General features: G+C 48.0%; 1 protein-coding gene and 1 pseudogene across 1 annotated transcript; both read right to left on the minus strand.

The window, feature by feature from the left end:
- Positions 1-22,082: 22,082 nt before the first annotated feature.
- LOC146834970 (U6 spliceosomal RNA) lies at positions 22,083-22,153 on the minus strand (annotated as a pseudogene).
- A 2,770-nt stretch (positions 22,154-24,923) lies between these two features.
- On the minus strand, positions 24,924-105,937 carry GPX7 (glutathione peroxidase 7). The gene is made up of 3 exons (XM_085602612.1): positions 105,696-105,937; positions 35,484-35,745; positions 24,924-25,656 (listed from the first exon to the last, which is right to left on the minus strand). Exons 1-3 carry the CDS (start codon positions 105,897-105,899, stop codon positions 25,493-25,495), a joined length of 630 nt encoding a protein of 209 aa, XP_085458738.1. The 5' UTR covers positions 105,900-105,937; the 3' UTR covers positions 24,924-25,492.
- Positions 105,938-144,179: the final 38,242 nt, after the last annotated feature.

Below are 144,179 nucleotides of genomic sequence, written 5' to 3' on the forward strand. Positions count from 1 at the left end.
GGGCCACCTTCTTGGCGCCATTGGGCGAGTTAGGGGAGGTCGCCGAGCGCAGCGACCTCGTCCGGGGCGAGTTCTGGCGGCCCGGCCTCGGTGTCGGCTTCTTCTTCGACGGAGGGAGGTGGTGGTTCGGGCCACTCCGGCTCTTCGGGGGGAGCCTCTACGCTCGGTCGGATGGCCCGGGCGGTCGTGGACCGGGTGGTTGCGCAGACCCATTCGGGCAGTCCCAGCATCCCCAGATGCTCTCGGCGCTCGACGTGGGCCCAGGGGGAACTTTCCAGGTTGTTCCCGAGGAGGCAGTCCACGGGAGCGTCGTCGCGGACGGTTACCTTCAGCATACCCGACACTCCCCCCCACTCGAAGGGGATCCGGGCCATCTGGCACAAGCTCTCGGTGTTGTCTGCCGACCGGACGGGGCACAGTACATTAGGCAAGATCTGCTCGGGGGTCACCAAGTGGCAGCGGACGGCTGTTACGCTGGCTTAGGTGTCTCGGAGGGCCTCGGCCCGGCGTCCATTAATGGTGACCCACTGTTGGTACTTCTGGGTGTTGCTCGGGATGGGAGCCCGGGGTACCATTTCCCGGCTGCCCAGGCATACCAATGTCATGGCGGCGGGTTCCCACTCGGTTAGCCCGGCATCGTAGTTCTCTTCCTCTTCTCCCCCTTCCCCCAGGGCAGCGGCCACCAATTGGCGGGGGGGTGGCCCGGTGGTCCCCGCCCGTCGGTTCACGGGGCAGGTAGCAGGTAAGGTCACCGGCATAGTGCCCTGGCTGTTGGCAGTTGTAGCACGTCACCGTCGGTCGAGGCCCTGGTCGGGCTGGGGGGGCCCCTCTTCGGGCGAGGGACGGGGACGTGCGGTTCGAGGGCGGTCCCCGGGGAGGACTCCGGGGTGGCCCCGCTGGAAAGTCTCTGTTCCTGTTCGATCCCCCTCCTCCGCCCCGCTGGCGGGGGGGCCCCGTGGTGTTCCGTTGGTACTCCCCCATCGAGTTCCGAGGGACCCGGGTGTTCACCCATCGATCGGCCTCGGCGGCGAGCTTCCGCGGCTCGGTCAGCTTGCTGTCGAGGAGGTGCTGTCTCAGCTCGATGAAGCAATTGTTGGAGAGGTGCTCCCATACAATGAAGTCGAACAGCTGTTCGTAGGAGGTGACCTTGCTGCCCTTGATCCAACCTTCCAGGGCTCTGCTAAAAAAGTCTACGTACTCCACCCAGGTGGTACCGGGGAGCTTCTTGCAGTCCCGGAAGCGTTGGCGGTACATCTCTGGGGTGAGCAGGGCCTCCTTCATATGGTCATAAGAGGTCATCACTGCGTCTGGGAGCTGTAGCAGGGTGTCTCTGCCTTCGCTGAGGAACCGTCCCCATAGGCCGGCACCCCAATCTTTCCGGGGTACCCGATGGGCGGTCATGGCTACCTCGTAGGCCTTGAACCATTGTTGGATGTCGTCGTTCTTGTAGTACTCTTTGACGACATCCTTGGGGATATGTACTTTCGCCTCGGCCGGCGGAGGGGTGTCTCGGTTTCCAGGGGTGCCGGTCTCTCCATTTCTGGACTTGATTTCAAGTTCTTTAAGGCCCCGCTCATGCTCGAGGGTTAGCCTCCTTTCTTCTAGTTCTCGGTGCCGCTTTTTCTCCTCCATTTCTTCTTGCAGCCGCAGTTGCTCTAGGGCCAATTTCTTTTCGGCTAGTAGGAGTTCGCCGTCCAGGCGGAGTCGGGCGAGCTCCAACTCGTGGGTCCTGACCCTCTCCCGTTCTCGTATCTCTTCCGGGGAGAGGCCGGTCTCTATGCTGGTTGTTCTCCCCTCTGCCAGGGCTGCGGTTGGTTGCCGGTGTACGTTTGGCACCGGGTTTTCTTCGGTTTGGGGGGAGGCCGCTTCGGCCAAGCTAAAACTAAATGTTATTTTGCATTGTACAACTCTGCGCTTTGGCACAATAACATAGATTACCAACACCTACTTTTGTTTTTTTGTCAACAGCAGGGTGCATTGTGGGGCCTGCAGATTTGCTTTTAACTGCTTCATTTTGGGATCAAAATACCAGCATGCAAAGTGATGCTGTATAAAATACCTAAATTGGCTGCAGGTTTAATGCATGACTGGGAAGCACTTGTCATCTATGTTTAAGATTTTACAAAGGCACCCACTCTATTAAAAAAACACTTGTATTATGCATAAAACCAAAAGTAAACTCTGCTCACTTATTTTGTGGGGTTTCACTCTTTCACTTGCGTCATGAATTAAAACAAGCATTGGCAATGTGGATCTTTTTTCTGATGTGTAGTGAGTGAGTGTTGGCCGGGCTGGCACTCCCGTGGACAGCCTAGCAAAGAGGCTGCAGTGCCGCTGGAGCACAGTGACGAGACGATGGCTGTGTACAGATGACGGGCTCCTGGTGCTGCCTCTGAGCTGGGCAGAGAACGGTAGGCGCTGAGGAGCTCAGGGACCGACTAGTCCTGAAATCAAGGACGTGAGGCCAGTTTTCAGCACAGAGGCGCGGTGGGGAGCTGTGCGCCAACTGAGCCCGTGCAGCGGTGGCGCTCTATGGAACGCATGGAGAGGTAAGTGCGGCAGCGGTGATTATGGTGCTCCCGCTGGGGTTGCGGTGCGCCAGCGGGACCGCCGCCCTCTGTGGCCCCGAGGGGAAGGAGGCAGTGCTGAATCTGTATAGGCAGCCCGATGAGGCGCCGGAGGTGGCCTAACTACTAACTTGGGTGTGTGGCCCCCAACAGAATGTCTACATTACACAAGACAGCCCCCTACCTCGAGACACTTCCTGCGCCTTACGGGAGAGACCACCCGGGATAGCGCATAGTTGACACTGGGGCACAAGGAGGGGGAAGACCCCTGCTCTATGACCGGTGTGTGGGCCTTGTGGCTGCTGGAGCCTGAAGCATTGGAGGAGAGAGCAATACTAGCCCCCAACTGGGGAGTCTCCCCGAAACTGTTGGGACTGGAAAAGAGAGTGCCTCTGGCTCCTGAGGCCTAAATTGGTGCTCAGTGGAGGGGTGGAGAGGCTGCGCATTGGAACTGGGCTCTTAGGCGCGGATAGGGCAGTAGTATGATGTCCGTGGTGTAGTTGCTGGCCCTGAGGCAAGTTGGAGACCTGCACTGAAGTGAAGGCGAAGGTGAAGAGGCGATCTAATCAGCCGACATAAGCATGTGCTATGGGACTAGTCTCATTGTGCAGGTAGCGGAACTAACCGACAGGGTCCGGACCCTAGAACGTCGAGCAGAGGACGGTGAAGGACACAGTCGGTGAAATAACATACGGATCCTTCGTCTACTGGAAGGGATCGAGAATGGTAGTATGGTGGCGTATCCGGAGCCGTGGCTCAGGGAGGTGGTGGCCCCAGGAGTTCTGACATCCTTCCTCACCCTGGAAAGGGTGCATCAGGTGCCGGCCCACCCTCCGGCACTGGGACGTCCTCCACGACCGGTGGTGGCCAGACTATTACATTATAGGGATACAGACATCCTCCTGCAGAAAGCCCGCACAGATGGCCCCTTTGTGGTAAATAATACTAAAGCCTCAATGTTCCCTGATTACACCCTGGAGGTCCAACGGAGGTATGCCTCTTATATGGAGGTCAGGAAAGCACTCAGAGATGAGGGCATCCAGTACTCTTTTATGTTTTCTGCCAGGCCCCGCATTGTCGTAGATGGTAAGACTCACTTCTGCGAGGATCCCAAAATGGCCTGGGATTGGATAGAGGCTTACCGCACTGAGACACCTGGGACGGCGCCAAAGCCTCAGTGGGCGGCAAGAGGCCGCGGACCCAGGAAGCCATCCTAGCGAAGATCTGATCACCTAGGGACAAAGAAACCAACTTCCACACAGACGGAGCAGGAGAGGGCCGCAGCGCTACAGGCGATTGCTGAGATCACCGAGAAAAGTGGTCCCCCATCAGAGGCGGGATCGAGATCCATGAAGGGAACCGAGGACTCGGAATCGGACACTTCTGACAGGAACAGTTTGGAGCTCCCGGTGGTGACCCCGAACCCCGCAGATGAAAACAATTAATTTTCCCTCAGCATCGTCCTTCGAAATCCCCCCCCCCCCCAACGCGGCCCCACCACCCCACCGCTGTTACCTGCACGGACCACGGCTGCACAATGTTCTTTATAATCTCGCTATACCCATTACAGTACACTGTCTTGTGAGTCCAAAACACCCTGAAGGCTCTTACTGTGACTGGTTCAGGCCTTCGATGTTTTGCACTACAAAGCATTTGGAGTTTGGGCAGATGGCCGTTGCCGGGATGCTCTGGGGCCGGGGAGTTGTTGTAAATTGGGACTTTTTGTGTTTGATTTGTTATGTTCCTCAGGCATGCGGGGATGCCACACCTCTGATTTATAAGGGCCTAGAAGGGGCGGGGAACCCCAGAGGGGAAGGAGCTTGGAACCATATAAGATGGCGGTCACATATGAGGACCTGAAGTTACTCACATGGTACATTAGGGGGATGGGGTCGATTTCCAAGTGCCACAACATACACAGCTACGTGAAACAAGGGGGTATACAAATAGCGCTCCTGCAGGAGACACACCTCACCCAAGGTAAGGTCAGTAACCTAAGAAGGAGATGGAGAGGGCAGATCTTTGCCACTACGTTTTCAGCGTACGCCGGTGGGTGCTGATATGGATCCGTCCAGGGGTCACCTTTGAAGCAACACGCACACTAATTGATACAGAGGGAAGATATGTGTTGCGAGTGAGGCGACTACTAGGTCAGGAGATTACATTGGGCTGCTGTTATGCCCCCAACCAAGATCAAATGGCATATCTGTCCTCCCTCTCAGCCCACCTAGCTGACATAAAAGTGGAACAGATGGTGTTGGGGGGAGATTTTAATTGTGTGGCGGATGTGCAGCTGGACCGTTCACACGCCCCCCCCCCCCCCCCTTGTGATCCCCGGCACACAAGACAGCGGCTGGACTGCGGGAGTGGATGGCACACTGGGAATTGCAAGATATATGGCGGCTTCAACATAATGGAGATAGGGAATACTCCTTTCCCTCCCACATACACCATCTCGCACACGAGATCGGATCCTTTTTGGTGCTTCCCAACAATCAGTAGCTTTATAAAAAAAACACTGAATATCTTGGTCGGACATTCTCGGACTACAGCCCGCTGATAATATCGTACAAAGCCCATGGGCAGAGGCCCCCAATACCTATGTGGAGGCTTAACCCCATGTCACTAGAGGATGCACCATTTGCGGAATTCTTGCCATCTATAATAGATACATATTTTACCAAGAACGCAGACACAGCGTCTACAGCATTGGTGGAATGGGAGGCATTTAAGGTGGTGGTGGTGGTGGTGAGGGGGCACTGCTTTGGACAGATGACTGGAATACAGAGGGAGCTACACAGGGAGCATCTGAGGTTGAAGGGAGAGATGTGTACACTGGATAATATGCAGGTCCCGGGGGTACAGGCGCACATGCAATTACTGACCACACGGAATCAATATGATGAGGTTCTGGAATGGCTTAGATCTCATGATTATAGGGCGTATATGGATAGAGTGCGGAGTGAGGAAGGGAAGGCTGGATGCCTACTGGTGTGGCTCATTAGGCTTGAGTCCCGAGGTTCCCCAATAACTCGTATTAAGACAGATGCGGGCACGACTGAATATTACCCGGACAAGATCAATAGTGTTTTTCAGAGATACAATGAACAATTATATACCACCCCACAGGGTGCTCCCTGGGCGGAGCTTAGCGCCTTCCTGGCCCCACTAGTTCTTCGCATTGTTGCTGACGAAATTGCAGAGACAGAGAAGTTGGGTGGCCCGTTACTTTACAAGAAGTCAAGGGTGCCACTGCTCTGATGGCAAGTGGTAAGATGCCGGGCCCTGATGGCCTCCTGGCCAAGTTTCTATGCGAGGTGTGCCGCTGGACTGGCCCCCCACCTAGTGAATATAATTAACGAGGCTCTCCGACTGGGACACTTGCCGGACTCTACGCAGTCGGCATTGGTGATCCTACTCCCTAAGACTACGGGCCATGATGCTGGGGTGAGAGACTTCAGGCCTTTGTCCATGCTTAATAATAACTTTAAGTTCCTAAGCAAGATCCTAACAATTAGACTACTCCCACATATGAACCACCTGGTTCATCCCAACCAGATGGGTTCATTCCCTCCCAAAACACTTCATACAACCTGCACAGATTATACTCAGTGCTCCATCACTCAGATGTCTGGACTTTTTCACGGGCTGCCTTCCTCCCAGTTGACCTGGAGAAGGCATTTGATACAGGGAGTTGGGATTACTTGCTTGAGGTCATTCGGAAAATGGCGTTGGGGTTGGGCTGGTTGAAATGGGTTCAACTGTTATATATTCTCCCCACAGCGAGAGTTAAGACGGGCAGCACCATATCCCCACAGTACACAATATCACGTGGCACTCGCCAGGGATGTCCCCTATCCCCACTTCTGTTTGCGTTGGCAGTGGAACCACTGGCCAAGCTCTTTTGCCAGGGTGGGGAGGGCCTAGGAGTGTCGCTGAGTGGCAGAACATACGCGATTTCTTTATATGCAGATGATTTGCTGATTTACTTGGGAGACGCCGTGAAGGGGGGGTGGGAACCGCCTTTGGGCTGTTGGAAGATGTTGGGTCACTCTCAGGCCTCTGGGTTAACCAACGAAAGACACACTTGTATCCAGCGTCGGGACCCTCCCCCAGACCACTGGAGCTCCCTGCAGAACACAACTGGCCCCCCAATACTTTTTAAATATTTAGGCATCTAGATATTTCACTTATTGGAGGACATGAGGGAGGGCAACCTGGGTGGGGCCTCCATTAGCTTCGCTCTAGTGTTGCCTTTTGGAGCTCATTGCGGCTTCCGTTGATGGCCAGAATCTCTCTGACCAAAATGGTCATGCTGCCCCGCTTATTGTACTTCTTTGCTAATTTGACGGTGCTGATGCCTGCGGGGTGGTTTCGACCACTGGACGACTGGTGCAAGACCTTATCTGGGCAGACGGAAGATGCAGAGTATCAATCAATCAATCAGGAACATTTGTAGAGCGCGCTACTCACCCGCAAGGGTCTCAAGGCGCTGGGATGGGGGGGGGGGGTGCCGCTACTGCTCGAAAAGCCAGGTCTTGAGGTGCTTCCTGAAGGAGAGATGGTCCTGGGTCAGTCGTAGGGGGGTGGGGAGGGAGTTCCACGTCTTGGCCGCCAGGTAGGAGAAGGATTTTCCTCCAGCAGTGGTTCTGCGAATCCGTGGGATGGTGGCGAGGGCGAGGCTGGCGGAGCAGAGCTGGCGGGTAGGTGTGTAGAACGTGAGGCGGGTATTGAGGTATTCGGGGCCCGTGTCCTGGAGAGCCTTGTGGGCGTGGGTGAGGAGTCTGAAGGTGATCCTCTTGCTGACGGGGAGCCAGTGCAGGTCTCTCAGGTGTGCAGAGATGTGGCTGTGTCAGGGAATGTCCAGGATGAGTCGTGCAGCTGCGTTTTGAATGCGCTGGAGTCTTTTCTGTAGTTTGGCGGTGGTCCCAGCGTAGAGGGCGTTCCCGTAGTCCAGTCGGCTGGTGACGAGGGCCTGGGTGACTGTCTTCCTGGTTCCAGTGGGGATCCACCGGAAGATCTTTCGGAGCATGCGGAGGGTGTTGAAGCAGGAAGATGTAACGGCGCTGACTTGCTTGGTCATCGTGAGGGAGGAGTCAAGGATGAATCCCAGGTTGCCTGCGTGGTCCGTGGGCTTGGGGGCGGTGCCCAGGGCAGGGGGCCACCAGGAGTCGTCCCAGGTGGAGGGGGATGGTCCGAGGATGAGGACTTCCGTCTTGTCTGAATTCAGCTTCAGACGGCTGAGCTTCATCCATTCCGCGACGTCTTTCATTCCTTCCGGGAAGCTGGCTCTGGCAGTGGCGGGGCCGTTGGTGAGGGAGAGGATCAGTTGGGTGTCGGCGTAGGAGATGATGTTGAGGTTCTGTTTGCGTGCGATGGCTGCGAGGGGGCTCATGTAGACGTTGAAGATGGTAGGGCTGAGCGAGGATCCTTGGGGTACGCCGCAGATGATCTTGGTGGCCGCTGCGCGGAAGGGCAGGAGACGGACACTCTGAGTTCTGTCCGAGAGGAAGGAGGTGATCCATTCCAGGGCTTTTCCTTGGATCCCGGCGTGGTGGAGGCGGGTTGTCAGGGTGTGGTGGCAGACAGTGTCGAATGCGGCCGACAGGTCGAGGAGGATGAGGGCGGCAGTTTCACCGTTGTCAAGCAGGGACCTGATGTCGTCGGTGGCTGCGATGAGGGTGGTCTCGTTGCTGTGGTTCGCTCGGAATCCGGACTGCGATGGGTCGAGGGAGCTGTTCGTCTCGAGGAAGGTGGTCAGCTGTTTGTTGACGGTTTTCTCGATGACGTTTGCGGGGATGGGGAGGAGCGAGATGGGACTGAAGTTCTTGAGGTCTGTGGGGTCCGCGGTGGGTTTCTTCAGGAGGGCGCTGATCTCTGCATGCTTCCAGCTCTCCGGGAATGTGGCGGACGTGAAGGAGTTGGTAATGATAGCCCGGAGTTGGGGTGCGATGATGGTGTCGGCTCTGTTGAAGATGTGGTGTGGGCAGGGGTCAGCTGGGGAGCCCGAGTAGATGGTGTTCATCATGTGGGTGGTGTCTTCCGTGCTGACGGGGTTCCAGGTGCATAGGGTGGTGGTGGGGGGCGTTGGTTCGGTGGCTGGGTACGTAGGCTGAGCACCGAAGCTGTTGTGTATATCGGCGATCTTGCGGTGGAAGAACGTGGCGAGTGAGTCGCAGAGGTCTTGTGATGGCGTGATGTCGTTGTTGCTGGCGCTGGGGTTGGAGAGCTCTTTGATGATGCTGAAGAGTTCCTTGCTGCTGTGGGTGTTGTTGTCCAGTCGGTCTCTGAATGATGTCCTTTTGGTGGTGCGGATCAGCTGGTGGTGTTTGCGGATGGCGTTCTTGAGGGCTGTCATGTTTTCTGTAGACTGGTCGTGGCACCAGGCTTTTTCGAGGGTGCGGCAGGATTTCTTGGAGTCTTTGAGATCGTTGGTGAACCATGAGGCTTTCTTGCTGTGGGGATTGCTAGGGGGGTTCTTCAGTGGTGCAAGGGCGTCGGCGCAGTTGGTGATCCACTGTGTGAGGTTGCGGGCTGCTTCGTTGGGGTCCGTAGTGTTGGTGGGTTGGTTTTGGCCCAGGGAGGTGGTGAGCTGGTCGGTGGTGATCTTGCTCCAGTATCTACGGGGGGCTTGTTGCGGGCGGAGGTGAGTCGTGGGTTTCCTGAAGTGGAAGTGGACACAGCTGTGATTGGTCCAGTGGAGTCCGGTGGAGTGGCTAAAGGAGATGTGGTTGCTGGAGGAGAAGATGGGGTCAAGCGTGTGGCCGGCGTAGTGGGTGGGGGTGCTGACCAGTTGCTTGAGTCCGAGGTTGGCGAGGTTGTCTAGCAGGGTGGTGGTGTTGTTGTACTTGCTGTTCTCCAGGTGGAAGTTGAGGTCCCTTAGGAGGATGTAGTCGGGGGAGGCGAGGGCGTGCGGGCTGATGAAGTCTGCGATGGCTTCGCTGAATTGTGTGCGTGGTCCCGGGGGTCTGTAGATGAGAGTACCTCTGAGGGTGGTCTTGGGGTCGGTGTGTATCTTGGTCGTGATGCGGATGGTGTTTCTGTAGACAATGGCGATGCCACCTCCGGTTTGGTTGACGCGGTCCCTCCGGGCGATCTTGTAGCCATCCGGGATGGCTATGGCGACGTCGAGGGATGAGGAGGTGTTCATCCAGGTTTCCGTGAGGAAGGCGACATCCGGTGCTGTTGTGTTGAGGAGGTCCCAGAGTTCGACGGCGTGCTTGTGGACGGAGCGGGTGTTGAGCAGGATGCACTTGAGGTGGTTGTTGTTGGCGCCTGTTCTGGCGGGCTCGGTGCCGGTCCGGAGGCAGGTGTACTTGCAGGCATGGCAGGTGAAGGCTCCATGGGTGCGTTTTGGGCTGGCTTGGTAGCAGGCTGGCAGTCGGTCGGAGTTGAGTGCGTGGAGGTCGGCGGCGTCGTATCGTCTTCGGGTGGGTTGGTTCCGGTGTGGGCCAGGGGTCCTGGCACTGGGCGAGGTCCAGGCGCGGACGGGCGCAGACGGGCTTGCCTTACGCGCGCCTCCATTTAAAGGGGTAGTGGGAGGGAGGAGCAGCTGGGAGGCGGGAGCGGGGAGGCGAATGGGACAGTGGGGGGTGGGGCCGCGGGGCACAGCGGCGGGAAGGTGGACCGGGGAAAAAACGGGGGAGGGGGTCACTGGGGCACCGGCAAGCGAGGGGCACCAAGGAAGGGTGACAGAAGAGAAAACGGGGGCACAGGCAGCGAGGGGCACCAAGGAAGGGGTAAAAAAGATAAAACGGGTGCACAGGCAGCGAGGGGCACCAAGGAAGGGGTACAGAAGAGAAAACGGGGGCACATGCAGCGAGGGGCACCAAGGAAGGGGTACAGAAGAGAAAACGGGGGCACAGGCAATAACGGGGGACAACAGGCACAGAAGGGCTTACTCGGCGGCAGCGATGTCACTAGCAGGCAGCAGCACAGGAGGACCATGTGGCGGCTGGGGGGGCGACCTACCTGCTGGCAGGGTCAAAGGTCACTCCCTTCAGTGCTGCGCGGCCTCCATTTAAAGGGGTAGTGGGAGGGAGGAGCAGCTGGGAGGCGGGGAGGCGAATGGGCCAGTGGGGGGCGGGGCCGCGGGGCGCAGCGGTGGGAAGGTGGACCGGGGAAAAAACGGGGGAGGGGGTCACTGGGGCACCGGCAAGCGAGGGGCACCAAGGAAGGGTTACAAACGGGGCACAGGCAGCGAGGGGCACTAAGGAAGGGGTACAGAAGATAAAACGGAGGCACGGGCAGCGAGGGGCACCAAGGAAGGGGTACAGAAGAGAAAACGGGGGCACAGGCAGCGAGGGGCACCAAGGAAGGGGTACAGAAGAGAAAACGGGGGCACAGGCAATAACGGGGGACAACAGGCACAGAAGGGCTTACTCGGCGGCGGCGATGTCACTGGCAGGCAGCAGCACAGGAGGTCCGTGTGGCGGCTGGGGGGGCGACCTACCTGCTGGCAGGGTCAAAGGTCACTACAGACTTTGCAGCGCCCCATGAGGGAGGGGGGACTGGGAGTGCCGGACTTTTAGTTTTATCATCTAGGAGCACAGCTGCAATGGGTGGGTCAATGACTGGAGGGGGTGAATCAGGACAGGACTTATCTCATAGAGCCAGGGTAGCATTCACTCATATTGCTGGCAAAGTTGCTAAACCAGGCCATGAGGGTCCCGTACACCTTGACATTACACTCCACGGCCTTACAATGTTGGAAACAGTGTATGGCAAGGCTCCCAGACGTTCCGAGATACTGCCTGATGCTACCGCTGGTGGGGTTGTCTTACGGCGAGCTGCAAGCGATTTGGGGGGTGGAGCAACCAGCACCTTGGACAGAGGCTGGGATTGAGACAACGGATAGAGTGCTTTCAAGAAAAATGCTTACTTCCCTTTGCTGAACTAGTAGATGGGTGCGGACTCCCACCAGGCCAGTTTTTTTATATACGAGGTGCTGGTTCAGACATTTGGGCGACTGTTGGGAGCTGGAAGCGAGGAGCCGGCTACACATATGGTTCTCCATTCACTACTTACACTGGGTACAGCAGGGCATCAACTAAAATGGTTTTATGCATCACTCCTTGAGGCATCTCTGACTCCATGGCTGAAATCTCGGCAACACCAATCTAAAATATTTACAATTTAACTACGTGCAGATGACGTACATGACTACCCACCTCGTTCAGGCTGCCTTTGGAGGAGAACAAAGAGGCTGCCTGAGGTATGGTCGACTGGATACAGACTTCCTCCACATGACTTGGAGCTGTGTGTTACTACGAAGTTTCTGGCTAGCAGTACTAGCTAAGATTAATGATACGCTAGGCCATACACTTGACCACTCGGTGGAGCTTTGTCTACTTGGCCTATATCCTAGACCACCTAAGCGTAAGGTGGGGAATAGATTCATAGATCTATCCCTGGCACTGGCTAAGAGGCGAATTGCGATAACATGGAAGTCAGCCATGGGACCACAAGTTAGCACATGGACACAAGAGGTATCTAGGTGGGCTGCTGCAGAGGGTAGAGCAGTGGGTAGGGAGGGACTGAGAGGCCTGCGTTAGCGCCTGTTAGACCTGGCATCATTGGCATGAGTCTCTCCTCCATTTTTTTCTGTTTGCCTCCTCTGTTTACGATGTTTTTGCTGGAATATTGCTTTGGGCACTGTGCCACTGCTGATCAGTGCCACAGTGCAAGTGCTCCCTATGTTAAATTGTTACATTGATTGGTGTTACCATGATTGGCTTGGTTGACTTACTGTTCAGACCCTAGTCTAGTGCACTGCGTGTGCCAAGGGCATGTAAGTTGACTGCTGCTGGTGGGCTTGCAGCACGGGTTGTGCCACCCACAGAAGGAGCTTGTAAAATGTGTCTCAGGCCTGCCAACGCAGCGCCTGCGTGCAGTCCCTGACTGCCATGTCGACTTGGCAAGGAAACCTGCTTTCCAGTCTCTAAACCTTCACTTTGCCACATTTCAGACACCTCTATGGTAGGCCCTAGGGCAGGGTGCATTGTTGGTAAAAGGTAGGTCATGCCCTGATGTGTGTGGCATGACCTAATAGTGAATTAGAGCCATTTTCGTTTTTCACTATTGAAGGGCTACCTGCCTCCAATAGGCCAGAATGGGCAGACTGATTATTAACTCCATTATAATCTATCTGACTCAGGGAGCATGGTAGCAGGTCGAGTTTAGTATCCCTGAACTCAGAATTTAATAACACACCCTTTAGGATGGATGGTTTTTAAATTCTATGTTTGAAAATAGCCCTTTTAGAAAGTGGCTATTTTCTTGTCCAACTATCCACCGGTCTCTGCTGGTTTGGTGTGTGTGTCAGGGGCTGGGTGGCTCCAGAGGTCTGAATGAGTCAGTGTGGGGTGAATGAGGCATTTACACATAGAGTGAGGGAAGAGTAGCCTGCCCTGCCTGACACAATGCTGGCTCCACCTCCTGCTGGGCGACTGATAGCCCTGCTCCTGCCAGTGACAATACTGGCTCCGCCTCCTGCTGGGCGGCTGAGGACTCTGCCCTGCTCAGTGAATAGGCCAGGTGCCTCTGCCTGGCAACACCCACAACGAACCTGAGATGGGGGGAATTTCCCTGCTTGGACAAAGGGAACAAAGGAGAAAAGGGGTATAAGAGAAGGACCCCTGAACCAAGAACTCAGATCACTTCTGACAAGGAAACCTGTACCAAGGACAAGAAGCCTGCTGATCTAAGGACTTGCCTCCCCTTTCTGCCAGAGTGCTGTTTTGCTGTGGAGGAACCTGAAAGCTGCTTCTTTATTTTTGCCAAGGAACAAGGAGAGAGGAACTTGGTGTGTACTCTCTGAACACTTGCTAGGAAATCTCCAAGGGCTGGAAGAGTGCCAGTCTCCTGTTGAAGTCACAGGGCCAAAGGACTTCGCCATCTGCTGAATTGCTGAATTGCTGGAAAGTGTTGTTTCCAGTACACCAGGGAAAATCTGCAGTCTCGACGCCGCCGACGCCGCCGAATCCAGCTCGACATCGTGAGTAACGGCTCCAGTGTCCCGAGCCTTCGACGCCGGCCGCCGGGCCCGATCGACGCCAGCAGCAATGCCAGTGAGCAGTGGGTATCGGCCCCGGCTCCAAGTGACCCCGTCTCGACGCCGGTATCGACGCCAGTGAGGAGTGAGTATCGGCTCCACCTCCAAGCGACCCCGTCCCGACGCCGCTGCTGATCGCATCGACTCGACGCCCTTCTCGACGCCGTGAGCGCTGCTCCGGCCCGACATCCCTCGACGCCGCTGCAGATCAACCCGACTCCGAGGCACAATCGACGCCGACATCTCGACGCCGTGGATCACCGTTTTCTTCATTTCTCAAGGTACTGTACTCGTGGGGTCTGTTGCAACTCCAGGCTCGACGTAGCGCTCCTCGCGGTCGACGCCGAACCTTGGGAATATAATAGACTCGACGTCGTGTGACTCCTGTGGGGGTTACATTGTTGCCAAAGAACTGTGTTTCAGAAGAATACTTAATTTTGTTGCTAAAGAACTATTTGCCAAGAAGAAACCTTACTTGAACTATTATTTTTCCTTCCAAAGAGTATTTATTAAGACTGTGGTATATTTTTGTCGTTATTTGGTCTTGTGCTAAGCCTTATATAAAAATCCTATTTTTATAATAACTTCTGTGTCGTGTCCATCTGTAGTGTATTCACTTTATTACTGTATGTGGTCATAAATGCTTAACACACTGCCTCTGAGATAAGCCTGTCTGCTCTGCCAAGCTACCAAGGGGGTAGCAGGGGTTATCTGAGTGTGTAATCCCCTTGCCCTGACTAGAGTTGGTAGGTCCCTATTTGTCAGAAGTGTATACCTCTGCCAACTAGAGACCGCCGGTTCTAACAGCGCCCAATCGCTGAAGCCTGGAGGGACATACTGTTTGATTGGGTCCATCCGAGCTGCCCCAATAGTGAGGACAATGAAAGTGGGCCATACACGGAGTGAGCGAGGAAGAAGCGACATAAGGTAGCTGATTTGACAAAAACGCTTCATTTGGCGATTCCTGAACATATTTCTCCCTTCCCTCCCGCAACAACACACGTACTAGAGTACGGAATATATGGTTCCATTCCCCATACACAAAGGCTGGACCCGACCTGTGTCGAAGCTAGTATATTAGCTTAACCCAAACCTAATACAAAGAGTGTCAGAAATACGGGCACCCGCATGCGCTGTTTGAGGCCGTTTTCCTTTCTTTAATATTTCTTTAATTAGTGGTATCGGCATGGCGATACATAGATACATAGAATTACCGGAGAGTACCACAGCATTCACAATCAGTTAGCAGGCCCCAGGGGATAACACACGGCATATACGGCGCACATGATACGAGGAACAGGTGGACTATAACAACTTAGAATCCCATTGAGATGGATGGGTGGGCACTGTTGGTTACTCTCCGCACTGCTTGCCACCCACCAAACATACAAATGTGATGCAACAATACCTTGTATTATACATTAAGTGCCCAAACAGAAAGAAATCTGAAATGTTATGTTTAACTTTTGCTGTTTTACTTAACGCCTACTACAAGACATCATGTATGATTACAAAATGCCAATAAAGATATCTTCAAAACTAAAAATACCATGAAACAATCCCTGCTTCACAGGGAATGTTCACCAGCCTCGCAAGGGGGAAGAGGCAATGAGGCAGGCCTCGCAAGAGGCTATTGGCGAGGTTGTCAGTATGCAGCATTTTTCCCATGGGAGAGTCATTGCAATTACAGCCTGCACTATGAAACATACTATGCCCATGCTGCTAACACACACTCACAAGTGACTGGGTTTGGGCAGCAGGAGTGCAAAGGCCTTGAGACCAGGACCTTACGCCCAACACCAAGGCAACACAGAGCATCCGCCTCCCACCTTTCCGGTCAGAAGCCACCAACATCATCTGCGGCGTCCCCCAGGGCTCATCCCTCAGCCCGACGCTGTTCAACATCTACATGGCCCCCCTCGCACAAGTGGCCCGCCACCACAACCTCAACATCATCTCCTACGCTGACGACACCCAGCTCATCCTCTCCCTCACCAAGGACCCTCCCACCGCCAAAACCAACATTCACGAGGGCATGAAGGCCATCGCCGACTGGATGAGGAGCAGCCGTCTGAAACTGAACTCGGACAAGACGGAGGTCCTCATCCTCGGACTCACCCCCTCAGCCTGGGACGACTCCTGGTGGCCGACCACCCTGGGGACAGCACCGATACCAACCGACCACGCACGCAACCTAGGATTCATCCTCGACTCCTCCCTCTCCATGTCCAAGCAAGTGAACGCCGTCTCCTCCTCCTGCTACAACACTCTACGCATGCTCCGCCGGATCTACAAATGGATCCCGACCGAAACAAGAAGAACAGTGACACAGGCCCTCGTCAGCAGCAGACTGGACTACGGCAACGCACTCTACGCAGGAATCCCAGCCAAACACCAACGGCGGCTACAACGCATCCAAAACGCCTCCGCCAGACTGACCGTCAACGCCCCCCGCCGCAGCCACATCACCCCGTCCTGAGAGACCTGCACTGGCTCCCCTTCGACAGGAGGATCACCTTCAAGCTCCTCACCCACGCACACAAAGCACTCCACAACACCGGACCAGCCTACCTGAACAGCAGACTCAGCTTCTACACCCCCACCCGCCAGCTCCGCTCCGCCAACCTCGCCCTCGCAGATGTCCCCCGCATCCAACGTACGACCGCCGGCGGCAGATCCTTCTCTTACCTCGCCGCCAAAACCTGGAACACCCTCCCAACCCACCTACGACAGACCCAAGACCTACTCGCCTTCAGAAGACTCCTCAAGACCTAGCTCTTCGAGCAGTAGCGGCACCCACCACCCCTCCCCCCCCCACCCCTCAGCGCCTTGGGACCCTCACGGGTAAGTAACGCGCTTTACAAGTACCCTGATTGATTGATTGATTGCTTCGCTGCAATAGGGCAGTGGCAGTGACACAGTGACCATCAAGTCCAATATTTCTCCACTGGACCATCTGTGTGGAGTACTGTCTGGAAAAGCAGTGCTGTGGAGGCTTAAGGGAACAGCGCATAGCTCAGCTTGACCCCCCTCCCCCCACTCTTTCAAAAATGTCGGCGACTGACACTTTATTTATAGTTGAGGTATGAACTTTTACATGAAAAAAGCACCTTTTAGATTCATTCACTTTAGCAACTTAGATTATATCTCTAGTCGGAGCAGCCTTTCTGCTGTGAGAATTGTATTAATGACTCAGGAGGCACGTCAGTTGTCTTATTTCCTCTAATGTAAACCTTTTATTTTTATAGATGGGGCAACATTATTGTCTATTAAACCATACTCCAGAGGTTATTGTAAAGTGTGCATCCTTAACTATTTCAAGGTGCTCACAAATTTGGTGATCATGGAAAAAGAGGCACAGTGGAGGCGAGTAATTGCCGGCTACTCAAGCTTGGAAGCTGGTAATGAAATCAGTGATTTTTATTAGACATTGTGCAATTCAGATCCTGGATGGATATCACATTATTTCCCCCTTTGCCCTGATTCACATTTTATGGGTGACCCAAGAACCAAGTCGTTTGCCTTATGCCTCCTATAAAAGCCAAGACTCGAAAAATCATTAAAAAGTTACTAAACCTGCAGGTGTAGTGACTTACATAACCTACTCGATGTATTTATAATGCTCTTGACCCATAAACTGGTTTCAAATTATGTGATCATGGGCAAGTATTCTAATTCACTGAGCCCCCTTTTTCTTTTTTATCACATGTGAGAGCGCCTTCAAATACGCGAGTTCAGCATATCTGCTGCACAAAAAACACTTTTGTTTGATTTAATAGACTTAGCTTTTGCTCCATATATAATACAAATCTAGCCACACATAGGAGACACATGACCGCTGACTTGCAGCTTAGTTCATTAACTGCATTGCCATCAGGGCGGGGTAAGAATGTTTCTCAAATCATGTTTATAAACTATCACTTTTTATAAATACACACCTGAAGCATGAAGTGGTAGCACACTTATTTGAAATCAGCAGATTTTCCATGGAAACGGCCACAACGTTTCCCAAAGACATGTGATTTTACAGATAAAACTGTATAGTGTATAATGTCCCTCATCATAGAAAAGCTTCACATTGGGAAGAAACAGTGCAAATATCCCTCCTTCAGAGGACAGGTGCAGCTAGTGTAGCATCAGTACAAGAAGGTACAAATCTGACAACAGCAGTGCAAGCTTTAGTTCCTCACAGAATTGAGCAGCATGGCAATAGCAAAGCAAGCTTCCCTCTCCCACAGAAGGCAATGAGTACAATCTTTCATTTCCTCAGAACAGATCCAGTATTGCAGGGGAAACAGTAGGAACACCGCGGCCTCAGCCACGCATGTTCCAACATCCCAAGCGTAACCACACTTGCCTTCTGTGGTTAAGGCAGTGCCCGGACAAGCTGCTGGCTGCTGCTGGGCGGAAGCAGGAAGACCTCCCCAGGAAGAGAGCCAGAGAACTCGATGAGGTAAGTGGGGCTGGGCTGGGGGGTAGTTTTCAGGGCTGGGAGGTCAGGGTCTTTTTTTAATTAGGTGTTAGGCCTAAGGAAGTAGAAGGGGTTGCGGTAGTCTTAGGGACAGCGCAGAGGGTGGGGGGGCTGAGGTAGTGTATGTTAAGGAGCATGGTTTTAGGCCTCATGGCAGGGGGAGGGGAATAGGTAGCTGAGGTCGTTTTTAGAGCTTTGGCTGTGGGTGGGGTAGTTTTTTGGTCTGGGGGGGTCGGGCGTATTTTTTAGGTTTCACCTTCACAGCACTTGCTTGAGAAATCTATTATGTTTAATATAAACTTAAAAGGGAGTTACATCCCACCTCCTCTCTTTCCTGGGTACTCATTGGTTACTGTGCTTGCTACTTACGTTTCCTCCATTTCTATTGGCTGGAGCATATTTTCCTCTATTTACCAATGCCTGTTCTGCATGCTTCTCTCATCAGTTTCCTGCTGCCGAAATACAGTTAAAATCCGCGTTGGTGGAATAATTTTTTAATAAATAAAGATACGCCTCCTTCTGCTTTTTCATCTTGGAGCAGTTTTATATAGCTGCAACTCATCACCAGGAGAGATTAAGTAAATTTCCCAGAATCACAGGATGTTGCACGGCGAGACTCGAACCGGGTTCCCCATCTCTCACGTCAGCTGCTCTGCCCGCTGCACCCACATGCTCTCCACTCAATTAGGGTTGTCAGGGAGCTCTTTCCTTCGTCCTGGACTGTGATTGATGAAAATGCTCTATTACTTACCGGTAATCTTCATTACTCCGGGTCCCGTTGTCCTCGTCCCCTTCATAAACAGATTGGAGATTACTATCTCCCGACAGAAAAAAAGAGCAGAAGGCATGCTGGGACCCTAATACTGCCCCTCCCACCGGGAGTACATAAGCAGTACTTACCCAGCATCCCGTCTGTACAACCAAGCCCAGACAGGAAGGCCGGTCGCCCGGGAGGGAGGGAGGGGCGTATGAAGGGGACGAGGACAACGGGACCCGGAGTAATGAAGATTACCGGTAAGTAATAGAGCATTACCCCCAGGTCCCTTACGTCCTCGTCCCCTTCATAAACAGATTGGAGAATACCAAAGCAGAAAAACCGGCCTTCCAAAACCAAAAGCACCCCCAGGAAACCACACCAACGCAGCAACCCAAGGGAGCACCGAGAAGGAGGCAAGGGGAGACCGCAGGAAGCAACCGGCCAGCACCAAACCAGGACCGGAGACAACCCCTAAAACAACACAAGGCCAGTACCACAAAAAGAGGCCACCAACCAGAGAAACAGGAGACAGGGCCAAAGAAAGAAGGCCAGCCCAGGCAAGAGGTGCAGCCCCAAGCACCCAGACCAACAAAAAAAGGAGGAAGGCCCAGGCCAGAAACCGGCCCACCACACCAAACCGAAGGCCCCTGCCAGACGAAAGCATAGAGAAGAAAGCCAACGAACCCCGCAGAGGAGGCCAGGGCCGGGGATGAACCACAGCAAGAGCCGGCGAGCAGAACAGGAACCAGACCCCAACCAGACCAAAAAGGACCACGAAGGAGACAGAAACCCAAAAACCCCAGGAGGACAAAGCCCCCACAGGGAAGAAAAACCGCCAACCGAACAGGGCGGCCAAAACCCAGAACAGGCGGAGCAGAAGAAGCAATCCGGAACCGAACCGGAACCTCAAGACGGAGGGCAGAAAAAAACAGAAGCCAAGAAGGAGGTCGACCGCACAGGCACCCAACACCCAGGCCAAGCACACAGCAAGGGCCAGAGCCACGGAACAAAAAGCCCCAGGGCGCATAGCACCCAGACCGGAAAACCACCAGGTCCGACCCCACATAACACTGAAGAGGAGCCAAGAGACAGCAAAAAATGAGGGCAACAAGGGACAAAGAACCAGGAAGCCAGGACCGAAATCCAGCAACCCGCAAGGGCAGGAGGACCCACAGGCCCAACCAACCCAGGAAGAAGCCCACGTAGAGCCCAGGGCAAAGAAAAGGCAGGGAGGCCGAACGAGACCCCCAGCAACCCTACGCCGGACCAAACAGAAGGCCGGAAGAAAGAACAAGCACAGGAAACCACCAAAACGGAAACCCGAGGAGCAGAGAAGCAGAGGGCCAAGCAGTAGAAGAACCCGGACACCCATGAGTCAGGAGGGAGAGCACGACAAGAAGGCCCAGCCAGAGAACACTCAGAACCAGAAGGAAGCCCTCAGACCAGGAGCAACAGGAGGCAACCCCGGAGGAGCCAACCCAGAAGCCCCGAAAACCCGGACCCACACAGGGCCGGACAAGGGACCCTCAGTCCATGAAAAAAGAAGAGGGCGGTCATCCAGACAGGAGCAACGGGGACCGAAGCTCAACAGCACCCAACCGAACCCCAGGAACCAGGCAGAGACACGGACACCCAACTAGAGGTGAACCAAACCCAGGAAATAAGCGCCGGCATGAGCAGGCCCAGAAGGACCCACCAGAACACGACACGAAACCAAGAGAGCACCCCGCCAGGATCCACCGGGAGAGCCCAGACAAGGATACCCATCTGAAAAAGGGCGACCACCAGACGCCCAAAACCAGCAGAAACCAGAAACCCCTGCAGAACAAAAGGGGAGAAACTAGAGCCAAGTCAAGGACACAGCACCAGCGAAAGAGAGCCAGGCCCCAAACAAACCAGACATGAACGCCAGAGAACCAAAACGCGAACCGCCACTGGAAACACACTCCAGGGGGGACGCAAAAGGAAAGGGAGAGCAGGACCCAACCCAAACCGTCGGAGAAGCCGAACGCCACAGGCACCCCCAGGGAGCCACAAGCAGGAAAAAACCTGTACCGACCCAGCTGAACCACAGAGACCAGGCAAGAGTAGGAGCGCCACAGTCAATAGGAGGGGCGACTAGGACCCACCGAAAGAAGCCAAATACAAGCCCAGAAACGAGCAGGAGCACCGCAGCATCAGAGGAACACAAGGCTACACCAAGGAACCCCAGAAACCAGGAAACGGCAGTGCCAGAGCCATGAGCACCCAATAAACAAAAGCAACCAGCACGGAAGAAGCCAGAAACAGATGCAAAAAGGAGGCAGCAACAGCAAAGAAGCCCCCCAGCATACGGCAACACCGAACTCCAGGGAGGTCAAACCCCCGAAAGGAAAGGGACATCGTACCCCAGCGGACAGAGCGAGCAACCCCGAAGAGTGGCAGAAATAACCCACGGCACAGCCAAACACGGCCCACAACCAGCTGAACCGGACGGCAGCAGAGGAACAGAGCCAGCCGCACAGGCAAGGACCCCCGAGGAGGGAATCCAACCTAGGAACCCCGCCCACTCCAGGCCAGACCACAGCACGGGTCCCAACAACACCCAGCCTCAGGACAACGCAGAAAAGTCAAAAAACAGGCAGACCCCGGCGTGACCAAGAGAGCAAGAGAGGGCAAGCCCAAGCGGACAAGAGAGGACCACGACCCCAGACACACAACCCAGGGAGGCCACGTCCCACAGAGGCAAAGCGGCAGCTAGCAAGAAAGCCCACAAACACCAAGTGGAGCAACACAGAAGCCCCGGAGGGAAAGCGGCAAGGGGACAAGGTGGCACATACCCGCTGCAAACGACAGCGGACGCGCAGCGCCAGCCCAGCAGCCAGGGAGCAGGATGCCGCAGAGGCAGAGAGCCAAACCGGCGACCAGGCCCCCGCAAGAGGGACAAGGACATAAAAGACAGCCTACACGGTGAACCAAAACACCGGCATCACCGCACACCCCAGCACACCATCCCAGCCACCCGGAACATCCAGGAAGCCAAGGACGAGGAACAGCCCAACCAGGCAAGAACCCCAGCCCCGTAGACCACACACGAGGGCCGAAGCGGGGACGCAGAGCAGCAGCAGAGAGCAAGCAGCACAAGCAGGAGGCCCTAGGTACAAACCCCAGCAACACCAGGAGCCACCGCCACCCAAACAGGCCAAGGGCAACCCGCCAAAAATGGAACAGGAGCGGGAGGACCGGCACCACTATCAAAACATGGAACGCTTCATGAATCCGCGTGTCACCCTCGCGCAGGGGCCATGCTAATCCACTCTGTGGAAAGAAGCAACCAGCAGCGCGGGAAGAGCAGGAAGCGCCCAAAGACAGAGGCGACCATCGGCCAACAGCCCCCGAAAGAAAGGGCCACACAGCAGCCCCAGTGCACAACCCACGAGAGCACCACGGGAACGGAACCCTAACACACACCGGGGACAGGACAGAGAGGGGCGGACACAGGGAAAAGAGAAGGAGCACACCAACTCTATGTCGCACCATGCAAACACCCGAAGTGCAGCAGAAAACCCCAAGTCACACAGCCACAGAACGGGAACCCGACGCAAAGACACCGGAGCGCCCCACAAGAACACCAGGGACGGCACCCAAGGATACATACAAGAGCGCAAGGCGCAGGGAGACCAGGTGAACAGCGCAGAAACACAGCATGCCGAGCCCCTGTCAGGCTCCAACCCGGGACCCTAGCCACAAAAGCGGCAGCCCACGCGGTAAGGCAGCATCCACAACTGGGAGGAAACCAGCACACGCAGAGGCAGCAGCCAGAAGAAGCGTCACACTGCCGCAGACACAAACTCCGGCAGTAGAAGAATCACTCGGACTCAGGGCAAACGGGCAGGAAGGAGGAGCAAGGAGCCACGCACCCCAACACCCCCAAGCAGTCAAGCGACAGCGACATCAAAGAACCAGGACAGCGCCAGCTGAAAGGGAATCCAAGGGCGCGCCGGTCGGGATGTAGCTCAGTGGCAGAGCGCATGCTTCGCAAGCATGAGGTCCCGGGTTCAAACCCCGGCATCCCCAAAAGCCCCCGCCATCCATCACGGACCTGAAACAAAGAAAGAGCACCACAGCAGAGCGTGAACAAAAAACACCGCAATGCGGGACTCACCCAGGGCAGGGGCCGGACACCACCAGCAGCAAGGCCCCCACCCCAACAGCGGGAAGGTACGGCACATAGGAAACGCGGCACGCCTCCCAAACGCCCAGCTTCAGGAAGACGTGCACGCGACCCGGAAGTATCCGGGAGCGCACCAGCTGCAAAGGACCCGCAGGATCCAGGCAGCACACTGGCCACCACCGTCACGACCCCCAGCAAGCCCAGCAGGCCAGGGGACAGACCAGGAATGCCCCCCCCCCGCAAAGCCAGGCAGCCGGGCGGGGGGAGGAAGAAAGGAACGCCACACCAGCCCAGCAGGAGTAGCAGAACAGCACACCACGTCCATTCTGTCGACAGACAGAAAAAAAGAACAGACGGGATGCTGGGTAAGTACTGCTTATGTACTCCCGGTGGGAGGGGCAGTATTAGGGTCCCAGCATGCCTTCTGCTCTTTTTTTCTGTCGGGAGATAGTAATCTCCAATCTGTTTATGAAGGGGACGAGGACATAAGGGACCTGGGGTAATAGCTTTTTATTATTCATCATATAGGCGAACCCGATGCATTACCAATGCTTGTATTTTTAGGGAAGCACTCCAGGAGCATGCATGTCGTTTCCAGATGTCTCCATGCAGAGGCGCAACTAGAGCCAAATTTCGGGGGGTTAAGAAAAAACTTCAGGGGGGCTGAATCTTTAAGCAATAGGCAGAGTGGAGCTGCAGTGGATCTTAGAAGGGGTGAAATAACAGCAAGGCCTCGTTAACACGTAAATGGTCTTTTAAAGACCGGTGAAGTGCTCGGGTGCGGCTGTGTGTGTGCCCGGGAAGCTGTCTCAGCCCGGGCTGCCACACACGACGGGGGGAGGGGGGTGTGGTGGGGGCTGAAGCCCTGTGAGTCCAATGGGTGTTGCCCGCCTGTCTCCATGTGTGCCTATCTCCCCACACTCACGCTTGTTGTCGCTCTCTCGCCCATGTGACTCTCTGCCACCGCCTTTCTTATTCCTCCGAGCTAATAAAACAAAACACGTGTCTCACGCATTTTTTATTTGCCAATGGGCAAATAAAAAGAAAAGAAACGGCTGCTTCACGGGCTTTATTTTGTTTACCTTTAGTGACTTCATTAACGTTTATTCAAACCACAGTTTCCGATTTTACTGAATCATTTGCAGAACATTTTCCACTCTTTCTCCCGATACTGCCACTCAGTATTGAGATACATCATTAATGTCTGTGAAACTGTCTCTCTTGCTCTGAGGAAACTCGAACCGGAATCCCCAACGCTCATGTCAGCAGCTCAGGCTGCTGCGCCACGTCCTCTCCACTCCTGTGATACTTGTATGGGAGCTCTTTCTATCCTCCTGGACGGTGATTGATAAAAACACCTTATTATTCATAACATAAGCGAAACCGATGCATTACCAAAGCTTGTTTGAATTAGGGGTTAGGGTTTTAGGCCTAAAAGCAGTGAAAGGGATTGCGGTAGTTTTAGGGACAGGGCAGAGGTGGGAGGGGCTTGGGGTAGGGTATATTAAGGGTTAGGGACAGCACGGGGGTGGGAGGAGGGGGTCAGGGTAGTGTATGTTAAGGGGCAGGGTTTTAGGCCTCAGGGCAGGGGGAGGAAATGGGGTGTTTACAAGCATTACCAGTGGGAAAGCATCCATGTTATAACTTGGAGTGTCATTTTATCACAAAACCCCCATTTTTGTCATCTGATCATGAGTAAAACATTACCTCACATATGTTTTCCTTGCGGCTGCATACGGTTCAGTCAGTCACAAGGCCAATGTACGGAAAGTACGCACTCGCTTATGAAAAGGCTCCCAAGACCCCCACCTCAGGCTCGCTTCTGTAAACCGCGCAATTTATACGTAGATAGCGTAGCGCAAGCGTCTGCTAAAGGACAGGCATTAATAGCATTACTACTGAAAGGAATAGACAAGTAGACATTTCACGGAAAACACGTAACAGTCCTGTTTTAGAAGTTTTCATTCTTTAAAATACAAAACCCTTGGTTAGCATTACATAGCGGCATAATACAACAAAACATGGTTGTAATTAAATTAATGCTTCTGGGAGGAGAATCGAGGCAGGTATTAAAGGCCTTATTGATTAATTTCCAACAGTTCTTGAGGCTGTCATTGGCAAGTACCTACTGTTTTCTTCTTTGGTGACAGTAAATAATATGAATCCCATCTGTGGAAAGAGGTATTTCGATAAGCAATACTGCAAACATTCAAGAACTTTGAAAGTAAACATTTTGCCAGCTGCATTCAGTTTATCCAAAAGAGTTGCAAAGGGGCGTTGGAGATGATACAATGATTGCATTCTCCACCAGTCAGATCCCGCCCTTAAGCACCATATGCAGACGAGTGGGATGAGCATTGGATCTCCTAAAGTAGTGGTCTGAGGCAAGATGACGAGGAGAGTGGAGTCTTATTCGAGCCATGCCATGGACACTTGGGTTCCCCCAGGAAGAGGCTTGGCCAGCCTTCCATCTCTCCGTGGTCGACAGTGGTTACAATTCATCCTTCTTCTTCAGAATGAGATTTCTCACTAATTCCTTGATCTGAGGTTTGATTTCCTCCACAGAGACGGTAGGACCCCACGCGTTCACCACCTTTCCGTCAGTGTTCACCAAATACTTCCAGAAGTTCCAGTCAGGCTCCTTTTCAGAAGATTCTTTCAAAAAGAAAATACAACAGGTGAGTTAAGGCCTCTGGTGAGCAGATCTAAAACATACAGTGATATCTGTGATTTCTCATTCTCCACATGCATGCAGTGCTGTCAGCTTTTATTACCACTAGGGCCGGCCTGAAGGGTTGGGACACGGGTGGGTTAGAAGCGGAGATCATAGCTGCGTTCCATGCCAGAGATGGACTTTGGACACATCCTCCTCCCCTCTCACAGCGCTCTATCCTGGAGAAGCCAATCTTGTTGTAAGCTAGCTTGGGCGCTGTCGTGTTATCCCAAGAGGGAAGCGGGCCGCTTCCTCAGTCCATTTATCTCACTTTCTTGTGTAGGGGAGAAGGGCTGGAGAGCTGCAACAGTACACCCAGTGCATTGGCTCACTAGTACCCCACAGTCAATGAAAATGCAGTCAGTGTTTGTGCTATTCTGTTCTTAATGTTAGTACTTCTTAATTAATATCAAAAGATCCTGTCTTCCCGAGGGCCTCGCTTGTACATTTTCATCACCTCAAGATCATCTTAGACCAGCCTCGCAGGACACTTTCGCGAACTAGCTTTTTGACAGCCAGGGCCCCCATTCCCCATCATTTCGGCTTCAGAAAAACAGGTGGAGTCAGTTCAATGTTCACTATGTGGTATGCTTTGCTTCTTCGCGCATACTGTTGTCCAGAGCTCCGCTGTTACTTTCTTACAGCAAAGCATGTGAACACAGCAAGTCATCATTCCTAAATCCCATCCACTAGTGAGGTCAAGTGAAGAATTCAAATTTCTGCTTAAATATTTGTTGCAATCACCATCTGACAAACAAGTGAGATACAATGCAGTCTTTTTTTTTAATTCAGGTAGGAGGCATCGCGATGTGACGTATTTTACAACTAGTTAAGTTTTCATAGCCATGCTGCTGAGATAGCGCTCTAGGAGCAGATATCCCTTCTCTTGCCATTGAACCACAATGGCACAATACGGCAAGTTTAACTTGAAAAATAGTCTTTAAGACGGATTCAAATGATTCGAAACTGAGAAATTAAGTCTCAAGGATGCACGTTTCATCGACTAACTTCCCGGCTGAGAAAACTCTGCATTCCTGGGCTATGTCTGGTCCGCTCTCTGGTTTGCACTTTGAGCCTTGTAGCTCCTAGGGCCAGATGTACAACCATTGTGATTTGCGTATGCAAAAAAGGTCGTACATCCGGCCCTAAGTTCCCTTCATCATGTAATAGCACTTGTCTAACCTAGGCTATCTGTATGATTTGTCACACATTTTCATATGTGTTAATACCCATCCACCTTTATCTTGTTTTATTTCATGTGCCTCAATCTTCTAACTAGAATGCATAGTTGCATACTTGAATTGGGTAATGTTGTAAGATAGGCATTCTTTTTATATGTTTATTTGACATTATATTTTATGTATCTTTTCCCTGCTAATGGTATGTAAGTATGGATTAAGATTTACAAAAACAACTTTTGCCCTGGGAATATTTTTAGGACTCTCTCCCGAGTTTTGGGAGAGCACAATACATTTTTTTAATCCTCATTCATAGTCACACATTACAGATATTTACACTTCGGTATCTGAGAATTTTGGTGAAGTGTTTGAGCCAGGATTAGAACCAAGGTCTCTGGGGCGCAAGGCCGGCAACAACGTCACTAATCTAATCTCTTGCTTAGATAGTACCCTGGAGCTTTTGTTGGAAAACAGTTCCGTGGACACCAGGAACGAATGGATCGTTGTTAAAAAAAGGTTGAACTCGAAGCTCTCCACCACTGAGAACCCATAAAGTGCTCAGCGCCTGGCTGGGCTTGGTCCAGTGGATTGTGTGTATACACTGACTGGACAGCTTTAATCTAAACTTTCATCTGGCGGATACTGATCCGCCTTCTTAGGGGCGAAGAGCCCTTGACCAAATGGACCCCTGAACTGCAGTGCTTCATGCATGCGCTGCCCAAATCATATAAAGAGGAGCGGCTTTTGCACATGGAGTGATTTTTTGGAAACAATTCACTATTGACAAAGTCATTCTCCACAGTACTAACAGAGTGACATTAGTCGACAAAAAACTTTAGTTTTTATTCTGGTGTTATTTTTATGTGAAGATGTCCTTTTTATTATTTATGGAAAAGGACATAGTACTATAAGAGCCCATGCATTTTTTTTAAAAAAAGGTTTAAAAAAGACACTTACTGGGTAATGTTTCACTCTTTTGTGGCTTATAGTCACAGTAGACAACTTTAGAATCCTTTTTAGTGTTCTCCTGATGATTGGGGCGTGGTTAAAAATAACTAGTCCACTTCGTTTTAGCATCAATAATCCAATGTATTTGAAATGTATAGACAGTTCAATGCTTCTTCACGGTCATCCAAGACTATTCATGTTGCAACAATGTTTAACTTCTTTTAAAAATAACGTTTTACCGAAAACCCTTGATGGTCAAGTGAATGCAACGATTCAATCTCTAAAATCAGCAATGACTTTTACCCTTTAAAAAGAAAATGCGTAAAAAGATAAGAGACCCACCAAATGGTTCCCTTCTGACCTTCACATTAAGATATGAATTATTTGGAAAGCAGAAAGGAAATAGAGAAAAACCCCATCTGACACATCCACCTTCTGCTTCCACATAAAAAACATACAAAACTAATTTTTTGGCGCAAAAACCCAATTCCATAACTCTCAAACTCAGCAAAACACCTGATAACAAGCTATTCGAAGTAATCAAACGGCAACCATCAAACCCCCCCCCCCCACTTTTCTTTCAGAAAGAGACAAAACCAGAGTCGAATTTAACCTCTAACCTCCAAACCCCATAGTAGCCAGAAGCCTCCAAATATATAATTCCTTGGTCTATTTCAGCCCCACCCCCGATGAGATCATGACTGCCACTGTTTCTGATAACCAACCAGGACATGTAGATTCTCTTACCTGCCCCAACTGTCCAAAGAACCCTGCCATACTCTACTCCAACACTGTTTAAAGTTAACAAACTACTCATTGCTAAAGACTTGGTGCCCAGCATCGGACATGTAAGTCTACTCTTAGAATAGCCCTATTTCCGGTCCGCCCTTCTTGGCCAAGGTTACTAAAAGATGCTTAGCAAACCACTGAAAGACAACAATAAAACAAAAGAGCTTGGCATCCTCTGAATCCTTTTTTAGACTAGGACACTTACTAAATCTACCCGGTAATTAATGACATCCTCCGACTACTGAACAACAGTCACCACGCAGTAGTGTGAAAATACCCCCCGCAGACCCTGCAGTGCGGGGGGGCCGAGCTCCATGAGGCCCCCTCTGGGACTATGCACGGGCAGCAGGCCCATGACCTGCGAGCTCCAGACTTGCTCCAAAGCGTGGGCGCCTCCATGTGCTTTTGCAGGGACGCCCCTTCAAGTTAGGTTACGCCACTGCTACCAAGCTTTCTTAAACTGGTGAACCCCACAGCAGACTTTGACACTGTCAACCAAAACACCCTCAAACTCCCTTTATTATAGAATGGGCATAAAGGGCACAGTCCTGAATTGGTTAATATCATACCTATCAGACCCCGCTTAGCTAGTAAGAATTGAGAAGTCCATCTCTGACCTTATGCCAATACACTACCATGAGCCCTAAAGAACCATATCAAAAACTAATTGAAGCTAGTACGAGTACTCAAAGGTCCTTTTAGGCGAGAATGAGATCAAACTCGATCCTCTTTTAATGCCAGACAACTTCTTCCCCAGAAACCTCCTTTTAAGATGTATGGTGAATGATACTACCTTTAATCAAGAAAGCTGGATCTAAAATTAGATGACCATGTGGCGACTAGTTGACCTGATGTGCTTTATTACCATGGTAAACACACATTGGCATGCACCTATAAAGAATTTAAAAAAGTCAATATTGTTTTCGTCCTTAGGAGGCATTAATGGATTGAGGGCCAAAACGCATCGACTACATTTTTGGAGGAACCAAATAATGATTTGTGTGATTAGAAGAATCTCATGAGTTACCAAGCATAAAGGCCTATCGAAGCAATACAGAGCCATTGTTATTCACTACCTCCAGGTGTTAAGGTGGCACTAGAATTATGTGCAACACCATAAAATCATGTTTACAAGGACTATAAGATGGTGAATTGTACTTACCTAAACAAAACTCCAACAGTAGTTTTTTTTGCGAAATGTAATATAATGAATTATGTGAACTGTAGAATATAGCTAAAGGAGAAGAATAAAATCCATTAATATATTTCGTGGTTTTTACCACATAGGGGGTCATCCAAATGTTCTAAATAACTGACTGTGAAAGAAATAATCCAATAATCACAGATGCATTATTGAGGGCCAAAAGATTTATATGTGTATTTATCCCTTAGGGATCCCCCTTTTGTTAAGTAGTTGTAATATGTCCAGGTACGATAGGGGTTAACTGGGCTACCAGATAATCTCTTCCAGGATTATTCTGGCACCAAACCTTTGTCATTTATATATCAAAGCATTCAGGGACCTAGGGATCTCAAAACATCTTTTCACCAATATGAGGACGACGCCCAAGTGTCTCTGAAGGTTGACTCCTCTAGATCCATTAATACCTTAACAGTCAATTTGCAAAGTGTAAGAAATTGGGTTACTTATGGGAGGAGGGGTGAAGTCACAAGCAACCTCAAATTAACCTGTGCTTAACCCTTTGGTAGCTTGGCACAGAAGCAGTCATGCTTAAATTAGAGGCAATCTGTAAAGTATTTATGCAGCACTTCAAAAAGCAATAAAGTAGAAACACAACACAAGAAAAATCCCACACCAATTTAGAAAAATAAAGTGAAATGTAATAAATTATTTGGGACCAAAACTACAAAAATGCAATCAGTAGAACCGGAGATATGCAATTTTAAAGGTTTTGATTAAATCAAGCGCTAAAAAGCAAAAAGCTCCAGCAGCGGTTATCTGGTCGCTGTAGACCGGGTCCAAGTCACAAGTTCAGAACAACGACAATGAGTTCAGTCCACTGAAAGTTCCTTGTATCCTGGGCATCGAGATGCATAGCCCTCGCGATGGACTGTGCCGGACGGAGTCGAGGAGTAGTTGACGAGGAACTGTGATGTGAGGTCCGGATGTGTCACACAGAGGCGAAGTGAGAGGCCATTGACGAGGGCCTGCAATGCGAGGTCCTGCATTGTCATCAGAAAACTGCAAGGGCTTGCAGAGACTTGCACTGCAGTGCGTCAGATAGGAGGACACAATGCATCATGCTGGGCTGATGTCGTGGAGCTGCATCAAAAAAACGATGGGGCTTGCGAGGACTTGCAAAGAGATGAGTCAGCGTTAACCTGGGCAGTGCCGATGGGGAGCTGCATTGCGCTGCATCAAGGTGCGAAGAGATGCGAAGAGTTGTGTCCTTGTCGAATGGGCCTGTTATGTCCTTTTAGCTTTGAACAGAGGGCCAGCCAACTGATCCTTGGAGATTTCTTGGAGTTCTGGGTCCATATGGGTAGGCTGGATTCAGCAGTGCAGCTCACAGCAGCAGAAGAGTCCTAGTGCAGCAACAGCAGGCCTTGGGCAGTAAAGCAGTTCCTGATAAGCAGGGAAGACTTCACAATTGGGAAGTACTTTTTTCTGGCAGAGTCCAAAGGTCTAGAAGTTATCTGAAGAGTTGGGTCTAAGGTCCACTATTTATCCTTGGTGCCAGCTTTGAAATAGGAGAGGTTTTTAGAGGATTCCATCCCGAGATGTCTGAGGCTTCCTCCCTCCCCTGGTCCCAGCTTGTGTGAAACCCTTTGTGTGTGTGTGTTTGTGTGCTCAGGCAGAGTCTTTGTGATGTGCAAGTGTGGTAGGTGACAGCTCTTCCCCCACATCCTGACAGAGATGGCCCATCTTTCCAACACCTTTGTCTCTCTGTCTGGGAGCAATGTACAAAGACTAACTGCCAGTTACACCTAGTAATGTGGCCCAAGCTACAGGCTCTAGGCACTAAATAGCTAGGTCAAGAAAATGGCAACTTTCTAAAAGTGTTATTTTCGAAATAGTCATTTAAAATTCAACTTCACCATTAAAGAGGGTTTTAAATATTCTTTAGACACCAAACTTAACATCCCTACCTACTCTCAAATGAAAGTTATCACTAATAAATGTAATAGGATACCCCAATGTTATCCTATGGGAGAGGAAAGCCTTGCAATAGTGAAAAATGTGTTTAAGAGTTTTTCACTTCCAGGACATTTACAGTTAAAAATACATGTCAAATGTTTTAAATACACTGTACTCTGCCTTATGGGCTGTTTAGGGCCTATCCTAAGGATGACGTATATGTATTAAAAAGGAAGGTTCAGGCCTGGCAAAAGGTTTATTTTGCCAAGTCGAAATGGCAGTTTAAAACAGCACATACAGGCTGCAGTGGCAGGCCTGAAACATGTTGGAAGGGCTACTCAAGAGGGAGATACTATAAGTGTTGAAGGTCCATTAGTAGCATTTAATATACAAGTAGTACTACTTTAGTAGGGACTTACAAGTAAATTAAATGTGCCAATTGGGATTAAGCCAATTTTACCATGTTTTCGGCAATGAGAAAACACACTTTAGCACTAGTCGGCAGTAGTAAGGTGCACAGAGTCCAAAGGCCAGCACAAATGAGATCAGCAAAAAGTGGAGGAGTAAGGCAAAAGATTGGGAGAAGACTACCTTGAAACTGACAGCTCTAACACGTGTCACCCACCCCGCAGTTGAAAGTGGAAAGAACTACCCAACCTCCTAGGAGTTCCCGTCTTTAAGGCAGAAGAACCTAGATAGACCATGGTGTGACACAGGACGGTGTTTCACCATAAAGTCCCTTCCCAGTAGGGAGATGGACCAACTCAACCATTTGGGATTTTCATCCTTCCTTTGCATGAGCCATCTGAGGGCCCTGTGGTCTGTCTGAACCCAGAAGTGAGTCCCAAACAGGTATGGACTCAACTTCATCAGTTCTCAGATACAGCAAAGGCCTCCCTTTCAATAGGGCTCTACCTCGGTTCCCAGGGAATTAATCTCCTACTGATGAAGGATACCGGTTGTCCAACAGCCCCTATGCCATGCTCTGAAGTGTCTGTCTGCACAATCAGTACATTGGAGAAATCAGGAGCCTTGAGTACATGTGTTGTACACATAGCCTCCCGGAGTATGTCACAGGCTTTCTGACAGTCCTCCATCCAGATCACCTTTTTGGGCTGCTTCTTAGAAGTCAGCTCAGTTAAGGGAGTCACAATGGAGCCATACCCCTTAACAAACCTCCTGTAGTATCCTATAACCACACCAATGATGAATAGTCCTTTGATTATTGGTAGTGATCAGTATCCCATCACATATAGTATCTTAATCCTCAATTTTCCATAATGTTTAATTCCAATACATATAGGCACAACAATTAAGATTCCATGTGAGCAAGGGGGCAATAGTATGCCCCTACCAATACCAAAATCATTTTATCGCAGCACTCCCGTAGCATACCGTCATTCAATGGATACAGGTCACTACCAATAATCGAAGGACTTTTCATCATCCCAGAATAAAGATTGCACAAGCCCTGATTAAGTTCAATGTATACAGAATGAAATGCGTTGGCTGCATAATCTAGTTGCTGGACCAAATACTATTTTTTAAGAAAGTGAATGGAAATAAAAAGGGACTTTTTTCTAAAGAATATATTTGAAGACTTGTTGATTATCTTTATGGGTGCACCGCTCAATTTCCTTTTTGGCATCTTTCTCCTGTAGTATCCTGTGAGGCCCAGGAAGGCCCTCGTCTCAGTCTGGGGTTTGAGGGGGATTTTCAAGCCATGATAGTCTCAATCTTGGCCTGAAGGGGCTGCACCTTGCCCCTACCACTATGTGGCTTAGATACACCACCGTTCCCTACCCTTTTTGGCACTTGCTGGCCTTGATGGTCAGGTCTGCCTGCTGCAGGGCCTGAAGTCCCTCCTGGAGGTGGTGCAGGTACATTCTTTAACCCAAAGGGCATCATCCTAAACTGGAAGTGGCCCTTGGGGCGTCGAGAATGCTGACCTCTATTTTGATACCTCGGTCAAAGCAATCTTCCAGTACCCTGATGTGAGATCAAAAGTACTGAGAAATTTGGCAGCGCCCAGTCTGTCAATGAGCTCATCAGCTCAGGGGATGGTGTGAGTATCCGTCTTGGTGATCAAATGAGTCCCTTTTAATCCACACAGAACGTAAGTTCTGGAATGGTGCCCTGTGGGACAGGCTTGGGTACCATTCTAGAATACTTTGTGTTAGACCTTGGCGGTCTGTCTTACAGGTCTAACACATAGTATCAGGAATGCATGACACAAGCAATTCTCAAAGTTAATGCTTTCAAATCAGAGTTCCAAATCCTCATCCTAAATCGAACTATCTGTAAAAGGAAAATGTGTAATCTCCGTAAAAAGTACAGATATAATTCATAGAATAGTTACTTCAGCCCTACAACTCAACAAATGTCTGGCCAAAAGCTATACCGCATTCAGCTGCTCAGCTCCTGATCAACGTAAAACAAGTCTGGCCACATCATGCCAGCAGTCACAGTTACTTTATTCATGCATTTCATTAAAAAAAACATGCTTCACGCGCAAAGACCTGAGCTTTGTACCTCCAATTACCTTAATCAGAAGCTCACAATATGTATTGCAAACACAAGGAGATGATGGACGGAGCGCTGAAACTTTTCAGACACTCATCCCCAGTCACAGATCTGTCATCATTCTTTAGCTCACTTCGCCACCCCAGTTCAGACCCAGCCATGTGCAAATCAGTCTTGACCCTCTGCCTTATGGGAACAGTCCAGGCGGAACTGCCAAGCTCTTCTCTGGACTGGAAACAAGCATCCGAAACTGGTCCTAGGAGGCTTGTTTCCAGTCCAGGGAAGACCTGTCCTGGCAGTTCGGGCTGGAGTGTCCCATAGGGAGCAGGGTCAAGACTGATTTGCACAGGGCTTGGTCTACACTGGAATGGCATGGGGAGAAAAGAAAACGATGGATTTAGGCCCAGATCTCTGTACTGGGGTGAATGTTTGACATTGTTCAACATTCTGCCAATCAAATGTTCTTTTTGCATTTGTCACCCCGAGTGCAACAGGTATGCCAGACGTGGGTCCCGTTCTCTCCTTGCCACTGGAGTCAAGCTAGCCTGGCAGAGGAGGGGCGAAACCCCAAAACCGGTCCTAGGATGCTTGTTTCCAGTCCAGGGAGGACCTGGCCTGGCAGTTCGGGCTGGACTGTTTCCATAGGGAGAAAGGTCAAGACTGATTTGCATATGGGTGGGTCTAAACTGGAATGGCACGAGGAGCAAAAAAAGATGGATTTAGGCCCAGATCTCTGTACTAGGCGAATGTCTGACATTGTTCAACATTCTGTCGATCAATTGTTCTCTGGAATTCTCTGCCCATTTTCATTTATCTTCAATAAAGCTCTTAAAACCTTTCTTTCTCACAATTGACCAATTGCTTGAAGCTCCTAATTGCAGCCTCACTCCTTTAAGCACGCCCATGTGGACACAAACTCTTCCGTTTCCCATCCATACTTCTTCTTATCAAATTCCATTTCTCTCTTATGCCCTAGCTCCTATCAGAACATAAAATTGCACCTCCCACCCTTAAAATAACACTAATGTTGATCTTATTGGTTTATTGTCTATGCTCCTATTTTAGCTGGTGATAACTCCATTTCTAATGCTGTTATGTCCTGTCCAAGTTATGTACCTCATCTGTGATGTACTGCAGCCTTGACACCCTCAACGTTTATGCATCACTTAAAACAGGACAGTAAATATATGAATGGCTCTTTCTTGCAGCCAGTGTCATATACATCACTTACCAATTAGGTATTTGAAGGCCACGTTTGCACCAGTGCCAGTAACAGCAATTTTGCTAAACATGGGGAAGGTCACGCTGTAATGCTTTCTGGCAAAGCTCTCAATCTCCTGGTTGCTTCCAGGCTCTTGTTGGCCAAACTGGTTACATGGGAATGCCAGCACGTTGAAATGAAAGGAACCCAGCTCTCTTTGTAACTGCTGTAAGGCCTTGTAGTGTTCCTCTGTAAATCCACACTCACTGGCCACGTTAACCACCAATGATATCTAGAGATCAAAGAAAAGTAGAATTATTTTGAATTATAACACTTTTGCATAAATTAAACAAGCATTGACAAATCCAATAGGTATGACTACTTTATACGTGAAAGTGCATCTTTAGTGATTGGTGAGTGTTTTTGTGTAGATGGGTGAGGAGATTAATGTGAGAATGAGTCAACAGTTAGATGGATGAGTTAATGAGTGCATGGCTAGATGGTTGAATGAATAAATGAGTGCATGAACAGGTGGAAGAGCAGCAACATTCTCATAATGTTTTCGTCCAGTACTAGGGGGCAAAACGCATTATCAGAGTGCCAGGTTCAAGAGCAGCATCATGCCAATTGTAGTTGCCTGTGGTGTGGGCCTTTGAGCCCTCAAAACCCTGGCTGTCATCCATGTCAGGAAGAGACAACATGTCAGCTGGAGTAGCCTACTGCCTTCAACAGACTAATTTTGAGGGAAACAGTCCCAAAGCTCCTGCTGCCATTCACTGTAAGACCCACAGCACACCGACCAGCCACAAGAAAAACAATGACACTAGCTATTTTTGTGTTACAAGTGTGTGACTGGCAGAGGCACTAACTCTGGTTTCAATTATGCTGAAAGTGAACCAAACTGGTCTCTCTGGCGTTTGTATGTGATTTCATAGGAACACGGTTTAATGGAATACCATTACTGAGAAACCATTCCATCGAAACTGTTTCATGGAAATTTTCAGAATGAATGACATTAACCTTTTCATAGAAACCAATTGATAGAATGTCTTATTGGTTAAAATTGGCTTTTTAATGCTTATTTTTTAAGAATAAATGCAATGGTTGTAGGTCTTGCTTTCAGAAAAAGTTTTGTCGAAAATGTTTATTTCAGTGCTTTACTTCAGGGGACATTATTTCATATTTATATCTTTCAAATTGTCCACGCCACCCATTACTGAAACACAAAAACCCTTTTCACGCCACAGCCCCACCCATCCAATACCCCTTAAAACATCTCTGTACACCCAAACTTCACCCATCCCTGAACTTTAAAAAACCCTAACTGACCTTAAACACAAGCCATCCATGACCTGCAAGAACTCCTCATCACCCTAGACTACTCACTCATGAACCCTAAAAAACCCTTTCTACTTCTAAACTCATCCCATCCCTGGATCCTAAAAAACCTTCACCAGCCTAAACTCCACCCCATCCTGAACCCTAAAAACACTTTACCACCCCAGCTGCTACCCATAATTGAACCTTAAAATCCTTCACTGTCCCTAAACTCCACCCGTTCATAAACCTCAAAACTCCTATACACCCTTACACTCCACCGATCCATGAAACCTGAAAACACCTCACACATGTAAACATCACTCATCCATGAATCCTAAAAACCCATCACCACCCCTACTACACTCCACCCATCACTGAACCCTAAATATCCCTAACCCTCCGCCGCTGACAGTATCAACCGATCAGCCAAATTTGACACCGTCTTTAATCACATCCTGATCAACAGACTCCACCAAATCGGGATACAGGGATATATACCCTCAAATGGATCACCGGAAAAACCCGGGTGATCCGTCTCCCACCGTTAACCTTGGAGCCCAAGAAGATCATTTGCGGCATGCCCCAAGGATCGTCCCTCAGTCTGTCCCTCCAACACCTGCAAGGCTCTCCTGGCTGACACTATCAGATTGCACGGATTCAACATTATCTCCTACACTGATGACACTCAGTTCATCCTCTCACTGTCTGAAGACCCATCCACCACCAGAGCCAACTTCCACACATAGATGATGAACGTCGCTGACTAGATGAAGGACAATTGCCTCAAACTCAACCCGGACAAGATGGAAGTCCTCATCTTCAGGAACAACACCTTGCCATGGAACGATGCATGGTGGCCCGCAGAATTCGGCACGTCCCAACAGACCATGCACGCAACCTCAGCATCATCCTGGACAGCAAGCTCTTTATGAAACAAGTCAACACCGTCTCATCTGCCTGCTTCCGCACCCTTCGCATGGTCTGTATAGATCTTCAGGTAGCTCTCAGTTGACACCAGAAGGACCGTCATGGAAACCCTCATCACTAGCAAATTGGATTATGGGAACACACACTACTTTGGAATCACTGCACGACTCCTGAAGAGACTCCAGACAATACAAAACTCAGTGGCCAGATTCATCCTCGACATCCCTAGAAGGACATACATCACACCACACCTCAAGAAACTACACTTGCTCCCGATCCAGAAGAGATGCCAGTTCAAGATGGTAATGCACGCTTACAAGGCCCTGCACAATGATGGACAAGTCTACACCTACAAATGCCTCACCAACCGACCAGACACCTTCGACCTGCTTTCCTCTCCCTCGCAGACACCCCACGGATCTGCCTAACCAACAGCGGAGGAAGCTCTGTCTCGCACCTTGCAGCCAAGGCATGGAACAACCTTCCCCAGCAACTCAGTACTGCACTGTCACTCCAACAATTCAGGAGAGAACTCAAGACCTGGATGTTCGAATGAACAACCTACCTCGCAGAAGTCAATATCTCCTGCGCCTCAAGACTGTTACGGCTGATTTGGAGCACTTTACAAATGTTTGGTTGAATGAGAGAGGTGTGACGCAGAGTGGCGTAAAGTGGGGAGGTAAAGTGGAGGATCTCAGAGTGGAGTGTTGTGGCAAAGAGAGGAGTAGAGTATTGCAGAGTGGAACAGACTGTTGTAAACTATAGGGCCTTGTAGTGGAGGGTGAGCAGAGTGGAGAAGATGTTGTTAAAATGGAGGTGCATAGAGTGAAGTGGAGTTGTACAGAGTGGAACACTGTAGAATGGAATGTTATAGAATGGATTGGCTTGGAGTGGCATAGAGTGTAGTAGAGAGGCATAGAGTCGAGTGGCATAGATGGCATGGTGTGGAGTGTCGTAGAGTGGAGTGCCGCAGAGTGGAGGGTCAAAGAGTGTTGTGGCGTAGAGTGCGGTAGAGTGGCATGGAGTGGAATTTTGCAGAGCGGAGGGACATACAGTAGTGTTGTAGAGTGGAGAGGCACAGAGTGGAGGGGCACAGAGAGGCGGGGCACAGAGTGGCGGGGACAGAGTGGCGGGGAGTGTTGTAGAGTCTGGAACATTTGAGTGTCATTGGGTGGAGTGGAGTGCGGTGGAGTAGAGTAGAGTGGCATGAGGGCGAAGAGTGGGGGGCGAAGAGTGGGGGGCGAAGAGTGGAGTGCTGTAGAGTGGAGTACCATAGAGTGTCACAGAGTGGAGTAAACTGTCATTGTGGAGTAACATGGAGTGGCATAAAGTGGAGTAAAGTGGCATAGTGTTGTAGAGCAGAGTGGGGAAGAGTGGGACAGAGTGGTGTAGAGTGGTGTAGAGTGGCATAGAGTGGAGTATCATAGAAAGGAGTAGAGTAGAGTGGAGTGGCGCAACGTGGAGTGGAGTGGCATAGAGTGGGGTATAGTGGCATACAGTGTCGTGGAGTGGGGTAGAGTGGTGTTGAGCGAAGTGATGTAGAGTGGAATGGAATAGAGTGGAGTGGCATATAGTGAAGAGTTGCAGAGTGCAGTGTCGTAGAAAGGAGTGGAAAATAATGGAGTGGCATAGAGTAGCATAGAATGGAGTTCATAGAGTAGAGTGGAGTGCAGTAAGGTGGAGTGCCGTAGGGTGGAGTGACATAAGGTGGATTAAAGTGGTGTACAGTTGAGTGGGGTAGAGTGAGATATAGTGGAGTACAGTGGAGTAGCATAGAGTGGAGTGGCGCAGAGTATTGCAGACTGAAGGGGCGTAGTGTAGAGTGTCAGAGTGGAGTAGCGTAGAGTGGAGTGGTGTAGAGTGGAGTGGCATAGAGTGTTACAGAGTGAAGGGGCATAGAGTAGAGTGTCAGAGTGGAGGGGCAAAGAGTAGAGGAGGGTAGAGTAGAGTTGATTGGTATGCCATGGAATGTTATAAAGTAGAGTGTTAGAGTGGAGTGGTGTAGATTAGAGGGGCACAGAGTGGAGAGGCATAGAGTGGAGGGGCATAGAGTGGAGTAAAGTGTCAGAGTGGACTAAAGTTTTGTAGAGTGGAGTGCTGTAGAATGGAATGGAGTAAATAGAAACCAAGTGGATGTGAGTTAAAAACTACAAAGACTGTGGTAAGCAATGGCAGAATGCATTCCCAGGCAAGCTTTCAGAATGTCCCCAAAATGTCTGTGCAAAACAGACAGCTGAGCTGTCTGGTAGGCATCAAACTAAAATGTGGCTCTTGCTACTTAATTCCCCCTTTCCACTTCCATGTGCTGCAGGGGAATTTGCTGCCAGTGTGGAATTCCCGTATCTAAGACTGCAGCAATGTCATGACTTGAAGTGGTAGCTATCTTACCTGATGGGATTCCCTCACGTTAATCAGCGTTCAAGTGTTTTTTCCTATACCTCGTTCAAGGCTTGTCTACCAAGTTAGCAGCCCGATCCTCTACCGTGCAAGAGCAGCAGTCTGACATACTGTGACTAAACTGGCATTCTAGAACTACAGCCCACTCCCCATCAAGCAATGCAGGGTATGGACTCTTTGCCAATGACCAAAATGTGATCCCGCACAATAACCCTGTGTGCTCATCTAAACGTGAGAGACACTTCACCGAAATCATTGCTGATGGGGGCCGACCCACAGCAACTAACGGCTGAAGGGGGCTGACACTGAGCCCCCCCTTTACGTACATTATGTGTTACGTGTTGTTTACATGAGCTCTGGGAGCAGTTAAAGCGGCTTGGAGTTAGAGCTTAAACAGGCAATGCTTGAATTTTTAGACTATCAGAGCCGGAGAATTCTCATTGCGGAGATTCCGCCTGAGCGCGGAGGCCCTTTGTGACTCCGGCCTTCAAATTCTAGAGAGGCAGGGAGAAAAGTGTTAATACTGTAGAATCAAATATATGCACTGGTTTGCTTGGTTATTTTTTCTTAAGTTTGATTAGATCAACAGATGTAACATCACATAAAGTGCAGCCTAAGAAGAAAGAACACAAATGCACAAAGGTGTGTTTGAAGCTTAGCACAGACATTCTGGGAGTTCAGTCACATCTTCTTGTTAGTGTTTAGATGTTTAATGCACACGAAATCAATAATAACAGAAGGTAAGATAGTCAGTGTTTACATGCAATTCATAATGCTTAAATCAACGTACTGAAGCGGAAATTCTAAGAAACCTTATAAGTAACGATTAGGAAGTGTGCGGCCTTTGATCCAGAGCTTCAGTGAGCACAATGCGATATTGAGATGAATAGTGAAGCATTGCTTGTGAAAGTAGGAAATGATATCTTTTCCAGCAGCAGATGGAACAGAGGCGAGGGACAACAGTTACAAAAACCTCAGTGACCCAGATTTTCCCTCACAGGCGTTCCTTCCTGGAGAAGACTCCAGCGGAACCCTACACCCTGGTCCGAGCTCAGCCTGAAGAAGGATGTCGTGCTCGCTAGATTTTAAGAATCACAGGTAACCCCGACTAAAAACATCAATAACAACACTGCACGACTGATCAAGTGTCTCAGGCAGCTTGACATAATCTTATCCACCATCTGAGAACTCCACTGGTTCCTCCTACCGGCCGTCCTCACCCCAAGAAGTAAACCGAAGCACCCCGCCATATCTACTACATGGGTTCAAGCGCTCCTTGAGCTACAGGCCACTCAGGCTGGAGAGAGAAGACATGATTCCCAGTCTTCTTTTGATACGTTTCTAGGGTCTGACCTGCCTCCCCACCTCAGTCCTGCAAGGAGTAAAGACCCTATTCTTCTTCTAATAACTCATACATGCATAATTCTCTAGAGGGTAGACCCAGCAGGTTATTCCCCTTTGCTCTGCCTGCTTCCACACTCACATTCGCCCACTTAGGTACTCCTCCGCTCTAACTCCATCCTTCAACAAAGCTGATTTGCTTCGTGCCTAGACTTTGAGTCTACATCCATCCATACAAACAGAATTAGGCTTAATGTTCTACAGGAACTAAAGCAATAGTTCATATATCCAGACGTACTCTTCTTTTTGTCTAAAATATTCAATCTTTACTTATTGAGTCTTCATCAAGAATAAAACTAGTTTCCTAGATTTTCAACAGATACAGCCAGTCAAGAAGTGTTTCGGGCATCATCTCTTCATCAAGGAAGGAACCCTGTGTTTCTCCATCACCATCCAGGGTGGGCGCTTGCAATAAATAAAGATTGAATATTTTAGACGAAAAGAGTTGAGCGTCTGGATATATGAACTATTGATGACTTATTGCTTTACCTCCTGTGGAACATTTAGATGCAAGACGGTGCCAATGGGCAGTCCGTGTTGGAGGTTGTGGCGCCGGGCTATTCATTCTTTCCCCTCGCCCCCAAAGTAGAGACACATTTAGGCAATGGAATACCAATTGAAAATATCTGAATTGCCAATACGGGGTTTCTATTCTGAGACTTAAGGCAACTGTAAAAGGAATATGAAATTTAAAATGTCTGTTGAGTTTCTAGCCCTTAACAGGCTCAGACAAACGCAACAGGCTTGTCTTTTTACAGAACATGCACAAAGAGACACAGTATCCTACTAGACCTTGACAAAGATCAGACATACATCCACAGACTCAGACCGAACTCACCTCCAGACATCCGTACACAAGCAGAACAACATATAGACACGGACGCCAGCACAGGCGCGTACACGCACACAGACCACCATATACACAGGCACAAAGACCAACACATAGCTGTCACTCATTCACAAACACCCAGTGCCACACAACAAGCATACAGCAATATTTCACAAAAGCAGGTTTGCATAAAAGGAGTTGGATACATATATGTGATTCAGGCTTCATGTATTCACAAATTTTGACTGGGTTTCCTGTATTAGTCTATGAGTGCCCACAAACCTGTGAGCATTAACCAATTCCTCTCCGACCCTTCCCACCCTTAGATGGTGAGCAAAACAAAAAGGTATTTCTCCACAGGGAAAAAATATTTTCCTGTGCATTAAAAAATATTTGTTTGCATATCAGGGCTGCCGTTCCCTTTGTGGAATTGTACTGGGAACACAATTCTACACTGGGAAAAGAGCAACACCCAAAAAAAATAAACACACATCGCATTCGCGGTAGTGCACTGGAATGCTGCTGATTACAGAGATTTCCAGGTGCGCAACTGAGAATGTTTGTGAATAGGAAAATAAGGACAATCTGCACCCGTGCATAAGATTACTTTTAGAGGCTAGAGGTGCAGATTAAGATGTCCCTTATTAATCGAGCTTTAAAATATTGCCTCTCTGCTGAGAGAATAAAACTTGAGATGGCGAATAGTAAAGCGTTAACACCCACTGACTCCTTGATTTCTCAAAAACCACTGAACAGATTTACACCAAATCTAAAAAAATCATACTTTCTGATTAAAGCTCTAGCTTTTTGCCAAATTTGTCTGCAATAAGCATTGCACATGCCAACAAATTGGTAGCCACCCTGGATCTTGTGGATGGCCAACACGTAGGAGATTTTGATATAGAGCATGAAACAAAGAGAAAGTGCCCTCTTTTGCGCTGCCTTGCCTCTTTGCGTCCCAGCAAAACCAATGAACTGATCGTCCACACAATGTTCCCTGGTACTGTCAATATAAAAGCTAAGAGCGCTTTAAGGATCCAACCCATGCAGTCTCTCCTCTTATTAGAGAGGTGAGGCGAAGTGAAAACCGTCAGGATGGCAACACTCTGGCCGACACAAAAAGGTATCACTATTTTAAGAAGAAAAGAGGCCTAGTTTCCCACAACCAGTTGATCTGGGGAAAAATGTGGTTTTTGGCGGGGTAACGGAGAGGGCCTAAAGCTCACCCACCCACTGGATTGATGTTATTGCAATGAGAAAAAGTGTCCTGAAGCTAAGAAGCTGCATTGGACAGCTGTGCAGTGGTTCAAATGGAGTGCGCCTTAGGAATATGAGGATCAAGCAGAGATCCAACTGAGGCATAATGAAAGGAGAGGGTGGAAACACATGTTGAAAACCCTTAAAAAATGTATCATAATGGGTAATGTAAACAAAGAAGGATGATCCGGCATCCGCAGGAAGGCCAAAAGAGTCGATAAGTATCCTTTATCAGTGCCCCCCACAAAAAGCCAATATCAGGTAACAGTGCAAACAAGGGAATATTTTGAATGTAGAAAGTCTTAGGTAATCTTCAAAAATTATTTGTTTTGAGCCCTTTTTATTGTCTTGTAAATACATTTCAAAATTAATAGTTTGACTTTAAAGCGAATCTATCGCAAACCAGGTGCACAACAAAAATAAATAATGCAGACCGGGTATATACTTTTCAAAATACAGATTTATGTAAAAAAAACGTGTTGTTAAAAGGGTACACAATGCAATTCACATATAGACAAAAGCGACTGAGATAGAAATTCTTCACTATAACTTTTTTGTCTCATGAGCACTTTTGCCATAACCCATTTCAAACATTAAAAAAACCGGCAAATCATCATTGATTATACAATGAACAATTCCTTAGATGATGGTTACAACGAACATGGGTTAAATTGTCGACGTTTCAGTATTTGCTGTGATAACATCTATAAGACCATCTTGAGGACTAATTGTTCTTATGTGTACTGGAGACCCTGGAAGACTTAGAACATACTTATATGTTCGAGGACATGGAGCGATTTCAATGCAGAAACGAAGAATTAATTGTACAACGAAAATCAGGTTTAGCGTAGTGGCGCCCTTCTTTCGACAAGCGCACACTACAAGGCTATAAACATCTGTCTGATTCACGTCCAGAAACGAGTGATGTTGCACAAGGGCAACCCTTGCATTCGTCAAGTGTCGCCGGGGTCCGCCTGGCTGCCATTACTTTAGCAGGTCAGAATGGAAAAAGCTACACTTCGGAAAGTTTGGCTTGAAGTGGGTCAGTCTGCTGAGTAGCACACCAAGCTACAAACTTGTCTTACCAGCAGGCATATACCAATTTGATGGAGGGACGCCTGGCTGCTCAGGTGACGATGACAACCTCAGGAGGAAGGTCAAATACAGTCAACTGCTGCCATTCAATCTCCAAGCATGGAGGAGGAGGTTTGCGCAGGCTCAGGTCCCAAACCTTGTCCTGTTGTTGTGTCAGAAGATGCTCCTGAAGCAGTGGCATGATCAGAGGACAGATGTTCAGGCCCAGGAGTTCTGGATACCACATTCTTCTTTCCCAATCTGGTGCCAAAAGGATGACATGGACCCAGTCATTCTTGATCTTCTTCAGAACTCGAGGCAAAAGATGTAGAGGTGGGTAGGCATTTTGGAGTCCTAAGCTCAACTCTAGATAGAGAGAGTCTCAGAGAGAACTCCAAAGTGCAAAATTGCTGAGATTGCACATTCCTGGCGATAGCAAAGAAATCGAGCCAAAGTTCTCCCCATTCGTGCAAGAGACCTAGAGCCATCTCCAGGTATAGCTGCCATTCGTGATCTGATAGACATCAGCAGCTGAGTCAGTCCGCCTTGCACCATGTCCAGAATGGCTCATGTGAATGGGAGCATCTAATAACGATTCAGGTGTGACTTCAACACATTGCTAGTGAAACGCTACGATGTTCCAAGGTTCGATGTAGTCTAGAGGTCGGTGACAAATGCCTGAGTTAAGCCTACCTTCAGCTAGTTACCGAGGTAGGGAAAAACCAGAACCCCGACCTTCAAAGATATGCTGCAACCACTGCCATCACTTTTGTGAACGCCCGAGAGGCACTGGTGAGGCCAAAACAGAACAGCGCATTGAAAGTGCTCCTGCTCCACCTATGTGCCTGCAGGACAGGGATGTAAAAATAAGCATATTGAAGGTCTAACGCTACTGTCCAATCTCCAGAATTGAGGGCAGACAGGACCTGGGCCAGTGTGAGCATCTTGTATTAGTCCCTCTGCAGGAAAGCATTCAGAGGGTGAAGGGTTAAGATAGGACACAGGAACTCCTCCTTCTATGGCACCAGAATGTAGGGGAGTAGCAGCCAATGCCTACTTCTGATGGCAGTACCCTCTGTGTGGTTCTTTTGGCAAAAAAAGCCTGCAATTCCTGCTGCAAGAGGGACAAATGATCCTCCGTCTGCTTTTCTGAGGCTAGGGGGGATGTGGCAGGTTAACAATGAATGGTAGGGTGTAACCCTGCTGAGCAATTTGCAGGACCCACTTATCTGAAGTAATTACCTGCCACCATGACAGAAAATATCAGATCATGCCTCGGACAGGGTGGTTGTGTGCCTTGAAGGGCGCACAAAGGAAGTTCTGCAGCTGTGGGAACTGGAGTGGAGATGGATTGGGTCGCTTGTAGCCCATGCTGGCCACATTGCCTGTGGGTACCGCAGCCTCTTAGGCGAAAGGACTGCGGAGTTTGCTGGGCTGGCTGCATAGGTTGCTGAAAAAATGGAACGCTCTACAATAGCCTTGGAGGGGATGAAACTCCTGGCATGGTGAGACAGACAGGCCCAAAGAGCCCTACTAACCTTAAAGCATTTGAGGGCTGAACCTGCCTTCTTGCCAAAAAGGAAAAAAGCCATCAAAGGGCATGTCCATACAGGTGGATTGAACATTCCCAGAGAAACCAGAGAATCTCATCCAGGCGTGTCTCCAAAGAGCCAACATGGTGCTTATTGCCTGGCCAAGGCAATCTGTGGTATCCAGCCAACTGCAGATTGTAAACTTTGCAGCATAACAGTCATCTTGCGCAGCATACGTAAAGGTGGAACGTAAATCATCCAGCACTGCAGCTGGAACCTCAGAAACTGAGTACCAAAAGGTATGGTCATGATGTCCTAGCAGGCAGCTGACACTGAGTAAACGTAATGCCAAGTTGATGGAAGAGAAAATGAGCTTTCCAAACGTTTCGATGCAATTAGATTCTCTATCCAGTCGAATGATGGGGAAGGCATTGGGGTTTATTCAGCTTGGTTTTGCCTGTACAACCAGGCTTTCTGGCATTGGGAACTGCGTTGCTGGGTTGCCCGGGCCATGCAATGGTGTGCAGTGGTATCTGCCTGTTGGCCAGTGGCCTGGCACAAGGCTTTGCACAAGCTCCAAAAACAGTGTCTGTGAGGGCTCATTAAATGGCAGAAGGGGTTCAGTACAAGATTGCCTTGGGCAAAGCTCCTCTGTGATGATGTTTGTTTTCATCTCCATGTTTGGCAATTGGAGGTCAAGAAACTCAGCTATCGTTCACATCAGCATTGCGAATGAGGTTTTTTCTTCTGTGGCATGGCAAGATGGAGAAATCTGCTCAGTTCAGCCACTGGCATCCTGAAGATCCTCATACTAGTTGTCATTGGTACAGAGGTGTGCAAACTCAACCCCTGCATCATAAACATCACTATCCAAGTCCAACCCGAATAAAGAATATAGAAGTTGAGCCTTTCTGTGAGGTAGGGGCAATGTATAGTAGTCTGATGGATTGCTGAAAGGCTGTTGCAGAGGTGATTAGGGTGTGACCACGGTCGAGGTTGAAGCATGGCCGACTCCGAGTCAGAAAGCACTATAGCATGCGCATTGTCATCCGGTGTCAACATCAGCATCAATGCACCACGGTCTGGCATGGGTTGTGATATCACAATCGGCTTCGGTATAGACACTGGTGCGGGGCCCGCAGTGGGTCGGTTGTTGCTGAGGGTGGACCTGCCAGCGGAGATCCTTGCAGTTCCCTGGGACCCAGAGGTGCGCCAGAAGGAGCCGGTATTGTGGTATGGCATCAGGGAATTATTTGAGTTGCTGCGGTGTCTGCGACAGCCCTGGAAATTCAGACGGCCTCAGGATTCAGAACCAGCTCCACATGGGAACAGCTTCAGGAGCAAGATGGAGAGTCACACCGATGCCCTCGCACCTTCTCTGGTGTTTGAGAGGGACGGAAAGGGCCTGAGTCCCGCTTAGACTTCTCATGGTTCTCCTTTGACTTACCCAAAGACTTTGACTACTAGAGTGAATGACTTCGAGAATGAGACCTTCCCTTCGGCTGGTCAGGGCATGAAGTATTGCAGTGATTAGCAAAGTAGAGCTCCGCTTCACGGTCCCGAATGCCCTTCGGATGCTTCAAGGCGCAGTCACCTAAGTCTAGAAGCTGTGGTCCGACCACAAACACCAAAGCCAGAAGTAGATTTGCGAGGTCTATCCATTTGTCAATCCAGTTCACAAATCTAGTGACACGTTGCAATTTTTCTCTAGACTTGTACTTGGTGTTTAAAATTTGCTTTAAAAGGTAAAGATATAAATGAGTACATTAAACTTTTTTGTTCCATCACTCCGCTGGACCTGAAAATGTTTTTCAGTGTGTTCAGTTAATTACCCACATGTAGTAACCTTTTGCACTGGGACACAAAGGAATGGAAGAGAGACTTGTTTCCATGCCAGGCAAGTGCACTGATATGCAGTTAGGGAAGTCTCTATTTTTTACCAGTTTCAAGACAATGAAAACAAGATATTCTATCCAAAGGAGGTCAATTCAGAAGCAAAACTCCATCTCGAAACCAGCAATTTCACTCAATCCTGTATCCTTAAGTGTCCCAAAGCATTTGCCATCCTCCGACAATAGCAGCAGGACAGTCAAAGCTTCCCTGCAGAGCTAAAAAAAAAAACAAAAAAGAAAAAGAAAGCCAACGAATCTCGGCGACACCGTGTGCTTAAGCCAGCTCAAGACAGAAACGAAGACACATTGAAAATACGGGTTTGTTTGCCTTTCTCTTGAGGGACAGGACAACATGTACAAGCGCATGGGACTCTGACTCAGTAGGAAATTATACAAATAGAGAACATAGCACGTCCGGTAATTGAAATACAATTGGGAATGAGTCGACTGAATGTAGAACATTTTATTTAATTTATTTTGCTAGTCGGATTATGAAACAATTTAGAAACATGAGATCGCACAGACATGCTATAATTATCGCGAACACTGTGTGTTGAAAGCACGTTTGTGAAGTCAAGTGATCGTGATAAACACAAGTGTTGCACCGCTGTGCGACTGACAGAATTGTAAAAAGAGATCAGAATGTGTGCCACAAATGAATGAGAGATCCGTGGGATACAGCGGCCATTCATGCGAGAGCAGGCACACACTGGCATACATCTAATGACCCTCAAGGGGATGACACCTCTGAAGGCAGAAGAAGGGAGCTGGCGGTCTGGCGGCAGGCTCCCGGCACGTCAGAGGGTCTGGGAACAATCCGCTCGGTTAATGAAGGTCTTAGTCAAAAACTAAAAGGAGTACCCCCCCTCCCCCCCCCCACCCCGCGTATGTGTTTACTCCTTGACAGAACAGGTATCATACTTCTGCCACATCGCAGGAGTAGTGGCATTTTTTATTTTTTTTTATTTTTGGCCTTAGTGACACTGCTATATAGAGGATAACAAGTAAGGGAAAAAAACATAAATGAAAGCAAACACTTAAAAGGAACACTGAAACGGTGCATGGACTGGCCTGCCTTCTGGAAGCCAAGCACGTAAAAGCCATGAAAATCGGTACCAGGGAGCTGTGGTGCGCCAAGCAACACTAGAACAGGTCACCCTGGCGACCCCAGGAACTAACATAATGCTCCAGCCTTCAGCATCTCCTGCTCTTCACAAAACCGTGTCAGCATTTCAAGTCTTCTTCACTGCGCACCCGTCAATCCAATCGGTGACCATAGAATGTGTTTCAGACATCACTGCTGCCATATAGGCTTAGGTATAACTGAGACCCAAGACAGAGTCTATGAGCTAAGGGAACTTACCCGCACTGCGACTAGACCACTTGAACCACAGCCTGGACCTGAACCACTTTCCAATAAGATGCCCTATGAAGCTGCTGTCACCATTTCTGGGCATTTTCCCATTGTACGCTGTAATAGGCCTCTGTAGAATGGAAATATAGCTCACGTCCCCAAAGACATAGTGAACATACATTTTATCTAAATGGCTCCTTTTGCCTGGCCTATAAGTATGAAGGTAGGGGTGTGTTTGTGTGTGGGTATGTATAATCCACGCTGTGGGGACAGACTCGGTCCTCACAGTGTGGGTTAACCTGTGCAGAACCTGATAAAAACTATCCTTGTGAGGACAGGTGCGTTGTGAGGACTGGTCGCAGTAGTGTGCTTAGGTACTTCCGAGTGAGTGTATCCAAAAACTAAAAGCACAGCTAAATTGGCCACGGTCCGCTTTATAACCTTTCCTACTATCAAAGCGTGTGTGAGTGTACAAATTGTTGTTCTGTCCCGATAACTTTATAGTTATCTTTTTTGTCAAATGAATGTGTCCAGTATGACCATATACTCTGGGGGGAGGGAGGGTGACACGATTCTGCTTGGTTGGAAGTCCAGAGAACCCTGTGTCACTCAATTACAGATTCCTAATGCGGTAATCTGGCTTATGTCAAACGTGTTTGGGAGACGGCTCCTAGGGAATGGGTCATCTGGACATATTCATTTGACAAAAAAAAAAAATAGCTATAAAGTTATCGGGACAGAACAACAATTTCTCATGTCCCAGGTCTATGGGATGAGTTCCACTTACTCAGAAGGAAAGACCAGAATTCTGGACTTATGCGATACCTCTCTAGGTTCCACCAGCATTTAGTTGTTACCATAGCTGGTCCTGAAACTGGCTTGTGCAAGATCTTAACCTACAACACAACAACGGCTAACATAAAAGTCACTTTCCCATTGTTTATTGCAAGTGATTGTAATCAGGGGTTGGGATGGGTATGAATTTTAAAATTGATTGAATGTTTGTGTGAAAGGAGAGAGTTGAAGTGTGTGCGTGGGTGGGTGTATGAAACCAGCATACTAATGAAGTATGCTCTTTTGAAAAGTTGTTTATTGTAAATAAATGTGTCATCTTTTAATCTAAAGACCTCTGTTTGTACATTCTGTGTTGTTTAACAAGTGATGAAAATTGGTCATTGTATTAGTATTGCATACTGGATAAAATTATGCACTGTGTTGTATATTACAATTGAATGTGTTTATAGCATGTATAGTGTATAAACCAATTAAAACATGTAAAATGTATAAGCAAAAATAAAGGTAAAAAAATTAGTATTACAATAAAGAAATAAGCAAATGATCCTGGTACAATGAATGCATGTTAGAATTTAGTAGTAATTCTCATGTGGCCAGCCTTGTGAGCTCTATGTAGCCCTTTAGGAAGTAATACATGTCAAGTGGGACCTCGCATCACATTTCATTGGTTTGATTCCCCTTTGTCCCAGACCTTAAATAGTATGTTTATGGGGTACCTTTCTTCTTCAATGACATCATTCAAACCATACTGCATAGCACCATGGCTCCTGCCACCCCAGAAGAAGGCCATTACTGGTGCACCAACTCTCAAACACAAGGTACAAGGACATCACACAAAATCTACTGCAGACTTGCATCTCACAGAGACATTGTTCAAAATACACTGCAGATGGGAAAACAGCATCCACAGTAAACAAACCGAATGCAATGCAAACATTCCCGTGCAGGTCCTTGGCATATCTCAGGCGTACTCCTCCTCCACAACTTTAAATAGCGCAGGAAGCCATGAAGATTTTCAAGATGGAGCACCACGTAATCTACTAAAACTGTTACAGGGGGAAATGTATACTCACTCCACAAACCATGTATGCTCTTTTCTTAAATCGATTAGGAAAACATATGAGAACTTACTTAAAACATACATTCTCCAAGCTTTTTTAAGCCACTCTAAACAAATGAGCAAGAATATTTATTTCAAACAATGAGGTACACCAGCAAGAGAGGTGCCGTAGCACTCCACAGAACAAGATAAGCTATTTCTTTTTGCTGCTTGTTTTTTAAGGTCTCGGCCACTGACAGGTTTAACTGTTTGTTGACCAGACCTGTTGTTGCCAATACATAACATATACGCAGAGTGGGCTTAGGGTCAGCCTCTTGCTCATCGCCGAGTGGCCTTGTTGTCTTCTGACTCAATGACTATCTTCCATGGGTCCGTTTGTCCCACCCAGGATCAATGGCAAGCCAATAGCTCAGCTTTTAAAGTCAAAAGCCATTTGCTTTGCCAATGCTTGTTTTTACAAATGTTCAGTCACCTGTAAGACAGACACCAGCATCGATGGATTTTAATTGAAGTGTGGCACAAACATTTCATCATCAGTAAAACCAAGAGAAAACACAGAGTATGGGGTACCCCAAAACAATGCAGCATCAATGCCCTCCCTGTAACATTGTACCTAAAATAATACAGTGAAAAACAGAACTTCTAACAGAAACGTTAAATGCTCTGATTTACCTATCAATATATCCTTAGGGAGTCATTGGCCAGTAAGGAGCAGATCGATTTTACATTTCTAAAAAAAAAAAAAAAAATCGAAAGACTTGCAGAAAAAGCTCTATAGAAAAAAACATTAGGGATTTCTTGGGGTATGTGGGAGCAGAGGTATCTTCTATTTCCGAAATCCAAGGCAGGAGACAAGAACTGCGAAAGCTTCTGTCTGCAATGCAGTGGAATAGAGGAAAAGCTGCCGTGCAGATTTCAGGCATGGACCTGCACTCCTGGAAATTCATTCACAAGAGAGTAACGTTCTCTTTTGAGCATGTTTAAGAGTACTCGCAATGTAATATTGATAGTGTTGGTCTATCTAAACACAAATATTGGGGTAGATGTGTGAATACGGCTATGTGTATTTCACACAAAACATTAACAACATCACACATTATAAGTGAGAAATAAAACGTGTCGGGACCGATGCTAAACTTGAAAGCGAATTATTTTTCTACCAATGTGCCATTTTTTCTAAATGTAGACCTGAAGTGCCATCTAGTGGACAAACTCAAGCAATAGCATTACTATAGCAGAAACAAAATTGGAGTGCTGCAACAGAAAAATAACAGTGGCTGTGTAGATGCACAGGTGCTCAGTGTAGCTTAAAGGGGTTATTTAACTTTACTGAGCTGAAAACAAAGTGTTTTCTCTACCATTTCTGACATGTTGTACAACAATTAAAGTATTTCTTTATATTTACAAATACTTAGCATGTTTGTCCAATATTTTACAAAAGTATATTTCTAAATTAACTATATTACAGAAAAGGGGTCTGTGGTGCACATGCTGTATTGTAGTATTTGTACAGCGTTTAGTACCCCTATGGGTGGTGCTGCACATATTGACAGCTGAGCTGCTGTTATCAGATGATGGGAACCAGCACTTGGCGGTGGGATGGGTGAGTGTATGCAAGAGGCGCATACTCAGGTTATAATTGTAATATTGACTAAACATATAGGCAGCTACACAGCACCAATCTGGCCATGACAGGAATAAAATGCTCAGTGGGTATACACTTAAACAAGTATTGGTAATGCAACGGTTTCGCCTATGTAATGAATAAAGAGCTGTTTTTATCAATCATCCTACAGGAGAAGGAAAGAGCTCCCTGACAGATAACATGGGAGTGGAGAGGATGTGGCGCAGCAGGCAGAGCTGCTGACTTGAGAGCTTGGGATCCCAGTTTGAGTCTCGGCGGCGCCGCGCAACATCATGTGATTCTATGCACTTAATCTCTCTGGTTAATACATTGCTATAAAAATATGCTGCAAGAGTAAAAGTTAAAATTCTATGGAAATATAGTTCCACCAAAGCGGACGTTAACAGTATTTTGGCGGCAGGAAACTGATAAGAGAAGCAGATGAGGAACAAGCATTGGTAAATGCAGGAAAATATGCTACAGCCAATAGAAATGGAGGAAAGGTAAGTGGCATGCGCAGGAACCAAAGAGAAGCCAGGAAAGAGAGGAGGCGGGAAGTAAGTCCCTTTTAGGTTTATATTAAAAACAATAGATTTCTCAAGCACAGCCCAAGCGCTGTGAGGCGTAACCTAAAAAGAGGGGGTAATCAGAAGGCCCAGTGATCTATATGGCAAAAAGCATCAGGCAGAGACAGTGTTGAATGAGAAAAAAAGATGCCAAAAGGCAAGAACTGGAATTGATGACATGAGCAGTAGCTATGCATTTTTTAAGGCAAAGGATACTGCAACCTGCTGAACAAATACACCCAATGAACAAGGAAGGAAGCGAAAGATTATTCAAGGGTAGCAACTTGAGGAGAAACTACACCATCTTTTAAAGGCCCAGAGTCCACCTACTCCTCCTAGGCATAAGGAAGCCACACTTTTGAATAAGTGTTTGTGCCCCAAGTCCCTCTCAAGTTGCTGAACGCTCCCACAGGCAGATGAGCACCAGTAGTTGGGTTGTGCCTCAGATCATAGCCAAACTGGCTCCATGCACATGCCAGGGTGAGAGACAAAGCGCGTGTTGAATGTCTGTCCAGACTGCACGAGAGTGGCTTTGCCTGCCTTATGTTACCCCTTCTGTCCTCATGCCTCTAAGCAAGCTTAATACTTTTCTTAGATCCCAGAGACTCTTGCTCTTTATAGTTTACAAAAGGAGACATCCTCCTGACCTATTAGAATTTCCTTCCAGGCAACTTCAAGCTTGGTTATTTAATGAATGACATTTAAGGGTTAGAAAAAGACAATGTGGCGAAAGAAGACTTACCCTGTTGCTATTGTTTTGGCTAAGCCAGCAGCATGGCACAGATTTGGTAGTTCTCATTTGTTTGACCTTTGGCCAGCTCTTCCTTGACTGGGAGACTTGCAAAAACTCCTTTTAGATAGGACTCCACCAGTTAACTTTGCTTTACATTTCCCTCTCTTGTTCCTTCTCATTCTTCACAGTCCCATCACTATATCTAGAGAAACGACTTGTGGTATGATGGTCCATCCGAGTTTCAAGGAGATGCTGTGTGGCTGCACCCCAATGTGGAAAGAAAGCCACGAGGGGAAAAAGCTTGTAGCTCACTTCTAAACGTGACCGAGTTGAACACGAAGAAGTGGGGAAGGCCATGGTGTTGAGGACGTCACATCAGCATCGTTAGAAATTAAAAGACTAAGAGACTCCAATCACCTACCCCACTCCAGACTGCCCGTTTTATGGTCATGCTCGACAGCGCACCTGTTGCCAGACAATTATGTGAGAATCAACATGAGAGGGGCTTTGGGTCTGCCCAGATGCTGGGAGCTATGTTTAAAAGATTGTATTCGACTGAAATGTTCCAGTTCTTCTTAAAGAGTGCTCGTATTGCACTCCCACTGGGTCTTCACCTAACAAGGCCGCCATGTGCAAAGGTAAAGACGTGGTGGCTTCTATTGCAGTACTGTCGTCTTATCAGCTGCTGCAGAAGAGTTTCAATCATCTAACATGACCTTTGCGTTCAAAAGTAATCATGCAGTGATGTTTAGATTCACCATCACTTTTTGAAATTATTTTTTGCAGTTTTATATTGTGAAAACTCGGCCCAAGAGCATTGCAGCGTACATGAGTACTAGTTACATTACACAGGGCCATGTTCATTTTTTGGGCACGTAGAGATGTTATTTGGCCAGAATCACAGGATGTGGAGCAGGCGCCGGGACTCAAACCTGGTTCAAAAGTCTGCAGCACTAGCAGGGACTACACTTTCTGTCGTGTTCAAATGTAATGATGCAGCAGTGACAATGCTTGTGTTTTTTTATGGGTTTAAAATGAAAATGCCTGGGTTCCATGCTATTGCTCCCGCAGTGTGTAGCTCAGTCGGCGCAGTAGGGGGCGCACATCCAGCAGTGGAGTACTCACTGGACACCAAAGGACTCCATACTCTGAGCAGAGGCAGGGAGCAGGAGAACCAAGCCGCAATGGCGTCCAAAATGGTGCTGCAGCAGATGGAACACCCCCCGTCTTTCCTCATGCCCATTCCAGGTGGTAACACACGTCTTATTTTCACTGACTTGGGCTCGTTGGTGGCGGGTGCCAGTGACCACGTCCACATTTGACAAATTCTTTTTTTTTTCAAGTTTGAATAACACATTTGACATATCTTGCTGCTGCCTCTTCCCCTGCACAATACATATGATCAATACACTGTAATTGTACAATGTTGTTTCTCGCTCACTTCAGCTATTCTGTAAATGCAGTGGCAGTTCTTTCAGTAATGTGAAAAGATATGTAGCATGTTACCCAGCAATACAGATTAGCTTACAATTTCTGTATTGGTCCTAACTAATAGCGCACCACTTGTGTTTTCCAGCCTTCTTATGCTTTACAGCAAATGAATGATAGGTGATAATGAGGTTATTATTTTTGTGTTGTTTGTCTCATTTTTAGGTCTCGCCTGAGAGAGCATGCACTGTCCCTTGCATGTATGTACCAATGGATGGCTTCAACATCACTTTCATTTTCTTGCTTTTCATTGGTCAACGAGTCTTGTCTTCAATTTCTCTTCGTCAGTTTGTCCATGCCCTGGAGCATTGGGTATGTAGTTGTGTCTGCTGGTGGGTGTTTGTCTATTTGCGTCTGTGCAGTAGAGTGTGTGTGCCTGCCTCACTGTGTGTGCGTATGCCCGTTTGTCGGTGCCTGTGGTCATATGTACACGGCTGTATGTGTGTGCGTGCCCGGTTATGTGCAAGTGAGAGCCAGTGTTTATATTCATGTACCTGTTTGGATACATGTGTGTGTGTATGTATAATATATATATATATATATATATAAATATATATATGTATATGTATGTATTGAACGTGTGCGCCTGTGTGTGTGCGTGTATATATATATATATATATATTACCTACTGGCGGTCGCCAGTAGGTAGTTATAGTTAGGACCCTGTTTCCATAGGAAAACCGCAACATTCTATTTGGAATAACTTTGGCGCCGGTCGACGAATCCTCGCGAAATTTTCAAAATAGGTGGGGCGCTACGCTCCGCTCCTACCCTGAAAGTCTCGGGGGGATTCGTCAAGCGGGGGCTGAGAAAAAAGGGGGGTCCCAAAACGCGTTTTCCCATGCATTTTTCCATAGGACCTTTAGACACAGCTACAGCCCGAACGACTGAACAGAGTTACTTGAAATTTGGCAGAGAGGTAGTCCTCAGGTCAAGGAAGTGCCTTTTGTAGGTCTGGTGTAAATCTGTTCAGTAGTTCCTGAGAAAATAGCATTTAAATCAATATATATATCTGTGGCAGCTTACGGTGCGCTTACGGTAAGCTTACCGTACGCGTACGGTGCCGTGCGCGAGCGCGAATCTGATTGGCTGTTAGATCTTAGTAAACATTCGAATCGGTCGAAACCAGGAAGTGGCGGCCGCCATTTTCTCTCTCGCACTCTGAGGGGGGGTTGAAAAACAAAGGCCAAAAACATGTAAAGGGGCTATTTAGACAGCTCCTAAGCACCTAGCCATGTTGAGGGAGTCCCCAAAGATCCCCCAAGGACAAAAAGGCAATTTTAATTTTTTCGATAATTTCGCCGATTACGCTTACCGTACGCGTACGGTAAAAATTTTTTCAAAAAACAAAATTATACATAGTCTCCCCACCCCGTGTGCAAATGGTGCCCGAAGGGCACCATTTGTGCACAGCATGATACAGATCAGAAAAATTAAAAGATTACCTTTCACAACGAAGCGCATAATATGTCCTCCATGTGCGCACGGTGCGCGAAGCGCATCGTGCGTACATGGCCCATTTAGCGTAACGTGGGCACGCGGTGCGCGCACGGTGCGCGAAGCGCACCGTGCGCGCACGGAATGAACTGCGTTAAGTGGGCGCGCACGCCACGAATGGCGTAAAGTAACTTAGCATTTAAAAACCGTACAAATTCACTGAAAAAACCATAGGTTTCACACACGTTATAGTTAGGAATTAGCATTTAAAAAACCTTGCAAATTCAGTGAAAAAAACATAGGTTTCACACATGTTATAGTTAGCTGGACATTTTACTGATAAAAAACCATTGAAATTCCCCCGTTATAGTTAGTGCAGGCAACTATAACTCACGCGACCGCAATCCTCTGCTGATGACATATGTGTCTTTATGAAAAAAAAATATTTGTAATATATGTATAGCTAAAATTAAATGGAAGAAGACATGGGCAAATAAGTGTCTAAATACAGGATTAGCATCAGCAGAGGATTGCGGTCGCGTGAGTTATAGTTGCCTGCACTAACTATAACGGGGGAATTTCATTGGTTTTTTACGAGTGAAATGTACAGCTAACTATAACATGTGTGAAACCTATGTTTTTTTCACTGAATTTGCAAGGTTTTTTAAATGCTAATTCCTAACTATAACGTGTGTGAAACCTATGGTTTTTTCAGTGAATATATATATATACACACACACACAACTGTGTGTGTCTACTTACCTGTGAGTTTGTAAGCCAGCAAGTGTTTGCATGTATGCATGTGCTTGTCTGGGATCGCAGTAACGGTGTGGCTGTGTTTGTGTGCCTGCATATATGTGTGCATGCATGCATGCGCGTGTGTGTTGGTGCACATGTCTGCACGTGTGTTGGATTGGATACAGTTTGGGTGCACCTCTGCTCGTTTGACTGTGGGAACGTGTTTAGAAGTGTGCATGCACTTGTTCATATTAACGTTTGTGTGTGTCCCTAGATATGTGTGTATTCTGCTCACGTGTAAAAAGAAAGTGTCTGCGGGGGAGCTGTGACACCAATATGTAAAGTGTAATATTTCCTGGCTCGTCCAATATGCTGTAATATATCTCATTGCGGAGTATGGTGCCCACGTGCACAGCTTTGCTCCTCTCACACGCACCTGTCACATTGCTTGAAACAGCACGTACCTCATTTGAAGAATTAAACTACTTAAGCATACATAGAATTACAAATACACATAATACATCGATGTGGCTAAAATGTTGTGTTGCATTTAAACGCGATCCTGTGTTTGCCGGGCTTCTGTTTGCAGAGCTTTCTTGCGTTTGTTCCTCCCACTGTTCGAAAGTAGCATTTGCGAGTAAGGTGTCTCCGTAAACCGTGTATTCTTAGGAGATGTTGCCCCCTCCTGGTAGACGGTCGCACCTTCAGGGAGCACGTGTAGAATGCAGGCTCACGTGACCAGATGTCTAAGCATATTTCTAAAAAAAAAAATTCATTTTCCACACCGTTGCATCAAGGGATTTGTAGTCTTAGTTCTCTACAACGGAACAAATTTTTCTGATAATAGTTTGTAAAAGGAACACGCAGGGCTGCGGATGGGTTGTCGCTGTGACGTGGATCCACCTGGATACCCTACTTGCAAGGCTAGGCAGTACTTTAAAGTGGAAAAATAAGTGCAGGTATTCATTAAATAGAGCCAGAAGTGTGGCTAGCGGGCGGGACTAGGGGCGAGATATGATGATACAAAGACAGTTCTATTGACTGTTCATTTTGCCATTGATATGAGTCTCAAAATTCCCGTATGTCAGATTTCCCCTGCATACGTAGCACAAGACATAGTGACTAACGTCTAGTATGGTGCCACGCCCTTCTGAAATGCGTATGCAGTCCGAGCAATTAAAGGGAAGAGTTAAGTTGGGCTCATTTCAATGCATCAAGATTTTCAGGCCAGATTTACCAGGTTTAGAACTTTCCATACCGTTCAGCAGAGTGTGATATTTGGCTTGCCCTGACCTTGGCCAAATGCTGTTTGATCTTGGACCCGCAGTGTTTGATCCTGGACCATTAGCTTTGATGCTGTGTCAGTGCTGTGTGGTCTTGCACCAGTGCGGAGTAATGGTGGATCAGCAACAGCCAATACTGTACCTTTACTGCGTTGTTTTGGTTTAGCACTGTGCCACCTTGACTATGAGTTCTAACCACCAGTATGTGTTCTTGGATAAACTGTAAGTTATTGTAGGAAAGTGTCCTTTTTGGATGCTCACCCCCCACATTTTGCTCTAGATGCTGTGGTTTTAGAACTGAAAGTGCACTGGGACCTGCTAACCAGGCCCCAGTGCCAGTGCAGTAGAAGTAATATTTGTTTATTAGTCAATAAAAGCCATAAGCGTCATTAAAAGTTACAATTCAAAACGCAATAAATAAGCTAAGAATTGCAGGAAGGATAATCAATCATATGCAATCAATACATACAGATGAAATATGGATACATTCTAGTGTTGCTAGTATGTGCAAGACACTGCGTAAAGTGCAATCGTGCGGGTTAGCTTCCTCATTTGGACAGAGGGCAAGTTGAGTGACTCTAGTTTCATTTGGCCCTCATTGATTGCCAGCACTAATACAGAAATGACAGGAGCCTATGCAATGCGCAAAGTTATGCTGAGAGCTCTTTGGGTGGTTCTCATGTTGGCAGCATATGCGCAATAATACATAAAGTGCAACCATGCGGATCTTCTTTCTTTGGTCAGTGGCCACTAATACAGGAATGGCAGGGACCTATTGGAATGAGCAAGATTTTGCAGAAGCTAATGTTTAATGTGTAAAACTGGCGAAAGTTCCTGCAGTGTGCAAAATTACGCAAAACGTGAAAAAACGTGAATATTTAATCATAAAAGGATTAGAGGCAAGGTGAGTGACTCTAGTTCTATCTGGTATCCCATAACAGCCTGCACTAATACAGTAATGATGGGAGCCCGAAAAAAAATGGGCTAAATTATGCAGAAAAGACGTTGGTTGGTACTAATGTTACTAGCATGTGCAGGATAGTGCAACCGTGCAGATCTTCTTTCTTATTTGATCAGTGGCTACTGAGACATAGATGGCAGGGGCTTCAAATGAGTAAAAATACCAATAAAGTGCAAAAAGAGTCAATATTTGATTTGTAGAACTGGCGAAGGCCTATGCAGTGTGCAAATTCTCGCAATATGTGAAAATGCTAATATTTGATTATAAAAACCGAGAGGATAGGAAACAATATAGTCCCTAGCAGCCCGCCATGGTGTAAGTGCATTTCCAGGTTCTTATCAGATGCCTGAATCGCCGCCAGACTTGACCCCCATCTGAGTCCTTGGGTCTGCTTTGATAAATGATTTAAAAATAGCTAAGAACTGTACCAATCGAATATTAAGCATTGTATTCCTTGGATCTATTGGTTTAATTAGAGCTGATCTACAGGTTCTAATCCCTAGTGCATTGTTTTTTTTCCAAAGTGCTTTCTTCCCTGTGGGGACAGAGCACGGCAGATACATATAACATGCTGTAGTGTTTTGCCTGCCTGATGACATAGGCAGCATTGCTGGTCTTTGGAAGAAAGCCAAAGGTTGGAATATCGACAAATCTTAATCTCAATAATCTCTGTTCAATCTTCAAGGGGTAAGTGGCCTCCAGAAGAAGAGACCCTCTTTGGGTATTATATAATTTCAGTATCAACCACCCATGCGACTGCTTGGACACATGCTGTTCATGGTCCATCCAACTTTGCAATTTAATGGATTTATTTACTGCTCATCTGAATGCTTGGCCGGATATATTAAGGTCCCATACGCCGCACAACGCAAGCACTTCAATGTTTTTTTCAAGAGATTTTTTATATTCACCGTTCCCCCTTTGGAGGTGGATTTCAGACCAGACTAAATTAGCCAGTGTACCCTCGGTGGCTAACCATAATTTGTGACAGCATTTAACAAACCCCGTAGGTCTGGCAAGTGACTGCTTTATAAACTAGAACTCCAGCCTGACTTGGGCAGGCAATGCCGATCTGGGTATCCAGAAGACTTGCACTTCAGTGGGCGATGCTGATCTGAGCAGCCGGAAGATTTGACAGTGCCAGTACTCTTTCCCTCAAAAGGTAATGTGAATTGGCACACCCGATTGGCAAGATACTTTAAACCCCCCTCCATATAGGTCCCTAGTATATGGTACCAGTGGCACCCAGGGCAAAGGTGTTAAAGGGGTCATCAGGGCTGCAGCACTAATTGTGCAATCTTGAGTGACGCTAGTAAAACTAAAGTGAACAGGGCTGTTACCACAGCCTGCATGAGCAGTTTCCCTGCTAGAGTCCGACTTTGCCCACACCATGTGTGGCAGAGTAACTTCACTGCTTTGAGATATACCCTAAGGTAGGCCTCCTAAAGCCCAGGAGACAGGGTGCATTATGTCAATGGTGAAGGCATATATGAACAGACATTTATACATCTACAGTAACCTTGCCATTCAAGTTTACTGTGAGCGAACGGCGTTCCATACCTTAACGTGGACTGACTACCGGACAAAACCTATAGAGCCAGATCCATGATGATACCACTGAATTTAGTTGTGATTGTGTCGAGGGTGAGCTGGCATGCATCCAGGTGGCACCTCAGAGGGTGCCCACCAAGATAGAGTCCCCTGGCGGGCTTTCTGAGTCATTTGCCACCAAGAAAGAAGTCTGACCTCCTACTGGGAAGTGCTATCACTCTTAGAACACGTAGACAAAAGGCCTGGGCAGGAAGGAGGTCACACCTCCGCCCTTCCAGGATGGCTAGGGAATGGCACATCATGGCGGTGAGCTTCAAAGGCTCACACTGCCTCTCATATGCACGAGACTTGTCCCCAAGCCAAGGACACAGGCCTCCCTGCCCCTCAGGCACTCGTGGGTGTGGGCAAGCAGATAGAAAAATTATCCAGTCAGCAGGCGTACACTCGCAATAGGCTATCCACACCTCTAGGATGGGCTACCTGGACTGTACAGCCGAAGATGGGTAGTGCCATCTTGAAAAGTCTTGAAAATAGTGGGTTCTGGGTAAAAAGAAGTCCCTCATACCCACCGGATGTAGTCACTTCAGAGGCAGATTAGCCGCAGGACGAGTAGCCCATTGGTTACTAGCCCTCACACACCTAAATAACCCCTAAATCCAGGCTTTAAGGAGCACACCTGACACCAGAACTCAAGATCTGCTCTGAAGAAGAAAAGGACAAAGAAAACACCAGTGTCAGCACAAAGCAGAACTCCACAAAGAAGAGGTGCAAAGTACTGCACCCGTGGCAGCCCCCCTGCACCTGCTGGACTATGACTCATCCTGGACCAGAGACAGGTTGCTAAAGGAAGGCAAACCCCTCTGCAAACCAAAGACTTCACTAGGGCTCCCTAGGACCAGAGATACCAGTCCTCTGCAGCTGGCAGGCACAAACTGCATTTCCATGATCTAAAGGATGTCTGCCAGGCTCCGTCGAGGATCAGCCTGAAAGTAACCAGCTTTCTGGGAAGCGTAGTCCTTGACCACAGCAAGTGTAAACCCTCTACAGCAATCCCAAGACTTGTGGAAAAAGATTTGCTTCATGGCTGCATTTGCCGTGGTCAAGGTTTGTTGGTGGTCTTGCTGACTACTTTAATCGACACTCCAAGAAGAGGGAATCACTTGCTCCCTCAACCCTCTCATTCTGTGGTACAGTTGTTGAATACTTGCATCCCAAACCTGTCTGGGTTGGCATGCCTGGTAAAGTCAGCTCCTGCCTTACCGTTCAGCACCACGGATAGCCTGGTACAACTCTGCACCCGAGATGCCTGGGCAAGGCAGAGCTTTTCCGCCTGGTGATTCCTGGTCTGGAAGCCCCTCCACGCTTTACCTCCAAGGGGCTCCAGCGAATTCGACCTGCAAGTATTGTTTTGCCAAAAACTGCTTTTTCAGCGACCATGGCTCCCGTTCAGCACCAAGGACAGCCAAGTAACCTCTGCACCCGGACTTCCTGGGCAAGGTAAAATGTTCTGAATGTCGAAGATTTGTCTGTGGACCTGCAAGACCTTAACTCCAAGTGGGTTCCGTGGAACTGTTCCCACAAGTGAGATAGTGTCGCCTTGTGTTTCTCCCATTGACCGCAGTGACAAAGTTTGACAGCTCTGTAAAGTATTGATTATATTATCACTGTAAATTCTATAACCCCAATTATACGAACTGTACATATTTCATTCTGGTGTCCAAAAGTAAATAAATATAAGCTCCATTTTTTTAAATTGGTGTCGGATTTCTTTCGAGTCATGTCAATTACTTATCGTCAACGTTGGTACTGTAAAATGCTTTATACGTTTCCCTAAGTAAGCCTATCTGCTCTTTGACACACTACCTGGACTGACAGAAGGATTACTAGAGTGAATATGAGGTCCAATTTTGGGTATTGTGTTAATATTAAATGGTATGGCCCCCCCACCATACCACATAATATTGCCATCTTGCTACAGTTGTGTTGACAAAGTATTGTATGATCTTTAGCCAGCGACTATCTGATTTTGGCATAACAGTGTGTAGAATTCTTTCAGCACTGTTACCTTGATCCAGTTGTATTGTCTTAGGCTAATGATGTATGGGCTTGGCTCAACACTGCTTGTTTTTTGCCATCCTGATATGATCTTGAGCCATTACATTGGTATGATTTAGACCAGCACAGACTGATACTGGACCAGCAATGTACTATCTTGCACCAGTCATGCAGGGTCTTAGGCTCAGCCCTGCCTGATATTGGCTCAGTCATTTGCCCAGTGCTTTGTTCCCCACAGAGGACAGACAATGAATAGAACAGGATGAGCTCACGAAGAGCAGCACTTAGCGCCTCGTGGCATGCACGCAAAAACTCATGATGGAGGTGGGAAAGTTGGAAGTATAGTTCTTATATACTTCTTCCTTCACCCTAATGAAAGCGAACAAGAAAGAAAAAAAACATTATTGCAATGTATGCCTCTAAAACAAACTCTGCCACAACATGGAGTGATCTTGGCCAACCACTTTCTATTGAGATGAACTAGGCCAGCTCTGTATCCTGTGACAAGGGCTTTTAATGCACCATCATTACATACATCTCATTAAAAGTTTACCAGCCTTGCTGAGAAGTAAATGTGTTTGTGCCTGTTGTAGAGACGTGTTCCCTCAAGACATGACAGAAAAGCTTTTCATAGTTAGCCAGATGTACTAGTTGTATAAGTGATTGTTATGACGTTACAGTGCAATTAGCATAATACTGAATTAGTTTATTAAATTAACTGAAAGCAGGCCTCTTTTCTGATTGCTGTATTTGAAAGCACCCAGCAGTGGTGGACTTAAAGGTCTAAAAAGGTCCAGAATGCATGTAGCTGCACACTGTGAATAAGGTGCCTTTCAGGGACCGGCCTTCTTTACAAGGTGACATGGGTAATACATGTGCTAACAAAGGGTGGTGTGAACAGGCCCTAAATCACAATGGAAGGAGCCTCTAAGCCATGAATGCAGCCCGCCCACAACAGCAGGACTATTAGCACCATCTAGTTAACGATCGAGTGCCCTTTGAATCTGATCTGGAGAAAGAGACTGTGGAATGGCAGCATTAATACCAAAAAATATGAGCAATGTAATAATTTAAACAGAAAGGATTCACTTGTTACAGAAAATGAAGGCCAAACTTGATTGTATGTTATTGTTTCCTTATTTTGTGATATTTACAGCTTCTTAGTGCCATACTGTTCTTATTTGCTTGCATTTGGCGCTATACTTATATATTCTTGAGTACACGCACACTCAGAGAAACAAGCAGGCATTAACACACAAAGCATTCCACGCATTTCTTTTAAAATACCCTGTGTGTAAAATGTCCCAATTCTCCCCCTCTCTCTCGCACACAAACACACACACAAGCATGCAAACACACAAGAAGACACTCACACAAAAGCAGTGGCGGCTGGTGGATTTTCAAAGTGGTGGACAGAAATGTTATACCAGAGTATAGTGAGTGAGTGAGCGAAGCGAGCGTGCCCAAAGTGCAGAAGGAGGGTGCAGGGACGTTCTCACTCGTAAGAAGGTAGTGAAGCGCTTTACATTAGCACCAGTTACTTTTTTTGCAGTTTTATATAGTGCTAATGCCACCTGAAGGTATTGGCGCACTTTACATTAACACCAGTTCCTTTACACAAGAACACATTCATTTTTGTAGGCACGGGGAGATTAAGTGATCTGCCCAATTCAAGGATGTTAAAGTGACGCTAAAAGTCGAACTCGGTTTCCCAGCTCCAGAGTTAACAGCCCCGTTCTTTACGACACATCCTCTCCCAAAAGGATGCCATATAATCTCCATAGCCTCTGCCTCAGTTCCACATGTTGTGATTACAAATAAAACACTTAATCGCCCCGTTTATAAATACAACAAGCATTAGCAAAGCCAGTAGGTGAAGGACCCCAAGGCCTAACCAGCATGTCAGGTTCTACAATAACACATGCTAGATGCCATATGTGCAGCTACTGTAGGGCTGAGAACAAGAGAGCTTCACGGAAGGGAAGGCAGGGTGAACTGCAAAAGGAAACTATTCAACTGGTAGTAGTGGGATAAGAACAAGGGTGAACTGGTGTAATATCAAGACCCTTCTATAGCCACACGTTCACTCAACTTTATGTGGTCCTACTGCCCCTGGGACACGTTAAAGCAAAGTCCAACCTTAGAAGAAAAGGAGCGTGTAAAAGTCCATCAATGCTTTTTCTTTCCAAAATTCAAAAAATAGTATTCATTCCATAACTTCTTCCAGTCCACATTCAACAAATAATCACTTGGGAGTCTTGTGTTTCCTAATACGGATCCAAATTTTATTCAATCAATGCTTTCCATCAGAAGCAATCTATGCAGCTCAGCCAACGCGTTTCATCGCTATGGACATCATCAGGGCTGTAAATTAAATATATCAATTGTATGCAGTTGGCTTTACAATTTTCATATCCACCATATCCACCATTGTACAACGTATCCCCGTTAATACACAAAAATTTTGTTTACAGATTAACCTCATAACACTCCTTACCTATATCTAATCTATCATGGACTTTCTGTCCAATGGCCTCTTAGTGACATATCATCGTTTTTCAATTCGCTAATTCAACATAGTATGTGACATCAAAATTCAAAACAATCTTTTTTGAAAAAAGGGGAAACAGTCTTTCACGATACTCCTATCTATACGTATTCCATTCCTCCTCTTTAGATTTAAGTTATTCTCTCTTCTTGGGCCATAATCTCTATGCCCCTGTCCCAATTATCCAAGATCGTGACCCTCCATTTGTGGATTTAAACCTTCCTACCCTCACTCCCTCTACTGAATCAAGTTTCCGATTTTCATTGTGAGCGAATATAAGTAATCATTACTTCAAGATCCCAATTCAATCAGAAGATTCAGATCATTCTTCAGCTATGTTTACCAAGATGCAGCACATTTCATATTAGTGTATGGTCTCTCGCTCTCATTGAACTATATAATCAAAGAAACGCTGGTACAGACTTGGTCGACTTCTCATCCCACTAACACACTGTCCTTTTACCCAAATCCGTACATGGACCTACCTACTTCCTCCATTCCTTATTAAAACAAAATATAGTAATTTATTCCTCCAATTATCCGGTTTTAAATCCTTGGGCTCTTCAAAACATGTTTCTAAAGCAATTCTCCTTAAATCTTAATCAATTCCTAAGATACTGGTATCCCTCGTAAATACCCTTCTCCTACGGTCCCACTATTTTATGAAAAACCATCAAATCTGCCAAAATCCTTCTAACTCGTCCCCTAACAATTCAAGCTATTACTCCGTATCCACCCCACAACAATTCCTCCTTCTGTTACCCTACAGTGCTGTACGTCCTTAGAACTCGTCCCTCGAGACCTCCTGACTGCTGCTCATCCGTTATCCATCTTGTGGATGCCCACCATTGCCTCAAATCCTCTTTTACTTATACTCACTATCCAACCAATCATGAAGCAACCTGTGTTAGCTGCATGTCGGTTCCCTATCTGGTCCTCCCTCTCCGGAGCCAATCAGAAACCAAGTGATTATTTTTCTAATGTGGACTCGAGGGGTTATGGAATGAAAATTATTCTTTGAATTTTGGAAAGAAAAAGTACTTTTACATGCTCCTTCACTGCAAAAGGCCAAAAGAAAACGTCACACAAAACTCACTCACCTACGTACTTATTCCCCCTGTGCCTGGTGACTGGACTGCAGTGGGAGGAACTATTAATCCACATTGTAGAGGAACCTGGAAGGAAGCTGCTGGACGCCGCCACCAAACCCCAGCCCACCTATCATTACAAAATCAACCAGAGTTGCTGGGCCTCGGTGGAAGAGGCAGAGGTCACTCCTACATCGCCTTCCCTGCTCCCAGCCATTGAGGTCAATGGAGGTCTTCCGGCTCCTCCCTGGGCAATGTGCATAACGCCCAAAGTTAAAGTCTATTCTCAGCAGTGACCTACACACCACACCCCTGATCTATGCCTCCAGGCCGAGGAGAACAGCACAGCCAACGAATGTGCAAGGTGAAGGGCCATCCTCCCCGAAAAAAACAAAGATTCACACCTTTGTCACTGAGCAGCAAGCATGATTTATTGCTGGCTGCTTGGTGTTTCTTCTCATCCTTTTGTTAGTCCTCCAGGGTGGCAGGGCGATGCCCATTTCGCCCCTTAACACCGGCCATCCCTGCACAAAAGACTCATTTGAGATTAAAGCCATTTCTAAACGTCTTATCTCCTGCGGTTTCTTCATTCCCACTCTCAGCGGGCCACTCGATCCCTGTACAGCGGTACACATACAGCGTGAATTTACCCTGCTCTATCAAACCCAGCGGGGAGTGACATTCCCGACACCCGGGCATCCCTGACATCATGGAAATGAGCCGCTGCTGAACTATTCAGCATGGGCTCAGCTCGGGGCTACAGAGGTGCTTTGGCTGTCCGAGTATCTAACAGACAGGCTCCATCCACTCCGACAGCCTCATGCTCAGCAGCTCTAGCAGCAATGAGCCTACATTTTATGAGCACCGGTACTCTCCTTGGCAGTGGAGAAGTGCTGGTACTCAGAGTGATAAAAATAATAAGTGCCGGCACTCAACACCTGTGAGTACCAGTCCATTGAAAGCACTGGCGCTAGGTGAAACTCATGCTTATCTGAGTGACTTCACAGCATGCACTTTATTGCATCGCATGATCCACCAGTAGGCTAAGTTTCCATGAGTCTGTGCACGAGCAGTATATCAATACTTTGCTTGCTGACCTCTGTAATGCTGACATTTTACTGAGATAAGCAGGACTGCCAGTATCAGAATGCAACGAAACCCCATGACTACGCAAGTATATCTGAAGCAAGTGTGAAATATGAACGCTCTACTCTCAAAAACCTTGGCCAACTCAATACTCACATGGGTATTGTTTTCAGTAAGTTATTCCACAAGAGCATTCTGCAATGGAATGTATTTCAATGATTGCAAAGGCAGTTTTAGGCTGGCAACACGTCACATAATACATGATTATGTTCACATTTATTTATTTAAAGGTTTTGTAAAGCGCGTAGTAACCCAATGAGCATCCCAGCGCTAACCTGCATCTCCAGGGGTTTCAGCCGTCTAAAGAATTATGTTTGAGGGAAGAGGAGAGTCTTTAATGATCTCCTGAACTGGAGGTGATTTGATTCTGTCCTCAGTCTTCGTGGGAGGTGATTCCAGTATTTGGCCGTGTGGACCGAGAAACGACGGCCACCGGTCTTGGCTTTTTTGACTCTGGGGACTGAGATGAAATTTTCTCCGCTGGACCGGAGATCCCTTTCCACCTTGTAGGGGATTAAGAGTTCCTTGAGAAGGGGGGGCCGTTATTGTTGAGGGTTTTGTGGGCCAGACAGAGGGCTTTGAAGGCGACCCTTTCTCTGACTGGAAGCCAGTGTAGAGATTTGAGAGCTGGCTTGGCAGAGGATCTAGCCGGTGTGCCCGTAAGTAGGCGGGCAGCGGCGTTTTGGACTTTCTGCAACGTGTTAAGGGTGGCTTCAGGAGCTCCCAGATAGATGGCGTTGCAGTAGTTCAGTCTCGCCAGGATGAGGCCCTGAATGAGGAGCTTCCTTGCGTTAGCGGGGAGCAGGGGGAAGATCTTCCTACAGGCTCTGAGGAGACCGAAGCATGTCCCTGCCGTCTTTTTTGCCTGGGTTTTGAAGCTCAGGTCCTTCTCGATCCACACGCCTAGGCTTTTGACCTCATCCTTGGGAGCGGGAGGGTCACCCAAGCAATTGGGCCAGAGGTGAGGTGGCAGGGAGGGCTCCTTATGACCCAGCATGAGTATCTCGGTCTTTGACCCGTTCAGCTTTAACGATGAGAGATTCATCCATCGGTGGACTTCGGAGAGGCAGCTGTGGAGATCAGAGGGGGCGTGATGGGGATGTGAGAGAGTTACCACCAACTGGGTGTCGTCGGCGTAGTTGATAATTGAAACGCCGAACGAACTAACTCTCTTCTCCAGTGGGGCCATGTACACGTTGAATAACGTAGGGCTCAAAGATGAGCCCTGCGGCACTCCACAGCGGAGGGGGATGATAGGTGAGTGGCTGTCGTTCTCCCAAACCTGGAAGGAACGGCCTGATAAGAAAGATTTTAGCCACTTCAGGGCCATACCCCTTAATCCAATTTCTCCCAGTCGTTGGATTAGGGTGGGATGGTCTACAGTGTCGAAGGCCGCACTGAGGTCCAGGAGGATCACTGCCACTGATCCTCCCGTGTACAAAATGCTTCTGGCCTTGTCCACTGCTGCCAGGAGGGCGATGTCAGTGCCCTGACCTGGACGGAACCCTGTCTGGGAGACCCCTAATAGGTTATTGCTCTCCAGGAAAAGTGACAGTTGTTTGTTCACTAACTTCTCAGCGATCTTACTGTTTCCTGGGAGACGGGAGATGGGCCTGTAATTGGAGAGGTCCTGAGGGTCTAGAGAGGGTTTTTTTAGTAGACCTTTAACTGCTGCCGCTTTCCAGCTAGGGGGTACTGTGCCCTCCGAAAGGGAGGAGTTAATCAGAGCCGTGAGGGGGGGGATGATGGTGCTAGACACTTTTTTCAGGGAGCGGAGGGGTGCGGGGTCGAGGGGGGAACCACTTTTAATTGAGGCCAAAGTTGCCCCTACCTCTTCCGTTGTCACTGGGCCAAAGACATCCAGGGAGGGTCGAGGGATGTCAGACGGATGGGGGGGGTTAGTGGTAGAGATGGTAAGATCCCGATCCGTGTGAGCCGGTTCAGGGGGGGGTATAGCCAGGAGAATTTTTTGGATCTTCTCGTCAAAGAAGGTGGCGAGATTGGAGCATTTGCTTTCTGCTTCTTTAGGATCGAGAGGTTTGAGTGGGGGATCAGGGGCGTGGAGGAGTTCTTTAAGAACGGAGTAGGTTTCGTGGGCCGAGCAGGCAGCATTTATGATTCTGCTTTCGTAGAAACCGATTTTGGTGTTACGTAGCTCCTTTTTGTAAGATTTTACGGAGGTACGAAATGTTTCTTTTTTCTCCTCTGTTTTTTCCTTCCTCCAGAGGCGTTCATTCCTTTTGCAAACCTTACGCAAAAGGTTGAGTTCAGGGGTATACCAGGGTGAAGGGTTAACTCTCTTGGTGTGTTTCAGAGAGTTGATTTTAGGCAGGGTTGCGTCAAGCGATTGGGTGACCCAGGTGTTAAATTCCTTGTCCGCTGCTATGGTGTCTTGAGAGGGGTAGGGAACGTGTTCCCTTAGTTTGGCTGCCCATACGTCTGGTTCCAATTTCTGCCATCGTCTGGTATGAGTTCTGGTTTTGGGAGGTTGAGGGTGCGGAATGTTGATGTCCCATACGAAGGGGACCAGGAAGTGGTCAGTCCAGGGGAGGGGGATGTGATCAAGGGTTTTCAGGTCTGGGATGTTTGAGAAGATGGGATCGAGCAGTTGCCCTCTTTCATGAGTGGCCTGTGGGTTTTTTAGGTCAAGGCCGATGGAGGTGATGTCCTGTAGCAGTTCACAGGCCTGCTTGTCGACCGGGTCCAAGAAGTGTACATTGAAGTCTCCCAGTAGTAGGTAGTTGGTGGAAGACGTACACTTAATGGAGGTCTGCTCGATGATTTTGTTCGGAAAGTCTGCTAGATTGCCCGGGGGGCGATATACCAGCGTTCCAGACAGCGAGGTAACTGGGGAAATTTGAATAGCGAAGTGACAGCTTTCGTGTCCCTTGATGTTGCAGTCAGATATTCTGCAGGTAAAGTCGTCCTTGAGGATTATTGCTAATCCACCTCCTCTACCCTCTGGTCTATTCAGCGAGCACATAAGGTACCCGGGGGGGAGTGCGAGGACGATATCGGGGCCACTGCTAGGGGTGAGCCAGGTTTCCGTGAGAAACAAGATGTCTAAGGCTTGGTTTGTGATTAAAAGGTTAATTTCGTGCGAATGCTTCACAAGCGACCTGCAGTTGAGTAGGCCTAGGTGCAGGCCATTGTGTGCCGGGTCTTGATCTGCGGGGTTACAGGTAGTGCATCTTGTGAATTGGTTATCACCCTTCAGGATGCGCGTGCAGGAGGGATGTTTTTGGGTATTTAAGGCTAGAAGCTCCTCACGGGAGTAGGTCCGGTGGTTCCTGGCTAAAATGGGCAGAGTGGCTGGGCCTGGGGCCGGCTGGGCCCGGACGGGCCCAGACGGGCTTGCCTTTGGCGCGCCTTCGGCGCGCTGACGGCGCACCCGCTGCGCCCGTCCGCTGCGCTTCCTGTGTTGACACATTTTAAGTAGAGAGGAGGGGCGTGGCCTGAGGAGTGGGCGTGGTCTCAGTGCTCGCCGAAGGCGTCGTCAATTTCCCTCCGTCAGCGCTAGGTCCGCTGCGTGGGAGTGATCAGGGGGGCGGCAGGTGAGTAAAATATGCACAAAGCACAAGTTGCAAGTTTTTAAAATGAACACAGACAAACAAACAACCTCCCGGCTTCCGCCTCAGGAGTAGCAGTCTTCAGAGCGCGTATTGGTCAGCGCGCCTTTTAAACTATGAGTGGGGGGCGTGGCCTGAGGAGTGGGCGTGGCCTCAGTGCTCGCCGAAGGCGTCGTCAATTTCCCTCCGTCAGCGCTAGGTCCGCTGCGTGGGAGTGATCAGGGGGGCGGCAGGTGAGTAAAATATGCACAAAGCACAAGTTGCAAGTTTTTAAAATGAACACAGACAAACAAACAACCTCCCGGCTTCCGCCTCAGGAGTAGCAGTCATTCTGTACATGTTGTACTATTTAATAAACAAGGTCAGATGCTCTTCCTGTAAACTTTGTTTAGTGGTTTTATGAAAGGTCAGGTTTACAGTCAGTGGCGGCTCCTTCGCTGAGGCGGAGAAGCGTCGCGACCCGCCACGCTCAAAAGTTGAAAAATAAAACGATAATAAAACAATCTTATTATGTTTTATTTTTCAACTTCTACGCGCTGCGTCCTGGGGACGGGGCTATCACGGGGCAGTCAGGAGAGGGAGTGGTGGGCAGCACTGCTATCAGTGCGCATGTGGGTTTGGCCAGCCGTCTCAGACAGCAAAGCACAGGATCCCAGTCTCTCTGGAAGCTCAAATTCCCAGAGATCAGGCCAATCCTAACACTGCTTTCTAACATAAAGGCAGCATCAGGATTGGCCGCAGAGGAGGCTGGGAGCCTGTGTTGCAGCGAGAAGGGGACACAGAGAAGATATTTGGGCAGCAGGAAGAAGGTACGTTTTTTTTTCTTTTTAAATGTTTAGTATCCCACAAGCGTCTAGAAGTGCTCAGTCGTGGCTGGTGCAGGTAAGCGCGGTGGGGCAGGGGCGAGTGACAGACAACGACGAGGAAAAATAAAATAAATAACACCACTTGCCTTTGCGCTCGCGCAATGCGGCGAGCACAAGGTAAGTGGTATAATTTATTTATTTTCCCTACTCCGTCATTTGTCACTTCCAAGCCCCCGCCCCCACCGCGCCAACCTGCACGGACCGCAACTACAGGTGCTGTTGAATTTGTCAGTGTTTTTAGCCATGTTATATAGCAGCACAGCTGCTGTGCAGCATTCCTGAAAGCATAAAAAAGTGCTATGAGGTAACCTTGATCACATGTAAGATCTGGTAAAAAAGAAAAAAATGCAAATGTGTGTATCTGTAAAAAGAGTATTGTTGATGCAGCTGATCATATTTTCATGAGGTTTTAATTAATGTATTAAAAGCTTGTGTCATTAGTTTATGAATGTTTCAGGTCTGAAGCAATTTGATTTGATTAAGGATGCCATGAAAGGTAAAGAACAAAAACTACGTCCTATAGACAATCACTGGACACAAAATGTTGTTGTGTTACCTGTTAAACTAAAGGCTATTGATTTATGAATACAGTGAACCACATGAAGAAGGGCATGTGTATGTCAGAAATGCAATGAGGGATTATCATCACAAACAAAATATTTCTAAAGTGAGCAACAGATATCAATCATATTCAGGACACAGATATTTATTTTGGGTTTACTGAACAGAATAGCATAGATTGAACTGCAAAAATGTATGTTAACATGATTTGACAGAATTGATTAAATGTTTGTAAAGAGAAAATTAAATACATTTTTGTAAGGTACCACATTTGGCAAAATAAGCTGTATACAGAGAACAATGGGAGAGCCGAGTCCCTTAGATGAAAGTTGCTGGCAAGATGTGAATGTGGCCCCAAGGGAATTGGTCCTCTCCTGGAATCTACGCCTCTTCATGCCTCCATGCATCTTACCTTACTAGAATGGGTCTACTGCACCAGACGCGCTACTGACAAATATGGCTTCTTTCAAATGGTTTGGGAGTGCCTCATCAGTCCGCATTATTGGGCCAAGGTTTATTTTCGCTATTCTTTCCAGGATAATAGATGTAATATAATTATTGCTCCCCCGCATCGCTTTACTGGGTATCCTAGACGATGTGGGTGGTCCCAAATTAAGGCACTCTTAAACTCATGTTGTGAGTTTGGCTAGAATCCACATAAACGAATCTGTTTTGATTTGCTTTGGAGCTCAGCATCTGAAGGATGCCAGTGAATGCATTGGTAGTAGAGCAGATTGTGATATATATAGTAAATATTTACGGTCCTAACTCTTTGGAGCAGAGTAGTATTCTCTTCACAGCAGAATCTTGTGACCCTCTGCTGTCCCATGAAAATGCATAGTTTAATTAATAGCCGCTGATTCTGAAACCAATATTTACAGACAACGGTCTTTAAACTGCTAACTTTAAGAAAACTAAGTTGGTCTAAAGACGGGCCGTCTGAAGGTCTGCACCTAAGACCCAGATCAAAACCCCTCTGCTGCCTCTCATAAGGAAACTCTCAGCTCCTTCGGGAACTAGGGCTAAACTGTGCAGTGAACTGTGAACAGAACTGCCCTGTCCTTCCCTCTCTACCCACCTGCTTTGTACATTATCTTGAACCATTCCCTATGCCCATCAATCTGCACAGTGCTACACTGCTTCCTAACTTAATCTGTGTTGCATAAATTCCAACACATACATACAGCCAAATACATCTTCTATTTTAATACATATTCGATGAAGGAGAGTCACCTGCAATCTGCTGAACATCTAGGGATCCTGTGTGACCACAGCTCACAATAATAACCCAGTTTCCCTTTTCCAGAACCACATGACTTCTGTCCAAAGTGACAACACTTGCAGTGCTCGTTCTACCGGCCTTTCTTCAAGCCCAGTAATAGTGAGCACCAGGCCAGGATCCAATCTAGCCTAGAGCTCTTAGAGACTAAAATAGTGTCCCTTTACTGTTCCACATCCCTACTTGCACCTACCCCGCAGGTCGCACTGACCCTACATCCAAGCGCGAGTCTAGTGTCCGAGTCAAACAGCCACTCCCCACAGCGGCAGACTGGTATCTGGATCAGCTTGGCAAATACATACAATACATTAAAAGTATGCCACCAAGTGTGGCATTTCGGAGGTGTGTTTTTCTAGTTAAATGGGTAAATATCATTGTGTACACTGGAGTATCCAGAAAATGTTGCTGGGCCAAGCTGGCTTTCTGGCAATTTCAAAGAAGAACTGGCCTGGTTCTCGCAGAGCTGGTTTAAAAGCTGCAAATGGAGAGAGATTGTGTGCAACCTTTTAGGAAGCGGTCTCCCAGACAAATAAAACTGTAGGGCCAGCTCAGTAGAGGGGCCCTGTTTCAGCCATGGCATTCATGTGTCCGAATCTGCACGCACCCCTGAAATCACAGGGCCATCCTGGTCTGTGACACTGTCCAGGGCCGTTTCTACCATTAGGCAAGACTAGGCGGCCGCCTGGGGCGGCAAAAGGACTAGGGCGGCAAAAGGAAGTTGGGACATTTGCTCTTGTGTGCGCAAAATTTACGGCTTCCGCGGTGCCCACAGATGTCTGTAACAATCAGGGCTGTCAATCATACATAGCGCAAACGCGCTACTTATGACAGCCCAGTTTCTTGTTTCTGGCCTGCCCCCAGAGAGAATGGACCAATGATCTCACGAGGGGCAGGACTGTCATCGTTTTTTTTCCACTTTTGAATCCCTGCATTTGCCTTGGCACGGGCACGCATTAGACCCGGAGTGCTGTTGTCTGGAGCTCGAGAGAGGCGGAGTCAGGAAAGTCAAGGCAAGGTTTGGTTGGCCTACCCTGCAGCCTGCTTCTGTGGCGTGTGGGAGTCCCTGGGTGCCCAGCAGGTGTATTAAGGTAAGATCAATGGTTGAAGTGTCCACTTTTCCTGCTCTGCTGCTGTCAGCTGCCCCCCTCTCTTTCTTCTCTTATTCCCTTCCTTTCTGTCTCTCTCTCGCAGCTCCTCACTTGCTGAAAACCATGCTTCAACCTGTTCCTGCCGTACTTTCTTCTCAAAAGGAGCCGCTTCAGGGACTACAGCCTCTAGCTGTCACAAGCCCAGGAGGAAGGCGCCAATGACCGGCAAGCAGTTTAGTGCGCCAGGCTGTGCAGGCGCGCGACATACGCACAACGCGCCTAGGCAAGAGCCTGGGTAAAAACTGGGCCAAAAGTGGGCCCTTCTGCGACCGGACAAGGCTGGGCTGGGCCCCCCTCTTGGCCCCTTGCTTCTCCCTCAACACTCACAATAGGGAAGCGCTAGTTACTCTCACCTAAGGCACAAGGTAAGCCCAGTTCTTCAATATCGAACTATCCAATAAATACTATGGGTGCCCTTGACAAAGAAATTTCCTCAGTTGAACAGTCTAGGTTCCTGTAACCGCACTGCCGGGACATCGAAAGTTCCCTCTACAGTGCCACCCTTTCCTCCACAGGCCCCGAGAACATCTCTGGTTGTGCGGTTAATGTAGCTAACTCGTGTGTTCACCACACTTAAGATGCATTTCATTACATTTCTCTCTCCGAATCTTTCACAGACCCGCCTCTTAAATGCATAAAACACCCGAACCCAGCTTCAATAAACGTCTCTTAACCTCTGCTTCCTCTACTTTCCTTTAGTCGTTCCCCTGTGAAATGCATCCAAAGATGGAAGAAACACTTTTATTGAAAATATCCTCTTTTTCTTGCATTTTTCTGTTCCAAAGTGCAGCCTTGGGGCCAAGAGAAAAACAGGTGCAAAATACGAAAAATAATAACAAAATAAAGCATTACAGAGTGGCCGCTTAGTGGCCTGATTGGTTTTATTCTCACCCAAACACATTATTGCCACTTAACAGAGTTTGCCAGTGAAGTGCTACTTTCTTTTTCTCGTCATTCTTTGAACAGCATTGTTTTTCCCGGGTGTGGAAGTGCACCATTCGTGGAGGTTCTGCAATACCTGGTTGATGACTGGAGTGGAAAACTTTTAATGTGATCCTTATCAGCTCTTTTCATTATTTTAGTTTATAAAATGTGAACTGCTGCTCTTTGTTCAGGGATGTTGTTTTTTTAAACTATACTATTTATCCTCTGTAAGGATTTAAGCAATGGACGTTGATGCGGGTAAAAGGGAGGGGGGGGGCATTTTTCAATTCTAGCCTAGAGCAGCAAAACACCTAGAAACGGCCCTGACACTGTCTTGTGCCTTATTAGTAATTCCCTGAGCCAAGCGGTACCATATTGTTTACCGACGCCATTAAAGGGACCAGTTGGCAATGGTCTACATCAGTGATTGTTAACATTTTGACTTCTGTAGACCCCCACTTAACCATTACTGGGATCTGTGGACACCCACTAAATAATTATTGGAATACGGGAAACCCCACTGAGTCATTACTGGAAGCCAGGGACCCCGGCCTAAGCAATTTTGATGATTTGAACCTCAAAACAATACACAAATGAAGATCCGTTTTTTTTAATTCACAAGCAAATGCAAAAAATTATAATTTCAATTGTAATGGGAAGGTTGGAACTTTTCTAATTCAATAAAAGTAACCCATGGTCTATTATATATTCAGCTTGATGCACTTGCACTGTTCCATGAATCAATCTGGGAATGCCAGATTATTTTTTTGCTCCTTATTTCAAATTCCTTTACCTTTAAAGAATATTTTCAAATTTACATTTCGCTTTTTTATCCATTCATATACACTTCATTAATCTGTTTATATTATTTAATTTCCTAAGCAGTCGCTGCCCCCCTCAGTAAGCTTCGAAGATCCCCAGGGGTCACAGGACCACAACTTAAGAACCACTCCTGTACATGTTGTACACAGTTAAAAGGGGTCATCTGAGGAAACTGCAGTCAGCTGTCTAATTCCCCACCACCTGGCAGGACACACTCAAAGTGGCAGCTGCTCAACACGAAACGCTTTCGCTTTGCGAATGGTCCCTGCCTGCCCTCGGCAGCCAGCAATCATTCAGTGGCTGGCAACTGCAGCATTTGTGTATTCCTTTGCAGGTCACAAGAAGCACTGACAAACAACTAGGTCTCCCCTTTACAGTGCGAGTGCCAAGCTGTTGGGCTTGCCAATGTTTGACTGTAAAGTATTGCTAAAAAAAAAAAAATCAAAATACTGGAGTTAATTCAAACACGTATTTTATGGTATCTCACAACTGTACGTACGTTGAGTTTAATGTTTTCAATCCTTATGAATGGCCAGGTTTATTTATCAAATAGTTTTTACTCGGGAAACTCTGAACACAATCAAAACAAACATTTGCAATGCAATAGGTTTCACATTTACGTGAGTTTGAGCTTTTGGCATTGTAAATGACAATGTCTTTTATTTATGGAAAGGAAAATTGGAAGGTGCACTCAATTCGGAGTCAATTAGGTAAAAGTCCTTTTATTCAATAATGCTGTTCAGAAACTGGCACACAGCCAACGCGTTTCGTTCCCATTAAACTGCTAGTGGGAACTTCGTCAGGGCTGCAATAATATAAAATTACATAAACGACGACATAAATATAACGTAACATAACAATTCACAATACAAATATGAATAAATACCACAAAAATATAACATAAATATCATACATATAGATGGCCCAACCAGAAAACACAGCACAAAAAACAATTTTGTATCTTATATTTGTAGAATCGAATAGCATGTGTAACTTCTTAAAACAAAGCATATAAGACAAACATATAACAAGCGACAAGCAAAGAATAAATCAAACCAATTTACAATCATATTTACATAGAGACAAGGACATAAACAATTAATTCAAGAGAGTTGATATGTGCTCATATGTAAGCAATGTGACCAATTCAAACAACCTTGGATTTAAATCCTCCATTGAGGTGAGAACCCTTTGACATAACCTAATGAACCTTGGGCAAATTTAAGAGTTATTTCCTCTCCCCCCCTCCTCCCCCCCCCCTTTTTTACCTGTTGTCCACTGCTGGTGATATGGAATCTAATAATTGCTTTTAGAATACTTCATGTTGTTTTGAGTTTTGTCCCACATGGTATTTAGAGCATGTTATATTACTTAATATTGTTTGAATTGGTCACATTGCTTACATATGAGCACATATCAACTCTCTTGAATTAATTGTTTATGTCCTTGTCTCTATGTAAATATGATTGTAAATTGGTTTGATTTATTCTTTGCTTGTCGCTTGTTATATGTTTGTCTTATATGCTTTGTTTTAAGAAGTTACACATACTATTCGATTCTACAGATATAAGATACAAAATTGTTTTTTGTGCTGTGTTTTCTGGTTGGGCCATCTATATGTATGATATTTATGTTATATTTTTGTGGTATTTATTCATATTTGTATTGTGAATTGTTATGTTACGTTATATTTATGTCGTCGTTTATGTAATTTTATATTATTGCAGCCCTGACGAAGTTCCCACTGGCATTTTAATGGGAACGAAACGCGTTGGCTGTGTGCCAGTTTCTGAACAGCATTATTGAATAAAAGGACTTTTACCTAATTGACTCCGAATTGAGTGCACCTTCCAATTTTCCTTTCCTTGGTCTCTATATAACACCCTTGGACGGCGGGTGTGTGAAGAGTTTGCACCACTTCATAAAACATAACGTTACACGGACTGGAAGTGCTTGACCTTGGTTTGGCGTTTGCTCTTTTCTGTGTACATGTCTTTTATTTATGTTTTGGTTTGTAAAACAAATAAAAGGCATTGTCATTTGCAATGCTAATAGCTTAAACTCTCGCAAATGCGAGACCTATTGCATCGCAAATACTTCTTTTAATCTGCCACTTGCCTGCTCTTAAATGTTGGTAAGTATGTATTTATGCAACTGATAAACATGACGCCGCTTACCTAACACTCGTAGAGTGCCCCTTTGCTCCGGCTGATGGTGGGGGCTCCCCTGCTACTGTGAGAGCAGACTACTCCTCGGCGGCTGACGGGCACCAACCGAAAATATGTTATTCCTCTGCTTTGCATTAACTTCGGAAAACTACCAAACTGTCGGCACTTTCAAGAGGCGTAACTTGACCTTATCGCGAGAAGAACAGACAGAAGCAGCTGAGCCCTGAGCAGCGTTCCTACAGTCCCTTTAGCCAGGGTCCCTGAAAAGTGCTGAAAGGGTCCGTTTTTAGGTCTCGCTGAGCCAAAGGCTCGAAGAGACATTTTATATGTGGGATTTTCAAAGTGCTACCCACAGTTTTGGCTGGCCTAAACCTTGAGTGCACGATCACATGCACGTGCACAGCTGCTCCCACTCCCCCCTCCCTTCTCTATAGCTTTGGCTCCTTTGAGCACTTCAAAGGGTCCGCTCCCCCACCCCCAAGCGCTCGCGCCCACGCTCCGCCGGGCTTGTCTTGTTTTTCATTTTTTATTTTACTTTAAGCGCGTGCGGCCAATGCTTGTTTAATGCTTGATTTGGAAGCTGTGCGTGATTCCGCACTGTGCCAGCCACTCAACGTCCTTGTGCAAGTGGAAGTGTATGCCCCGGGTCATCGTGGCTGGCCCCGCACGGTACCATCATGGCAATTGTGACACAGAGTAAGTGTCAAATCATTGTGCTAATCTCCTTGGCTTTTCTAATTAAATTTACTTTTGCAGCGCCTCGCCCTGTAGTTTCAGCTAGCGCTCTAGTACATTCATTGCAGTCTGTAAAAGTTGAGTTCAGCCCCTTAAAGCCGAAGCGGAGGATCGATTTCCGCGACCCATGCCCCGCAGCGTCTGAGTGACAGACTCTTGCCGTGCATTTTAACTGAACTAATAGCGCGGCTGCAGTGCAGTGCTGCAAGTGTCACAGGCCGAGGTCTGTACTGGTGTTTAAGGGCGTCTGTTTGATGGTGTTTGCTGCCGTAGCTTTAGGTCTGCAGTAGGAGTGACACTTCGGTTGCTTTGGGGATTACACCTCTGTATACACTGGAGCCCGGCCCGCCAGGCCTTCAGAGCTACATTTTTGGGTACAGTAAACAAATGTTTATGGACTAGGCAGAATAACACAAATCTGCATTCAGATGTGCGCCTTTTTTGGTGACCATAAAGCCACGAGCAGCAGCGCTGGCACATGCTTGAATGTGTCAGCATGTTTAATCAACAACCGTGAATGAAGAGTAGTGACAGGTTTTGCGGTTCTCTGCCGCGGGTTGTAGTGGAGTCAAGTCAGACTTCAGGCGTTGGGCATGGTCGACAAGATTGAAAGGACATCCCTCTGTAAGCAGGATATGGAGCAGGGGCGAGGCGTAGGCTGGGCAGAGTTTGATCTCTTTCATTGCGATATTACTGTGATTGGGCCCAGAGTTATTCACAAATCTCAGTCCTAAGTACGTTGCCCCACGGAGCACTCTGGTTGGTATTAGAACCGGTGATTTTTAGGCTACAGCCCTGCGGTCCAAAGTTGCACAAACATCGCTTCCATAGGGTTATTACCCCACTGAGCAGTCTGTATGGATGGTATTAAAACCTGTGACTTGCAGGCCCTACGGCCTTGCATCCTAGAGTTGCACACAAATTCCTGTCGTAAGTACTCCACTTGAACACTCTGGCAATATTAGAATGTGTAATTCTCAAGAGATGTACAAATCTATAGTCTATATATAACCTCCGGTGAACTATCTGTCCAGCCTTGAATATTTTCATCAAACTTACGTGTGGTATCCCACTCACATTTTAACCTGCAACATTGATTTATACTATTTTTCCACTTGCTATGTTTATTCGTTTCCCTTTCCTCTCTTTTATACGTAGATACCTTATGGCTGTAATCTCTAATTTCATGTCTTTTTATTGTACGTAATTTTTATCTCCTTTTGCTCTTATCATTTTGCCATTATTTTCTGCTCTGTTCCCTTTGTTTTTCCTTCACCATCATCTTTTTCCATCTCTCAACCTTGGTTTATTTATCTTTAAATGTCCTTTAATTCATACTGTTTTGCCCTTTCTCTTTTTATTTGCTGCCTTTTTAAAACTCGGGCGATTCCTACACTAATTTCATATACTTTATTTTATTTTTCTGTCATTCATTGCTGCACTCATTCTTTCATTTCCCATTGTCTCTTTCCATTGTATTTCTTCCTGTCTCTACTTTCTGCTCCTTTGGAACTTGACGTGCCAGTGATTTTTCACTGCTGTTAGTGGTGTACTGAGCAGCAGTTCTTGAATTGTAGAGAACACAAACATGGACAGGAGTGCCACAAAAGAAGGTTGGAATGTCACAGCATACACATTGCTGGGTCAGTGCAAGTGACCCATAGTGACATCTCTATCCACACTCTTGAGATTTCAGGTTTGCTCTTCAAATTAAGTAGAGACACCCAAGAGACCATAGTTGGGGGCAGAATTCTGCAACTGTGGGGCACCTTTTCACAAGCTTTTTTAATTCAATAAACCAGCAATTTGGCATTAATTTATCACCACAAGTCCGTCCTCGAGGTGATGTCATGAACCCAATTAAAGAAAGGTTGTGTGTGCGAGCGTGAACAGGATCTACACAGATGCGATGTTGTTCTAACACACGTGGGGGCACTTAATTACAGAATATGCAGAAAAAGTGTGCTTTGTGGTGGGGACCGTGTTTTTTCGGCCATAGCTAGCAGAGTTTTTTGCAAGTGTCGCCATTCCGTGGGCAGTCCTTCGTTTCAAACGTTCATGAACCAGAACAAGCATTGGCATAGCCAATAGGTCTCACTTTTGGGACCTTATAATTATTTAGTTATGCAGCACAATATCCTTGGTGCAACAACAACTGTTGCATGGCAAAACACTTATAAGGTCCCAAAGGCGAGACCTATTGGCTATGCCAATGCTTGTTTTTTTAATCTTGTGGTCAGCTCTGATTACTTGCACTGATAGCTATAAAAACGAGGAAAATATACAGAAACCTCGAGTCACGAGTGTTAAAAGAAACGTGTAAAGGAAGAGGAAAGACCGTCGCCCTGATACCCCATTTAACATCTGTTCCCAGGATCCCATGAACGTTCCCCCAGTTTCGCATCCCAGTTCTATCTAGAAATCATTTAATGCTAGACCTTAATAATGGCAGGATACATGTCCATCTATTGTATGATAAACAATGTATAATGCTAGCAAACCAAATGTATCATAATGCACCATGTTTCTGTAAACTACAAATGCCAATAAAAATGTTTTTAAAAAATAATTTAAAAAAGGAAGAGGAAAGACCGCTTATATATGTGGCTAGAAAGTTCTGCACCTTCAGACTAAGAATCTGGGCATTAAAAATGAAATACACCACTTCCTTGCCACACACGACCTCATACAACAGGACGGGCTGACAGTCGCGCAGTTGCCACGGGATACTGTTTAAGAATGTCTTCATTTGGAGCTGGGGTGAAGTGAGCCCCGTCCAGGCCTCGGCCTGGCATAGGCAATGGGGGCAATCGGGGAGCAGGGGGGGGGGGGGGGCTATCGGAAGGGCTTTGCGGCCCGAGGAAGCCATTTAAAAGGACATCGCCTCGGCCTGGCATAGGCAGGCGGGGGCAATCGGGGAGCAGGGGGGACTAACGGAAGGGCTTCGCGGCCAAATGGGAGAAAAAAGTGCTTCAACTATCGGTAGGGCTTCACGGCCGAATAGGAAAAAAAGAGCTTCCCGGCTAATTAAAGGACATAGTATAACGTCGCAGGTAAAAGATCCCGTCTGGGTGGGTGGGGCCAAAAGTGGACAGGACGGTAACAAGGAGGGACTAAGAAGCCTCCTTTACAATCAGAAGCCAGCGTTTCGCATGGAAGATGACGCTGCCCAATGAAAAAGATGTGCGGGGCTTCAAGTCCCCTTCCAAAAGCGTATTGATTACAAAAAGCCCCTCGCAGAAGCAAGGAGCGCATGCGCGCTCCAACGCTAGGTCTACAAGACCTAAAAAAAGAATAGTGAAGTGTCAGAATACAAAGGGAAATTCTTGCCAAGGCCTAATTTACTTTCTACACGATTTAGCCATTTGGGTCCTTTGTAGTAGCCAGGGAACAGATGTATGGGCCTCCGGCTCCGGGAGAAGTGTCATCCTAAATGCACCTTCTACCTGCAACAGATGGCCCTTCTCCCAGCGCCATGAAAGCCTGTGTGCGCAAAAGCGTGTGCTTTCGTGCAGTATGTGGCATGCAGGATTAAATCAAAAACAATCATTAAAGTCTGCTCTTCAGCCATACTCCAACAAAAATATCTCTTTTGCTGTGCTTTAACGGACAAGAATGGAGGGGTGGAAAGCAACACAGCACTGGAGCAAATACTTGAGGGAGTAAGCAGCACACGAGGGAGAGAGCTAGAAAACACATGCAATCTGATGGAATGTTGAATGAAAAAAATAAAAGTATTTCCATAAATGTGAGCAGTGGAAGGATATAAGTTAGCTAAACGAAAGGATCGTAAAGAGGATATACTCCAGAGGAAGGAAGAAAACACAAAAAGAGGAAGGGAAGCCAATGAATAAGAAACACACACATAAGAGCAACAGAAGGCAGGGAAGGAGAGTATGGGGGTGGGAGGGACGGGAATGATTAGACTGTCAAGTGCAACACTAATGGGGGCGACTAGACAAGCGGCTGAAGGAGGGCAGGAGGTATCCTATTAAAACAAACGATAAAACAAATGTAATGCAAACAATAAAGAATAGGGCCAGGAGAGTATGAAGAGGATCATGCTGAGTAAGTTAAGGGTGGGCAACTACTGATGAAAACAGATTAATGAACCTCATTCAATAAAATACAAGGAAAAACAGAAACAGCTTCCATACCTTCAAAACAGAAATTCCATCAGCTGTGTAGCTGCTTACCTAAATATAACCATACGTTTCCGCCTTCACACAGTAGTAGGAGTGCCTACCCTCAGAATTAGCTCAATGGATCTGACCAATCAGGGTTACCTGGAGTGGGGTGGAATGAAGTGAGGTGGAATGGAGTGTGGTCGATTGCAGTGGGGTGAATGAGGTGGATGGATTGGAGTAGATTAGATTGTAGTGGGGTGGATTTGAGTGAAGTGGATTCAATCAATCAATCAATCATTTGTAGAGCACACTACATACCCGCGGGGGTCTCAAGGCGCTGGGAGCTGGGGGGCTGCTACTGGTCAAACAGCCAGGTCTTGAGTAGCCTCCGGAAGGTCAGCAGGTCTTGGGTCTGTCGTAGGCTCAGTGGGAGGGTGTTCCAGGTCTTGGCGGCGAGGTGGGAGAAGGATCTTCCGCCGGTGGTTGTTCTCCGGATGTAAGGGACGGTGGCGAGTGCGAGGTCGGCGGAGCGGAGCTGGCGGTCGGGGATGTAGAAGGAAAATCGTCTGTTAAGGTAGGCTGGGCCGGTCTTGTGGAGTGCCTTGTGTGCGTGGATGAGGAGCTTGAAGGATATCCTCTTGTTGACGGGGAGCCAGTGCAGGTTTCTCCGGTAGGGAGTGATGTGGCTGTGGCGTGGTACATCGAGGATCAGTCGTGCAGAGGCGTTTTGGATGCGTTGCAGATGTTTGATGAGCTTGGTCTGGGCTCCCATGTAGAGGGCGTTTCCGTAGTCGAGTCTGCTGCTGATGAGGGCCTGGGTGACTGATCTACTTGTGTCTGTCAGGATCCACCTGTAGATCTTGCGGAGCATGCGGAGTGTGTTGAAGCAGGAGGAGGAGACGGTGTTGATTTGCTTGGTCATGGAGAGCGTTGAGTCGAGGATGATTCCCAGGTTGCGTGCGTGGTCGGTGGGTGTCGGGGGTGCCCCCAGTGCCGTCGGCCACCAGGAGTCGTCCTAGGCTGAAGGGTTGGAGCCGAGGATGAGAACCTCCGTCTTGTCCGTGTTCAGCTTCAGTCGGCTGATCTTCATCCAGTCGGCGACGGCCTTCATACCGTCGTGAAGGTTGGATTTGGCGGTGATGGGGTCCTTGGTGAGGAAGAGGATCAGTTGGGTGTCGTCAGCGTAGGAGATTATGTTGAGGTTGGGCTGTCGGGCGACGTGTGCGAGCGGGGCCATGTAGATGTTGAACAGTGTTGGGCTGAGGGTAGAGCCCTGGGGTACGCCGCAAATGATCTCGGAGGCTTCGTATCGGAAAGGGGGGAGGTGGACGCTCTGGGTTCTGCCAGAGAGGAAGGAGGTGGTCCATTCCAGAGCCATGTCTCAGATCCCTACAGCGTGGAGGCATGTGCGTAGTGTGCGGTGGCAGACAGTGTCGAAGGTGGCGAGAGGTCCAGGAGGATGAGGGCAGCGGTCTCACCGTTGTCCAGCAGGGTCCTGATGTCGTCGGTGGCGGCGATGAGGGCAGTCTCAGTGCTGAGGTTGCTGCGGAACCCTGACTGGGAAGGGTCCAGGATTCTCTTTTCTTCAAGGTATCGGATTAGCTGTCTGTTGACGATCTTCTCGATGACCTTGGCCGGGAACGGAAGCAGGGAGATGGGCCGGAGGTTCTTGAGGTCTCTTGGGTCCGCCTTGGGTTTTTTGAGTAGGGCGTTGATCTCGGTGTGTTTCCAGCTCTCTGGGAAGGTCGCGGTCTCGAGGGAGAGATTGATGACGTTGTGCAGATGGGGTATGATGGAGCTGCTGCCTTTGTTGAAGATGTGTTGCTGGAAAGGGTTTGACGGGGAGCCGGAGTGGATTGTGCTCATGGTCTTGATGGTGTCATTGAGGCTCACGTTGGCCCAGGCTAGCAGGGGGTTGTGGTCGATGGTGTGCGGAGAGTCGGTTGTGTTGATGTCTGTTGGGGCTATCTGGGTGTTGAAGCTGTCGTGGATGTCTGCTATCTTGCAGTGGAAAAAAGTGGCGAGGGAGTCGCACAGGGCTTGCGACGGCGGGATGTCGTTGGTGTTGGAGCTGGGGTTGGAAAGTTCCTTCACGATGATGAAGAGCTCCTTGCTATTGTGTGTGTTGTTGTCGAGGCGGTCTTTGAAGGAGGTCCTCTTGGCAGTCCTGATGAGGTGATGGTGGTTGCGGGTGGCGTCCTTGTGGACAGTGTGGCTGTCCGGAGTCTGCTCACTGTGCCATTTCTTCTTTAGTTTCCGGTAGGCTCTCTTGGAGGCTAGGAGTTCTGGGGTGAACCAGCTGGCCCTCTTGCTGGTGTCTCTGTAGGAGGGTTTCTTCAGCGGAGCGAGGGTGTTGGCGCAGTCGTCGATCCAGCATCTGAGGTTGTGGGCAGCGTTGTCGGTGTTGTAGAGTTTGGCGGGTGGGCTGAGAGCAAGGTTTCCATGTAGTTGGTCTTCAGTGATTTTGCTCCAGCAGCGGCGGGGGATCTGTTGGGTGCGGTGGTGTGTGGTGGGTTTCTGGAAGGTGAAGTGGATGCAGCGGTGGTCGGTCCACGGGAGTTCGGTGGTGTGGCTGAAGGAGACGTGGGAGCTTGAGGAGAAGACGGGGTCGAGCGTGTGGCCGGCGGAGTGGGTAGGCGTTGTTACGAGTTGCTTCAGTCCCAGGTTGGTGAGGTTATCGATCAGGGTGGTGGAGTTTCTGTCATTGTTGTTCTCAAGGTGAAAGTTCAGTTCTCCGAGGAGGATGTAGTCGGTGGAGGTCAGGGCGTGCGTGCTGATGAAGTCGGCGATGGAGTCGCTGAACTGGGGTCAGGGTCCGGGAGGTCTGTAGACGAGGGTGCCTCTGAGGGGGGAGTTGGGGTCTGTGTGGATCTGGAAATGCATGTGTTCGGCGGTGCTGAGAGTGTCGTTGGTGCTGGTCGGTGGATTGAGTGATCTGTACCAATAGGATGCTGCTATCCACCCTCTCACCCACAGGATTTGGGTGTCCTTGATTCATGCAAGAGAGCCACAGATCTGGGGGCCTCCCTTTCAGCAAGGATGAAATTATGCTCCCATTCATTTCCCACTATTCAAACAGGGTACACACATAGGATGTCTCAGCCTGTATAATGTATGAGGATTTGCCCAAGGTTAAGTAAAATAAACCCTACAATGTATGTTTACCACAAAACAGCCACTTATGCTAAGTTAGTGGCATAATATAACTATGCAAGTACTTGGGATTACTGGAAAATACATCAACCATTTTGACAGCCAGGGAACACTACATATACTATCACATGACTATATTTGCTTTAAACCCTCTCATACTATCTTTTTAGGGGTAATATTCTTGGAAAATGTTTCTGCGCTTTAAATCCTTTTTTCATGTATTTATTTATTTATTTTTAGCATTTATTAAGCGCGAACAATTGCCCGCAGGCGTCTCGGCGCTGTACTTTTGTTGCTCTCCTGAATGATCTTATGAATTTTTCAGAGGTTAAATAACCATGTCTTCAGTTTCTTCCTAAAGGACATGAGATTTGGGCTGGATCTTACGGTTTGCGGGAGTGTATTCCATAGTCTTGGGGCGACAACTAGGAAACGTCTGTCTCCCCAGTTGACCAGCCTAGTCCGTGGCACTACCAGGTCATTCTGTCTTGCTGATCGTAACGTTCGAGTGGGAATGTGTGGGACAAGATGGTCGCACAAGAATTGAGGCGCTTGATGGTGTAGTGACTTGTAAACGATGCATAATGTTTTGAATTTATTTCTATTCCTAACAGGAAGCCAGTGGAGACTCCTTAAGGTCTCAGCTATTGGCTTGAATTTAGGGATGTTAAGGAGAAGTCTGGCTGCTGCATTTTGGATTGTCTGCATTTTCTTGATAATCCTGACTTGAGCATTAGCGAACAAGCCATTGCAGTAATCCAATGCTGATAGGACCAAAGCGCTGACCAATGTCTTTCCCACATTTTTGGGAAGAAAAGAAAGGATCTTCCTGACCAGTCGTAACTTATAGAAGGCAGTGGAGGCCGTCTGATTGGCATGAGCCATGAAATTTAGATTGTCATCAAAGATGACACCCAAATTTCTCACTTTCGTGACTGGTTTGGGTACAGCTCCAAAAGAAGAAGGCCACCAAGTTGGGGACCAGCTAGGGCTGAGATGGCCAAAAGTGACCACCTCGCTTTTATCGGAATTTAATTTCAGACAGTTTGCTGACATCCATTTTCCTATGGCCAGCATACCTGTTTTGAAACTTTCCGCCACTGTTTCCCCATCATTTCTGACAGCCAGTATCAGCTGTGTATCATCTGCATATGAGGTAAGGTTCATCCCGTGCGTTTTGATGGTTTTTGCGAGGTCCGACACGTATATATTAAATAGTGTCGGACTAAGGGATGAACCTTGAGGTACCCCACATGGCAGTGATAACTCAGCAGATTCAAACTGGCCCAGTATAACTGCCTGGGATCTCTCTGCCAGAAAAGACGCCAGTAGATCTTTTGCTAGGCCTTGCACGCCCATCTTTTCGACACGGTTGACTAAGATCTTATGGTCAACCGTGTCGAAAGCAGCCGATAAATCTAGAAGCACCAATAGTGCTGTGCCACCTTGGTCTCTGATTAATCGGATATCGTCCGCCGCTTTAATGAGCGCTGTTTCCGTTCCATGAAACTTGCGGAATCCGAATTGTGTTTCGTCGAGCAGATGATATTGCTCGATGAATTCCGCAAGTTGGGTGTTCATGGCTTTTTCGACTATCTGAGCAAGAAAGGGTAAGTTCGCGATGGGCCTGTAATGTATGATATTCTTCAAGAAAAACCAGCTACACTAATGCTTCATATCCCATATAATGATACCTGTGAAAACAAAAACATACATGAAACAAGCATTGGCAACACTAACAGCTCTGGTATTGGCAAGCTCGTATGAGGCTTACTTTTTTGTAATATTTATTGAAAAACACATGCCACACAAAATAAAAGAAAAAAAAGAAAACCTGTCAATGTGCACAAATATGGTGGCTGCATGATTGCAATAAACATTTTACATTTATAAATATGAACCACTGTATGATAGAACAGTATGGGCACTTTCATAGGAGGGGCATGAGTACCTAGAACAAGTATAGAAACCCTTATTAGAATTAATGCAAAACAGAAGGACTATTTTTTCTTTATTTTAAAATAAAAAAGGATAAAGAAAGGAAAGAAAAATATAATTGGCAAAGGGAAGTACTGACCCACCAGAGTACTTCTGAGCAGGTAAAATGCCCTCCCTTACAGTGTAGCAGATCAGTGTAGCAGATACCATGGCTGAAGTAGGCAGTTCTATGACCTCACGCGGTATGCTCTGCTGGACATAAGCAAAATGTGAATGACAGCTGGACAGGAATAATGCATGAAAAGGGATAATGCCTATGTATATAGGGATGTACTTTTTGACATTTTTTTGATTAAGTGAGGTTGGCAACAAACTAAAGCTGTTTCTAGGTCTGACCTACAAAGGAAGTTACACATCTAAAGTACTTCACCATTCACTTGTGCAAACTGCACCACATAGTGGACAACACTGTTGTGCCAAGACTCTGCAGTGCAGCTTGCATGTGCGCACTGCTCTTCCATGAGGTGTTGGTCACACTATCTTGTGTTCCAGCATCCACCACTCCCATGTTACTTAATATCCGTCAATCAGAATGATAATATCACCTCAGCTGCAGTGGAAGACAGTGGCGGCCGACACAATACGACACCGGGGGTTGGTGGAGGGGGCGCGGGAAGGGGGTCGAGAGGGGGCCAGCTGGAAGCATGGAGGGGGCGAGGGGGTCAACAGGAAGCATGTGCTGGGAGCACACTTACCTGGTGCTGCCATCCACCTCACGCTCCTCTGCTGCAGTTCCTGAGAAAGCACTAGACTGCCATCCAATCCCCGTGCTGCTCTCATATGAGAGCAGCACGGGGATTTGCCTGAGCAGGCTGAGAAGACACTCCGCTCAGGAAGTCAAGGGAGTAGAGTTCAGTGGTTCAGTGTTGTCTTAGAGTGCAGTGTCGTAGAGTGGCATGGCATAGAGTGGAGTAGCGTAGAGTGGGTTGGAGTGGATTGAGGTAGCGGGTGGATTGGAATGGAGTAGTTTAGGGTGGATTGCGAGGAGTGGGGTTCATTGGAGTGGGTGGACTGGATTGGATTGAGGCAGATTGAAATGGGATGAGGTGGATTGGAGTGGGGTAGATTAGTTTGTTTTGGGAACGGTGGATTGCTTTGGGGTGGGTTAGACTGGATTAGAGTACAGTGGGTTAGAGTGGGGTGAATTAGAGTGGGGTGGATTAGACAGCATTGGAATGAGGAGGAATGGACCATAATAGAGGGGTAGATCAGATTGGAGGGGGGTGGATTGGAGTGGGGTGCATTGGACTGGATTGATGTTGAGTGGAATGGACTGGAGTATAGTGGATTGGATTGCAATGGATTGGATTGAAGGGGGTTGTAGTGGGGTGGAGTGGATTGGAGTGGGGTGGATTTGGGTGTGGTGGGCTGGATGGATGAGATTGAGTGGGGTGGACGGAACAGGGGTGGGGTGGATTGGGGTAGAGGGGACTGGATTGGGGAAGTGGAGTGGAATAGAGTGGGGTGGATTGCACTATGGTGGAGTGGTGTGGAATGGAGTGGGGTAGACTGGAAGAGGTGGATTGAAGTTTGGTGGTTTGGATTGGGGTGGATTGAAATGAGGTAGGGTGAAACGGATTGAGTGGGGTGGATTGGAGAGTGGTTGGCTGGAGTGGGGTGGACTGAGTGAGGTGGAATGTAGTGAAATTAATTTCAGTGGGGTGAATGGGAGAGGAATGGGTGGATTGGAGTGGAGTAGATTGGACTGCAGTGGGGTACATAGGATTGCAGTGAGGTGGATTGGATTGGGGTGGATTAGAATAAGGAGGATTGGATTGGACTGGGGTGGATTGGATTGGGTTGAATTGGATTGGGGTGGGGTGGATTGGATTGCTTTGGTGTGGATTGGGTTTGGCTGGATTAGGATGGTTTGGATTGGACTAGAGTGGAGTCGATGGGCTGAATTGGAGTGGGGTGGATTTAACAGGGGTGGGGTGGATTGGGGTAGAGGGGACTGGATTGGGGAAGAGTGGGATGAAATAGAGTGGGGTGGATTGCACTGTGGTGGAGTGGTGTGGAATGGAGTGGGGTAGACTGGAAGAGGTGGATTGGAGTTTGGTGGTTTGGACTGGGGTGGATTGAAATGGGGTAGGGTGGATTGGGGTGAAACGGATTGAGTGGGGTGGATTGGAGAGTGGTTGGCTGGAGTGGGGTGGAATGTAGTGAAATGAATTTCAGTGGGGTGAATGGGAGAGGTGTGGGTTGAGTGGAGTAGATTGGACTGCAGTGGGGTACATAGGATTGCAGTGAGGTGGATTGGATTGGGGTGGATTAGAATAAAGAGGATGGGACTGGGGTGAATTGGATTGGGTTGAATTGGATTGGGGTGGGGTGGGGTGGATTGGATTGTGTTGGTGTTGATTGGGTTTGGCTGGATTAGGATGGTTTGGTTTGGACTAGAGTGGAGTGGATGGGCTGGATTGGATTGGAGTGGGGTGGATTGGATTGGTTTGGGGTGGATTGGATTGGGGTGAGGTGGATTGGATTGGGGTGAAGTGGATTGGATTGGATTGGAGTAGGGTGGATTGGAGTGGGGAAGATTGTTTTGGATTGGAGTGGGGTTGATTGGAGACCGCTCGAGATCACCTGGCACTGCGCACTTTATCCTGAGCCCTGGCCCTGCTGTGGACGCACTGAGCACTTTGCCGCCGGTCCCTGGAGGGACGTTAAAACTACGGACGCGGTCCCGCATCGGCGGGAGACCGCTCGAGATCACCTGGCACTGCGCACTTTATCCTGAGCCCTGGCCCTGCTGTGGACGCACTGAGCACTTTGCCGCCGGTCCCTGGAGGGACGTTAAAACTACGGACGCGGTCCCGCATCGGCGGGAGACCGCTCGAGATCACCTGGCACTGCGCACTTTATCCTGAGCCCTGGCCCTGCTGTGGACGCACTGAGCACTTTGCCGCCGGTCCCTGGAGGGACGTTAAAACTACGGACGCGGTCCCGCATCGGCGGGAGACCGCTCGAGATCACCTGGCACTGCGCACTTTATCCTGAGCCCTGGCCCTGCTGTGGACGCACTGAGCACTTTGCCGCCGGTCCCTGGAGGGACGTTAAAACTACGGACGCGGTCCCGCATCGGCGGGAGACCGCTCGAGATCACCTGGCACTGCGCACTTTATCCTGAGCCCTGGCCCTGCTGTGGACGCACTGAGCACTTTGCCGCCGGTCCCTGGAGGGACGTTAAAACTACGGACGCGGTCCCGCGACGCGGGACGCGCGCGGGCGTGCCCGGGCGTAGCCAGGAGTAGGCTGAGCTGGGCCATTGATCCTGAACCATTGACTTTTTTCCAACACTATTGTTTCAGATAAGTACCTGGTACCTCGTAGTACATGACTTTTTGTTGGAGGTGTATGACTAAACGATTGCTGTGGAGTTGCATACTGTTTTGTTATATTACCGTCCTCCCAACTTCTCCCTTAGGTATCTTATTACAATGGCGAAAAGAAAGGCCGCAAGTTCTCAATCTAAGAAGCAGACAAAACCTGGGGAGGGACCCTGTGTATCTATTTTAAATTATCTCACGGGTGCTATGGGTGCCCTGGAGGAGCAAATTGTTTCAGTTGAAGAAGCAATTACTCGCGACAGCGCGGCTGCGACAACTTGCACAGAGATTTTACCACCAAATCATAATGGGCAAGTAATAGTCGAGTCCATTGTTGCTGAGAATGGGTGTGCGGTAGACATTTCTGATCATATTTCTTTTTCCGACCAGGATATTGAGCTCCAGCCACCCACTAAACGATCAAAAAACCCACTGTCTACCTTAGAGGTAGCGGCCGGACTAACTCCTAAGACCAAGGGGAAACACAGCAACAAGGGAACCCATAAACCCCCCCCCAAATCGAAAAGAGCGCCTCGTGGCGCTGTATCTACTCCCACTAACGTCATACCTCATCCTAACATAATGGCGATACAAACAAAGATTGATGCACTAGACTCGTTTTTGAGAGATTCTATCAGCAATATTACTGTAAGGTTAGGCGCAATCGAAGAAATAATATCCAAATATCCAAAACCCATGCCAACAATTGACGCGCCATCACCTATCCCTAGTGTATCGAATCACAGGATGAACAAGGTCCAGGGCAAGCCCCCTTTTAATCTAGGGAGCACACAGTCGAGCCTAAGTCAACCTGATAATAACGCACATTCCTCTCAAGGTGCTACTAAAAATCAATCACACTCCAGGCAAACTGTGGCTGATTGTCACGTTGAAAATAATAGCCAACATAATCCCATGTTACCTGTTAACCTAGATCAGGCCCTTTCAGCCACTGTTTTAGATCTACCACCTGCCGCAACGCCTTATACAATTATCTTAACTAACGTTCCAAAAGTAAGTGATGACGTACTTGAACCTTGGCAGGTGTTGAGAAACAAGTCCTTAGCATGGTTGGGATCTAGGGTGGGACATACTGACAGGTTGTTCAAGGAGTTTAAGATGGTAAGAAGGGTGAGTTGGCTGGGAAGAGATCCTAAAGCTTTTCCGGGAGATTGTGTGGTGTTGAACTTTAAGACCCCCCAATTTGCACGTTGGATATTGCGTAGTATGGATCAACACGCCTTGGCCTGCGGCAATATTGGCGTGGTCCCTTTAGGTTTCTTCTATAAGCCCAGTACCCAGCATTTAGGTACTCCAATTATTAATTATGGTTATAAATACCCCATTCAGACATATAATCGCTTCGAGCACCTATCTTCCCTAGAAGAGATAGACTGACGCTTAAGCTCAGTTGGTAATTTGGCTGAAGATACGGGGGAAGGTCCACCCATCGAGACTCAATTTGTACTCAATTCTATGTTTAATGAGGCGTTCTATGGCTTTAGGGTGACGAGTACTTATAAGGCTTGTACTAGCCCACCTCCCTCTGGTGGCATAGACAGATTTAGCCCTGATCTCCCGACCATTATAACCTCACCTAAGGACAATAATATGATCTTGGGAGTGGGACCCACTATAGATCCTTATATTTCCACACACTCATCACCATCGCCATCAATGCTGGGCAATGGGGACGGGGGGAACAAATCTGAAATGGATCATGAAGGAATTCGATTTGTATACTGGAATGTCGCCGGACTAAAATCAAAGATACATAACGATTTGTGGTTGGACTTCATGGGGTCCTTCGATATTCTTTGTCTACAGGAAACCTGGCTATTAGAACCTGCCCATTTGGCCGGTTACCGTACCTTTTTTACCTCAGCGGTCCCGTCCCCCAGTGGTAGAGCAAAGGGTGGTCTTTGTACTTATATTTCAAACCTTGTGACCTATGATAAATGCAGCTTCTTGGATAACCCTTACTATCAAGTTATTGATTTAAAATGTGATTTATCTATGAATGTGGTTATCGTTAATTTTTATAACAACATCCCACAACACCTCTTTTCTTGTACTCTGAAATCCTTATTAGATGTCTTGGAGAGATACAATGATCCAATGATAAAGGATGTGTTTATTTTGTGGGGAGGTGACTTTAACTGTCCCTTATGTAAACATATAGGTAAAGGGATCTGCGGACTAACATATGATTTCAATGATGAAGATTGCCTCCCACATTTTGCGCACACGGTCCAAGGGGACTTATTCAATGACATTTTATTAACATATGATATGGGTTTTTGTAATAAGTTAGCATCCCCCTCGATAGATTTCTCCCCAACTTTTAACGGCCGTGGTGTCTCGTCTACAATTGATTTTATACTGATGTTTAACAGGCATTTTACTAGAGTAAAGTCATTTAATACACATGATGTGGCTTTAAGCGATCACTTTCCAATAAGCCTAAGCTTGATAATACTATGTCAAGTTGTAAAAGTGAGTGACAGGAATATTGACAACATTAATAACATCAAACTTAATAGGCAAAATGGGTATGCATTAAGCTGGGAACGTGTAAACCATGAAGATCTTTTGAAGAAAGTAATCTCTGACTGCTTTAGTAATCTTATGTATTGCTTAAATGAAGATGGCGAACCAAGCGAGATTGTTAAGAATTTTACAATAATCGCTGCAAGCATTAAAAAGGCCCTCTTCATTGAAACTAATAAAAGTAAACCAGTGAAGCATGGTTGGTTCGATCATTCATGCACCCTGGCTCACTCAAACCTGAAGTTGGCCCTTCACGCTAAAACTAAAAATGCCTGTAATATCGCCAATGTCAGAAGGGAGTACAAATCTGCCCTGAAAAACAGGAAACAAGAGCTAAAAAAGTCGATGTGGCTGGCTTTGAAGGAGGCAGCCGCATCCAAAGACTCAGCAGCTTTCTGGAAAGCCGTTAATGCTCCTTTTTTAACTAGCTCGGACAGAGCCAACATAGAGGTCGCAATTCCTGAAAACGCCTGGGTTGCTCATTATTCACATCTTTATGACTGCCCTACTGATGCACTCGTTCTATCTGGGCCCCAAGAAGTTGACCCGCCTCATCAGGGATCTCCATGTGATAAGACTCTGGTCTTTGAGCTATGGGAAGTAAACGATGCCATTATGACCAGCCAATGGGGCAAGGCACCAGGTCCGGATGGTGTCCCTGCAGATCTTTTTAAATCCAATCTTGAATTATGGGGACCACTTTTAACTTCACTTTTTAATGCAATTGTGGTAAATAGTCTTCCTCCAACTTGGTTAGTCTCCGTTTTAGTCCCTATTTTTAAGAAAGGAGATAGAGATAATCCAGCGTGTTACCGTCCTATCTCTTTGCTTGACTCGTCTATGAAAATTGCTGGTAGAGTCATTTTAAATAAGCTACAAGACTGGGCTGAGGATCGGAGTATCTTATGTTGTATTCAATACGGTTTTCGAAAGGGCATGGGGACCGTGGACCAGAGCATCAATTTAAATCTTTTAATGAACAAATACACGGTGGCCAAAAGGGGTAATTTATATTTAACCTTTGTTGATTTATCATCAGCCTTCGATTGCGTTGTACACGCAAAGTTATGGGAAATTTTAGAAGAGCTTGATGTTGATCCTGTTTTAATTACCTTTCTGAGACAACTTTATGCAGGGGCCAAGGCTAGGGTACGATATGGGCTGGAGGGTCAATGTACAGAGGATTTTAAGATAGGAAAAGGAGTGAGACAGGGTTGTGTTCTCGCTCCTTTCCTCTTTAATCTATATATCAATGGCCTTGAAAAATATTTAGCTCAAAATTGTAATGACCTTCCCCAAATTGAATCGAGAACTATCCCAGCCCTATTATACGCAGATGATGCCGTGCTAATGGCTCGTACCCCCCTTGCCCTGCAACGTGTTATTTCTTCATTTGAGACATTTATGTCCAATTTGGGGCTTACCATCAACGTGTCCAAAACCTTTGCTATGACCAGTGGCAGTGGTGGTAGCAGGGGTCCAAAGACCATGTATGTTTACGACAAGCCAATAGAATACACCAATACTTTTACATATCTGGGCATTTTATTTGACAATAAACTAAGCTGGCAACCTGCTGTAAAAGCTAGGAGGGCCTTGTTTGCAAGAACTGTGACTGCCCTTCATAATTTTAGCAAGAAACTGGGAAGGAGGCCCCCGTCTGAATTGTTGAAAATTTATAACGCTAAATGTGTTTCTGTTGCCTCCTATGGCGCTGGCGTGTGGGGGACTGTTGATGTTTCCTCCTTACAGACGGTAGAAAATAAATTTCTTCGGTTTCTACTGGCAGTCCCAGATTCCACATCTACATATAATTGCCACACTGAATTGGGTATTGGTTATCTAGAGGACATAATCAAAATACAACCCATACTTGAATGGCATAGGATTTGGACCTCTGATAACCTGGACTTGAATCGTAACATCATTAGGGATGTCTTAAAACTGGAAGGTGTGTCAAGGATAAGATGGTTAATTTATGTTAAATCATTTTTCTGTAAATTGGATCACAGTGAATATTATGATGATCCCACCTCTTTGACTCTGGTTACGAGAAAGGACCTAAAAAAAATGTGCCTAGACCACTTAAATGATTCTAGATTATGTTTAGAAATGAAGAAGATTTCAGTACAGGCACATCAGCTGATCACAACCCACCTTTTAATACAACCATATATAACAACTGTTACTGGAGATTTTAACAGATTTTTGCTAGTCCGTTTCCGCTTAGGTCTCATCCACAGATTATTAAGTTTTCCTGTTTGTAATGATTGGTCTAATCCACTCTGTAATTGTCCGTGTGACGATATGTCAATCCAATCAACACTACACGTTGTTTTACTGTGTAAATTTTACTCTATTCCCAGGAAAAGATGGATCCTTCCAGTTTTGAAAACTTTTGGTGTTAGACAGTGCCGCCCCGCACTGTTAGCCCTTCAAATGCTAGATTCACCGTATGTTGTAGCCTCTGTTTCAGCATTTTTAAAATTCATTTTTAAGTCAAGAAATCAGCTGCTAATGTAATCATGTTTAATGCTTTTTTATGTATTGTGCTTATGCTTTTATGATTAATGTGTCTTTTAATCGAATAAAGCTGAATTGATTGATTGATTGATTGATTGGAGTGGGACACACTGTTTTGGATTGGAGTGTGGCAGATTGGAGTGAGATAGATTGTTTTGATTTGAGTGGGGCAGAATGAAGTGGGACAGATTGTTCTGCATTGGAGTGGGGCCGATTGTTTTGGATTGGAGTGTGACTGATTGGTGTGGCGCAGATTAGAGTGGGGCAGATTGTTCTGGATTGGAGTGGGTTGGATTGGATTGGGGAGGGAGTGAAGTGGATTGGGGTGAGGTGGATTGGAGTGGTGAAGATTAGATTGGGGTGGAGTGGATTGATGTGTAGTGGACTGGATTGGAGTGGGGTGGATTGTGGTGGATTAGAGTTGGGATGAAGTAGGTGGATTGGATTTGAGTATGGCAGATTGTTACGGATTGGAGTGGGGCAGATTGTTTTGGACTGATTTAGATTGGAGTGGGTTAGAGTGGATTCCGCAGATTGTTTTGGATTGGAGTGGGGTGGATTAGAGAAGGTCATATAGTTTTGAATTGGAGTGGGGAGAATGGAGTGCGGCAGATTGTTTTGGAATTTAATGGGGCAAATTGAAGCGGGATGATTGGAGTGGGACAGATTGTTTTGTATTGGAGTGGGGCAGAATTTTTGGGATTGGAGTGGTGCGTTTTGGAAATTGCACATAAGAAAGAAACAATGTCATCTGACATATTTAGAACAAAAAGATCTTCATGTTTTGAGAACAGTACCTACTGATCAAAAACAAAAGAAAACATGAGTGCAAAGTGAGAAAGGAAGACTTTGCAAAATAAAAGAAAGTTAACCACAGAAACGTAATCTTTAAAAGTTTAGTTGTGCTGCTGGTGACATTTTTGCGAGTCACACACCTACTGTTTGCAGGGTACTAAAAATTAACCAGAACAAAACAGTAGCTCAATCAGTCAGGGGCAGCAGACGGGCACTGATTACGTTGAATCAATCAGTGCTTTGTCCCTGCTCCAAAGAGAGGATCAGCAATGATGTTAGGCCTGCCTTGACAAATTATGAGGCTTTAAATATGAGTGACATGCAAGCAAACAAATGGGTCAGCAATGGGTTTATGCACAATTTCTGAAATACTGATTTAACACATAATTGTGTAGTACACCCCAATCCACCCAACTCTAGTCCACCATATCTCACCCCACACCAATCCGCCCCACTCAATCGAATCCATCACAGACCTATCCAATCCACTCCAATCCAAACCGCTCACACAAATCAAATCGATTCCAATCTGCCCCACTCCAATCCAAAACAATCTGCCCCACTCTGGTCCAAAACAATCTGCCCCACTCTGGTCCGAAACAATCTGCCCCACTCTGGTCCAAAACTATCTGCCCCACTCTGGTCCAAAACAATCTGCCCCACTCCGGTTCAAAACAATCTGCCCCACTCTGGTCCAAAACAATCTGCCCCACTCCGGTTCAAAACAATCTGCCCCACTCCAGTCCAAAACAATCTGCCCCACTCCAATCTTCCATACTTCAATCTGCCCCACTCTAATCATAAACAATCTTCCCCACTCCAAAACAATCTTCTACACTCCAATCCGTCCCTCTGCAATCCAAAACAATCTGCCTCACTCAAATCTGCACCACTCCAGTACACCTCACTCCAACAATCTGCCCCATTTCAATTAAAAGCAATCTGCCCCACTCGACCCTAAAACAATCTGCCCCACTCCAATCCAAAACAATCTGCCCTACTCCGATCTAAAACAGTTTGTCCCACTCCAATCTGCTCCACTCCAAAATAATCTCTCTTCTCGGCCTAGCAGTCGGAGATGGAACTTCCATAAAGAGCAAAGGATTTGGAGCCAAAGTCTGTTTGAGTGGCATCGGATACAGCACCGTCGATAGTGGCAGTGAAGGTTGAACAGTTCCAATGGGGACGAGCACTAGGGATAGAGAATGGGGGCGACTTCAATTGTGGCACCGCTACCAGCATCAGAGCCAGAGTTATGAGAGGCACCAGGACAAATAGGGCAAATGGAGCAGGGGTTAAGGCCGCTAGTGTCGCACCAAAAGCGAAAGCCATAGGACCAAGGGGGTCCGAAGGCGCTCCAGAGGGGACCATGACCCTGCAAAATATATCAAACAAGGCGTTTAAGAATAAGGCATGGTCCGTTCCAGGGGGCGGAAATTCTGGGTATTGCTGACTGGGGTGTGGCCTGGGTGAGGTATCCGAGGATCAGGAATCAGTAATAGGGTCGAAGGAGCAGCGTCCTGGGTTTTGACTTTGGCTTGGATCAATGATCGCCTCAAGCCTGCGCCATGAGTTGTTTGGCTTTCCTTTATGGGATCGGGGTGCAAGCTCCTGCAGGATTCACAGGACTTTGTGTCGTCATAGTCCAACACCTGGCACCAGAGGCAGATGTTATGCAGGTCCATGATGGACATTTGCCAATCACAGCCCCTGCATGGGTTTAAGCCTGGCCGTTTGGAAGGTGACATTATGGCACTGAACTTATAATTTTGTACGGAATACAAAAAAATGTGTGTGATGTTTCCCTAAGGGCAGCGAAGCTCCGGATTTGCAACGAAGTTGTGGAAAAAAGGAAACTGGCGACAGAGTACCGATATGGTGCTGTACGGCTCCAATGACGTCTGGGGTGTAGTTTCCAAGTTTCAGAAAAGATTGTTAGGATGAACAGACACTACTGTTCTTAGGTAGCGACATCGAACGGCATCAGAATAGCTGGAAATACATGATGCAACTGGACGGGGCCAAGCGTGGAGTGGAACAAAGATGGCGCTGTCGGTGGCAACAGTTAAAGTATTTGGGGGTAACAAAGCCTGTAGGTCTACAGGCTTACAATACCCAGTATGTTATGGTTGTACTATGGGCAAATAAAGCATAGCCACATATTGGAACAGCTGCATACATTTCAAATCAAACGTGTACCTGGTAACATCACAGCTCTTCCAGCCAGAAAACTTAGAAATGATTTTAGAGTCGGGTATCTCTTCTTCAGGTTTACCTTGCTGCAAGCAGGGCGTTCCGCCGGAATCTTTTCCTTCCAGCCCCGCTCCATGCTTCAGGGTAGCCACGCGTCTGGTAAACATGTTCTAACCTGCTTTGGGGGCAGGCCATGCCATGCTGTCCAGACATGGAATCGTGTTTCATTCCTCAGGAGTGAGTGTCCCGTCTTGTGCAAGGCTCCCTGCGTGTATAATGTTTCATATTTACACTGGCCGACTCCAAACGGGAAGCCACAACGCATGGGGCACCGGACAGCAAATCTTTGTAAATTTATTGTAAAAACTATTAAATGCAGGGGGCCTATATATACATACCTTTTGGACTGCGTGCATACCTTAGCAAGGCTCCTGATAAGGTATTTTAGCCTACACCTGTCTGATAAAGTATTTGTGAAATAGCTGAATGGTATACTTTTTACAAAATGCAAGATCTACGCTCAAAAAGCCGTTTCTTTCTTTTCTCCTGAAAGGCCTACTTCAGCCCCAGTTCTGACATTACAGGAAGCATTCATGGTAGCATGCGTCAAGCTCACTGTGAACTTCTTCCTACAATGTATAGATCTCTACACATATGGTTTTCACAAAGCAGTCAAACTGACACTTTGCCAAAAGAAATTAAAGGACAGAGAACCCGTGCCGTGCTCACAAACGGCACACTGGTCTCGGCAGAGGCCACGGCCGGAATGCCGTCTTACCTCCCCCCCTGCTTTCTAGCCTGAGCAGCTCCGACAGACTCTGGTGGGCGGCATTTAAATGCTGTGAGGATAAGGTGCAGCTAGACGTCTTCACCACCAGGCTCCCACCACGAGCATCACACGCACTTCCGGGGACCAGGCCCAAGTCACAAAGAAATAAGGATGCCTGCACCCACAGGATTACTACCTCATGTGAGGGCACATTTCCAAATTTCAGGAATTCTCAAAGATTTCCACGTGTACTCCTTGAAACCTGCCGCAGTGGCAAGTTTCGAGGAGTACTCTGAGAATTTTTGTGTGAATTTCTACCTCCAGATGAGCGAAGGAATTTACGCAATTGTACAATTATACATAGTGCGTAACTGCACCGTGGTACGTGCCCCTAGATTTGTGCAATTGCTTGGAAACCCCTCTTCCCATATTCCTTACAAATTGTGGGAGTATTATCGTCAGTCCGACCCTCGAAAGGGCTTCCCTCCTGCTATTCACAGGAGTAATCGTCCAGTCGTTTCAAGGACTGGAAGAGGCAGACAAATGTTTGTGAACACACAGAGAGAGTGTGTTGCATCCTCCCTGATCTGAAGCGCCCACTCTCCACCCCTCAGTAGGATTTCGCCAAGCTGGTCACACCATCAGTGGAGTAATGCCATGCAGGAAAAATTGAGAGTGCCAATTCTCTTTTTCTGAACGCCTTATGCTCGGAAACCATGTCATTTGCTGGTGTAAGTTGAAAACCACATGCTTAAATTGTTTTAAGAATAAAGCCATTAGTGTGTAGAGACCACTGTATGAAACATGCCTTGGTAAAGCCAGTAGGCCGGTCTTTAGCTGACAAATTTAGATTTTCTGATGTTTGTGAATATTTTTTGTAAAACTTTATAAGGGGACTACTTTTTGTGTGAACGTGCACATTGTGCAAGAACAAAATGTGTCACTCACTTACAGGTAGGCCAATGGCTGAAGTGAGTTGGCCCTGTGACCCACGCTGTGGCGGACATAACAGAATAATGAATAACACACAAACAGACCAATGAATGTAGAAAGCTGGCTGAAATCCCCTATATGTTATACATATTTATAAATATATATATAGTCACTAAAAAAACAAAGGATACCGGGACATTCTAGTTAAGTTCAGATTTTAAACCCACAAAACCATAGAAATTCAGCAGTTATAGTTATCTCAAGTAACTATAACTTGTGCCATAAGATAACTATATCTCGGGCCCCGCCATGCACAGTTTTAATAATTTTACAGCAGTGATGTTATCAATCATGTGATAGAAGATCTCGTAAGTGATGTAGTATGTGGAGTAATTAGCAGTGCATGGCAGCGGCGAGAGTTATAGGTACCTTAGGGCAAAAGTTATTATTATTAGAATAATAATAATAATATTCAGATCTATTTATCTGCCTGCATCACTGCAGGAAGGGGAACAAATCTGAAGTATGAATTATTCTCGTGGTTGTGTTAGATTTCAATGCAATAACAGCCAGCCCACTGGAGCTGTATTTGATAATAAGTTATCGAGGACTATATGAAGTAACGCATTCATGTGTAATCTGCGCAGATCACATTTATTTTAACGGATGAGTTTTAGGCGCAGGTGTTTTATCAACCAATGTGGGCCCATTTAGGTTAAACATTATGTGACTCAACAGTGTGTAGATTACTAATGATACTGCACGTATTAGATTAATGTTATAGTACTCATGACAATTTTGGTGATGCAGTTAACAATATCTGCTGAAAACGAGAATTTTCTAGTATTTTGTCTCTGTTTATCTCATTTGTATCACGTGGAGAGTATATATATCCTTACAAAAGAGCTCCTCTTTAGATTGACAAAAGTTGCTTGACAGCCGAAACGCGTTCCTGTCCGGAGGTACCCAATGCAATAAAGAGTTGATCTTCTTAAGTCATCAAGTGCCGTCTTTTTCTCTGAATGAGAAAAGTTTGTGCAGCATTTAAAAGGCGCTAGAGGTAGTGTCTCAACGTGCACCACCAGCAGTCAGATGCAGACTAGGTCACAAACACAACAAAAACCCTTGGGTCTAAGTTACCTGAGACTTGGTCACCCCAGATAGAACTAGCTTAAGAAATAAAAACATCTATAAAACTGCTAAAAAAAAGGTAGATCTTCCAAGAGGAAAACCTATTCCTATATAAAATACCTAAAAAGTACATTAAAGCTATCATCATTGGCCACTTACGTTGTTCGATTGCTGGAGATAATGACTCGAAACAAGGTATGCTGGCCCAAAAGCATAATTAGATGCTTACCTGTCAAAGGGGCTCAATCTTTTGTTAAACTGTTTTTCGCACACTTCCATAATTTTCTGAGATTTATGTAAAATGCAATGAATTCCACTGCTCTCACTGTGCTGCCCGAGTTCTGCAATGACAGACCCTGGTTCACATGACCATGCCGCTAGTGCAGCAACACAATACTCGTTTACTAGGCCAGCGACGCTCTCCTCTTTTTAAAGAAGGTTATTATTTGTGGCTAATTGAGAAAAAATAAGTGAGGAAAATACGCAAACACTACTGTTGTAAATACACTACAGGTAAAATTACTATACACAGTGACTAAAGTTACTATACGCAAGATGAGTGTAAAACTATACTTCGAAAATAACACTAAGAAAAGTCCACAGAATGAATAAAGTAATATATTTGCCCTCCCTCACCATACCCCATCCGCATTTTCTCCCATAATAAAAAAGAAAAAACAATTTTAACCAGTGGTGTTCTGGGCATTATATTGTCTATACATTCAATGCAACGTTGATAGTGATTACTATAGACCCCCTGGTACTAAGAGTCTAAAGTCACTGAATGGTGTGAATGAAGTTATGAGGTTCAGTAGGTAGTTTTGTACAGTATGCCTTGTGTACTCTCATGTTGTATACAGCCCCTCTGGACGACTGAGCAGCGTTTACGTTTTCCTCCTGCCCACTCAGTAGAAGGCACCTAACGTGCCTTAACCTACACAACAGTCACGCAAAAACAATGGGAAATTGGTGAGAAAAAGGTCATTTTGAATAGGCGACAAGGACCACAATGGATAGTACATTTTTCAGACAACATACAGTCAGGCATCTCCCAGACCACACGTCGTTATGGACACTCCACTGTAGACCCAAACTCACATTTTGCCCATACCTTTCGTAAAAAACTTTTTTCTGTGACCTTTGTACAAATGCTGTGCCCTTTTTGCAACGGTCAAATAAGTTTCTATCTGCAAGTCAACAAGAAATGCGCCTCACGGTTTTAAAAAGTGTAACATTTGATGTACCTGCTGTAACGTTTAAATGCAGTGTTGAACTGACTGTAGACGGGCGTGTAAATAAATACGTGTACAGCGCTTTAGAGAGAAACACTAGAGTGAGACAGCGCTACCGCTGTGCCCCTACCTAGGGGCATGAGTAGGGTCTTAGGCCGAGACCCCAGTAACCCCCTCCTACGCTGAGCGATGCCGGCTCTTGCCACGTATACACGGACCCGCGGGGCTGCGTCTTTCGGCGGAGTCTGGGCACAGGGAAGGCGCCGAGCTGGGTTAGTGCTCCGTGGATGATGCAGGACCCATGCACTGCTCCTCCGTTCCCGCACCTCAGCGCGCAGTCTGCGCGGGGTTAGTAGTTTCCGCAGCCCGTGCTGCACTTACCGAGCCCCGGTACTTCTCCAGGGACACGAGCTTGCCCCTGATGTTCACCACCTTAAAAGTGTAAAAGTCCTTGTCCTTCTGTTGGGACAGGGAGAGCGCCAGGAGCAGCAGCGCGAGGGTGACCGTGAGCATGGTGACGAGGACCCCGAACCTCTGCCTGCGTGAGATGCTGCCTGCGTGTCCCTTGCTCTCGGGCTCCTGCATCCCACTGGCAGCTGAGCTAACATAGACCGCTTGCACATTCAACCACTTTGCCGTAAAGCACGACGGCCCGTCGCAAACCGCTCGCTGCCAGCTAGACAGACGGAGCTCATGTTGTATCGAGCCGTACCTTGCCATAATCGGTCGCAGATCACGCTTCTCTCCAAATTTCACGCCTACCAATAACCTTTTTTAGTTTCTTCAATGTTTTTTGGCGCCCCCCAATGACCACCGACATGGATTCCCTCACTACCACCTTGCAATTCTCTCTCAGATGCAATTAATTAGTTCTTTAGCGCAACTCATACCAATGTAAGCTGTTAAAGCACACACACATTACACTTTTTTTCTCGGATCTACCCGTCTAGCCCTCAGTCGGCCGGTCGAGCCAGTCTGCCACACCGGCCAGCCTAGCCTCCCGTCCCAGCCAACTCGCTCGGCGTACTAGCCCAGGGGGTACTAGGCATGGCTTATCTTTTCAGCCTCCCCGCTCTGTCCAGCTCTGCCCTCCCTCCAGCAGCCAACCAGCCCAGCCGAACTGCGGGGAACCAATCCGCAGTCAGCCATTAGCCGGTCAGCCTTGCGCTGGTCGGACCTAGGAGGGGTTTGCCAGACAGGGGGTCGACTTAGCCTTCCAGCCATGCCGTTCGGGCCCGCCGTTCCACCGAGGTCGTCAGCCTGGCCGTGAGTCCTGGCTGACCTGCACAGCAGTCCAGCCAAACCCACCGACCTACGTAAAAAATCACCATCCAGCCAGTCTGCCAGTCAGCCCACTTCACAGTGAGCCGCCCAGCAGTCCAACAGTCCAGCTACTAAAAAACGTTGACGTTACCGTCATCTTTCCTTTACGCTCAGGAGTTTCATTGCCACACAAAGTGCAATGATTACATCCCGGCTGACCGATCTCCCCCTAGTGACCACCAAGTGTACTACACTTGATCTTAGCCAAAACACTTGTTATACATGGGTAAATCCGTCCTCCCTGGACTGGAAACAAGCATCCTAGGACCGGTTTCGGGACTCACGTCTGGGCATACCCATCCCACTCGGGGTGACAAATGCAAAAACAACAGTTGATGGACAGAATGCAGAACAATGTCATACATTCACACCAGTACAGAGATCTGGGCCTAAATCCATCGTTTGTTTGTTCACCATGCCATTCCAGTTGGAACCCAGCCATATGCAAATCAGTCTTGGCCCTGTGCATCATGGGAACAGTCCAGCTCGAACTGCCAAGCCAGGTCCTCCCTGGACTGGAAACAAGCATCCTAGGACCGGTTTTGGGGTTTCACCCCTCTTCAACCAGGATAGCTTGATTCCAGTGGCATGGAGAGCACGAGACCCACATCTGGGCATACCCGTCCCACTCGGGGTGACAAATGCAAAAACAACAGTTGAGAATGAAGAACAATGTCATACATTCACCCCAGTACAGAGATCTGGGCCTAAATCCATCATTTTTTTGCTCACCATGCCATTCCTGTTTGAACCCAGCCATATGACATGTGTCTCATGGGAACAGTCCAGCCTGAACTGCCAAGCCACGTCCTCCCTGGACTGGAAACAAGCATCCTAGGACTGTTTTCGGGGTTTCACCCCTCTTCAGCCAGGATAGCTTGATTCCCAGGATAGCTTGATTCCAGTGGCATGGAGAGCACGGGACCCACGTCTGGGCATACCCGTCCCAGTCGGGGTGACAAATGCAAAACAAGCATTGGCATAGCCAATAGGTCTCGCTTTTGGGACCTTATAATTATTTAGTTATGCAGCACAATATCCTTGGTGCAACAACATTAACTGTTGCTTGGTTAAACACCTATAAGGCCCCAAAGGCGAAACCTATTGGCCATGCCAATGCTTGTTTTTATATGCCTGCATGTATCCATGTTTTCTCTCATATTTATTTATCCGTGTGTGGAAAAAGTCAATTTGAAACTAATTTTAAAATAAAATGTGGAAGAAAACTAAATGTGCCATATTACTATTTTATGGGTAGGATTTAGCGTGCCAAGTAGCCGCTTATAATAAAGCATTACAGTCACCAGGAAACTGTAGCTTTGTACAGCTAGCATATTTACCTATCTATAGCATTTCAAACTTCATTGAGGAATCCCATTTTTTTTTTTTAACTATGTTGTTAATATGCACTGCTGTTGTCCTAAAAGTCATTGACTCTCATGGAGGGGTGCTAAAGTTATGATGTCGTTGGATCTGTTTTAAAAAATCAAAAATACAGAAGTTATTGACACAGATTGTTTCCCTGTCTGCCTTTTAATGTAAAATTATTACACAAATGGGAACCTTAATCATACTGGAGAACAAAGGGAATGAATTACAAGCCTTCACAATAATGATCGTGCTGGCAACAGAAAAGAGCTCGTCACTAAACTGAGAAATTAGCATGGCGTTAAGACCAGTCCGTAAGGCGTCCAAGTGCTTACTTAAAACACCTTGTGAGGAAGAATTTTTAAAGAGTTTGGTAATCCGTTAGGGAGCTGCTGGGCACCTTGAGCAGAGTCCGAGGCATGAAATAAAATGGAAAGGCAAAGTAGAAGCTAAACATATTGGTTTACATAATGTACTCTGCTGCCTTCTTATCATATTTCAACCAGAGACGAAAATGTATTATATGAAATAGTCCGGGTTTGACCCTATGTACACCACCATAATTTGACAGCCTATGATAACTTGTCATTTACACTGATGCAGAATACTTACATTTCATACGAGATGCGTCATATTTTCTAGAGTAGTGTCCTTGATTGTACTACGGAATGCTTGCTGAATGCGTGATTAATTGTGCGAAACTTTGATTTAGTTTTGAAAGACTACCATTGTGAGCAGATTAGATTGGTCATGAAAAAATTAAAAATGACTGGAATAGTCAGAATTGTCACAGTTGGAGTGGGATGATCAGTAGTTGTGTTGTTTCTGTAAATGGCATCTCTGACAGCAACAATGGGAAGAGCAAGCAGAAGTGGTCTCCTGACGAGGACGCACTGGAGAGCACAAATAGAGATTACCCATCCCCTGCCTATTTTGAATGTATAAAAGTGGGAGCTGCAGACACATTTGTTGCTCAGTTCCAAGTTCACTTTGATCAAGGAAGGAAGTGCTTCAAAGAATACTCAGAAGATTGCTGAGCAATCGGGGCCAGTGCATGTACGACATCAAGCTTTCCAAAGGTAAGCGGATCTGGAAGGAAGAGCTGTCTCCCTATACCGAAATGACTGGAGGCTGACCTGCCGGAGAGGAAAGGGGGAGGAATGCACCAACCCCACAGGAGGAGCAACAGACTAGTGCAAGCAGAAGCACCTGGCCCTGGAGTTCAGTCCATCCCCCCAAAGAGACTCGAAGGAGAGAAATCTGTGTTGGTCCCGTGACTGGAGCACAGACAGATTCTCTTGCCCAACCAGCCTGCACTGTGGCACTGCTCTGAAGTGTGGCCAAGCAGGCGGTGCCACCGTGATCCTAAAGTGTCTTTCACTGCTGCACTATGTGTAGAGTGCCCAAGCGAACTGTGACCATGAACACTATGCCCGAGTGCACCGGGCGGTGCAAGTTTTGAAGTAGTTGACAAAGCAGATTGCACCGCTGTGATGACTGCCCGGACCCGTGCGGTCTGCATTGCTGTGAGCTAAGCCAGAGCTGCGCCAATAATAAAGTGCCTGCAGTAGCCCTGTGACCTCTCACCCCGCCACTCACCTTAAAAGCAGACTTCGGGTGACAGCCACTGCTGCTGCTCCCAAAGGCTGCACCTAAGTGCTGAAGCACTTACAATCGGTGTGTCTCTACCCGGAGGGGGGGAAGGAAAACCAGACTGACACTGCAGGTCCCAGCCGTGTGGCACAGCTTGCATTTCTGAGATATAAACATTGGGACTGAGATTGTTAACTGAGCTTACACTCTGCAAGAAGGAGGTAGAATTGCATATGTGCCTAAAACCTACCATACCAGTCCCAACCACTGATTTAAGAGAGTAGAGCGAAGGGAAGAGAAACAAGACGGCAAAAGTGAAAGCAGGGGTGCGCACGCATGACGGCAAACACACGAGTGATGTGCGCGCAGCAGCGGCAAAAGTGAAAGTAACAAATGGAGCCTCGGGCGATAAAGCTGGCGGCTGCGCGCGTGCACGGCGAGTGACCGCGAGCGCTAGGCCAGCAGAAGCCTGGGGTAGGTAGCACTTTTAAAAGCACAGATTATGTGATTCAAGGGGAAGGAGAGCAGTCTGCATAGGGGAGTCCCAAGTGCAGCAGTCCTCCCGGTCTTGGTGCCGAGATACTTCCGACCCTTTGCAGTACGGGTTTAATGTGCCCCTGCCCCCACTTTATTTTTGTTTCTAAAGGTAGATTCCTACATTTAACCAATGAGCCTGTTTTGCATACAGAAGTGTTGCAGTCTACACTCGTTCATTACTAGCAAGTGGACCCACATCTCAGGTAGCCATCTCTGGCCTTTTGCATTGTGGGACATGTAGTTTAATTGTTACGATTTTAATATGGGTTTTAATAGTAGTGTGCATGGTTGTGTTGGCTGAAAGGCAAGGTCTGTCAAAAGGTGCCACGAATACTAAATGGCACAGAACAGATGCCAATCCAGTTGTGTCCAGTTGTGTAACAGTGTGTGTTTATCTCTCTGTTGCATCTCTTAGGTCTGGGCTTGTATGTGGGGGTGTGCTGGTGTGTGTGTGAGGCAGAGAGGTGTCATTGCTTGTCTGTGTGTACGAGTATGCAAATGTGTGCTTGTGTATTTGTTTGGTGTCACGTCTATGTTTCAGAATCTATGCCTGGGTGCACTGAGAGCCACATGGCCTGTGTTCCTTTGAATGTGAATGTGGCGTGTCTCTTAGAGTGTCTGTGAGAGAGAGAGATGGAGATAATTGGGGAGGCTATATATACACATGTCACTCCGTGCTCGTGCGAACGTGTTTAATGTGCATAACCGCGTGTGTGCATGTGTTTATCTGTGTTGGTAAGATCTAAGTGTGTGTGTCGCAAGTCTATGAGCCTGTGCGCATGAGTGTGTATTTTTCCAAAGGTGCTTGCTAGAATGTGTGCAAATAAGTGCATGATGAACCATGGTGTGTTACTTCGTGTGTGTGCATACATGTTTACCAATGTGTCCCGTTTTATGTATTTGGGGACATTATATTTTATCTCCGGAGCTAGGGGCTGTGTGGCTGCATCCATCTAAATATATATGTTGTGTGTCTGAGTACGTGTAGGGGGAGGATATATTAATGTGTCACTATGTGCCTGTGTGTCGCTGCAGATGTATGGGAGCGTGGTTGTTTACGTCTATAAGCGTATTTTTATGTAAGAGGGTGGGTGTATGTGTATAATTTCTGCGTAAATACATATACTTGTCTGTCCATGTGTGCGCAGAGTGCATGAGGGATCATTATGTGACTGCATATGGAGGTGCGTTTACATTTGTTTCACTGTTTATGAACATGAGGCTTTCTCGGTATAAATATGTGTATGGGGGGCTGGGCTTTCATAAATCATGTGGTGTGTCTTAAGAGTTTGTGTGCATTACATCGATATACATGTTCGCGCATGTATATGTGTCTGTATATATGATGCCTCTTCTGTGTCTCTTAGTGTATTTGCATGGACGTGCAACAATGTGCGTGTACTTATATGTATGTTTGTGTGCTTTTGTGTTGAGTTCTGCGGTACAAACTAGAGAGCCTGAAGAGTGTGTGTGTGTGTGTGTGTGTGAGAAAGTGTAGAAGTGTGTTCATACAGTACCTTGGTCAGCACAAATATTACACGTGTTGTGTGGAGCAAGATGATTCATTAGAGTAACTGCTTACCCGCACAACCTTTAGTATATTACTCAATGTTCAAACTGTCCAAAATGTTCGTTCACCATTTCATTCCATATTCATCATGAAAAGTTGCATATAGAAAATAAATAACTAATGTGTTGAAAGATTGTGGCCCTTTGCCACATTAGTGAGAATAAATAGGGCTTATTACTATGACCATTGTTATTACTTAAGTACACTCTTGCAATTCAGACAACAGGGCCTAGAATAATGAGGCCCAGTGCGTAGCACGGTCCTCCTCACACCTGAGGGCGTGTGAAGGACTTGCACATCCCGCCCTCGACCCTCAATGTACCTGCCCTGCTCAGACTCCCTCCGCTGAGTCCCGGGCTCACGTGGCCCTGTCAGATGCGTTGTACATTCTACGAATAACTCAGACAGAGGGCTGGAGCGACAGACGGACGGAAGCTGCGTGCACAACGCGCGTCACTGATGCTTATATATCATATACGAACAGTAGCGTATCCGTTGAGATAAGAAACCATTAATAACCGATCGGTTATCTGCACTTATCTAGACAATGCATACACATTACCCATGATAGACGGGGACAGCTGACAGACATTTCTTTGTGTTGTGGGAAATGTTTGTTTCTTTGTCTTTATGCATTTGTGCTTTGAAGGTTCCTATATTTGATCACACACAGTACATTTTGTTTTATTTTAAGGGCGAAACGTACATTACATGACGGCTGCTGTATAAACGTAAACAGTGGCAATTGTAGGAGAGGTTGGTGTGTGCTTGTGTGGTGTGGGTCTGTATATGTGTGCTTGTCTGTTAGGGGCATAGTATAGAAATGTAAGTGTGTGTGTGTAAGCGTGTGTGTGTGTCTTTGGGTGTGTATGTAAGTGCGTGTTTATATCTGTGTTTGAGTTTGTGGGAGCTATGTGTGTGCGTCTGTGTATTTGTCCGAGTGTGTATTTGTGTGTGTGTGTATTTGTCGGAATATCTGCGTTTGCGTGATTGTGTATCATTGTATGTGTGTGTCAGTGTGAGGATGTCTGTGCGTATCTACGTGTAGTAGAAGGTAGGTGATTGTGTGCTTATGTGAGAGAATATCAGCGTTTGTTTGATTGTGTACGTGTGTGTATGTGGAAGTGTATGTGTCTCTCTCTCCAAGTCCTTTCTGCCCGGTTTGCCTCGGCTGGCTCCTCCTATGCAACACCGATACATCAATAAAAGACTGTGTGTTATATCAGCACTGGTAAGGCCTTACAGTGCGGGGCGGGTGAAGGGGCGGGGGGGGGCGTGTACAGTGTGGCAAGTGTGGCGCTGCGCCTGCAGCAAAGAGTGCCTTCTGCGCACGATCATGTTTGCGAGCCCTCGCCACCGATGTTGTAACCACAGAGCCCCCAAACAAGCCGCCCTAGAAATATTCATAACCTGCTGAGTCTCCGAGGGGCAGGAAGATGGTAGGAGTAGATTTCTACAAGTCCTGGCCCACGTGATTGGCCGCGGGACGCAGGAAGCTTGTAGTAATGAAAAACAAGCGTTGGCCGTGATCGCGATCAAAGCGGCCGTGCGGTCGCAAAAGTGAAAGTAAGCGCGGCGCGCGCGCCCGCGCACATGCACTGTACCTCTAGGCTGGCCTGGTAGCACTTTTTGGAGCCCACATACAAAATGTCTCTTCGAGCCAGCGCAAGCGCTGGGGCTCAGCGAGACCTAAACAACAGTTGATGGACAGAATGCAGAACAATGTCATACATTCACACCAGTACAGAGATCTGGGCCTAAATCCATCGTTTGTTTGCTCACCGTGCCATTCCAGTTGGAACCCAGCCATATGCAAATCAGTCTTGGCCCTGTGCATCATGGGAACAGTCCAGCTCGAACTGCAAAGCCAGGTCCTCCCTGGACTGGAAACAAGCATCCTAGGACCGGTTTTGGGGTTTCACCCCTCTTCAACCAGGATAGCTTGATTCCAGTGGCATGGAGAGCACGGGACCCACATCTGGGCATACCCGTCCCACTCGGGGTGACAAATGCAAAAACAACAGTTGATGGACAGAATGAAGAACAATGTCATACATTCACCCCAGTACAGAGATCTGGGCCTAAATCCATCGTTTTTTTGCTCACCATGCCATTCCTGTTTGAACCCAGCCATACGCAAATCAGTCTTGACCCTGTCCCTCATGGGAACAGTCCAGCCTGAACTGCCAAGCCAGGTCCTCCCTGGACTGGAAACAAGCATCCTAGGACCGTTTTCGGGGTTTCACCCCTCTTCAGTCAGGATAGCTTGATTCCAGTTGCATGAAGAGCACGGGACCCACGTCTGGGCATACCTGTCCCACTCGGGGTGACAGATGCAAAAACAACAGCTGATGGACAGAATGCAGAACAGTGTCATACATTCACCCCAGTATAGAGATCTGGGTCTTAATCCATCGTTTGTTTGCTCACCATACCATTCCAGTTGGAACCCAGCCATATGCAAATCAGTCTTGACCCTGTGCCTCATGGGAACAGTCCACGGGGCGTGGCCACGGAGCTGATGGGGAAAGACGTGTGAGCCTGCAGCTCCGAGCTAACCCGTAAATTATCCTGCATGGGGACATCAAATCGAGCCCCGGGGACCCTGTTCTGACGAAGTTAGGGGTCGGAGCACCCGGCGGGACTGCTGGCAAGGTTGGGTGCTCCCGCTTGCTGCGAAGTCGGAGAGGCGACGTGGAGCCCCGAGGAGCGGCCAAAATGGTGCTGACAGCAGAGGCGAGACACTAGACGGCGGTGCAGGAGATCGGAACCCGGCCAGTACAGGGGGTGAGCGGGGGCTGGCGAGCAAGACCTGCCCACCCCGCCTTGGTTGATGACGGGAGAAACCCCACCGAATCGGGACCTGTGACGGCCGATTTGGTGGGACTGGACCAGCCGAGTAGACAGTCCCGGAGAATGAGAGCGGTATTCGGGAGGATCGAGGAAGAAGCGAGGAGGAGCACACAGGGATTGGAGGCGGCGGACTCTGGAAGAGCGACTCGCAGTTTTGGATGTGCAGGGATCTGCACGGGGAAAGAGTAGCCGGGGCCCACTAGCGAATCTCCGATCTGAAGTGAGCTCAGGGAAGGGCCCACTGGCATTGGAACTGAGGAGACGAGCGCAGCCCTCTAGCTGAGAGCGGGGCCCTGGAGGAGGAGCGGCTGCCATTGTTGGTGCGCGCGCGAACCGCCTGATGCGTACTTCTAGGTGAGAACGCGGGCCCCCGAGATACGGGCCGCCTGAGGGGGAAGCGGTGCTGCCACTGCTGGGAGCAGGGATTCCTGGCACGGTAGGCGGGATATTGGCTTGTGGACTGTGGCCTCTGAGTTGTTCTGGAGACACGCGATATGGCGGCAGCCATTTGGATCTGTAAACTGCTGATCTAATCACTTGGATGTGAGGGGGAGTCTGTGCTGTGGGATATTGGAGGTTGTCGTTGGTCACAGCCCTGAGGGAGGGTGAGGCCGACTGCCAGTTACAGGCCGCAGCGGACGCCAAGGTGAGGCCTGACGAAATACCCTAATTGCGAGCACTGACCAAGGAGGTGGTCTCCTGGCACAGGCCTGTGTGGCGACCATTGACTGTCGGGGAGCCCTGCTGTGGAAAGATCTGGGGGGGCACGGTGTATGGCCTGCCAGCTGTGCCTGTCCACACCATACTCCCAGCGAAAGAGCAGGCGGATTGGGACGGGGAGTCGTCTGGTGCCTGAACCTGCCAGGGTGCGGAGAACACTGGTTGTGGGTTGCCCGGCCGCACAGGGCCCATTTGGGAACAATCGACGGCAGCACCTGGAGAGCAAGGGCCTATGTGTTTAGGGTAGTGAACCCAGACAGCGGCGAAGGACTCGATCGGCCATTGATCCCCTCTGGTGGGGACCGGGCATAAAGCCGGTAAGCAGTGAGAAGACTGCATTGGATTGAGCCACGACCGTCCATGGGGAAGCCGCGGGGGAAGCAGGGGGGGGGCACCTCCCGAGGTGGAGGGGAACACTGGGGCGCAGGACAAGCAGGGAGAGACGACACAACCTCCGGAGTGGATGATGTAACAGCAGGTGGACCAAATCCTTCAGGCCATCACTGATATCAGAGCAGCCCTACATCAGGACATAGCACAGGTTGCGCAGGGGTTCCTCCGGGCGGATCACGCTAAACTAGTTGATAGGGTAAAGCAGACGGAGGTCACCCTCGAGGCCATTGAAACCCGCCCAGCAGGCACTGGAAGCTCGGATGGCAGATGTCCAACACAGATTGGGTACATTGGAACGAAGAGCCGTAGACGCCGAAGGGAGAAATCGACGAAACAACGTCCGCGTTGTAGGGCTGCCAGAAGGAGTGGAGGGGGCCAGCATGGTGGACTATCTGGAGACTTGGTTGAAAACGGAAGTCACCCCTGAGGGACTCTCCTCCTTTTATACCCTAGAAAGAGCGCATAGGGTCCCAGCTCGGCCGCTGTCCCCCGGAAGGCCACCTATGCTGGTAGTAGCGAGACTGCTTCACTACAAAGACAGGGATCTCCTGCTGCAAAATGCCAGAACCCTGGGCCCCTACACAGTGGGCAATGGAAGAGTGACACTGTTCCCGGATTACACCATGAATGTACAGCGCCGCCGAGCTTCATACCTGGAAGTCAAGAAGGCACTCCGAGAAGAGGGCCTCCAATATTCGTTGATGTTCCCTGCCCGCCTATGGGTGGCCGTGGATGATAAGACCTTTTTTCATGATAGCCCTGAGGACGCTTGGACTTGGCTCGAGTCATACAGGGCGGGCAGGGGTGCAGCTGAGGGCGCTGGCGACGCGCAGACGGAGGGGTTGCGCCTGCATCGTCCGAGGCGCGACCGGCGGCGCCGGTCCCCAGCCCAGAGGCCTACGGACACACAGACAGAGAGAGAGCGTATGGCTGCACTGAAGGCCGTTACGGCCATTTCACGAGAGGAGGGAGCGACGTCATTGGCAGCTACGGAATCGGAGAAGGGCTCAGAGGAGTCAGGCACGGGTGTATCAACGACAGGCAGTGGACTCTTGCCGCACGTGACGCCGGGGACTGCGGACGAGCTCGTGGATGCCTAAAGGCTTGTAGTCAATCATGAGGGGGTTTGTATAGAAGGGGGCTTGGTTTTGCGCTCCATTGTCCTCCACTAGTTATGTGGGCGCCCGCAGGACAAAGCTGGAGGGGACACTGGGGACAAATACGGGAGTGATAACTATGGTTCCATTAGAGTAGTTGCCTCATGTGAGGCAGACTGCCTACTTTTGGGGGTATGGCGCACAACGACGGTTGGTTAGGGGGTCGTTACCTCACGGCTCTGGGCCGCCTTCCCCTGTGTTTGAGTGGGTATATTCCCTTGGTGTTTACTGAGGGAACGTTTGTGAATCTAGTTTGGATGGGTACTGGTTTTGTAGCACCTGTTCTGGGGTGGGGTGGTTGGGGAAGGTCTGGGGGGGTTTTGTTTGGGATTGTTAGAGCCACCGGTATATACGCCACTTGCGCACAACTGTTGCTAGGACATGTATTTCAGTATGGGGTCAACACTTGAAATACGATGCATTCCCTGGAATGTCCGGGGACTCCATACGATGATACGACGTCATAAAGTGCATGCTTACTTGGTTTGTAGTGGGATCCACATAGCCTTTCTACAGGAAACACACATTACTCAGACGGAGAGCTTGGCATTGAAGCGCAGGTGGAGAGGACAATTATTTTGTACAACTTATTCGGCCTTTGCTAGGGGGGCCTTGATATGGGTGAGAGCGGGAATCCCTTTCCAGATGACGCAGCAGTTAGTAGATCCAGAAGGGAGGTACGTTATGGTGGCGGGTCGCCTTAATGGTGTGGACGTGATGCTATGTAGTATCTATGCTCCTAATGTTGATCAGATTTCCTTCTCTAGTACATTATCAGGGAGGTTAGCACAGTACATGACTGGTCCTATATTGATGGGGGGGGGGACTTTAACACTGTTGTCGATACTGAAATGGATAGGTCCCACCCACCACTGCCCGACGCTCCAGTACACAGAAATGCTAAGGCCAGGCGACAGTGGCAGATCATTTGGGGGTTGGTGGATACATGGTGCGCCCATCATTTGGAGGAGCGGGACTACTCTTACTATTCTGGCCTGCATGATCTGCATGTACGCCTCGACGCGATCTTGTGCACGCCTGACGTTCATGCTAAGGTAGAGCATAGTGAATATCTTGCCAGAACGATATCGGATCATAATCCGTTGTTAGTTAAGTTACGATGGGTCCAGGAGAGATCAGTCTTACCGACCTGGCGGCTGCACCCGGAGATGCTGGAGGACCCATTACTTTAGCGAGAATGCGGGCACGGCGACCACAGTGGCGTTGGAATGGGACGCGTTTAAGGTGGTGGTGCGGGGCCTATGTATCACTAAAATGGTGGGAGTGCGGAAGACACTCTTGAACGACATCAAGACCGCAGAACAGCGGTTGCGCGCAGCCGAGAGAGCTCGCCCAGAAAATCCGGGAGCCCAAGGGGAAGTTTCTGATGCCCGAGAGGTGGTCGCGACACAGGTGGAGAGGCTGCGCTGTTTTGATCACCGAGCCTATATGGCGAGGGTGCATGCAGAGAGGGATAGGACGGGCACGCTGTTGGCATGGTTGGCTAATCCAAACCCCCGGGGGTCGCCCATATTAGGTCTGAAGGCGCCGACGGGAGAGTTGGTGTATACACAGCGGGGAATAAATGGGTTGTTCCTGGATTATTATAGGGACCTCTACTGCAGCAAATTACGACACGATGGGACGGCAACTGGGGAGTTCTTGTTGGATTTACCATTACTCCAGCTGGAGAAAGAAAAAGCTGATCTGTTGGGACAGGAAATCTCACTGGGTGAAATTAGAGGGGCAATCAAGCATATGGCGCGTAACAAAACACCGGGGATGGATGGGCTTCCCATAGAATTTTATGCGACCTATGTTGATTCTTTAGCTCCACGCTTATTGGCGATGTTTCGGGCGGCGTGGAAGGTGGGGAGGTGGCTGACAACCACTCGGGAAGCTATTATTATCCTGCTACTGAAACCTGGGAGGGACCCAACTGACAAGGCGGTGTAGGGCCCACTTTCGATGTTAACTACTGACTATAAGATCCTGAGTAGGATTCTCGCGACTCGACTCCTCCCGTATATGTCTCAGCTGGTTCACCCTGACCAGGCGTGATTTATCCCAAAACGGACCAAATCTACCAACGTTCGACGGTTGCTTCGCATATTAGGGGGGGACCACAGCTCAGTGCCACTGGCGACGGTCCTGTCGGTAGACATTGAGAAGGCTTTTGACAGCCTGGAGTGGCAGTATCTCTTCCAAGTTATGCGAGCGATGGGATTAGGAGAGAGGTTTACTGGATGGACGGAGATGCTCTATACATCCGCGACGGCTAGGGTTCGGACCGGGGCGACGATCTCGTCTTCATGTCTGGTTGGGCGGGGAACGCGGCAGGGTTGCCCGCTCTCTCCCCTGCCGTTTGCTTTAGCGATTGAACCGCTGGCTGCGCAAGCCCGGCTAGGGAAGTATTACACTGGTCTGGAATTAAGCACTGACATGTATTATATCTCACTTTACGCGGATGACTTACTCATGTTCTTAGCTGATACGGGGGAGGCACTGAAGGGGGCAACATCCTTACTGCGCAAGTTTGGTGCGGCTTCAGGGTTGCAGGTGAACTGGGCAAAGACTTGCCTATTCCCGGTGGACGTATCGAGGCCGGTCCCTACTCAGGTGGAGGGTATACGTTGGGAGCCTCGTTGCCTACCCTACCTTGGTGTTAACGTTTATCATACCCAAGAGGATCTCCTCGATGGTAATGTAGACAGGGCATTGAGAGGGATTAAGGGCAGTTTTTAGTTTTGGAGCACACTGCCGTTGTCAGTGGCGGGTAGGGTGGCGCTCCTGAAGATGGTGACATTGCCGCGGTTGTTATACTATTTTAGGACGCTGCCGGTTTGGATACCAAGTTCCTTATTCAAATCGTTCCGATCGCTGGTAGGGACCTTTCTGTGGGGAAGTGGCAGGCGGCGAGTGGCTTTGACTACAATGATGCAACCTCGGGCTGAGGGTGGCTGGGCGGTTCCCGATTTTGAACTATATTATTTAGCAGCCCAGCTACAGTGGTTTACCCAGGCAGTGGCGAGAGAATTCAGAGGGCCGGATAGTCAGACAGGTCGGTGGATCCCACGCCATGTACTTTCCTTTATTGTACTCCAACAAAGGTTGCATCTTGGGTCCTTAACACACGAAGAGAGAGTGTTTCGGCTATGCTGGAATCGGACCCAAGCCAGTGGTGGGATAGTTCGACCGTATGCCCCGGAGATTCCTCTGGATATGTGCACTGCCTTTCCGCATGGGGGGGACTGGGCACCGTTGGCCGGGTGGGAGGAGTTGGGAGTACAAATGTTGGGTGACCTGTACGAGGATGGAGTGCTGTTGTCTTACCAGGCACTGCAGGATCGGTATGGCCTCCCTAGGGGCGATTTCCTAATGCACTCAGCACTAGTGTCTGCAATCCAACATCACTGGGGTGGAGGTCTATCAGAGCCACGGACAGCGCTGGCGTGCCAATATGTGGTGATGGCAGCAGGGACTGTTAAGGCTATAACATGTCTGTACAGACGGATGATGAGCGAGGGGACGAAACCACTGAGCAGATTACAACAGCACTGGGAGGCAGACCTGGGTAGGGAAATCCTTGAGGCGACTTGGGCAAAGATAGTTGAGAGATCATGGAAGAGCATGCGCAGCGCTAGGTTCCAGCTGATCCATTTTTTTGTATTGCATAGAGCGTATCTGACTCCGGCCAAGATTAATAAGAACTTTGGGTTAAACACTGCCCACTGCCCACGTTGCAATTTGGTGGGGGCGGAGTTTCCTCACATGTTTTGGAATTGCCCGCAATTGGGGACATATTGGGTTGAAGTGGTTGAGGTGCTCTGTGAGATCACAGGGAGGCAGGTTGAACCGGAGATGGGAACGTGCTTATTGCATTGGTTTCCTCATACACCGAAGACCAAGGTCACGAGTAAGTTCTTGGATTTAGGACTGCTGCTCGCTAAAAGAGAACTAACGACACACTGGAAATCCAGGCGAGCACCCAGTGTGGCGCGTTGGAGGGCAGAATTACTTAGATGGGCAACAAGCGAGAGTATGGTGCGTTTCCAGCATGCTAGGAGGTCAAATAATGATAAGGCGCTAGACACACCGAAGGCATGGGAGGCGTTGGTAGTGGCTATGCAGATCCCGGACTCAGAGTCTGATGGAAGTTCTGTGTTGGAGATGCAGGCGGACACACACTGAGTAGGAGGACAATGGGGGGTCCCCGGCAGGTCCAAGGGGTGCAATCTTAGGGCTCAAACTCTGATAGACTCGCACAATTTGACAAGAGGAGGAGGAGTAGCATACATAGTGATGGTGGTACAATGGGGTTAGATTTTTTTTTTTTACTATCTTGCAGGAAGGCACACCGGTGGCAAGGGCTAGGGGGAGGACTGGCTTTTACGTTTCTGAATACGTTGATTGGTCTGACACTGGGCATGGATGCCGAAGGAGTACGAGAGGTGCACCTACCCCACATATGCAGAAAAGAAAGAGAAGAAGACTATGGTTGGAAGCTCTAGAGGGGGGATCGATTGTATAAGTAAAATGGCTAGCTGAACCATCTAATGTCAATGTAAAGATTGGAACTGACCTGAAATGTTATACTGTGTATTGCCAGAGGTTTGATGTTGGGAGAAAAAGCAATACAAATATATTTTAAACAAAAATAAAAAAAGAAATGAGAACTGCCAAGCCAGGTCCTCCCTGAACTGGAAACAAGCATCCTAGGACCGGTTTCGGGGTTTCACCCCTCTTCAGCCAGGATAGCTTGATTCCAGTGGCATGGAGAGCACGGGACCCACGTCTGGGCATACCCGTCCCACTCGCGTTGACAAATGCAAAAACAACAGTTGATGGACAGAATGCAAAACAATGTCATACATTCACCCCAGTACAGAGATGGGGGCCTAAATCCATTGTTTTTTGCTCACCGTGCCATTCCTGTTTGAACCCAGCCATATGCAAATCAGTCTTGACCCTGTGCCTCATGGGAACAGTCCAGCCTGAACTGCCAAGCCAGGGCCTCCCTGGACTGGAAACAAGCATCCTAGGACCGTTTTCGGGGTTTCACCCCTCTTCAGCCAGGATAGCTTGATTCCAGTGGCATGGAGAGCACGGGACTCACGTCTGGGCATACCTGTCCCATCCGGTGTGACAAATGCAAAAACAACAGTTGATGGACAGAATGCAGAACAATGTCATACATTCACCCTAGTACAGAGATCTGGGCCTAAATCCATCATTGTTTTGCTCACCATGCCATTCCTGTTTGAACCCAGCCATATGCAAATCAGTCTTGACCCTGTGCCTCATGGGAACAGCCAGCCTGAACTGCCAAGCCAGGTCCTCCCTGGACTGGAAACAAGCATCCTAGGACCGGTTTCAGGGTTTCAACAGTCTTCAGCCAGGATATCTTGATTCCAGTGGCATGGAGAGCACGGGACCCACGTCTGGGCATACCCATCCCACTCGGGGTGACAAATGTAAAAACAACAGTTGATGGACAGAATGCAGAACAATGTCATACATTCACCCTAGTACAGAGATCTGGGCCTAAATCCATCATTTTTTTGCTCACCATGCCATTCCTGTTTGCACCCAGCCATATGCAAATCAGTCTTGACCCTGTGCCTCATGGGAACAGCCCAGCCTGAACTGCCAAGCCAGGTCCTCCCTGGACTGGAAACAAGCATCCTAGGACCGGTTTCGGGGTTTCACCCCTCTTCAGCCAGGATAGCTTGATTCCAGTGGCATGGAGAGCACGGGACCCACGTCTGGGCATACCTGTCCCACTCGGGGTGACAAATGTAAAAACAACAGTTGATGGACAGAATGCAGAACAATGTCATACATTCACCCCAGTACAGAGATCTGGGCCTAAATCCATCGTGTTTTTTGCTACCATGCCATTCCAGTTGGAACCCAGCCATATGCAAATCAGTCTTGACCCTGTGCCTCATGGGAACAGTCCAGCCCAAACTGCCAAGCCAGGTCCTCCCTGGACTGGAAAAAAGCATCCTAGGACTGGTTTCGGGGTTTCACCCATCTTCAACCAGGATAGTTTGATTCTAGTGGCATGGAGAGCACGGGACCCATGTCTGGGCATACCCGTCCCAGTCGGGGTGACAAATGCAAAAACAACAGTTGATGGACAGAATGCAGAACAATGTCATACATTCACCCCAGTACAGAGATCTGGGCCTAAATCCATCGTTTTTTTGCTACCATGCCATTCCAGTTGGAACCCAGCAATATGCAAATCAGTCTTGACCCTGTGCCTCATGGGAACAGTCCAGCCTGAACTGCCAAGCCAGGTCCTCCCTGGACTGGAAAAAAGCATCCTTGATCGGTTTCGAGGTTTCACCCATCTTCAACCAGGATAGCTTGATTCCAGTGGCATGGAGGGCACGGGACCCACGTCTGGGCATACCCGTCCCAGTCGGGGTGACAAATGCAAAAACAGTTGATGGACAGAATGCAGAACAATGTCATACATTCACCCCAGTACAGAGATCTGGGCCTAAATCCATTGTTTGTTTGCCCACCATGCCATTCCAGTTGGAACCCAGCCATATGCAAAACAGTCTTGACCCTGTGCCTCATGGGAACATCCAGCTCGAACTACCAAGCCAGGTCCTCCCTGGACTGGAAACAAGCATCCTAGGACCGGTTTTGGGGTTTCACCCCTCTTCAACCAGGATAGCTTGATTCCAGTGGCATGGAGAGCACGGGATCCACGTCTGGGCATACCTGTCCCACTCGGGTGACAAATGCAAAAACAACAGTTGATGGACAGAATGCAGAACAGTGTCATACATTCACCCCAGTACAGAGATCTGGGCCTAAATCCATCGTTTGTTTGCTCACCATGCCATTCCAGTTGGAACCCAGCCATATGCAAATCAGTCTTGACCCTGTGCCTCATGGGAACAGTCCAGCTCGAACTGCCAAGCCAGGTCCTCCCTGGACTGGAAACAAGCATCCTAGGACCGGTTTCAGGGTTTCACCCCTCTTCAACCAGGATAGCTTAATTCCAGTGGCATGGAGAGCACGGGACCCACGTCTGGGCATACCTGTCCCACTCGGGGTGACAAATGCAAAAACAACAGTTGATGGACAGAATGCAGATAATGTCATACATTCACCCTAGTACAGAGATCTGGGCCTAAATCCATCATTTTTTTGCTCACCATGCCATTCCTGTTTGAACCCAGCCATATGCAAATCAGTCTTGACCCTGTGCCTCATGGGATCAGCCCAGCCTGAACTGCCAGGCCAGGTCCTCCCTGGACTGGAAACAAGCATCCTAGGACCGGTTTCGGGGTTTCACCCCTCTTCAGCCAGGATAGCTTGATTCCAGTGGCATGGAGAGCACGGGACCCACGTCTGGGCATACCTGTCCCACTCGGGGTGAAAAATACAAAAACAACAGTTGATGGACAGAATGCAGAACAATGTCATACATTCACCCCAGTACAGAGATCTGGGCCTAAATCCATCGTGTTTTTTTGCTACCATGCCATTCCAGTTGGAACCCAGCCATATGCAAATCAGTCTTGACCCTGTGCCTCATGGGAACAGTCCAGCCCAAACTGCCAAGCCAGGTCCTCCCTGGACTGGAAAAAAGCATCCTAGGACTGGTTTCGGGGTTTCACCCATCTTCAACCAGGATAGTTTGATTCTAGTGGCATGGAGAGCACGGGACCCACGTCTGGGTATACCCGTCCCATTCGGGGTGACAAATGCAAAAACAACAGTTGATGGACAGAATGCAGAACAATGTCATACATTCACCCCAGTACAGAGATCTGGGCCTAAATCCATTGTTTTTTTGCTCACCATGCCATTCCAGTTGGAACCCAGCCATATGCAAAACAGTCTTGACCCTGTGCCTCATGGGAACATCCAGCTCGAACTACCAAGCCAGGTCCTCCCTGGACTGGAAAAAAGCAATCTAGGACTGGTTTCGGGGTTTCACCCATCTTCAACCAGGATAGTTTGATTCTAGTGGCCTGGAGAGCACGGGACCCACGTCTGGGCATACCCATCCCATTCGGGGTGACAAATGCAAAAACAACAGTTGATTGACCGAATGCAGAACAATGTCATACATTCACCCCAGTACAGAGATCTGGGCCTAAATCCATTGTTTTTTTGCTCACCATGCCATTCCAGTTGGAACCCAGCCATATGCAAAACAGTCTTGACCCTGTGCCTCATGGGAACATCCAGCTCGAACTACCAAGCCAGGTCCTCCCTGGACTGGAAACAAGCATCCTAGGACCGGTTTTGGGGTTTCACCCCTCTTCAACCAGGATAGCTTGATTCCAGTGGCATGGAGAGCACGGGATCCACGTCTGTGCATACCTTTCCCACTCGAGGTGACAAATGCAAAAACAACAGTTGATGGACAGAATGCAGAACAGTGTCATACATTCACCCCAGTACAGAGATCTGGGCCTAAATCCATTGTTTCTTTGCTCACCATGTCATTCCAGTTGGAACCCAGCCATATGCAAATCAGTCTTGACCCTGTGCCTCATGGGAACAGTCCAGCCCGAACTGCCAAGCCAGGTCCTCCCTGGACTGGAAATAAGCATCCTAGGACCGGTTTCGGGGTTTCACCCCTTTTCAGCCAGGACAGCTTGATTCCAGTGGCATGGAGAGCACGGGACCCCCGTCTGGGCATACCCGTCCCACTCAGGGTGACAAATGCAAAAACAACAGTTGATGGACAGAATGCAGAACAATGTCATACATTCACCCCAGTACAGAGATCTGGGCCTAAATCCATCCTTTTTTTTGCTCACCATGCCCTACCAGTTTTAAACAAGCATCCTAGGACCGGTTTCGGGGTTTCACCCCTCTTCAGCCAGGATAGCTTGATTCCAGTGGCATGAAGAGCACGGGACCCCCGTCTGGGCTTACCCGTCCCACTCGGGGTGACAAATGCAAAACCAACAGTTGATGGACAGAATGCAGAACGGAATCAACAAGAACCTCACCCATAAATACCAGAATGTTTAGAACGCCTCCGTCAGACTAGTCCTCAACCTACCGCATCACTGCCACATCACCCAGCACCTGCGCACACTACATTGCCTCTCCATCGAGAAGAGAATTGCCTTCAAGCTTCTCACCCACGCCCACAAAGCCCTCCACAGCACTGGACCTGAATACTTGAACTACAGACTCACATTTCACGTACCGCAAACAACCCTCTGCTTAGCACAGCTCTCTCTTGCTATGGTGCCTCGCATCAAGAAGACCAGAACAAGAGATCGTTCCTTCTCCTTCCTTGTGGCCAAGACATGGAACACCCTCCCGCTCCACTTCAGACAAACGCCAACACTCTCCAAGTTTACGAAGGGCTTCAAGACCTGGCTCTTCAATGGATCTCCTTCAACATCCTGGACCTGCACTTCCCCCAGAACCTCTTCCCAGCACCTTGACACCCACTCTGGTGAGTAGCTGTGCTTACCAAACCTATGATAGAATGTGTTATTTTGCTTCAGAAAATTATCTATTTGCAAAGTTTCCACCACAGTATGAAAGCTGCAGGTACTATACTCTTTAGCGCTTTCAGATCTTGGTTATTTTGAAATGAATAGTGTCTTTTTTGACAAGTGTTGTGTACACTATTCTAAGTAGATTGTTTTTAATACACTGCAGTGTGTTTCTCATGAGAGTTTCACTGTCTGAAAACAGTGTAGTACAGAGTAACTCTCTCCATAGAGTAAACACTGTTTACAGTACCCACCTTTCTACCCATATCAACTTAATTTCTCAATGTATGTTCGGTGACTGTCAGGGGTTTGGTACAGAGTAAAGTTGTGCATAGTAGGACATTCCTTTTGGAACAGACGTTGAGTACCTTGAGGAACTTCGCTTTCTCTAGACAGTTGCATACAGATTGAACACTGTGTGCAATGAGGATTTCCCATGTACATCTGTGGTTGATTGTTAATTTGAATTAGGCTACGCGTGAAGTGTAGAGTATAGGTCAATCTTGCACATAACCCATGCTTACTACACATATGGGAGTTGTTTCTGTGATGGCATCAATGACGGTTCATATTATTCTTAGCTATTTTGTACTTACTTACAGGCCTTAAATGCTATACTAGCTTATAGAGCAATATGTGTAAAAGCTTCAAAGATGTCATCAGTGATGCCTATTTTGACCCGGGGACCCCATCTCCCTGGCTTACTAGTTATAATAGGTGGGTGCCCTGGTGCCCACCATACACGTGTTGAGCTTGCGGGGAGAGCCCTAAGGGCACCTGAAGCCCCAGCCAGCGCTCTGCATGCTGTGGGTGCCAGCATTGCTCCTACCCAGAGGGAGCAGCTAGTTATGCTACTCCCTCCAGGTGGTAGCAATCTCTTTATCTGTTTCCCTGCCCGCGTCATTGTGGACAAGGAAACAGATCAAAAGTCTGCTCCCAGCCGACAGCAGCATTTTTAAAGCTTTCGCCCACAGGGAGCAAACTTAGTGTTTGCTTCCATTTGGCAGGAGTTTTAAAAATGCTCCTGCTAAGCGGGAGCAAGCACAATTTTCCCTGCCTGCGCCGGTGCGGGCAGAGAAACTACTGTGTAATGGGGGTGGGTCCCCGGGGCACTGTATGAGAGCTGGCCCCAAGGAATGGGATCCCCGGGGTCATAGAAGGTTCAAGTAGGGTGCTGCATTGCTATCTCCCTTTTAAAAAGTTTAGCGACCCTGGGGGAAGGAGTCCCCGGGGTCTTAAGAGGCTCATGGAGAAGGGGGGCGCGAGGCCCCCCTCCCTTTTTATTTTATTAATCGTTCCCGGAAGAAGGCTCCCAAGGTCTTTTCATGGCTTGGGGGAGGGGCATGCAGCCATCCTCTCATCAATTAAATATGATGGTCCGGGGGATGGGGTCCCCGGGGACTTTAAGGGCTTGGGGAGGGAGCCGTGCAGCCCATCTGCCTTTTTGGGGGCATTTTGACCCCAGGGGTGGGCTCTCCGCGACCTATAATGGCTGAGGGAGGAGGGCCGAATGCACTGGCTCCCCTTAGGTAAAATGCAGCCCTGGGGGTCAGCTCCCCAGGGCCTACAATGGCTCTGGTAGGGTGAGCGCGTGGCCTCCTCCCCTTATGTAATGTGGCAGGGGGTAGGGGGCTATATGGGCAGGGTATCCAACCCTGCTCCCTTGTATTATTTTTAAACAAAAATTACCTCAAGACAGGGGACTAAGTCCCTGAGTCCTGTAATGGCTGCCAGCAACATTTTTCTCATATTCCTGGCAGCCAATCAGTTTCCAGCAGAGCTAATTGGCCAAAGGGAAATAAAGCTCCCTCGGCTAATCACAACACTCTATTTTTATATTGGCGCTCCCGCAAGAGTCTCTCAAACCTCTCGTGGACCCAACTGTCTAGGCACTTAGTTTGGATGGTTTCAAGGGACTGCTTCCTCAACTCAGACTAGAGCTGACAGTAAGCAACACCTATGGACCCACTTCTTGACAGTGTGCTGAAAGGCCTCTTTTACATTGTGGGGCTCCTGGTTTGAAAATGTATCTCTCATAAAAGTCTCACAACAAACGTGGAGCATGAAGATTGAAAGCTGGTTCCCATGATGGATCTTCAGAAGCAAAACCCTTTCCATTCGCCAAATATTCCAATTTTCCTCATAATTCTTGCATCCAAAATCTTGTGTACTTCATACTCAATCTCTGAATTTAAATTACCTGTTATAGGGCATGAAGCAAGATGTGCTTTTGCAGGAAAAGAAATTAACAAAGATACATGGAAAACTGGGTGAATTTTCATAGACAGCTAGTTTCAATCTTACAGTAACTGGACTCATGTCCTCTTCTAGCACAGATGGCCCCAATGCAACAATTTAGAAGATGCTTTTCAAATGCAAATTCTGTGAAAGGAACCACACTTTCTCACCTACATCATAATGAGGTACAGGACTTCCTATATGAGTAGCATAAAACACATGAGCCTCTTTACCTTTCTTCAAGGTTCTTGTGCAGGGGAAACAAGCTCTACAGTGCGGCCGTTACCACGCAATACCTTTACCACGCATATGTTTTTACCACAAATACCATTACCACGCAAAGATTTACCAAGCATATGCCTTTACCACGAAAATGTAAGTATTTCGCAGGTTGCCAGTAGATAGTTATAGTTCGGACCTATTTTTCATAGGAAATCCGCAACATTCTATTCCCAATAAGTCTGGCGCCGGTTGACGAATCCTCGCAAAATTTTCCAAACTTTTGGCCAGCTCCGCTCCGCTCCTACCCTGAAAGTTTTGCAGTGATCCGTCAAGCGGGGGCCGAGAAAAAAAGGGGGTCCCAAAACGCGTTTTCCCCATGCAATTTCCCATAGGATCTGTTGTCGCAGCTACAGCCCGAACCGCTGAACGGAATGACACCAAATTTGGCAAAGAGGTAGTCCCCAGTTCGGACTCGTGCCTTTTGCATATATGGTGTGAATCCGTTCAGTAGTTCCTGAGAAAATTAGAGTTAAATGTACATATATATCTATGGCCTCGGAGGATCCGGGCACCCTACCCGCACCGTAAGCGCACGCTCCCCGAACCAAGCGCGCACCCTCCCGATCGCGCGCTGAATGCTAATTGGCTGTCGAGTGTCTCTCTACATTCGAAATCAGGAACTGTTGGCGGCCATTTTCTGCCACGGTAGAAGCGAGGCTGAAGAAGCTAGGGGAAAAAGTGTGTAAAACATACAAAGGGGGCAGAGTGGAAATACTCTAACCCTCTAGAGGTGCTTAGGGGGTCCCAGAAGGACCCCCTGGGGCCTCTTTAAAAAAAAAATACGGCGAAATGCCCGCACGGTGCACGCATCCTATCGCGTTGGATGCACGGATCCTCTCGCGGTGGGTTCGCGGATCCAAGGGAAAAAAAATGAAATTGTTGGGAGATAAAGATTAACCTTAAGTGTTTTGTTCTTGAGTGGCTCTAAAAAGAGACGTTGTGTTCATTCAGAGTTTTTGGTACTTATAAGTAAGTACCTATACAGAGTCTAAAGTTGTTGAGGAAGACTCTGTTTCCTTCATCACTAAAGTGTACTCCATCTCTCCTATACATCTCTTGCATATGAAAGCGCAGATTGTTATTGTAAATGGACCCCATTCTGTAGTCTCGGAGAAAAGCAGAAACAGAGGTGTATCTTTCTTGGCGTGGAGGTTCCACAACAAATTCCTCATCGGACGAAAGGTCTGATTCAGATGTTGGTTGTTGTGCAGAAGCCATTGTTTTGAGAAAAATTGCAGCTGTGGAAATCTTCCCCAAAAAGTTTCTTCTAGATGAGATGTTCCTCTAAAGAAGCTCAAAGAAGAATGATTGAAATGGGTGGGGTCTTTCAGTAGTTAGAAGAGGAAGTGTAATGAACCAATCAAATCTCTTTTTTTGGAGGTCACATGGGATCCACGCACCGTGCGCTTACGCAGCACGCACCCAGTGCGCATCCGCGAAATGGAATTTAAAAAAATTATAGGATTAGATGTAAAAATATATTAGTGTTAAGACTAGTTTAGAGTTTGTCTTCAATTAATATTCACATGAAATACATATATATGTTTTTTTAAATGTTAAATACTTCGCGGGATCCGCGCACCTACCGCGTCATAGACGCAGATGACGCATCGCGGAAGCGCGTAAACGTCGCGTTACGTACATCGAACGTGTCGCGTATAGGCTGGGAGTCGCGTACTGGTCGCATAGCGATCGCGCACGCACCATGCGCAGACGCTATCGCGTAGGAATCGTGAACGGTGCGCTTAGGGTGCGCGGATCCAAAAACATTTAAAAAAAAATATATAAAATAAAGTTTTGCACATATAGTTCAAATAATATTTTGAAAAATATCAAAAAATATGTTTGAAAAAGCAATTAACTTCAAATAATATTTTTTAATTTTTAAAAGAATTAATTGAAAAAATAAGTTTAAAAAATGGTGATAAAAAAGTCTATAAAAAAACAAAATTAATGAATTTGACACACTGAATTTGAAAAATATACAAATCCAATCAAAATCATTAAACATGACATCTTCAGAGATAAGTTAAAGATAGGAATTATTATTTAAAAAACCTTTGAAATTCACTGAAAAAAACATAGGTTTCATGCACGTTATAGATAGGAATTGGCATTTAAAAAACCTTTGAAATTCACTGAAAAAACCAAAGGTTTCAGGCACGTTATAGTTAGGAATTGGCATTTAAAAAACCTTAGAAATTCACTGAAAAAACCAAAGGTTTCAGGCACGTTATAGTTAGGAATTGGCATTTAAAAAACCTTAGAAATTCACTGAAAAAACATAGGTTTCAGGGGCGTTATAGTTAGCTGGACATTTCCCTCGTACAAAATCCTAAAAATTCCCCTGTTATAGTTAGTTCAGCTAACTATAACTCGCGCCCCCGCAATGCACTGCTGATGAAGTCACATATTACATCACTCATGACATGGTCAGTGACATCACTGATGACACCTCATATGACATCACTGATGACATCACTGAATCCGGGTTCTCTGGTTGGCACAGGTAGGTATTTGTAACAAGCAGGGAACCTTTCCTCTAGTCAGGGTAAGGGGTTACACTCCTAAAATAACCCCTGCTCACCCTCTAGGTAGCTTGGCGCGAGCAGACAAGGCTTATCTCAGAGCGTTATAGGTTAAGCATTTGTGAACACATACAGTAACCAAGTGACAACAATATAAATGGACACCACACAGGTTTTTATATTTAAAATAAGGATTCTTTATATAGAGTTACCACAAGACCATTAAACGACCAAAATACACAATACTGTTACTTTAGATGGTAGAAGTTTGCTTAGTTCTCTTAAGTTCTTAAATGCGACACTTTAAGTCAATGTACCTTAGATGCGACACGCAGGGCAACGAAAGTGTTGCAACGATGCTGATGCAATGAAGTTTTTGGTGCAAAGAAATAAAGACGTGAAGATCTTCCAGATGCGTTACGCTTCTCCGATGTTGCGAGAAGACTCGACTCGATGCGTCAGCTACAGCGGCGTCACCCCTTTACGCGATGCGACGACAGCGGTCTTGGCAGCGGCACTCTTTTCCGAAGTTTGCGTGACGCTTTCGCTCGATGCGATGCTGCAGCTGCGTCACCCCTTTAGGCGATACAACGACAGCAGCTGCGACGGCGGCACGCTTCTCCGTGGATGCGAGGCGCTTTTCTTGATGCGGTGCAATGTGACAACTACGATGGCTGCGATGGCGACACGCTTCTTCCTTGATGCGAGACTGTTCTCTTGATGCGGTGCAATGCGTCAGCTACGATGGCTGCGATGGCGACACGCTTCTTCGGTGTTGCGAGACACTTCCGGAATGATGCGAGACGCTTCCGCTCGATGCGATGCTGTAGCGGCGACACCCTTTGCGAGATGCGACGACAACAGCTCCGACGGCGGCACGCTTCTCCTTCTTGAGTCGCGCTTCCAGCTCCTTGCGACACGCAACCCCTCAGAAGGCCCAACAACAGCAGCAGGCACTTCCAAAAGACTCTGGGGAGCTGGGGGTGAAGTCCACTGGTCCTGGGACTTCGTTCAGGGGGCAAGCTCAGTACAAGCCCTTGGAGATCTTTTAAGCACAAGTTGAAATAAAGTCTTTGTAGTCTTTCTCCTCTCCTTTCAGCAGCAAGGCAACCACTGCAGGCCAATCCCCCAGGTCAGGGACAGTACTCCTCCATACAGCTTTCCCACTTCCTTCTCCTCAGGCAGAGGTTCTTCTTGTCAAGCAGGATCTAATTTCTTGGGAGCAGGGTCCCAATACTTATACCCCTCATTCCTTTGTTCCTCTGGGGTAGAGGGGCCTCTGCCCAGTCCAAACCAGTTCTTGAGTACTTTGTTGACATGACTCTGCCTTTCTATTCAGGGTGCAGGGCAGAGACATCAGCCGCTCCACAGGAGGTGGAGCCAGCATTGTGGTGGCAGAGCACAGCCCTATTCAGAGTCCAGGTGTACTCCTCCCACCCATTCGGATGTCAATCTCTCCATTCACCACCAGGGTACCTAGCCCTGCCCCTCTGGGTTTCCCCAGCCCTGTCACTCACACAAACCAGACAGGCAGATACACATCATAGCAGAGGCGGGCTGAAATGGTTAGGCAAGCAAATACCAACTTTCTAAAAGTAGTATTTGCAAACACAGAATATTAAAATAAACTTTACTAAAAGATGTATTTTATTATTCTGAGTTCAGGCATACTAAACTCGATTTTCTACCATGTTTCCTGGGTCTGTTAGGATCATAGGATGTAACAATTCTAACAGCCCATTCTGGCCTATGGAGAACAGGCAGCCTTACAATAGTGAAAAACGAAAATGGCTGTAATTCACTATTAGGACATGCCACACACATCAGGGCTTGTCCTACCTTCTGCTTAAAATGCACCCTGCCCTTGGGCCTACCATAGGGGTGACTAATATGAAGTTAAGGGAAGGTTTAGGGACTGGGAAGTGGGTGCACCTGCCCAGTCAGCATGACAGTACCAGACTGCACGCAGGTTCTGCAACGGCAGACCTTAGACACATTTTACTAGGCCGCTTCTGTGGGTGGCACAACCAGTGCTGCAAGCCCACCAGCAGCATTTGGATTTACAAGCCCTGGGCACTCCTGTTGCACTTTACTGGGGTCTGACAGCAAACCAAATAAGCCAATCATGGAATCCAACCAACATATACATTTTAAATAGGGAGCACTTGCACTGTGGCACTGGTTGGCAGTGGCACAGTGCTCTGAGCAGCCAACACCAGCAAAACACATGAGGCACAGTGACAAAAAGTGGAAGGGAGACTCACACCAAGGTGCCAGGTCTAACACGTGTCCCCTCCAGCTGAAAAGTGGGGAGAACTACCCTACCCCAGGGAGTTCCTCATCACTAAGGCGGAAAAATCTGGACAGACCGTCAGCATTGGCGTGATCTGTACCAGGGCGATGTTCCACCGTGAAATCCATACCCTGTAGGGAAATGGACCACCTCAACAGCTTTGGATTCTCACCCCTCATATGCATCAACCATCTGAGGGGCCTGTGGTCTGTCTGAACCCGGAAGAAAGAACCAAACAGGTAGGGTCTTAGCTTCTTCAGCGCCCAGACCACAGCAAATGCCTCACGCTCAATAGCACTCCATCTCTGTTCCCGTGGTAGTAACCTCCTGCTAATAAAGGCTACAGGTTGATCTAGGCCCTCTTCATTAATCTGAGAAAGAACAGCCCCCACACCATGCTCTGAAGCATCTGTCTGAACGATAAACTCTTTGGAGAAGTTGGGAGGCAAAAGCACGGGCGCCGTGCATATAGCAGCTTTCAGGGCCTCAAAAGATTTCTGACAGGTGTCAGTCCAAATCACATTCCTGGGCTGCTTCCTTGAAGTCAGCGCTGTCAAGGGGGCAACAATGTTGCCATACCCCTTGACAAACCTCCTGTAGTACCCGGTGAGACCTAGGAAGGCTCTCACCTCTGTCTGGGTTTTGGGCGACTCCCAATTCAGGATGGTTTCTATCTTGGGTTGAAGGGGTGCCACCTGGCCACTCCCAACTTGGTGCCCCAAGTACACCACTGAACCCTGCCCGATCTGGCACTTACTCGCCTTGCTCGTGAGGCCTGCCCTCCGCAGCGCCATCAACACTTCCCAGAGGTGGCGCAGGTGTTCCTCCCACATGGAGCTGAACACTGCGATGTCATCCAGGTAGGCTGCACTGAACGAATCCAGCCCAACTAACACCTCGTTGACCAACTTCTGGAAGGTGGCAGGGGCATTCTTCATCCCAAAGGGCATAACCCGGAACTGGTAATGCCCATCAGGAGTGGAAAATGCTGACCTCTCTTTGGCCCCATCGGTCAAGGCGATCTGCCAATACCCAGACGTCAAATCAAACGTGCTGAGGTAGTTGCCAGCCCCTAGCCGATCCATGAGCTCATCAGCTCTGGGGATGGGGTGTGCGTCTGTCCTGGTGACCGAATTGAGTCCTCTGTAGTCCACACAGAACCGGAGTTCGGGTGTGGCTCCCGGCGCTGCAGCCTTTGGGACCAAGACCACTGGGCTGGCCCAAGGACTGCTTGAGGACTCAATTACCCCAAGGGCAAACATCTTGGAGACCTCCTCCTTGATGCAGGCCCTTACCCTGTCAGTCACCCTGTAGGCCTTGTGCCGCACAGGTGTACTATCCCCAGTGTCCACATCATGGACACACCAATCAGTGACACCGGGAATCAGGGAAAAACAGGTCATAGAATTGTCCCAGTAACTGGCGACAATCGTTCTATTGCTCAGGGGTCAGGGTGGAAGAGAGGATGACACCATCCACTGACCCATCTTGCTCCTTGGCTGACAGGAGGTCAGGAAGAGGCTCGGTCTCCTCCTCCATCCCAGCATCTGTCGCTAAGAGCATGCCCACTTGGGACCTCTCCAAGTGGGGCTAGAGGCGGTTGACATGAAGGACCCTCAAGGGGTTCCTTGGAGACCGCAAGTTCACCAAATAGGTGATAGGGCTCTTGCGCTCCACAACCTCAAAGGGACCGGTCCACTTATCCTGGAGCGCACAGGGCTCCACTGGGGCCAAGACCCATACCTTCTGTCCAGGCTGAAGCTCTACCCGAGTGGCATTCTGGTCATACCGACGCTTCATCTCCTCCTGGCTGGCTTCCAGGTTTACCTCAGCAAGTTCCCTGAAACGCCTAGTCTGGTTCATGAAGGCCAGCATGTAGCTTTATACATTCTGGGGAGGTTTCCTGAGCCTTCCTTGACCAGACTTAGAGGTCCTCTCACTGGGTGTCCGTACAGAAGCTCAAAGGGACTGAACCCTAGAGACTTCTGTGGCACCTCTCTGTAAGCAAAGAGAAGGCATGGTAAGAGGACGTCCCACTTACGCCTCATGGGTTCCTCAAGACCAATTATCATGCCCTTTAGGGTTCGGTTGAATCTCTCAACCAACCCGTTTCCTTGGGGGTGGTAAGGTGTGGTGAACCTGTAGGTTACACCACACTCTTGCCAAAGGGATTTCATATATTTAGATATGAAATTGGTACCCCGGTCAGACACCACCTCTAGAGGGAATCCCACTCGGGAGAAAATTCCCATCAGCGCACGTCTCACCACGGGGGCCGTCACTGTCCTCAGAGGGATGGCTTCCGGGTACCGGGTGGCATTGTCCACCAGGACCAGGATGAACCTATTGCCCATCGCTGTCCTGGGGTCCAGTGGCCCTACAATGTCAATCCCCACTCGCTGGAATGGGGCCCGACCACAGAGAATGGCTGGAGTGGAGCCTTCTGCTTCCTTCCACTCTTCCCACTTGCCTGGCAAGTCTGACAGGTCCTGCAGTGAGTGTCTGAACTACAGCACATTTGGGGCCAAACGAAGTGGGTGACAAGCCTTTCAAAGGTCTTGTCCTGCCCAAAACGTCCTGCTAATGGCACATCGTGAGCCAGCCCCAGTAGGAAGGCTCTGAAGCGCTGGGGTACCACCAGCACACGGGCTGACCCATGCTCAGCAACCTTAGGCTCATGAAATGTGTTCCAGACTGATCACCGTTGGCCTGGTCTGAAGCCTGCTGCCGCATACCCACGAGAGAAGGGCACTCTTTCTGCTCCCTGCAGAATTCCTCCCTGGAGGGTCCTCCTTCTTGCTGCCAATGGGTCAGCTCCAGCAGGTCCCCCAGTTCAGCGATCTGTCCCCCTGTAGGTTCCAGGGCATCCCCCTCAAGGTTTGCTTCCTCCTGGACCGTGGGAACTTCAGGGGCCGGTTTCCCGCACCACCTGCCTCTTCTCCCTAAGGCCGGTTCCTGGGCCTCCCTCTCAGGCTCCAGGTCCTCTTGAGCACCTCTACACGCTGTCAGGGACCGTGTGGTGACACATGCCCAATCTGGCATACCCAACATCTCCAGGTGAGCACTCCGCGCCACCTTAGTCCAAGGTGAGCTCTCCAAATCGTCCCCTAACAGACAGTCTACAGGCATGGCGGGCCTCACAGATACCTGAAGAGTACCAGAGACCCCCCCCCACTCAAAGGGAACCTGAGCCACCGGGCAGTGACTCTCGGTGTTGTCGGCGGCAACAACCGGATAGAATGCTCCTGGGACAACCTGCTCCTGAGACACCAGGTGGCGCTTGACAGCCGTCACACTGGCTCCTGTGTCTCTGAGAGATTCCACCCTATGGCCATTTATGGTCACCCACTGCCTGTATTTTTTAGTGTTCTCAGGCAGCTGGGTTTTGGGGCCCACTTCACGGTCTCCAAATGAGACCAGGGACATTTCTACTGAACCCCACCCACCTTGGACACCCAGCTCTCCACCCAGGGCTACACTAGCCGTCTGCCGGGGGGTTGCACCAGGGGGTGCTGGTTTACGAAACTGGCGACACTTGGGATCATTGGCAAAATGACCCAGCTCACCACATCTGTAACAGGTTGAGGGCCTTCTTTGAACAGGGGTACCTGTCGGCGCCCCAGTCGGTTTCTGGGGTGGGGGAGGCTGATAACCTTTCCCTTGGTTCCCTTGGGGATTACTTTGGGGCCTCCTCTGGAACTCCCTCTGTTTACCCTTGTCCCCCCCGCTCTTCTGCTGGGGACCCTGCCCACCTTTGGCGGAGTCTCCCACAGGACCCTTGTGGACCCTGGTACTGACCCAGCGGTCTGCCTCCTCAGCAAGCTTCCTAGGGTTAGTCAGCCTACTATCAATCAGGTGCTGGCATAGCTCAGGAAAACAATTACTGGACAAGTGCTCCCATGCCATTAAATCAAGAAGCCCTTGAAAATGATCAACCTTGCTACCCTTGACCCAACCATCCAGTGCTCTGCAAAAAAAGTCACATACTCCACATACGTACTATTGGGAATCTTAGTGCAGCCCCTGAACCTCTGTCTATACATTTCAGGGGTTAACCCATACCTAGCCATTAAAGCTTCCTTCATATGGGGGTAAGAGTTATACACTTCTGAGGGTAAATCTAGCAGTGTGTCCCGCCCTTCACTCAAAAACCGCCCCCACAACCCTGCTCCCCAATCCTTCTCAGGGACCCGGTAGGAGGACATGGCTACTTCGTAGGCTTTGAACCACTGCCCTATGTCATCATTTTAAAAACATTATTTCACTACATTTTTGGGTATGTACACTCTGGACTCTACCTGCACTGGGGGTGTGCTGCCACCAGAGGGAGTGCTTCCCAAGCCCTGGGCTTTCAACTCCAGCTCCCTCATTTTCATTTCATGCTCCATTTGGCTTTTTTTCTCTTCCATTTCCAGCCTTTTTTGTTCCATTGCCAGTTGTCCATTTAGTTTGGCCATCTCTATTTCATGAGCTCTGGTTTCCTTCCTGTCTGCCAACTCCTCTGGAGATAAACTTTTACTAGAAACACTGCTACCTGCAGGGGAAGGGGATCTCCTTCCTCTTGGACCCACTGGCCCATCCAGCTGCTCATCTGCATTCTCATCATCAGTGGCATTCCTTGCTTCTACCCAGGCCCTCAGCGCCTTGTAGAACTCTGCCTTGTTTTTACATCCAGTTGTAGAAACATTAAATTTCCTGCAGAAGAATTTCAGCTGCTTTGCAGTGTAGCTATCCAATTTCTCTTCTTCCCATTCAAATTCAGTATTAACAGAGACTATGGATGCTGCTTTCTCCACTATGGTTAAGCTTGGCAGTGCTACAAAATAGACAGTCCCAAAAGAAATCTACCAACAAGTATTGGTTGCGTTTAAGGTCTGCACTCACTAAGTAGTGTTCACCAATTACTGTACATGAGTCACAAATGCAAGTCCAGAATCCTCACCGCTGACCACCAATGTTAGAATCCGGGTTCTCTGGTTGGCACAGGTAGGTACTTGTGACAAGCAGGGAACCTTTCCTCTAGTCAGGGTAAGGGGTTACACTCCTAAAATAAGCCCTGCTCACCCTCTAGGTATCTTGGTGCGAGCAGACAAGGCTTATCTCAGAGCGTTATAGGTTAAGCATTTGTGAACACATACAGTAACCAAGTGACAACACTACAAATGGACACCACACAGGTTTTTATATTAAAAATAAGGATTCTTTATATAGAGTTACCACAAGACCATTAAACAACCAAAATACACAATACTGTTACTTTAGATGGTAGAAGTTTGCTTAGTTCTCTTAAGTTCTTAAATGTGACACTTTAAGTCAATGTACCTTAGATGCGACACGCAGGGCAACGAAAGTGTTGCAACGATGCTGATGCGATGAAGTTTTTGGTGCAAAGAAATAAAGATGTGAAGATCTTCCAGATGCGTTACGCTTCTCCGATGTTGCGAGAAGACTCGACTCGATGCGTCAGCTACAGCGGCGTCACCCCTTTACACGATGTGACGACAGCGGCCTTGGCAGCGGCACTCTTTTCCGACGTTTGCGAGACGCTTCCGCTCGATGCGATGCTGCAGCAGCGTCACCCCTTTACGCGATGCGACGACAGCAGCTCAGAAGGCGGCACGCTTCTCCGTAGATGCGAGGCGCTTTTCTTGATGCGGTGCAATGCGACAACTACGATGGCTGCGATGGCGACACGCTTCTTCCTCGATGCGAGACTCTTCTCTTGATGCGGTGCAATGCGTCAGCTACGATGGCTGCGATGGCGACACGCTTCTTCGGCGTTGCGAGACACTTCTGGAATGATGCGAGACGCTTCCGCTCGATGCGATGCTGCAGCGGCGACACCCTTTGCGAGATGCGACGACAACAACTCCGACGGCGGCACGCTTCTCCTTCTTGAGTCGCGCTTCCAGCTCCTTGCGACACGCAGTCCCTCAGAAGGCCCAACAACAGCAGCAGGCACTTCCAAAAGACTCTGGGGAGCTGGGGGTGAAGTCCACTGGTCCTGGGACTTCGTTGAGGGGGCAAGCTCAGTTCAAGCCCTTGGAGATCTTTTAAGCACAAGTTGAAATAAAGCCTTTGTAGTCTTTCTCCTCTCCTTTCAGCAGCAAGGCAACCACTGCAGGCCAATCCCCCAGGTCAGGGACAGCACTCCTCCTTACAGCTTTCCCAGTTCCTTCTCCTCAGGCAGAAGTTCTTCTTGTCAAGCAGGATTTAATTTCTTGGGAGCAGGGTCCCAATACTTATACCCCTAATTCCTTTGTTCCTCTGGGGTAGAGGGGCCTCTGCCCAGTCCAAACCAGTTCTTGAGCACTTTGTTGACATGACTCTGCCTTTCTATTCAGGGTGCAGGGCAGAGACATCAGCCGCTCCACAGGAGGTGGAGCCAGCATTGTGGTGGCAGAGCACAGCCCTATTTAGAGTCCAGGTGTACTCCTCCCACCCATCTGGATGTCAATCTCTCCATTCACCACCAGGCTACCTAGCCCTGCCCCTCTGGGTTTCCCCAGCCCTGTCACTTACACAAACCAGACAGGCAGATACACATCATAGCAGAGGCGGGCTGAAATGGTTAGGCAAGCAAATACCAACTTTCTAAAAGTGGTATTTGCAAACACAGAATATTAAAATAAACTTTACTAAAAGATGTATTTTATTATTATGAGTTCAGGCATACTAAACTCGATTTTCTACCATGTTTCCTGGGTCTGTTAGGATCATAGGATGTAACAATTCTAACAGCCCATTCTGGCCTATGGAGGACAGGTAGTCTTACAATAGTGAAAAACGAAAATGGCTGTAATTCACTATTAAGACATGCCACACACATCAGGGCTTGTCCTACCTTATGCTTACAATGCACCCTGCCCTTGGGCCTACCATAGGGGTGACTAATATGAAGTTAAGGGAAGGTTTAGGGACTGGGAAGTGGGTGCACCTGCCCAGTCAGCATGACAGTACCAGACTGCACGCAGGTTCTGCAATGGCAGACCTTAGACACATTTTACTAGGCCGCTTCTGTGGGTGGCACAACCAACCAGTGCTGCAAGCCCACCAGGCATCGTTCGAGGACCGCACACGTCCGTGGCGGCTTGGTGTACCTACTCCTGGAATAATTGGACCCCTGTTCCTTTGACCTGCTCAATCCAAATCACTGAAGCGTTCCTCTGCGCCCCCTCCCTGGTTCCCCAGCTCCGCTCCTGCTAGCGAGATGTGAAAACTCACTCGAGTTACTATTTTTACCCGGACCTTATGTGATCTGCTCACCTGTCCATACGGAACCCTCTACGACAGAGCCCCTTTTTCCTGGGCCTCAGCACTTCCTGAATTATGCGACCCTGGTCCTGAGGATGATCCTAATTAAATAGGATCGAAACGTCGTCGACCTCTGCCCATCAGCTTTAACTCTTTCAGGCGCCCCTTGATCTTTTGGTTCTCTAATAATTTTGAAAATTATCAAATGAATAATTGAAGAATTTGTTCTTTGAACCTTTTATCCTGTACATATTCTGTATATATTGCCTTGCGCCTCTTGCTATGGTCTTCTTCACGTTGTCACTTGCGCCGTCACTCCACTGTCACGAGCACATTGTACACTTTCTCCTTTAGGGTTGTTTTGGTATTTTGACCAAATAGTGCTGTCACAATTTGTTTATATTTTCATTAATCTTCTCCAAATATATGACGCCTATGGGCGCATTAATCCAATTATTTGTAGCCTCTTGTTATTTCTGTGTGGTTTGTAATGTCTTGTACATACAATTGTAAATAATCCAATAATTCCTGCTGAGATATTGTCGCAATTATATTGCAAGCCCACCAGTAGCATTTGTATTTACAAGCCCTGGGCACTCCTGGTGCACTTTACTGGGGTCTGACAGTAAACCAAATAAGCCAATCATGGAATCCAACCAACATATACATTTTAAATAGGGAGCACTTGCACTGTGGCACTGGTTGGCAGTGGCACAGTGCTCTGAGCAGCCAACACCAGCAAAACACATGAGGCACAGCGACAAAAAGTGGAAGGGAGACTCACGCCAAGGTGCCAGGTCTAACACATATATATATATATATATATATATATATATATATATATATATATATATATATATCAAAACAGTACCCTTTCAGGCATAGAGTGACACAATATGCAAAAAAGAAGCAGAGAACTTTGGGTAGTTCTCAAGTTTAGGTGGAGAGCAGCTCCTGTATAGAGCACTCTCAACACCAGCAACACCCTAGATCTGCTCACCTCAAATGTTTGCTTTATATCAAAGCTTTTAAGCATAGGATTAGCACAGTGCCATCCACGCCAAGATGGAAAGGGACAAAGTCTTTTGCCATTTCAATAGTAAAGTCTTTACGCATAGGAGTATCACAGTGCTATCCATGCCGAGCTGTAAAATGACAAAAGCATTTCACCACTCCAGGCACAGTATTACAGCTTTGAATTGGTAAAATGCCAACCAAGTCAACCTGAAAGGAATAAAAGCAACCCATGACACATGTTTTGCTCTCATTAGAGCTCTTCATATAGTGTCTCCAGTCTCCAAAAGTTGTTTCAATGGCTAAAAGGCTTTAGTCAGTAATGGTATACTTTAGCTCTGCTTGTGATTTAAAAAAAATATATATATGCTACCAGATGAACCAGGTCAGTATTTAAATCTGTTTAAGATCGTGGACTTAGGTGGTCGCCCGAGCACGAGGACGTATATCGCTCTATGCCGATGACATCCTGTTATATCTCGCCTCGCCCAAGAACTCGCTTATAGTGGTTTGTGACGTTCTGACGTCCTTTGGCAGGAACTCGGGTCTCGTCATCAATTGGAGTAAATCGTATTTGTATGTTCTGAGCGGCGAGGTTCCACCTGTCCCACGAACGTGTTCGATCCGGATCGCCCAGCAGGGCTTTGTGTACCTGGGGATTTTTATCTCCACTGATTCCACCCTGCGGTATGAGAGAAACCTGCTCCCCCCACTGGCGCGTTTGCGGCGGGATGTTGCGGGCTGGCGGAAGCTGCCGCTCTCCCTCGTTGGGCGCGCCGCCTTGTTTAAAATGATGTCCCTCCCCCGGTTCCTCTATGCCTTGCAGAATACCCTTGATTGGGTACCGGCCAGTTACTTCCGGGAGGTTGAAAGCCTCCAACGATCGTTGTTGTGGGATGGACGGCCGCGCATAGCGATTGCTAAGTTGACGCTTCCGTGGTACGATGGGGGTATTGCGCTTCCGGACATTCGACGCTATTACTGGGCCACCCAGTTGAGCGCGATTAATCATGGTTTCTATGGTCCGGCTCTAAGCCCCGGCTATGCCATGGACCGATGGTTGCTGCGCGGCGGTAATTATCATAGAGCGTTGTACTCTCGGGCGCTGGATTCGTCCCTCACGGGGCCCACTGGGGTGGCGGTGCGCGTGTGGAGGTTGGCGACTGACTCGCTGGGCTGGAAGGATAGGCTCACTCTAGCTACCCCGCTGTTTGAATCTGACAAATTGGGGAGGCTCTGGCATACGAAAGGTTTTGATAAATGGGACTTGATTGGAATCTCCAGGGTTGGAGATTTGCTGACTAAGGGGAGGGTGAAGTCCTTTGAAGAGCTGCAGCAGGAGTATGAGTTGGGGAAATCCGAGTTCTTCCGCTATGTTCAAGTGCGTCATGCCCTGCGGTCAGTCCTCGTAGACGGTGAGAAGGTGCCTGAGTCCTCTCCATTGGAGGATCGGATCCTCGACGGCCATATGCCAGAGAGTACGATTTCTCTCATATATAAGAAATTGATAAATGTCCGGGTGGACCTGCTATTGGGGCTGAGGGACCGGTGGACTAGGCACGGACTCGAACTGGATGACGAGGATTGGCAGTCTGCGGTCTCCTCTCCTAAGGAGGTCGCGATCCCATCACGTCTGAGGCTGGTGCAGCTCAAAATACTCCACAGAACCTATGTTACGGGGACAAGGCTGGTTCATATGGGATTTTCTGAGGAGGGTTTATGTAGGAGGGGCTGCGGTATGGTGGGTACCTTTATGCATATCATTTGGGAATGTGGCGTTATCATGGAATTCTGGAGGAGAGTCCATACGGTGATGGGGGAGGTGACGGGCATTGTTATGCAGCCGGAGGCGCGGTGCTGTCTCCTGAATGTCTGGGGGCCTACCGATCACGATGAGGCACAGACCCAGTGGGTGACTCTGGGTAATATGGTGGCTAAGCGAGACATCGCGCGCCTGTGGGGCTCTGCGGGTCCCCCCACATTGACTGCGTGGAAAGAAAACATGGACTGGAGTATGCTAAGGGAAAAGACAGTATATTGTGCTAGAGGGCGCCCCCGGAAGTGGCACGCCATTTGGGGGCGGTGGAACCAGTATAGGGGGGGCATATGTCTTGCCCCTGATTTGGATCCCCCCGATGAACAGCTCTCTCCTTAACATTCTTTCCAGCTTTGTATATGTATCTGATTGTTAGTTGAATTTTTGGGCCTCTGCTTTTCCCCCTTTTTCCTCTGAACACAGTATTGT

The sequence above is a fragment of the Triturus cristatus genome, chromosome 4_2, assembly GCF_964204655.1.
Source record: "Triturus cristatus chromosome 4_2, aTriCri1.1, whole genome shotgun sequence".
NCBI classification, from domain to species: domain Eukaryota; kingdom Metazoa; phylum Chordata; class Amphibia; order Caudata; family Salamandridae; genus Triturus; species Triturus cristatus.

Excerpts from the sequence above, each read along its gene's own strand:
- GPX7 (XM_085602612.1), bottom strand. The coding sequence starts at position 105,899 with ATGCAGGAGCCCGAGAGCAAGGGACACGCAGGCAGCATCTCACGCAGG. Across the intron at positions 35,746-105,695 it reads TGGAGAAGTACCGGGGCTCG|ATATCATTGGTGGTTAACGT; the intron begins GTAAGTGCAGCA and ends TTTGATCTCTAG. Across the intron at positions 25,657-35,483 it reads GGCCTTCAAATACCTAATTG|AATCTTCTGAAAAGGAGCCT; the intron begins GTAAGTGATGTA and ends TCTTTTTGAAAG.